The 139,753-nt window shown below is 39.5% G+C and overlaps 10 protein-coding genes and 1 long non-coding RNA gene across 18 annotated transcripts; 8 read left to right on the forward strand and 3 right to left on the reverse strand.

Moving 5' to 3' along the window:
* Window positions 1-4,778: 4,778 nt before the first annotated feature.
* Window positions 4,779-6,429, forward strand: LOC145431825 (trypsin-1-like). The gene is made up of 6 exons (XM_080308036.1): window positions 4,779-4,860; window positions 5,100-5,250; window positions 5,369-5,619; window positions 5,727-5,863; window positions 6,038-6,139; window positions 6,262-6,429. Exons 1-6 carry the CDS (start codon window positions 4,821-4,823, stop codon window positions 6,307-6,309), a joined length of 729 nt encoding a protein of 242 aa, XP_080164162.1. The 5' UTR covers window positions 4,779-4,820; the 3' UTR covers window positions 6,310-6,429.
* A 4,100-nt stretch (window positions 6,430-10,529) lies between these two features.
* On the forward strand, window positions 10,530-12,204 carry LOC145431824 (trypsin-2). Its single transcript, XM_080308035.1, has 6 exons — window positions 10,530-10,642; window positions 10,872-11,022; window positions 11,139-11,389; window positions 11,497-11,633; window positions 11,808-11,909; window positions 12,030-12,204. Exons 1-6 carry the CDS (start codon window positions 10,603-10,605, stop codon window positions 12,075-12,077), a joined length of 729 nt encoding a protein of 242 aa, XP_080164161.1. The 5' UTR covers window positions 10,530-10,602; the 3' UTR covers window positions 12,078-12,204.
* A 2,072-nt stretch (window positions 12,205-14,276) lies between these two features.
* On the forward strand, window positions 14,277-15,940 carry LOC113032124 (trypsin-1). The gene is made up of 6 exons (XM_026184800.2): window positions 14,277-14,410; window positions 14,608-14,758; window positions 14,875-15,125; window positions 15,233-15,369; window positions 15,544-15,645; window positions 15,766-15,940. The coding sequence occupies exons 1-6, from the start codon at window positions 14,371-14,373 to the stop codon at window positions 15,811-15,813; spliced, it is 729 nt and encodes a 242-aa protein (XP_026040585.2). The 5' UTR covers window positions 14,277-14,370; the 3' UTR covers window positions 15,814-15,940.
* An 8,457-nt stretch (window positions 15,941-24,397) lies between these two features.
* Window positions 24,398-26,328, forward strand: LOC113032498 (trypsin-1-like). The gene is made up of 6 exons (XM_026185440.2): window positions 24,398-24,486; window positions 24,684-24,834; window positions 24,951-25,201; window positions 25,309-25,445; window positions 25,620-25,721; window positions 26,158-26,328. Exons 1-6 carry the CDS (start codon window positions 24,447-24,449, stop codon window positions 26,203-26,205), a joined length of 729 nt encoding a protein of 242 aa, XP_026041225.2. The 5' UTR covers window positions 24,398-24,446; the 3' UTR covers window positions 26,206-26,328.
* A 2,064-nt stretch (window positions 26,329-28,392) lies between these two features.
* On the forward strand, window positions 28,393-35,355 carry LOC145431947 (uncharacterized). Of its 2 annotated transcripts, none has more exons than XR_013912280.1 (4): window positions 28,393-29,523; window positions 34,428-34,559; window positions 34,729-34,765; window positions 34,893-35,355. It is a non-coding gene; the product is annotated as an uncharacterized LOC145431947 (long non-coding RNA). The 2 variants fall into 2 exon arrangements; XR_013912279.1 differs by lacking the exon at window positions 28,393-29,523 and adding an exon at window positions 33,502-34,330.
* Window positions 31,422-33,099, reverse strand: LOC113031984 (trypsin-2-like). Its single transcript, XM_026184589.2, has 5 exons — window positions 32,951-33,099; window positions 32,710-32,863; window positions 32,365-32,624; window positions 31,872-32,005; window positions 31,422-31,750 (listed from the first exon to the last, which is right to left on the reverse strand). The coding sequence occupies exons 1-5, from the start codon at window positions 32,988-32,990 to the stop codon at window positions 31,598-31,600; spliced, it is 741 nt and encodes a 246-aa protein (XP_026040374.1). The 5' UTR covers window positions 32,991-33,099; the 3' UTR covers window positions 31,422-31,597.
* Window positions 35,024-51,829, reverse strand: cblc (Cbl proto-oncogene C). Of its 3 annotated transcripts, none has more exons than XM_026184587.2 (14): window positions 51,655-51,829; window positions 50,590-50,967; window positions 44,158-44,304; window positions 43,923-44,079; window positions 43,496-43,617; window positions 42,990-43,127; window positions 42,816-42,903; window positions 42,558-42,689; window positions 39,931-40,116; window positions 39,243-39,395; window positions 39,000-39,046; window positions 37,829-37,903; window positions 37,617-37,672; window positions 35,024-36,288 (listed from the first exon to the last, which is right to left on the reverse strand). In XM_026184587.2, exons 2-14 carry the CDS (start codon window positions 50,961-50,963, stop codon window positions 36,158-36,160), a joined length of 1,806 nt encoding a protein of 601 aa, XP_026040372.1. In that variant the 5' UTR covers window positions 50,964-50,967; window positions 51,655-51,829; the 3' UTR covers window positions 35,024-36,157. The 3 variants fall into 3 exon arrangements, with proteins under 3 accessions (XP_026040372.1, XP_026040373.1, XP_026040371.1); XM_026184588.2 differs by having other exon boundaries at window positions 39,931-40,113; window positions 50,590-50,970; window positions 51,655-51,815; XM_026184586.2 differs by having other exon boundaries at window positions 50,590-50,970; window positions 51,655-51,815.
* Window positions 51,830-57,507: 5,678 nt separating this feature from the next.
* bcl3 (BCL3 transcription coactivator) lies at window positions 57,508-74,480 on the forward strand. Its single transcript, XM_026185749.2, has 9 exons — window positions 57,508-58,511; window positions 59,286-59,406; window positions 66,537-66,645; window positions 70,531-70,732; window positions 71,413-71,501; window positions 71,619-71,696; window positions 72,032-72,199; window positions 72,668-72,767; window positions 72,856-74,480. The coding sequence occupies exons 1-9, from the start codon at window positions 58,040-58,042 to the stop codon at window positions 73,086-73,088; spliced, it is 1,572 nt and encodes a 523-aa protein (XP_026041534.1). The 5' UTR covers window positions 57,508-58,039; the 3' UTR covers window positions 73,089-74,480.
* Window positions 74,481-74,976: 496 nt separating this feature from the next.
* ddx61 (DEAD (Asp-Glu-Ala-Asp) box helicase 61) lies at window positions 74,977-85,230 on the forward strand. Its single transcript, XM_026184343.2, has 13 exons — window positions 74,977-75,133; window positions 75,890-76,690; window positions 77,840-77,903; window positions 78,042-78,146; window positions 78,596-78,725; window positions 79,215-79,361; window positions 79,966-80,060; window positions 80,175-80,297; window positions 80,395-80,523; window positions 83,461-83,641; window positions 83,727-83,828; window positions 83,922-84,133; window positions 84,802-85,230. The coding sequence occupies exons 2-12, from the start codon at window positions 76,515-76,517 to the stop codon at window positions 84,101-84,103; spliced, it is 1,434 nt and encodes a 477-aa protein (XP_026040128.1). The 5' UTR covers window positions 74,977-75,133; window positions 75,890-76,514; the 3' UTR covers window positions 84,104-84,133; window positions 84,802-85,230.
* A 1,862-nt stretch (window positions 85,231-87,092) lies between these two features.
* Window positions 87,093-97,457, forward strand: tomm40 (translocase of outer mitochondrial membrane 40 homolog (yeast)). Of its 5 annotated transcripts, none has more exons than XM_026184349.2 (9): window positions 87,093-87,236; window positions 87,929-88,164; window positions 88,293-88,453; window positions 92,950-93,051; window positions 93,171-93,276; window positions 94,115-94,237; window positions 94,393-94,469; window positions 95,391-95,493; window positions 96,956-97,457. In XM_026184349.2, exons 1-9 carry the CDS (start codon window positions 87,148-87,150, stop codon window positions 97,093-97,095), a joined length of 1,137 nt encoding a protein of 378 aa, XP_026040134.2. In that variant the 5' UTR covers window positions 87,093-87,147; the 3' UTR covers window positions 97,096-97,457. The 5 variants fall into 5 exon arrangements, with proteins under 5 accessions (XP_026040134.2, XP_026040135.1, XP_026040136.1 ...); XM_026184350.2 differs by having other exon boundaries at window positions 87,093-87,232; XM_026184351.2 differs by having other exon boundaries at window positions 87,103-87,240.
* A 12,341-nt stretch (window positions 97,458-109,798) lies between these two features.
* On the reverse strand, window positions 109,799-118,452 carry LOC113032863 (meprin A subunit beta-like). Its single transcript, XM_080308445.1, has 17 exons — window positions 118,370-118,452; window positions 118,159-118,263; window positions 117,799-117,817; window positions 117,657-117,695; window positions 117,517-117,542; window positions 117,329-117,413; window positions 116,290-116,407; window positions 114,346-114,524; window positions 113,827-114,045; window positions 112,970-113,131; window positions 112,569-112,799; window positions 111,988-112,440; window positions 111,727-111,900; window positions 111,504-111,609; window positions 111,253-111,297; window positions 111,094-111,138; window positions 109,799-110,391 (listed from the first exon to the last, which is right to left on the reverse strand). The coding sequence occupies exons 2-17, from the start codon at window positions 118,225-118,227 to the stop codon at window positions 110,313-110,315; spliced, it is 2,049 nt and encodes a 682-aa protein (XP_080164571.1). The 5' UTR covers window positions 118,228-118,263; window positions 118,370-118,452; the 3' UTR covers window positions 109,799-110,312.
* Between the last annotated feature and the right edge of the window lie 21,301 nt (window positions 118,453-139,753).

The following is a 139,753-nucleotide window of genomic DNA, read 5'->3' on the forward strand; positions in this document are numbered from 1 at the left end:
TTTGTCCCTCTGTGTGCTCGTAAGGGTCTAACCCTTTCACTGGTTTGATTTTTCCTCGTATCTTTTCTTTGTCTTTTCGTCGAGTCTGTCTTTGTACGGACCGGCATTGTTCTCCTTCGTTTTGTACATTCCTTTTTTGTGCGGCAAAGAAAAACAAGAAGGTATTGGAACCGGAGAATGAACGTTTTGCGGTGCTGCAAATGCTTGCGTTTGATGCGGTACTTGGATTGTTTTGCCACGAGTTCCCGGCATGCAATGCGCGAAAATCACGTGATTGCTAAACAAGGGGGCGGGTGCATTCGGCCTCCTCGGCTGTAATTGGTCCAGCCCAGAGTCGATCATGACCAATTGGCCAATCCAACACCTTTCATTATATATACCCTTCCTAAAAAAAAAAAAAAAAAAAAAAAAAAAATCCATCGGCCCATAAAAACAAAAAATCGCCAGCGGCCCATCGGGCAAATGCCCGGTACGCCCGATGGCCAGTCCAGCTATGCTCCCACGACTCAAAAGGTTATGACCCAGTCTCAAAATTTCGACTTATTCCTGTTTCAAAATTGCTGAACTTTTTTCAGATGCCACCCCAAAAAGGTTGTTTCAGCGGTAAAAAGTTTTTTTTAAATGACAAACTATCAGAGCATTATTAACCCAAGAGTTTGCAGGCTGATTTTAAAAGGGTTAGCTGGACTGAACTAGACCCATTCACCACTGAGTCAAGACAGAAGTACAGATACACCTGAAAGGGCTGTATCTGAGTGTTGTGTGGTATAGATGCATAATAGAAGGTTTTGACAATGACAACTACTTAATAATAGTAGTTTGCTTTAAAGAGGAACAAATATTGTTCTTTGTATAGAAGAATTATTTTGAAATGTACAGGTTTTTGTATCACATATTTTCCTGTTTGAAAGGCATAAGAACCAATAAATGATGTGACTGATTGACACGAGAAGGAGTTACTGACCAGTCTATGCTTTCAACAGATGCTAATATGAAAGCTTTGACATAGTAATGAATAAACCTCCCAAAACATGACTCGTGGATTTAATAGGACCGATGGGAATTTGGAGAATTTCTGTCACAAAAATACAGATTGAATCCATGCATCCATTTTCTTTTGCTTATCCTTTTAAGGGTCAGGGAGCAAAGTTTGCTGGTATGCATAACCAGCAGCATACATTAAATAGGTGATAATGGTTTATGTTAAAGAAATGGTCCTGGTCTCTGTGCATTACTTTGATATAAATGACAGGGGTTTTTTTGTCAGTACATCCATAACCCCCAAAGGCACAACACTCTGAGAGCAAGGTAAGCAACCGATATTTGAATGAGTTTCAAATCTATCTAGCTATGAAACTATATGTATGAAACTTTTACAGCCATACCTTCTATATAGGATGCAAGCACAGCAAAATGTACTTTGTAATCACTAACCTTGACTTGGCTGTAGCCTGTTGCACTCCAGATGGCCATGTTCACAACAGCAGTTGCAGAATGTTTCCTAACCCATATATATATATATATATATATATATATATATATATGGGTTATATATATGGGTTATATATATGGGTTATATATATGGGTTATATATATATATATATATATATATATATATATATATATATATATATATATATATAACCCATATATATAACCCATATATATATATATATATATATATATATATATATATATATATATATATATATATATATATATATATATATATAGATATATATATATATATATATATATAGATATATATATATATATGGGTTATATATATATATATATATATATATATATATATATATATATATATATATATATATATATATATATATATATATATGGGTTATATATATGGGTTATATATATATATATATATATATATATATATATATATATATATATATATATATATATATATATATATATATATATGTATTTTTTTTTTTTTTTTGATAAACCAACAAAAAATGTTGTTTCAAGCAAATGAGAAAAGACAAATAACACCAGCCAAGTAGACCAATCATTTGTTAAAATATGCATTGGATTTGTTCTTTTATGTAATTGCAAGGCAGAGCAATATTCAGTTAATTAACTTTCTTCTTGACTAAAGATGATTATCAAAATTATTGCTTAGAATTAAATATTATAAATGAGCTATTTATTTGACAGCATAAATGTAAATATTAAAATGAAAAAAGATATTAATAAGATGTGAAAATAAAGAACTGCATCCTGCTTTATGTGGAATTCCCAAAGTTACTCTGGTATAGGTTAAAATACATTAAAGTATCCCTACTTTTAAAAAAATGTAACAGCTGGAATTAGTCATGATAAATATTAATGACTTTTTTTTAGTAGCTTTTACATTGACACAGAAAAAAATGTAAGAATTCTAATAAACAGTCTGAGGATTAGACATACATTTAGCATTTAGTATGCGGGACTCTTTAAAATCTAACAATAATTGAAATGTAGATAATTGCAGGACTGCAGGATTGTTAATTGTCACACAGCAGTTGGAAATCAGCAGCAAACCTCTGTATTACTGATACATTGATTATTCAAATCTAAATTTCTGAATGGGTCTGATTAATTTGAGTCATCCATTATGCTGCAATCATTTTTGCTATAAGAATAGTTACATGTTGTCCTATTTGATTTCTCACTGCTGCATATTTCTTTTATGGTTGAGTTCTGAACTCGGCCTTGGTGTTATGTGAACAATCCATATGTTGCAGCCATACGGGGTTAGATTTAGAAGCCTTACAGGTCTGGAATGGACCACCTGCGTCTGGTTTACACCTCACTATCAATTTGTGTGTTTTAGTTGACTGGCTATCACAGGATAAAGACTGAAGTGAAGTAAAAGGATACAATTTCAGCCATGAAATCTCTGGTTTTCATTTTGCTAATTGAAGTTGCTTGCAAGTGCAGACAGTGTCTTGTGCACTGTGCATGTTTCTATAGTGCAACAAATGAATTATTATTTCTGTGTCAACAGATGATGTTGATGGGCATGAGTGTGAGCCCTACTCCCAGCCCCAATCAAGCGTCTTCTGTGGTTGCTCCCTGGTCAATGAGAACTGATGCAACTGATGGGAAAAATGAACAGAAAATCAAAATCTCTTTTTATCAGCTTCTTTGTCTGTCTTTTGCATGGAGTTGTGTATGGGAGATCATCATACTGGAGCCACTGAGGGTAATGAGGAGTTTGTTAGTGTTTTCCATATAATCCAACAAGCCTTCTGTGACAGTTTGGCACTTGTGAATGACATCAGGCTGCTCAAGCTCAGCTGCCATAGTCAACCAGTATGTGAAGCCTGTGGCTCTGCCCGCTGGCTGTGCCTCTTCTGGGACCACTTGCAAAGTCTCTATTATCCCCAATGTTCTTTTGTATTTGCTGCAGCTGCTGACAGGCTGCGGTGTGCAGAAATTCCCTTCCTGTCTGAAGATTACTGTCACATTACATACCCCAATGTAGTTGACTACACCGTATTCTGTAAAGGATACCTGGATGAAGGCAGGCTCCTGCCAGATATGTTTCTACTTTTCTGACAACATACGTTCAAACTGGACCAACCACTTTTTTTTATTTCTTTAAAGTGCTGAGGGCTGAGCATTGCATTGCAAAAGTTCAGAGTTCAAGTATCAATATTCACTGCATGTAAGTCCAAGTTTTTCTCTCAAGGTCACTCTGGAGGTGCTGATTTCTGCAAAGTTGTGCTGCAAGATGTATATTGGGGATATAGAAAAGCTGAGAAAAGCTATCCTACACCAAGGCATCATGTTAGTGCTTCCAAACACCCCATCCCCTGTGCCAAACATGACCCTGTTCACTGTAATGATCCTACAACATCCTGACTGATGCTGTTCAGTTTCTATGTCTGTGTTATGATTGAGTGGCTGCACAACACAAAGGCCATGCATTAACTGTGTATAAATTGGACTGGTTCTTATATAGCACTTTTCTACTCTATTTGAGCACAACTTGCCTCATTCACCTATTCACACAAGCATGCATCAGAGAGATATTTAGTGGGGATTGAACCCCAACCTTCCGGTTAGTAGGTGACCTGCTCTGCTGCCTATATTTTTCAGCAATTATATCTCACATATAATTCTCCCTTTTCAAATAAAATAAAATCACAGCACTTGCTCTATCACAACTTTATATGCATGTCCTATGTTTTATGAATAAAACAAAGCACATCATTTCTTTCTTGGGGCAGAGGCAAACCTTTCATATCTGAATTTAGTTTCCAGATTACAAGGCTGACGTGTAACTGGAGACGTGGTATGTACCTTTACAGTGTGACCAGAAAAACAAACCAAACTCCCATTTCCGTCAGCTAACAGTTAAATTAATCAAATTTATACCAAAATAAAATTTGCGTGATTTAATTTGGTCTTAAGAGTTGCTTTATAGAATATTGCACAGGATTAATGTCAGAACATTACACATAAATGAAATTATTTGTTTTGCTGTGACTGTTTTAACGATGCATTAGGGAAAGAGTTTCTAACAAGTTGTTTGGTTTATATTAACAATTTGTATACATATATTACAGATATGAAACATAAGTCAGTACAGATAATAGAGAAGCAAAAACTGTCTACATCACACATTGCATTATGACTTTCCTTGTTTGCTAAAAATTAAGCCATCTCTATGCAAATAGCGAGGCCAGTTTCAAAGACAGAGATTGGTTCCTCAATGACCAATAGGAACTCCCCAGCTCCCTCCCTGTGTATATAAATCAGAGCTCCAGGTGAAGTTCTCTCATCTGTAGGATCACTCAGCAACCATGAGGTCTCTGGTCTTTGTTCTGCTCATTGGAGCTGCTTGTGAGTGTTTGTGAGAAGTTTTAAGGCTTCTTCTCTGCTAACAGTTGGTTGGCTTTCTTCCCAGATCGCACCATTAATCATCATAGCTTTATTATCTCAAAGTGGAAAATTAATTATGTTTCTGTATGCACTCAAATAGGTTTGATTTATGCATTTGACTGGAAATCAAACAGCATAGATGTTTCACTCCTGATGTAAAAGTGTAGGAGTAAACAGTTTGTTTACACTTGTGTTTTCAGTTGCCCTGGATGACGACAAGATCGTCGGAGGGTTTGAGTGCACACCTTACTCTGAGCCCCATCAGGTGTCTCTGAACTCTGGCTACCACTTCTGTGGTGGCTCCCTGATCAATCAGAACTGGATTGTGTCTGCTGCTCACTGCTACAAATCGTAAGTATATTTCTATAAGATCTATAAGATTACAGGTCTGATTTTCAGACCAAAGTTGTGCAAAATAAATTTTTATTGGAAGTTTTATACTAATTTCCTGTTTTTCAAATGTTTTCAGTCGTATCCAGGTGCGTCTGGGAGAGCACGACATTTCGGTCAATGAGGGAACTGAGCAGTTCATCGACTCCTCCCGTGTCATCCGCCATCCACAGTATGATTCCTGGAATATTGACAATGACATCATGCTGATCCAGCTGAGCCAGCCTGCCTCCCTCAACAGTTATGTGCAGCCTGTGGCTCTGCCCAGGAGCTGTGCTCCTGCTGGCACCATGTGCAGGGTCTCTGGATGGGGCAACACCATGAGCTCTAGTGAGTAACTTCTGCACGTTAGCAGTTTAAAGTTAAAAATGTTTCATGACATTTGGTTCCATCAGCATGAATTGTTGTTCATCCATACGCTGTTTCAAACATTGCAGCTGCTGATCAGGACAGGCTGCAGTGCCTGAACATCCCCATCCTGTCCTACAGTGACTGTAATAACTCCTACCCTGGCATGATCACTGACTCCATGTTCTGCGCTGGATACCTGGAGGGAGGCAAGGACTCTTGCCAGGTATGTAATAAGTCAAACCTGCAACTGTCCCCTTCTCGAATAGTAAAGCTTTCTTAAAATGCCACAAGAGTGGATGTATCCCACAATGACAACGACACATTTAATTTATATTTAATTAGATTTAAATAATTATTTCTTGACATCCATCTTTGTTTTCTTTACTTTTATTTTCAGGGTGACTCTGGTGGTCCTGTTGTGTGCAACGGTGAGCTGCAGGGTATTGTGTCCTGGGGCTATGGATGTGCTGAGAGGGACCACCCCGGTGTCTATACCAAGGCAAAACTATATGCTTTCTTTAATTTAAACAGTTATGTCATATTCAATTCACATTGTGTGGCTTCAGTTAAACTTCATCATCCTGTCTACATTAACAAATCTCAATCTGTCTCCATTCACAGGTCTGCATCTTCAACGACTGGATTCAGCAAACCATGGCCAGCTATTAAGTCTGATCCTTCGATCACCACTCTGCTTGGCTGCATTTTTTTTAACCAGTTTAACTCTGCTCTTCTGTAGAGTTCTGAATAACATGCAGTCAACTAAATCAATAAAATCACACAAACTGAGTACTGTTTTTTCATTTGTTTTACAATATATACATTTGATCAATAAAGAACTAACATAGACATGATAGCCAACAGCTATTTAAGATGTAGCAGACAGTCATTCACAGTATTGTTCATATAAATGTAAGGCACACACAGAACGTTATACACCTTGACCTTCATTAGTTTTACCTGATTATCTGCAAATTGTTTGACAAAAAAAAAAAAGGAAGATAAATCAGTGCCAGAGATGCCAGCAGGATCAACAAACTAATCCGCAAGGCTGGAAGCATCATTGGTCAGAATTTGGAGGTCTTTGAGTCAGTGAGGGACAGGCGGACACTGAACAAACTGGCCTCCATCATGGAAAACCCATTCCACTCACTCCATTTCACACTTCTGAGGTGGCAGATCTCCTTCTCCATCAGACTGATTCAACCTCACTGCCATAAAGAACACTTTGGGAAATTATTCCTACCGTTCTCTGTAAAGCTGTATAACAACTCTTTACTCTGTGACAGGTGAACACACCTGCCAGGCATAAGATCCCAAACATATTTTGTATGTTTTGTTGTATTTTAATCTGATTACTTCTAAGTAATCAGAATAAAATTAATCTGATTACTTAGAAGCTTTTTAATTTATTAGTCTCGATGAATCGCATTTAATTGCTCAAGAAAATTTGCCCCAGAGTCTGAAGACAATGAAGAGAGGTGGAGGCTCTTTGCCTTTGCTGGCTCCTTTGTGCTGGCATCTTTACACTGTTCCTGCAGCAGGACCTCAAGGCTGGTCCAAACCTCTTCTCGCTCTCCCCTTGCAAGACACTTTAAATCCTTAAAGCCTGGGTCAAGCACAGTAGCTATCTTGAGCCACTGATGGTTGAGTGTAGTTACACGTTGGGATAGGTCCTTTGTGAAGGCAGTCTTAAATTTCACCAAGTAGTTTGAGTCATCATCAGAGGCCTCCATGGTGTGATGCAGATGGCAGAAAGCAGTTAAAACTACTAAACCTAAGACATATGTCTCACCTCCAAGAAGCTCAGTCACAAACCTGTAGTAGACAGTTCAAGAAAGTAATTATTCATCTACACAGTAACTGTCAACTATAGAGCTTTTTGAAGAAACACTAACAAAGTTAAAAAATAGCTTTATTTGGCTGCAAGGACAGTCACCAGCTTTTGGAGTTTTACCAGCTCTGATGGAGTTAAAATGACTAACTTGTGCTTTTTTTTGTCTAAAGCAGCGAGACAGCCTCTTGATTCTTTAGTAGACAAGAAACCATATCCAGCGTTGAATTCCATCATGTGGAAACATCCTGTATGAGTGGCTCTTTGTGTTGCCCCAGTCTTGTTTGCTGCTGGTGCAGTTCCTCCATATTAGCAGGGCTGTCTGTAATGCATCTAATTTTGCTTGCTTTTCAAGCTGTTGAATTTTACTTGAAATAGTCGTTCAGCACAGCAGTTGAAAAGTTGGATCACCTGACACTAACTGTAGCACATTGTCTAACCCCCTATCTTCTACCACCAATAGTGGTCTACAGTCCAGAGCAATCCATTTTGCAAGAGTAAGTTTGTCTGATGTTGACTTACTAATTTTGCCCTGAAGTCAGTCTTGATGCATTCTCAATCATCCAGGAAAGTAAATTGCCATCTTACAATGCTGTGATTGCAGCCATTCCCCAACTCTCTGTGAATGGTACTCATGGCCATTGATCAGTGGGTTTTGGTCAGTGGTTGTTGACCAATGGTCATGAGAATTTGCATAATTATGATGAAGGAACTGACCTCCCAGCTCATTGTTCCCTCAGTGGGATGGTTTCAGTCATTATGCAAATGTAGTGTTTATAAGATTGGGGAAACCTGCAGTCAGCTGAGACGGAAGAAGTCACTCGGATGAGTGACGAAACGTTTCTCCCACAAAACGCTACGTCCAGATGAAAAGAATCAACTTTTGGAGATCAGAAGTCAGTCATTTCATCAAGTTTGGGCTGCCGACACCTTTTTTGGTACTCGGACTGAGACTCATAGTGCTAACAGCTCCAACAGTTTCGGTCCTTGCTGTTTTGTATTTAGATGGTACCCTAAGGTTGAAGTGCTTCGGTGGTATGCAAACTCCTTTTTACACAGTTTGCACAAACCCACGCTTTTATCAAGGCTTCTGTCAGGTAGTCCTTTCAAAATGAACTTTGCCTTTGATCAGTCCTAGCAACAGGCTTTCTTCTGATTGTTGCTCTGATGTGAGCATCAGTTTAATCTATACCAGGAAATTGTGCATTAACAAAAGTTCCCCTTTGCTTGGAATGCAAAAGCTGTGTCCAAATTCAGAGGCTGCATCCTCCTGAGGCCGATTACGTCACACAGCGACATGACAAAGGCTGCCCAAATTCGAAGACTCCTCCAAATGCGGCTGACAAATGCGTCCTTTATTTCCCCAGATTTGAAGGATGGATTGGGTGTATCCTTCGTGGCTCAGCCTATCCCAGAATTCATAGCACGGCACAGCTAATTCCAATTTTCAACAATGGCAGCAGCAACTTAGATTTAATACTACTCTTATTACTCTTATAAACTTTTAAGATATTATCAGGCGAGGATGTAGCTGTGTAAACTTCAAATATCTGTGGGATTTATCAAGATATCACACATTTGCAAAAGTGCTCCAACGTTTTCAGAGACGTCTGTTACCCACCAACTTGAGGCAATCAGGGAAAGAGACACAGGTGGGGAAAACAAGCAGCAGGGTCAACAGAATCAATTTAGGCGCACGAGGGACGCAAAACTGAACACAACACACACAGGACAAGAGACTATCAAAATAAAACAGGAACCTAAGACTGAGACTGACACTGAGACACATCGACGTAACAGGCAAAAGACAAAACTGACAAAACACAAGAGATATCACATAAATGTAAACACAGGAGGGCCAGAAAAACTCTAGAACAACAAAAAAATATGATGAATACAAAATCAGAATGAAAACCGCCACAGGACAACCACTTCCTCCACTCCTAAATGGCCTGTATTTGTATAGCGCTTTACTTAGTCCCGATAGACCCCAAAGCGCTTTACACTACATTCAGTCATCCACACACACAGGTGATGGCAAGCTACATTGTAGCCACAGCTGCCCTGGGACGCACTGACAGAGGGGAGGCTGCTGGACACTGGCGCCACCGGGGCCTCTGACCACCACCAGGCAACGGGTGAAGTGTCTTGCCCAGCGACCGAGACTGTCGGAGCCGGGCTCGAACCAGCAACCTTCTGATAACAAGACGAACTGCCAACTCTTGAGCCACGATCGCCCCCTTCACAGATTTACTGTAAGAAATCCTACTTTAGGTAAGAAGGTTTTTAATTTGCTGCTCACAGCACTTCAATGTCCAGTGTGAATTTAGTTTTCAAGTGCTGTGAAACACACAGATGTGAGATAGTGCGTTCCAGATATCTAAATATAGAGATTATATTTACCTTTGTCGAAGTCTGACCAGAGACACACTAATTTCAAACAATAGGGGCTGACTTATTAGTCTATTGTTTTATGAAAATATACATTTAAATTTGTATTTTATGAGAGCTTATGCATGAAAATGGTTGCATATACAAAGGAATCCTTTGAAAGAGTTCTGTTGGAGATATTAAAACCACTAGGATTTGTAATTATATCATGCTCCACTGTCAGTGCATAAAAGTCTGGGCATAGGGAAAAAGTGACCCTTAAGTGCTTATTGAAGTGAAACAGTTCAGGTCTGCGAGGCTACAGAAACAACCACAAAAAACTATTTAAGAAATAAAATAATCCTATTTTCAAACATTCCTATGAAATTTTCCTCATTTGCTAAAAAGAAAGCCATCCCTTTTCACTATTCTGCTCATTACTGTCATCAAATATTGGCAGGATTGAAATTAACTTTTCCCAGTATTACAAAAAAAATTGTAATAAGTTACTAGCAATTAAAATATAGATTAATACAATGATACAAAAGAGTAATCTATTTATGTGCATGATTTATATCAAGATATTTCTAAAAAAATAAGCCATCTCTATTCAAACAAATCACCAACCCCAACGAGCCACACAAGAGATTGGCTCTTTGCTGACCAATAGGAGTGCTCAGAGAGCTGGGCAGCTCTCCTGTGGATATAAATGAGAGCTCCAGGTGAAGTCCTCTCATCTCCAGAATCACTCAGCAACCATGAGGTCTCTGATCTTTGTTCTGCTCATTGGAGCTGCTTGTGAGTGTGAAGTTTTATCTGAGCAGATTGTCTTCCTCTCTGACTGGCAGATGTTTTTCTTATTAGACTAAAACTTCATCCAACATAACTTTAGCTGCTCATGGCTGCAGCTTCACAATGATTCTAATCAAATACAATGTACTTTGGGCTGGAAATCAAACAGCATAGATGTTTCACTCCTGATGTAAAAGTGTAGGAGTAAACAGTTTGTTTACACTTGTGTTTTCAGTTGCCCTGGATGACGACAAGATCGTCGGAGGGTTTGAGTGCACACCTTACTCTGAACCCCATCAGGTGTCTCTGAACTCTGGCTATCACTTCTGTGGTGGCTCCCTGATCAATCAGAACTGGATTGTGTCTGCTGCTCACTGCTACGAGTCGTAAGTATATTTCAGTAAGATTTTAAATCTTATTTAAGGGAGTGATCCACAATTAATATTTGTTGGTAGTTTCTGAGTGTTTGAATCTATTCTTTCTGTTTTTCAAATGTTTTCAGTCGTATCCAGGTGCGTCTGGGAGAGCACGACATTTCGGTCAATGAGGGAACTGAGCAGTTCATCGACTCCTCCCGTGTCATCCGCCATCCACAGTATGATTCCTGGAATATTGACAATGACATCATGCTGATCCAGCTGAGCCAGCCTGCCTCCCTCAACAGTTATGTGCAGCCTGTGGCTCTGCCCACGAGCTGTGCTCCTGCTGGCACCATGTGCACAGTCTCTGGATGGGGCAACACCATGAGCTCTAGTGAGTAACTTCTGCACGTTAGCAGTTTAAAGTTAAAAATGTTTCATGACATTTGGTTCCATCAGCATGAATCGTTGTTCATCCATACTCTGTTTCAAACATTGCAGCTGCTGATCAGGACAGGCTGCAGTGCCTGAACATCCCCATCCTGTCCTACAGTGACTGTAATAACTCCTACCCTGGCATGATCACTGACTCCATGTTCTGCGCTGGATACCTGGAGGGAGGCAAGGACTCTTGCCAGGTATGTAATAAGTCAAACCTGCAACTGTCCCCTTCTCGAATAGTAAAGCTTTCTTAAAATGCCACAAGAGTGGACGTATCCCACAATGACAACAACACATTTAATTTATATTTAATTAGATTTAAATAATTATTTCTTGACATCCATCTTTGTTTTCTTTACTTTTATTTTCAGGGTGACTCTGGTGGTCCTGTTGTGTGCAACGGTGAGCTGCAGGGTATTGTGTCCTGGGGCTATGGATGTGCTGAGAGGGACCACCCTGGTGTCTATACCAAGGTAAAGCTAAATAATTTCTTGAATGTAAACAGCTATCTTAAACTAAGTTCTCATTGTAGAACGTTCATCATCCCATCATCCTCTTTTCAATAACAAACCTTGATCTGTTTCCATTCACAGGTCTGCATCTTCAATGACTGGATTCAGCAAACCATGGCCAGCTATTAAGTCTGATCCTTCAACTTCTTTCCGACTCTGCTGCAATTCTTCTATCATTTTAACTCCATTGTTGTTGTCGAGTTCTAAACAACTTGCAGTCAGAAGCCACCTAAATCAATAAAGTTATTCACCTTGACTTCCATTTTTTGCCTTCTGTTTTCCTACAAAACCGTTTTTTGATATTTAAAATAGTAAAACAAACATTTTACAATCATATCCTGGAATTTAGGAAGTAGGAGAAAGGCAGTTACTTTGTACATAAATCATCTGAACTGCTGAAATCTTCTCTCTACTTCAATTTGCCACTGCTGCTGCTGTTTAGAAAGGGATTGATACATGCCCAATAATCTGGGACTGGTAATAACAAATTACATATTTATATATTGTTTGCTATACAACAGTCTATGTATCCTTAAATAGAATTTTGAGCTAATTTTGATCAGTGACTGTCTCTGAGTTTTTTTATTTGGTAAGTTCATGTAATCTGCTTCAAACCTTTTCTGTGGACATAAGTACGACTGAATCTGAGGCCATCTGGATATAGGGTGGGCTCCTTTTAAGGGTCTTTTTACTCCTTTCTAACATGCAATGGCAATTGATTGGCAGAGCCTGTTACCACTGTCGCAAGACATCATCATCAGTCACTCTTATGGTGTAACTTTACACGTGGCCAGAGTTCAGAATTAAGACAGAAACCAGCTGTAGTGCATGTACATTCTAGCGAGCACTGCACAGTAATTTATAACAATAGCATCTTATTTAAAACAGTAAACCTACTATTAAACATATTCCTAATACCTAAACAGCACCTTTTCAAAGCTAGGTTAAGAAACTTTATGCAAAAGTATCCCTGCATTAATTCAATTGTTATTTTTATCATTGTGTATATTTCCAGTTTTTATCTGTTGTACAGTGTCCTTGGGTGCTTTGAAAGGCGCTATTTAAATAAAATGTATTATTATTATTATCATTATTATTATTATTATTATCTGCTGAAGTAATTATCCATGTGAGGGATAAATCAATATAATCCCTAACCCTATGGTGTCAGAATGTGTGATTTCTGGCTTTTAAAAAATGTTTCCACTGTACTTTTTTTTTGGACATCACACAGTACACGACATGATTATAAGTCAAAAAGAAATATATATAGTCATACTGCCTCTGTTTTCTAGATAACTTTGATGGATTTCTTTTCAGGATATATTTTCATCTTTAAAATGATAACGAATTATTTTAGTAAGAACCTTTTAAAAAAACGAAATTAAACTTGCAAACAGTCTGTCAGCTTCATAAAAGAACCTCAGTTCAGTTTTTTCATGGGGCAAAAAACACATTCCCAGAAAAGTCACAAAGACAAAATGTATAATGAAAGCTGTCATGGCGTTTTTATCTTTGAAAGAAAAAAAACAACAAAAGCCAACAAAAAATCAAAACAAAACAAAACAAAAGTAATTAAAGTAATCTAAAACCAAACAGGCCTAATATATAAAAAAATAAGTCCCTAAAGTCTGGATGTTAACATAAGATGTTCTATAAATCTAACAAGAAAAAACAGCACACAATTAAAAATAATATGATGTTCTTTCTTTAAAATTTAAAAATATATATAAATATAAACCTACTGTACAGCAAGTCACTACTTCTGTATCAATTTCTTTATCAGCTCACCTGGAGTTGCTGATTGTCTGGATATTTTTCACACTGTGGTATTTCATTATTTACTTTAAAGTGAGGTATTTCACACCCACAAAGAATAATTTATACATATAATATTAACTATCAACTTATTTTTTGCTCATGGCAGCCTCAATGTCCATTTGTGACTTTAGTTTCTAGGTCATAGGTGCTGAGAAGTACACAGCTGAGAGATACCGTGTTCCATTCATCCATTTCTCCTCCTTATCCAGCCACAAATATCTAAATATAGGAGTTATATTTACCTCTATAACCTGACCAAACACATGCACACAAATTTCTGAGAACACAAGCTAACTTTTTATTTCATGTTTTTTTTCTAAACCAAAATCTAAGTGTATAAGTGTGTTTTGGTACATTGGAAAGCCACACGAGTACAATATACACATTATTAGGATTTTTTCTATTTAGGTGCATGATTTATATCAAGATTTTAAAAAGAAAGCTATTCCTATGTTAATCTGGTCTCCAACCCAACGACCCACCAAAGAGATTGGCTCCTCGCTAACCAATAGCATTGCTCAGAGAGTTGGGCAGCTCTCTCTGTGGATATAAATCAGAGCTCCAGGTGAAGTCCTCTCATCTAAAGGATCACTCAGCAATCATGAGGTCTCTGGTCTTTGTTCTGCTCATTGGAGCTGCTTGTGAGTGTGAAGTTTTAAGGCTTTTCTCAGATCACACCTTTATTCACCATAGCTTTATTATCTCAAATTTCATATGTTTCTGTGTCCAATCAAATAGGTTTGATTTATGCATTTGACTGGAAATCAAACAGCATAGATGTTTCCCTCCTGATGTAAAAGTGTAGGAGTAAACAGTTTGTTTACACTTGTGTTTTCAGTTGCCCTGGAAGACGACAAGATCGTCGGAGGGTTTGAGTGCACACCTTACTCTGAGCCCCATCAGGTGTCTCTGAACTCTGGCTACCACTTCTGTGGTGGCTCCCTGATCAATCAGAACTGGATTGTGTCTGCTGCTCACTGCTACAAATCGTAAGTATATTTCAGTAAGATTTCAAATCTTATTTAAGTGAGTGATCCACAATTAATATTTGTTGGTAGTTTCTGAGTGTTTGAATCTATTCTTTCTGTTTTTCAAATGTTTTCAGTCGTATCCAGGTGCGTCTGGGAGAGCACGACATTTCGGTCAATGAGGGAACTGAGCAGTTCATCGACTCCTCCCGTGTCATCCGCCATCCACAGTATGATTCCTGGAATATTGACAATGACATCATGCTGATCCAGCTGAGCCAGCCTGCCTCCCTCAACAGTTATGTGCAGCCTGTGGCTCTGCCCAGGAGCTGTGCTCCCGCTGGCACCATGTGCACAGTCTCTGGATGGGGCAACACCATGAGCTCTAGTGAGTAACTTCTGCACGTTAGCAGTTTAAAGTTAAAAATGTTTCATGACATTTGGTTCCATCAGCATGAATCTTTTTTAATCCATACTCTGTTTCAAACATTGCAGCTGCTGATCAGGACAGACTGCAGTGCCTGAACATCCCCATCCTGTCCTACAGTGACTGTAATAACTCCTACCCTGGCATGATCACTGACTCCATGTTCTGCGCCGGATACCTGGAGGGAGGCAAGGACTCTTGCCAGGTATGTAATAAGTCAAACCTGCAACTGTCCCCTTCTCGAATAGTAAAGCTTTCTTAAAATGCCACAAGAGTGGACGTATCCCACAATGACAACAACACATTTAATTTATATTTAATTAGATTAAAATAATTATTTCTTGACATCCATCTTTGTTTTCTTTACTTTTATTTTCAGGGTGACTCTGGTGGTCCTGTTGTGTGCAACGGTGAGCTGCAGGGTATTGTGTCCTGGGGCTACGGATGTGCTGAGAGGGACCACCCCGGTGTCTATACCAAGGTAAAGCTAGATAAGTTCTTGAATGTAAATAGTTATCTTAAACTAAGTTCTCATTGTAGAACGTTCATCATCCCATCATCCTCTTTTCAATAACAAACCTTGATCTGTTTCCATTCACAGGTCTGCATCTTCAATGACTGGATTCAGCAAACCATGGCCAGCTATTAAGTCTGATCCTTCAACTTCTTTCCTACTCTGCTGCAATTCTTCTATCATTTTAACTCCATTGTTGTTGTCGAGTTCTAAACAACTTGCAGTCAGAAGCCACCTAAATCAATAAAGTTATTCACCTTGACTTCCATTTTTTTGCCTTCTGTTTTCCTACAAAACTGCTTTTTTGATATTTAAAATAGTAAAACAAACATTTTACAATCATATTCTGGAATTTAGGAAGTAGGAGAAAGGCAGTTACTTTGTACATAAATCATCTGAACTGCTGTTACCACTGTCGCAAGACATCATCATCAGTCACTCTTATGGTGTAACTTTACACATGGCCAGAGTTAGAATTAAGACAGAAACCAGCTGTAGTGCATGTACATTCTAGCGAGCACTGCACAGTAATTTATAACAATAGCATCTTATTTACAACAGTAAACCTACTATTAAACCTATTCCTAATACCTAAACAGTACCTTTTCAAAGCTAGGTTAAGAAACTTTATGCAAAAGTATCCCTGCATTAATTCAATTGTTATCTGCTGAAGTAATTATCCATGTGAGGGATAAATCAATATAATCCCTAACCCTATGGTGTCAGAATGTGTGATTTCTGGCTTTTAAAAAATGTTTCCACTGTACTTTATTTTGACATCACACAGTACACGACATGATTATATGTCAAAAAGAAATATATATAGTCATACTGCCTGTTTTCTAGGTAACTTTGATGTATTTTTTTTTCAGGATATATTTTCATCTTTAAAATTATAACAAATTATTTTAGTAAGAACCTTTTAAAAAAAAACTAAATTATGTTTGCAAACATAATTTTTGACCCCTATGAAAAGACCATCGAGGGAACAGTTCACCCTGCCCGGGATAGGGTTACCGGGGCCCCGCCATGGGGCCAGCCCCGGGGAGGGTGTCTGAGGGCGAGCGTCTGGTGGCCGGGCCCTCGTCCATGGGGCCCGGCCAGGCACAGCTCGAAAGAGGGACATGGGCCCATCTTCCTGCCGGCTTACCACCCGCAGGACGCACTGTAGGGGTTGGGTGCAATGTGAGTCGGGCGGCGGCCAGGAGCGGAGGCCCTGGCGGACCGATCCCCAGCTACCAAGACTGGCAATTGGGACATGGGATGTGACCTCTCTGGTGGGGAAGAAGCCTGACCTAGTGCGTGAGGTTGAGAGGTACCCGCTCGATATAGTCGGGCTCACCTCAACGCATGGCCTGGGCTCTGGAACCAGTCTCCTGGAGAGGGGCTGGACTCTGTCTCAGTCTGGAGTTGCCCCTGGTGAGAGGCATTGGGCTAGGGTGGATATGTTGTTATCCCCTTGGCTTGCTGCTAGTATATTGGGGTTTCTCCCAGTGGACGAGAGGGTTTGTTCCCTTCGCCTTCGGGTCAGGGAACGGGTCCAGACTGTGGTCTGTGCTTGTGTGCCGAGCGGCAGTTCAGAGTACCCAGCTTTCTTGTAGTCCCTGAGTGGGGCCTCCTGGGTACTCTTTTGTCCTACTGGGAGACTTCAGTGCTCATGTGGGTAACGACAGCGAGACCTGGAAGGGCGTGATTGGGAGGAACGGTCTCCCGGATCTGATCCCGAGCGGTGTTTTGTTATTGGACTTCTGTGCAAACCACAGTTTGGCCATAACGAACACCTTGTTCGAACATAAGAGTGTCCATAAGTGCACATGGCACCAGAACACTTTAGGCCATAGCAGAGGCGGAGCCAGACATTTGAAACACCCGGGGCTTAGCCCTAAAGGGTAGTATGCATGTGGGATTTTTTTTTTTTTTTTGGGGGGGGGGGGGGGGTTAGAAATGACTGAAAGATTAATAGGCTCTGTTTTGAGTTTTGTTCAAAAAAGAATGACTTCATATATCCATCCATCTTCATCCGCTTTATCCGGGGCCGGGTCGCGGGGGCAGCAGCCTAAGCAAAGAGGCCCAGGCCTCCCTCTCCCCAGCCACCTCCTCCAGCTTATCCGGGGGAATACCAAGGCGTTCCCAGGCCAGCCGAGAGATATAATCTCTCCAGCGTGTCCTGGGTCTGCCCCGGGGCCTCCTCCCGGTGGGACATGCCTGGAACATCTCACCCAGGAGGCGCCCAGGGGGCATCCTTGTCAGATGCCCGAACCACCTCAGCTGGCTCCTTTCGATGTGGAGCAGCAGCTGCTCTACTCTGAGCCCCTCCCGGATGGCCGAACTTCTCACCCTATCTCTAAGGGAGAGGCCAGCCACCCTTCGGAGGAAGCTCATTTCTGCCGCTTGTATCCGCGATCTCGTTCTTTCGGTCACTACCCACAGCTCGTGGCCATAGGTGAGGGTAGGGACGTAGATCGACCGGTAAATTGAGAGCTTTGCTTTTACACTCAGCTCCCTCTTCACCACGACGGACCGGTGCAGCATCCGCATTACTGCAGCTGCAGCCCCAATCCGTCTGTCGATCTCCGGCTCCCTTCTCCCATCACTCGAGAACAAGACCCCGAGATACTTGAACTCCTCCACTTGGGGCAGGAACTCATCCCCGACCCGGAGTGGGCACTCCACCCTTTTCCGGCTGAGAACCATGGCCTCAGATTTGGAGGTGCTGATCCTCATTCCCGCTGCTTCACACTCGGCTGCGAACCGTTCCAGTGCGAGCTGGAGGCCCTCACCCGATGAAGCCAACAGAACCACATCGTCTGCAAAAATCAGAGATGAGATTCTGAGGCCACCAAAGTGAAAGCCCTCCGCCACTTGGCTGCGCCTAGAAATCCTGTCCATAAAAATTATGAACAGAACCGGAGACAAAGGGCAGCCCTGGCGGAGCCCATCACCCACCGGGAACGAGTCCGACTTATTGCCGGCAATGCGAACCAAGCTCTTGCAACGGTTATATAGGGATCGAATGGCCCGTAGCAATGGGCCAGACACCCCATATTCCCGCAACACCTCCCACAGGACACCCCGAGGGACACGGTCGAATGCCTTCTCCAAGTCCACAAAACACATGTAGACTGGTTGGGCAAACTCCCATGCACCCTCAAGTATCCTGGAGAGGATAAAGAGCTGGTCCAGTGTTCCGCGACCAGGACGAAAACCGCATTGTTCCTCCTGTATCCGAGGTTCGACTAACGGACGAACTCTCCTTTCCAGCACCCTGGCATAGACTTTCCCAGGGAGGCTGAGGAGTGTGATCCCCCTGTAGTTGGAACACACCCTCCGGTCCCCCTTCTTAAAGATGGGGACCACCACCCCGGTCTGCCAGTCCACAGGTACTGCCCCTGATCTCCACGCAACATTGCAGAGGCGTGTCAACCAGGACAGCCCTACAACGTCCAGAGCCTTCAGGAACTCGGGGCGGACCTCATCAACACCAGGGGCTCTGCCACCAAGGAGTTGTTTAACTGCCTCAGTGACCTCGCCCCCGGAAATTGGCGGGTCATTCCCCTCATCCCCAGACTCTGCTTCCTCCTCGGAAGACGTGTCAGTGGGATTAAGGAGGTCCTCGAAGTATTCCTTCCACCGCCCGACAATTTTCTCAGTCGACGTCAGCAGCGCTCCGCCAGCACTATACACAGTGCAGGTAGAGCACCGCTTTCCCCTCCTGAGACGTCTGACGGTTTGCCAGAATCTCTTCGAGGCAGTCCGAAAGTCTTTTTCTATGGCCTCTCCGAACTCCTCCCACACCCGAGTTTTTGCTTCAGCCACTGCCCGAGCCGCATTCCGCTTGGCCTGTCGATACCTGTCGGCTGCCTCCGGAGTCCCACAGGCTAACCAAGCCTGATAGGACTCCTTCTTCAGCCTGGTGGCTCCCTTCACCTCTGGTGTCCACCATTTGGTTCGGGGATTACCACCACGGCAGGCACCAACCACCTTGTGGCCGCAGCTCAATGCAGCAGCTTCGGCAATGGAGACGCTGAACATGGTCCATTCAGACTCAATGTCCCCAGTCTCCCTCGGAATGCTGTTGAAGCTCTGCCGGAGGTGTGCGTTGAAGATCTCGCGGACTGGGGCCTCTGCTAGACGTTCCCAGCACACCCTCACTACGCGTTTAGGTGCACCAGGTCTGTCCAGCGTCCTCCCCCGCCACCTGATCCAACTCACCACCAGGTGGTGATCAGTTGACAGCTCAGCCCCTCTCTTTACCCGAGTGTCCAGAACATATGGTCGCAGGTCTGCTGATACGATTACAAAATCGATCATCGACCTACAGCCTAGAGCGTCCTGGTGCCACGTGCACTTATGGACACTCTTATGTTCGAACAGGGTGTTCGTTATGGCCAAACTGTGATTAGCACAGAAGTCCAATAACAAAGCACCGCTCGGGTTCAGATCAGGGAGGCCGTTCCTCCCAATCACGCCCCTCCAGGTCTCGCTGTCATTACCCACGTGAGCATTGAAGTCTCCCAGCAGGACAACAGAGTCTCCAGGTGGAGCACCCTCCAGCACCCCCCCCCCCCCCCCCAGGGACTCTAAGAAGGCGCAGATGACAGTCAGGACCCGTTCCCCGACCCTAAGGCGCAGGGAACAAACCCTCTCGTCCACCGGGAAAAACCCCAACATACCGGCAGCAAGCCGAGGGGATATTAGAATACCCACCCCAGCCCGCCGCCTCTCACCAGGGGCAACTCCAGACTGTGACAGAGTCCAGCCCCTCTCCAGGAGACTGGTTCCAGAGCCCAAGCCATGTGTAGAGGTGAGCCCGACTATATCTAGCCGGTACCCTTCAACCTCACGCACTAACTCAGGCTCCTTCCCCACCAGAGAGGTGATATTCCATGTCCCTATTGCCAGTCTTGGCAGCCGGGGGTCAGTCCGCCAGGGCCTCCGCTCCTGGCCGCCACCCGACACACAATGCACCCGACCCCTATGGCGCCTCCTGCGGGTGGTGGGCCTGCGGGAGGATGGGCCCATGTCTCCTCTTTGGGCTGTGCCCGGCCGGGCCCCATGGACTAAGGCCCAGCCACCAGACGCTCGCCCTCGGGCACCCTCCCCGGGCCTGGCTCCAGGGCGGGGCCCCGGTAACCCTATCCCGGGCAGGGTAAACTGTTCCCTCAGTGTCCTTTTCATAAGGGTCTTATGAATCGCTCTTTGTCTGGTCCCTCACCCAGGGCCAATTTGCCATGGGAGACCCTACCAGGGGGCAAAAGCCCCCAGACAACATAGCCCCTGGGATCCCTGGGACACACAAACCCCTCCACCACGATAAGGTAGCGATTCAAGGAGGGGTGACTTCATATAGGGAAAAATATATATCACATGTGCAGGACACCTTAAACTAGTGTTTTAATTAAGCCACAAGGCAGAACAAAGTCGGGGCTGTATCAAGACACGAGGACTAAACCCCAATTCAACCAGACCCAGAACTGATCCGGAATTAAAACAGGACTGCAACAGTTCAAAATCAGGACTACTTAGGATTTAACCAAGACAGAACCAGAATCAGAACTAGATGATAGTAGCGCTAAAAATCAACATAGACCTGCACTACACTTATTTTTTTAATTCTACCAAAGAACACTATTTAGATTGAGAAAAGTTTATATAATTATTTAGCCTTGTTGTGCAAACAAGCCTGCATAACTTAATAAATGTAGAATTTGAAAAATAGCAAACCTAAAAAGAAACACTAGGTACGAGATACATGAGTACCTATGATACGGTGATACTTTTGGTAAACAACCATTTGACTAACATGTGTGTCTCACCTGCTCTTGTTCCATCTCTGTTCTGTCCTCGTTCTCCATCTCCCTCTCTGTCCCTCTCTGTTCCTCTCTCTCCCTCTTTGTGCTGACAATCATCAAATATACAGTTGAAACCAGATATTTATGTACTCTTCAGATCAAAACACAAACACTTTTTTAATTGTAACATCAAATCAGACTAAATGTTTATTTTTTTAGATTGATAAATATAAAAAACATATTTGTTAACTTGAAGAGTAAAGAGAGAAACTATCTGTATTTCTTAATTGCAAATGGCACCAAATTGTATTCAAACTTGAGCCACACTTATGGAGCTCCACAGTTCTTTTCCTGGTGTTTTGATTGATATCTCTTAATTTTCCCATTTCAAAGAAACAGGCTCTGTGTTTTGCCTTATATGCATCCACAGCTGTGCCACCAATTTACTCACATGGACTCTACTAACTTATCAGAAGCTTCTTCAGCTCAGAATGGAATCGCCTGCAGTTTTCTTATTAATTAACAATAAACTTAGTGTATATGTGCTCCTAAATTTGATCAAAGTGATAAAAAATAGAAGCTCTGTCTCTCTTTATTCTGACATTTAACTAATTCAAAAGATATTTCAATATTTATCTAAAACAAAAGTTTACTCTAAATTGATGTTGTACAGTAAAAATGTTTTATGTTTTCTCCCTAAAGTGTATGTAAATATCTGGTTACAAATGTGAATATCCTGCTGTGTGCTGAAATCCCTCTTGTTTTGCATAGAAATATACTGAACAACATACAAAGCATAATATATAAAATAACATTTACCTGAGTTTTTTCTTTGAAAGAACCCTCTAATGTCCATTCTTATATTTCAGTACATAACTGAAACCGATTTAGTCGGGGAGGGTAAGAACTGAAAATATGAAATAAACACACGTAAGATAAGACTCTATTAAAAAAAATAGCATTTGTTCGGCTTTTCATTTCGCCATTTGTTGATTCACTTGAAGAGCAAGTAACGTAATATTGGTCAAGTGATCAGTTTGATATCAATCTTTCGTGATTCACCGTCATATTTACATTATTTGTACGGTATGAATGGTTTGCTTTGGTACCTGGTCAAACTTAAGCTCCCCTTAGTATGGCTGGCTCCGTTTCTCCAACAGCGCACTCACAGGCGGCAGCTGCCCCGCCCCCTCGCTCAGTCGCTTAGTGCCTGAGCTCGGATCATACCAATATCAGGGGGGATTCACGCACAGTCGTAAATTCCCACAGTGTGCACTATGTGCTTCGAATATTGTGTGTACTTTTTGTTTTATACAGTTGTCAGCCAGACATCTAACTATGAAAAAATTACACTCCAAAAGACCCCGGGCTTCTGACAAAACAACCCGGGCTTAAGCCCAGTAAGCCACCCCCACGCTCCGCCCCTGGGCCACAGGTCGATGATCGATTTTGTAATCGTATCACCAGACCTGAGGCCATATGTTTTGGACACTCGGGTAAAGAGAGGGGCTGAGCTGTCAACTGATCACCACCTGGTGGTGAGTTGGATCAGGTGGCGAGGGAGGATGCTGGACAGACCTGGTGCACCCAAACGTACAGTGAGGGTGTGCTGGGAACGTCTAGCAGAGGTCCCGATCCGCAAGATCTTCAAAGCACACCTCCTGCAGAGCTTCAACAGCATTCCAAGGGAGACTGGAGACATTGAGTCCGAATGGACCACGTGCATCACCTCCATTGCCGAAGCCGCTGCACGGAGCTGCAGCCGCAAGGTAGTTGGTGCCTGTCGTGGTGGTAACCCCCGGACCAAATGGTGGACACCTGAGGTGAGGGGAGCGACCAAGGTGAAGGAGTCCTACCGTTTAAAAGCAAAAAGCAAAACAAAAACCCCCCAAAAGAACAAAAAAAGAAAAGAAAAAATAGTTAAAGTAAAAAAACAAAGAGGCCTAAAATTAAAAAAGAAAGAATACTTTATACATATAATATTCACTGTCAACTTATTTTTTGCTCATGGCAGCCTCAATGTCCATTTGTGACTTTAGTTTCTAGGTCATAGGTGCTGAGAAGTACACAGCTGTGAGATACCGTCCTCTATTCATCCATTTCTCCTGCTTATCCAGTCACAAATATCTAAATATAGAGGTTATATTTACCTCTATAACCTGACCAAACACATGCACACAAATTTCTGAGAACACAAGCTAACTTTTTATTTCATGTCTATGTTTTTTTTAAACCAAAATCTAAGTGTATAAGTGTGTTTTGTTACATTGGAAAGCCACACGAGTACAATATACACATTATTAGGATTTTCTCAGATAAAACTGAAATGCTCTCCAGTTATTAGTTATTAAAATTACCAGTTATTATTGTCATAATATATTGACTGGATTGAAACAATTGATATCAAACAGTAATATATTACTCCAAGAAAATGAACAATTATATGTTAAACTATATCAAATTAAAGTTTTCCTGATATCATAAAACAAAACAATACAATAGTTTACCAGGGGCAGGGATAGCTCAGTAGGTAGAGTGGTGGCCTCATGATCGTGAGGTTAGGGTTCGAATCCACTGAATCGCTACCCTGACGTACACCTGAGCAAGGTACTGTCCCTACACACTGCTCCCTGGGTGCCCAATGGCTGCCCGCTGCCTCACTGATGAATGGGTTAAATGCGAAGAGTAATTTCCCCACGGGGATCAATAAAGTATACGTTATTGTTATTATTATTAATTAAAATATAGACTGATATAGTTATACTAAAGAATAATGTATTTATGTACATAATTTATAGCAAGATTTTAAAAAGAAAGCCATTCCAATGTAAATCTGGTCTCCAACCCAACGACCCACCAAAGAGATTGGCTCCTCACTGACCAATAGCATTGCTCAGAGAGCTGGGCAGCTCTCTCTGTGGATATAAATTAGAGCTCCAGGTGAAGTCCTCTCATCTAAAGGATCACTCAGCAATCATGAGGTCTCTGGTCTTCGTTCTGCTCATTGGATCTGCTTGTGAGTGTGAAGTTTTAAGGCTTTTCTCAGATCACACCTTTATTCACCATAGCTTTATTATCTCAAATTTCATATGTTTCTGTGTCCAATCAAATAGGTTTGATTTATGCATTTGACTGGAAATCAAACAGCATAGATGTTTCACTCCTGATGTAAAAGTGTAGGAGTAAACAGTTTGTTTACACTTGTGTTTTCAGTTGCCCTGGAAGACGACAAGATCGTCGGAGGGTTTGAGTGCAGACCTTACTCTGAGCCCCATCAGGTGTCTCTCAACATTGGCTACCACACCTGTGGTGGCTCCCTGGTCAATCAGAATTGGGTTGTGTCTGCTGCTCACTGCTACAAATCGTAAGTATATTTCAGTAAGATTTCAAATCTTATTTAAGTGAGTGATCCACAATTAATATTTGTTGGTAGTTTCTGAGTGTTTGAATCTATTCTTTCTGTTTTTCAAATGTTTTCAGTCGTATCCAGGTGCGTCTGGGAGAGCACGACATTTCGGTCAATGAGGGAACTGAGCAGTTCATCGACTCCTCCCGTGTCATCCGCCATCCAGATTATAATTCCAGGACCATTGACAATGACATCATGCTGATCCAGCTGAGCCAGCCTGCCTCCCTCAACAGTTATGTGCAGCCTGTGGCTCTGCCCAGGAGCTGTGCTCCTGCTGGCACCATGTGCACAGTCTCTGGATGGGGCAACACCATGAGCTCTAGTGAGTAACTTCTGCACGTTAGCAGTTTAAAGTTAAAAATGTTTCATGACATTTGGTTCCATCAGCATGAATCGTTGTTCATCCATACGCTGTTTCAAACATTGCAGCTGCTGATCGGGACAGGCTGCAGTGCCTGAACATCCCCATCCTGTCCTACAGTGACTGTAATAACTCCTACCCTGGCATGATCACTGACTCCATGTTCTGCGCTGGATACCTGGAGGGAGGCAAGGACTCTTGCCAGGTATGTAATAAGTCAAACCTGCAACTGTCCCCTTCTCGAATAGTAAAGCTTTCTTAAAATGCCACAAGAGTGGACGTATCCCACAATGACAACAACACATTTAATTTATGTTTAATTTGATTTAAATAATAATTTCTTGACATCCATCTTTGTTTTCTTTACTTTTATTTTCAGGGTGACTCTGGTGGTCCTGTTGTGTGCAAGGGTGAGCTGCAGGGTATTGTGTCCTGGGGCTATGGATGTGCTGAGAGGGACCACCCCGGTGTCTATACCAAGGTAAAGCTAAATAATTTCTTGATTGTCAACAGCTATGTGAAAAAAAGTTCTCATTGTGGAACTTTCATCATTCCACCATCCTCTTTTTATTGGAGATTATGTACTGGAATTTCAGGAGCAGGAGTCCTCCAAATATGCTCCTTCCAGCTGTCATTTATATAGCTTCCCCCAGTTCTGCAAGCTGATCATTCTCGTTTACGTGCCCCACCGTCCCTCCCTCCTTGTTTTCCATTCTTTAACTTCTTTACTTTTATTTAGTGCATGGGAATCTGCTAGGCCCGGGAGCCATCGCCAGTCCACTTCGAGGCCTTCCCCAAACCGCAGCTCAATTCATGTCAAAGCATTCACTTTTACCCACTAAAACACTCTCAAACCTAAAATGAGGACTTGGGCCCAGCTAGTGAAATAACAAACATTGATCTGTTTGCTTTCACAGGTCTGCATCTTCAATGATTGGATCGAGCAAACCATGGCGAGCTATTAAGTCTGATCCTTCAATCATCACCTTACTCCACTGAATTTAGTTTTTTACCAGTTTAACTCTACTCTGTTGTAGAGTTCTGGTGCAGTCAGTTTTCATGCAAATCAATAAAAACATACAGACTGAGTTTTGTTTGTTTTGCCATTTCTTTGCCATTTATATATTTGGCAACAAATATTTTAAAAAGGACTTTATGATCATCATCATATTTACAGTGTAGCAGGCAGTTCTTTACAGTACTGACCTTTAGAGAGTCAGTTTAGAGAGATACTAATGTTTACTATTGAGTTTCCTTTGATGCATTTTAGTTGTTTATTTAGTTAGTTTGATATTTAAAAGAAATTGGTCAAATTTGAATCCAAATTATTATTATTACATTATAATTACAACACCAAATCCACACTGGCATGTTGTGTAGTTTTGGACCCAAATTCATTTGAGGTAGACAGAAAAACAAAAAGCCGACCTTTTATTTGGTGATTTAAAAAGTCTAAAAGGACAGATACTGTTAGAGGCATAGAACAGAAATCCAATAGCTTGCAGAAAAATTTAGAGGAAGAATAAATGGAAGAAAGGACCATGTAGTATAGGGAATGAGGCACAGTAGAAAACAATGACAAGACAAGCAGACAAACAGGAAGTCATAACACCCCCCCCAAGGCAATACAAACAAAAAAACAATACACAAGACACTTACAGATACAAAAAACTGAGGAAGCAAGAATAATTCATTTCATTTCTTTCACACATGGTTCAACAGTGTTTCGAATCATTAACGTTACGACAAAAACCAAAATGAAAACGGTAACAGTAACTCAACTTGAAGCAGATAGGCTACAGCAGCAGGACAAAAAATACTAGGTGTCACACTGGGCAGCTATTATCAGGAACCCGAGGCTACAGTGCACTCTGGCTCCATGGTTCAGTGCACCATAACTGAACACAAGACTGTAAAAATGTTGCCTGTTCTGATGAGTCGATTTCTGCAGCAAAATTGAGATTTTGAAGTCAAAATTTGGCACAAACTACATGAAAGCATGGATCCATGCTGTCTTGTATTAGAGGTTTAACCTGGTGGTGGTGTAATGGTGTGGCACACTTTGAGCCCTTTAGTGCATTTGTTACCATTAAAATCAATCTAGTCTTAGCAAGATGTAACTAATGAAGTGGCTCGAATTTTAAACTTAGGAGTCCAGAGTCAAAAACATAACCAGTCAAATGGACCATGACAGTTGAAAGGTTTCTCCCTCTTCTTCGTAAACACACAGACGCATCTAAATGCTGATTTCACACTTTTTTCACACTTTTTTTTCACATTTTTAAAATTTGTTCTAAAACCCTCTCAGTATTTTAGTAAATATGCCAAGAACTTCATCTGCAATATAGAGTCAGATTCTCACACATCATTAAAGGATGGATGTTTGCTTTGGTTGTTGCACATTAATGATTCCATTTCATTTTCCTGCATTTGAATTGTGAATAAGTTAATTATAAATGAATATGCAAAATGATTTTTAAAAAGGACTTTGAATTTTACATTCTGCCATTAATTTACTAATCAGTCTTCGTCTCATATTCCATTTAATCTTCTCATGTCTGTCACACCACAATCCTGGAAAGAGCACTAATTTCTGTGAAGAGCGCATTAGAAATATTCCTGTACAACTGTCCACTGGTTTTGGAGTGATGGTTTGTCTGATCTGACACAATCATCAACTCAGGACAAGTGAATGATGGCTGTCTATTCTCTGCTTCTGCTGACCTTTCATAGACAAATTCTGCGTGTGTGTGTGGATGAATTGTGTCAAACAAGCCAGTTTAAAAAGTAGAGTTAACTACAGTGCTTGTTTTTTTAACCTTCAGGTCCTTTTCTTTTGATGCTTTTAGACCATCAATAAAAACCCTTTAATAGCAGCACACGTTGCCTCAGTTCTTTAAAAATTACAAATAATTTAAAAAAAAAGAAAACACTATATAGCTCTAAAATTTAGAGCTATATAGAACAAATGCTCTAAAAGGAGTCGGGAACAACTCTGAACGTTCTGCTTTTGACCGAAACGATCTGTCAGGGGTCTGTGACCCAGAATTTATTGAGTTTATTTTGTATTTTTGATTTCTTATGTTATATATATATATATATATATATTGGAAATATGTTAAGTTGTTGTGTTATTAGTTAGGATTTATCCATCCATTCCCGCTTATCCTTTTTCAGGGTCGTGGAGGGTGCTGGAGCCTATCCCAGCTGTCATAGGGGGAGAGGCAGGGTACACCCTGGACAGGTCGCCAGTCTGTCGCAGGGCCAACACTCGCACTCACATTCACACCTATGGGCAATTTGGATTATCCAATTAACCTATCCCCACAAGACACATGTCTTTGGACGGTGGGAGGAAGCCGGAGTACCCGGAGAGAACCCACGCAAACACGGGGAGAACATGCAAACTCCACACAGAAAGACCCTGGCCTGATGGTGGAATTGAACTCTTGAACCTTCGTGCTGTGCAGCTACAGTGCTAACCACCGTGCCACCGTGCTGTCCTTAGGATTAGTTAGGACGTAGTTGAGTTTTATTCTACTTTTTAATCTATGTTTCTTGATTTAAACGTTTTTTCCTGTCGTCTATGCAGTTTGTCTTGACGTCAGTGTTTTTCTTTCAGTTATGCCGGTGTGTTGGTGTCTCCCAGTGTTCCATGTTCTAATTGTCAAGCTTGTGTTGTCATGTCTACATCTCTCTTTGTTTCCTGTTTTTTGTTTTGTTTTTTGGTGGTGTTTCGATGTTCAAGGTGTTTCATTTTAATTTCACCTGTGGTGCCATGTTCATTTGTGTCAACTGTGCTTCCCCAGGTATTTCCACTTCCATAGCTGGACTGGCCATCGGGCATACCGGGCATTTTGTTTTTATGGACCGATCGTTTTATTTTTTTTTTTTTTTTTGGAAGGGTATAAATAATGAAAGGTGTTGGATTGGCCAATTGGTCATGATCGACTCTGGGCTGGACCAATTACAGCCGAGGAGGTCGGATGCACCCTCCCCCTTGTTTAGCAATCTTATAGACGAACTAAAGAAAATGGAGAACAAAAAAAGGAAAGGAGGTGCAGAAAAAATTAGGGCCAAAAAGAAACAAGCCCTTCAGGCAGACGCTGCCAAAGGTGTAAAAAATAACTGAATTGTTTGGCGGTAGCTATGGCATAGCTTCCACAGATTTAGCAACATCAGCAAGTGGTGGAGGCCAGCAGGTGGATAAGGGAAAGGGGAGGCAAGAGGAGGAGAGACCCGAGGCGGCCGCCGGTCATAGTGGCAGACGAACTGAACTTAAGGTAAGAAGTTATGACCTGCTGTCTATCTGTGTCAGATATAAACCAAGTTTAGTTGTAGTTTGTTTTCGTTGTGCTGACTTTTTACAGTCGCTTAGAATAACTGGTACTGCGTACTAGCTAGCATGACGGAGTTTATATACTGCTGGGCGGGTGCTATGAAGTTACTGATAGTAAATTTTATTTTATGCTTAAGGTTAGTTTCTCAAACTCCTCAAAATCTTAACAGATTGTGCCAATCCTTACATGTTGCACCAGGCTGATTTATCATCAAAAGTGGAGAAGTCTGTGACAGAGGAGACAGAAGAGCAGCAGAGAGAGATGGAGCGAGAGAGAGAAATAAAAGACCAGGAGAGAGAGATGGAGAGATGACTTTATGTCATCCATGAGGGATGCATTTGACATATGTTTCACATATTATAACCCAACAAGTTACTTATAGCAATTTAAATACGAGCAATCAGTTTTTGGTAAATACCAGAAATCAGTTTTTGGCAGACAATCACTTTTTGGCACAACACCGGCTATTGCAGTTAATAATACAACAGCTTCTTGCCATTTTTTGTGTTTCTTTTTATCGCTGTGTAACTGAGTTCAATTGAAGGCCTGCATGCGCTAGTACCTCTTGCCACAGTTCCCAGAATCCTTTGCGGTTTTACCCCTGAATGACGTCACATTTTTGGTGGGCTGGTCTCTAGTCAAAATGCCCGGGCCGATTTTTTGTCCCAGTCCAGCCCTGTCCACTTCCCTCATTTTCGCTCTGTGTTTTTAAGTCCTCTGTCTTCCTCTGTTCTTTGTCGGGTCGTTTGTTTGTCTTATTGTCAGGTCATGTCATGTCAGGTCACGTCACAGAGTTTTTGCTCGTACTCATGCTCATGTTTAAATTTTTTCACTTTTATGTTTTGCATGTTCCTGTTCAGGTTCATGTTCTTGTCTCTTGCTGTTGTTTTATAGCTGGTTTAGTTCTTTCCTAGTTTAAGTTTTAGTTTAGTTTCGCCCTTGTTTCGCTTTGCCTTGTTTCTTTTGTTTTTGGACATCAGTCTTCTGTGTCTGCATGCTTTTCGGTCCGTAAACACACCGGCGTACCCCGCCATGATAGGATCTAGTGATGTACTGATGTACTCATGGCTTTTCTGCACCTTATATCTATGATCATTAATTGCTTTTTTTCTTTCTTCTTTTTTTTAATATAGTATATAACAATTATGTAAATAAGTTTGTTTTTTATGCTGTTTAGGCAACAAATATTTGGGAGAAAAAAATGCATCCCCAAAATAAGCGGCCAGGAGGTAAAGCTTGTCCAAGCATCTGCACACTTTAACATTAACTATGACTTTTTTCAAAGGTCCATGTTTTGAAAAGACACTTTGGAAAAATGCCTTATATCTTCAACTACAGGTCTTCATGAAATCTCCTTGTGTGTTTCTGCCACCAGATCTTCTGTTGAAGTAAACACTTCTTATAAAACTTTCGATCTTACGTGCTGCACAATAATTTTCAATATTTAGTATTTACTGTTATATTCACATAGGGGGTGGGGGAGTACAACTTCTGACAAAACCGCATCAAAAGCATGCATAAATAAGTTGAATATAAAAACTGTTTCCATTGTTTTTTTTTTTTGTTTTTTTTTTTTTTTTAATTTCAATTAACTCAATAATAAAGACTTCAATAAAAGACTCGATGTGTTTTCTTTTTTTTTTTTTTTTCTAAATGACTGTTTCCATTGTTGAATGAAGCAACTTTATGTGTTGAGTTTTGCATCAGTCACTCATGATTGTAAAAGGGTAGCCACACTTTGACACAATAATTACATTTTTTTAATATGAGACATTACAGAAATGTCTTATAGTAAGAAATTTGCCAAAGTGGCAGAAACATTACAAATAAATACAAACATATTGATGCAGAATAGCTGATTTTATTTATTGTGCCCTCAGATTGGTTTTTCCTTGTGACTCTGTCTTAGCCTGCTGCTTTTCTTTCTGACACTACCCACAACCACCTCCGTTCTCTGTCTCCTTCAATTTCAATCTCTCTGTTTTCCCTTCTCTCGTGAAGTTCTAGAGATGACAGTCTAGCTGTATCGAGAAATAGTGTCATTGATCCAGGAAACCAGAGAGCAGACTTTGGTGTAGACACCTGGAAGGTTGGGCTCAGCACAGCCCACGCCCCAAGAGATGATTCCCTGCAGCTCCCCATTACACACCAGAGGGCCACCAGAGTCCCCCTGAGCAGGGGAGAGGAAGCGTAAGAAGAGAGCAGGGTTTGTTCATCATCTCATCTCATTAAGGTTTACTAATGAGTATACTATTCAATGGTATACTATTCAAGTAACTGGGTAAAAATACCTGACAAGCATCCTTGCCCCCTTCCAGGTATCCAGCACACATCATGCTCTCAGTAATCCTTCCAGGGTAGGAGTTCTCACAGTCGTTGTCAGACAGAATTGGGACTTCTACACAATGTAGCTCATATGAAAATTCTGCAGTTGAGAGAAAGGAGAGGGGATTGTTATCTTTACTAAAGTATTCAGAGCATCTGTGTGCATCACAACCACATCATGCTTGCATGCCAACAATAACTGGCTTCTGAAACTGGTGTAAAATAAGTGCTCTGCATTCATTTTTTATTGTTTAGAGTCATCACATTAAGCCAAAAACAAGATTTCTACAGAAAAGATTTCTTAATTATTGAAGGCTTTAGTTCAAATGTCTTCATATCTATGAAACGTTTTAACTATATTTTTTAAATTTACCAAGGTTTGTGAGAAAATTCTTAATATGTTGCCAAAAGCAAGTCAATTTTTCAAAACCTTTTTTGTCAAAATCAGGTGGGCCTTACCTTGACCAGGGAATGTCTGCCCCCATCCAGATGCTGTGCACATATCCCCAGGTGTGGGGCAGGCTTTGGGTAAAGCAATAGGCTTGACGTACTCGTCCACAGTAACAGGGTATTTCAGTTTCATTAGCATGATGTCATAGTCTAGGGTAAAGTAATCAAAACTCTCATGTGTGTAGATGTCGTCAATTGGCATATACTGCTCTGTGCCCTCAGTATACCAGATTGTATGTTCACCCACAATGGCAACATGGGTAGAGGGTCTGAAAAGCAAGCAACAATTAAATTATTACAGTTCTCTTAGACACACATAGCAAGAATTTTAAGATACAAGAAGTCGGTACAAACATTTTCCAGCAGTGGGCAGCAGAAATGACCCACTGGTTGTTAATGAGAGCACCGCCGCAAAAGTGGTAGCCCTCATTGAGGGATACTTGCCAGGGTTGAGAATGAGCTGGACACTCGTAACCCCCCACAATCTTGTCATCCAAAGGGACTGCAGCTGTAATATAAAGGAAATACAACAAAGTTCTAAGTTAAAAATCTGTGTTACTCTAAAATCTTTGAGCATGATGCAAATAGTCTTTACCTGCAGTGCCCAGGATCATGAAAACAATCAGACCAATCATCTTTTAGCTTGCTCAAGAGCAGACTGGATGCGACTGACCTGTTATTCACTGTATTTATACATCAGCTTCTCTGTGACCTTCCATCCACCCCTCGCCCTGGACACCTTCATTTTTCCATCCACCTACAAACCTGCCCACTAAAGTCAACAACATATCCCTTTTAAAAAAAACACAACTTTGTCTTATTTTTGACAGTCTTATTTGCATACCTTCTATTTATGTTGGTGACAGGTGCAGAAATGATTCCCCCCCCCCCCCCCTTTTTTTTAAGCAACTATCAACTACTGTGTTTGTACATACTGCCATAATTCAGGAAAAACAAACAAACAAAACAAACAATGTAGGACTGCTTTTATTTTCTTGCTCCTGAGAGCACAGATGGTTTCTTTCTCACTTCATTTGGCTTTTATACAAACATGACCAAAAGCAGACCCAAACATTGACACATTTGAGCATTTTCTATATTTTTTAAACAGAACTATCATTCATAAAATGTTTTGACATTATTTCTCCAGCACAACTTTATATGTATTGTATTTTCTGCACAAAATAATGTTTAGAATTTTTTTTTCTTGAAGAAAGGACAAATCTTTCATATCTGACTTTAGTATCCAGGTAACAGATGTCGACATGTACGTACAGACTAGTTTTAGCAATTAGGGGGTTAATTCATTGAAATTTATACGATAATTAACATGCCAGCATATAATTTTTGATTTGGGGTTCCGGAGTCTTACGATTTGCTTTATAAAATATTGCACATCATTACTGTCAGTAAGAATTTACAGGAAAGCTTCCATACGAGAGTTCAGGCTGTGAATGAAATACAGACTTTCAAGCTCAAGAAGTCTAAAGGACATTGCACACACACACGCACGCACACACACGCACGCATGCACACATCAAGGCCATTCACTCAATCACGCACACACACATACCCACCTGCAAATGACACACAAAGACCCCCACCCCCCTTCCCAAATGAAGCCAAGCAGATGCCCCACGGAATCAGCAGCAAAACTGGGATGCAGCCAGATGGGGATCCACCAGTGGACCCCCATCCCAGGCTGTAGCTTGCCAACAATGAGTGACCTATGTGAGAAGCTTAAACAGGTGTTAAATGTGGGGAGATAAGCGATTTGGATGAACACTTAGCACCAAGCGGTAAGAACAGAATGCAGAGATACAGACGGGGTCAACATAACCAGGCAAGAGAGGAGGAGCAGGAATAGTTGGAGCACACAGACTATTGCAATATGAGTCAGAGTGTGCCTAGGTGTCTTCTGGGCATTTGCCAGACACCATGAGACTGCTGACTCTGCTGAAGGTTGGATTTGCTGGTAAAAATACAGAGATACACACATACATACAATGTACATATCTCTGTTGTAATGACACAGATTTGAAATGAAATTCACTTCAACTGTTGTGCAACAGTGGCAGTTACTCGTAAAGATGGCAGGAGTGTGAACATCACCATACATGGCCTCACTGAACAGACTACCACATCAGTGATGGTGTGCTCATCAGCAAGCAGCGCGTGCTCTCTGTTGCCCACTGTTGGTACAAGTAAGTACTCAGTGTTGGAAACATGAGTTTGTGCATTACTTTCTTTATTAAAAAAATAGATAAACTAAATAACTACATTAAAAAGATCATGTTGGTGTATGACAAATTTTTGGATCTTAGATAATCTGTTTTAAGGATTTTGTTTTTCTTGTTTAATCTGCCTGTACAGAGAAGCTGAAGAATGACATCATCATCTGGCTCCCTCAGTGAGTGAAAGAAAGGATCGGCCCTGTCTGCGATTTACTTTTACACGACACAGTTTAATATTTCCATTCACTGATGAAATACTTCAGACAAACAGCTGAGGCTTATTTTATATTTCTGTGTGTGCAGGTACGACTATCAGACATCACACTGGCCAAAATCTACCAGCCCTCAGAGGTGATTGAGGCTGTTATACTGATCCCATCGCCCACGTGCTGGACAAAAAAAACTAATAAATGAAACTTCTTAGTATACACACATTTTTTGATTGGTCTGTTTGTATTTAATGGAAAAAAGAACATCAAATAAAACTTGAAGACCAAAAATGCATCAGTTACAGGTTACTGTATTTATAATCAGTTACAGATGTAAATAAAGCGCCTTCACATTATTCTGACCGCCTTTTAATGTATCACTTTATGTCTGGATCAATTCAGCATTTATCATTTCCTGTACAGTTTTGATGGTAATCCTTCTATGTCAGATATAGTAACACTTACATATCACTTTCAATATAGTTCACGTCTGAACTGCCTGAAGTCACACAAACTGTGCATGTTTCTCATGCATCTTTCCAAGTTACTCTGTTCACTAGAGAATGACCTAAACAGCAATAACCTGTACATAATAACGCTCTCTCTCATTCTTAGACTGAAATGTTCCTCTGTGATGCATCTTTGCTTTTGCCCTTCCAGAGAAAGGGTCTTTCTGTGACTCTGTCTTGGAGGTACTTGATACAGCTTGCTTAGCAATATCCTGCAGCACCTTAACACTCACACATACTCAAAGACCCTTATTTGGAGTGACGGGGAGAGAGAAATAAATGTTCAACAAGTCTGGTTAAAGTACACATGCAGCATGTCTTCTGCATGTAGGTCAAATATCATATCTGAAGAAATTGTGAAACACTTTTATGTAAAACTGAATGACTGTAATGTTATTTATCTGCTGTTTTCAAAGGGTTACAACTGCTTTATCAATATAGAGGCCCTTCTCTACTCTTATAACATTTACAAGAACAAACTTATGTTATAGATTAAAGAAAGAGGTAGGGTTTTTCTATTATTTAATAAAAATCACATTGTCAATTATTAAGCCTCTCCTTAATTTCTGTTTCAGAGTGTCAGTAAATACTTTAACTCCAAAGAAGATCTAATGTGACACTATATTTAGGAATTAGTACTGAACCTACCGTGTTGCTAATGGCAGTGCAATTATCAAACAGTAGGAGGCCACAGTGGGCAATTTTTCTGTTAGTCCCAAACACTCCACTCATTTTCAGCAGTGCAGCATGCACATGGTAGTTTGCAGCATTAAATATTATTTTTTACATTCAACAAAGGCTGATTTCTTGGATGAAATTAAGTCTATTGACTCTACATGTTGTTTGTCACTCAGGATGACATTGTTCTCTTCATCTCTCCCTGAGCGTACTTGTCTTTTCTGAGCCCTGGTCTGCTCATCTCCTTTTCCTTATGTCTTCTCTCCATTACAGGGATGTTGGGTCCGAGCCAGGGTACTCCACCTATACACAATCAAACAGAGATTTCACGTGAAATGCACAATATTCACAAGAAGTCTAGCGGGTTAAGGTGACTTACGTTATTCATGTAAGTGTATAGAATCTCATCTCCAACTTCTGATAAAATACTAAAACAATAATACCTAAACCTAATAAATAAGAGCACCTAAGGGGAATTCAAAACAAATCAATTTCACAGTTTTGACCTGAGAAAAATGATCTCGGTGCTACCATTATTATGCTAATGTACTGCAATGCGTCAAATATGAAACTATTTTTAACAGTATGAGTTCAATTTTCTAATTTCCTGTCATGACAAGGTGAACATGTCTGAGATGTAGAATAAAAATCATAAAGAAAAGCAAGTAAAGCTTATTAAGCAAACAAATATATCCCATTCAAGACCTGAAGAGGCCTATTTTTCTCTGCAGTGCAGCTGTGTGTCTTTAATGTGTTTTTCATTTTTTTTAGAGAAACACCCGTAAAAAACATGTGGTTCAAAGCGTTGAATGATTTCAGTATGTTTCTAATTGTTTTCCAGTCTTGTGCATCAGGTGAAATTTCTTTAGTTCGTTTTAAGATGGAAGGTCCTCTGCATGTTTGCTCACATTACTGTATGTAAATGGCCTGTATTTATATAGCGATTTTCTAGTCCCTAAGGACCCCAAAGCACTTTACACATCCAGTCACACACACATTCACACATGATGGCAAGCTACATTGTAGCCACAGCCACCCAGACGGTATCTGAAAGAAATTTAAGAAGCACGCATACAGCATAACAACATATGTAATTCACACTTCTGTATTAACTTGTTGCACATTATACTTTTTAAAACATGTTTAAGGAAGCATTATTCTTATTTTACCAATCATGCAGCAAGTATTCAGACAAGTCAAATTAGCAATACCACGCTGCACTGACAATGTTATTGAAATAGTCAGTTATAAGTATTATCAGCTCCTCACGTATGGCAAATGGCCTGTATTTATATAGCGCTTTTCTAGTCCCTAAGGACCCCAAAGCGCTTTACATATCCAGTCATCCACCCATTCACACACTGGTGATGGCAAGCTACATTGTAGCCACAGCCACCCTGGGGCGCACTGACAGAAGCGAGGCTGCCGGACACTGGCGCCACCGGGCCCTCTGACCACCACCAGTAGGCAACGGGTGAAGGGTCTTGCCCAAGGACACAACGACCGAGAATGTCCAAGCCGTGGATTGAACCGGCAACCTTCCGATTACAAGGCGAACTCCAAACTCTTGAGCCAAACTCTCATCGCCCAGCAAAAGAAGACGAAAGAAGGTTGTAACAACTATGACTTACTGTCGTCAGCTCTCTGAGAGGAGGAAGGAAAGTTTGCTTCTCTCAGGTGTTCCACGCTGTTTTACAAACACATAAACATACCAGTAAATTAACTGCTTCACATGAACCATCCTGTCATTATGACTACTAACTGCACTACATGCATAAAATTGAATAAAAAAAAAAAACTTGTTTATTGCTGTGAAATTTAAGTGGAGACAGGAGTCAATCACCTGTGAGAGAAAGGGCGTGGTCTCAGCTCACCAGCGTATTCCTCTTCACTGCCGCGTAAACCCTCCGTTCGACAACTAAATAAAGACAGAAAAATATATTTTATCACCTGAGTTGTTTTTTTAAAATTTGATAAATCATTGTGTAAATAATGTATTTTCCATTAACCTAAGCTAGTGATCCTAGATAGAACAACCATCAAGAATAACCTAACAAGCAAAAACAGAAACATTTGGATTTTTAAAAATTACCTCTCGGCTTTAATGCGTAGTTACAAAGCATAGAAACATTTTAATTATTTTAATAGTCTCAATATCTGTATAGATTCAGTAACTTGGCTTGCAGGTCGCCTAACCATTTTTAATCATTTTATGATTCCTCTAATTAAATATTGTTTGCCAAATAACAATTAAATCTTCCTTTCCAAAACAAAATGAGAAAATAACATTAAAACCGGTGTAGTTTGTAAAATTAGTTCATCAAAGCCATCAGTTGTCACAGAAGCAGCTTTTTACTTCTCTGAAAGAAGACTACCAGGTGACTATAAATAAAGCTAGAATGTCATGGATCTTAATTGAGTAGCAGGAAAATGCTCTTTCTAGCATACAAGCAGAGAACCTTGATGTAATACTACTGCGATCTCACCTGCAAGGTTATTAAAGTAAACTAAAATCAAACTAAGAACTAAAACAAGGTGTGAAAAAACATTGTAAAACATTGTAACATTGAAAAAAAGAAAAGAAAATTAAGGTAGAAATATAAAGGTAATATCTTTAGTTTTAGTATCTCTTAGGTTGGTAAAAATGTTATTAAAACTTGCTGGTGAGGCAATTTGCAATAAAGGATTGGACATGGTTTGTAAGACTACTACTTTCCACTACTTAAAAAAAGGTTTTTATTGTAATACGTATAATGATTTTCCTAAATCTTGATTTAGGATCATGATTTAGGATCATAATTTAATAATTATGAGACTAAAGACATAAAGAGACTAAAAAAAACCTAAATTAAAACTTTTAAATTAAAACATTTTTTTGTTTTCAAACAATAAAAACTCAACTAAAACTTGACGATCCACTCTGGACAGAGATAGAAACTAACCTGAACTAAAAAAGAAATGGAATGAAAATAAAAACTAATTACAAAATACAAAACTATAACAACTCTGCTCACCTGTTTGTCTGTTTTCTGTACCTTTCCGTTTCACTGCTACTTTGAGGCTGCAGGAGAGAACAAACACAGTGACTGTACGGGCGTCGGCTATTGCGCATATGCACACGGCAGTTGGTAAATCTTTTCATTACTTTTTAAAAGGTTTAGTCTCTTGGAGAACTGGACAAATGCAACATCTCACATTTTCAAGCTGCCATAACCAAGAAGAATATGCAACTAACCTGAATGCCAGCAAGAACTTACCGAATAAGAGTTGGAGTGTTTGGGCAGTGTCTTAATTTCAGACGTCTGAGACTGGACGGAGGGAGAGGGACAGCGTGGCATTGTATTATTTTTAGGGGGTAAAGGTGGAGCGCTAATGTGAGAGCTGGGATACTGGAAGTCCAAACTGGAAAACTGGAAAATAAATAAATAAAAATGATAATAAAAAAAATATCACTCAATAGAGAGAACTTCTTTTAAAATCGCAGAAATGCGAATGAGGATGCATGGTGCACACAAGGTGCCTGGATTTTACTGTATAACAACTATTTAAACACAGAACTACAAATGTCTATTTGTATAGTCAAAAAGATGTGCAGGTGGTTTTATGAATCTATACTTGGGCGATGTTGCTTTCAAGTGACTATATATAGCATCCTATAACTAGTATTGACATTAAGCAGAAGGTACATTGCAGTCTAATGAGTTTGCATGTGCTTATTTTATTAACCAAAGATTAATGACTAATTTAATTTTGTCCAAACGATGACGTCGAATGAAAACTACATGACAAAGTTGACCTGCTAGAGGCTATACATGCAAACAATTATTTTCTCTTAACCCGATGGCGGGCCATACTATGGCTGTTGATGGCAGACCAAAAACTCAATTTGCTAGCACAGCACAGCTAAAATTAAACAACATGGAACACGGAAATGTATTTACACACCTTCCTCAGGGCAGCTATTTCCTTTACCATTTCTTCAATATCCACATGATCCTCTTCGTCGTCGTCATCATCGCCCTCCTCCACCAGCACCTGATCGCTGACTGGCACGTACGGCTCCAGGAGGATGGACTCTGTTCCTCTGATGTCGCAGCGGCAGTATGGGCAGGTTTGGCCAGCTGACTTCTGCTAGATGAATATCAACAACCCATCATCGGAAGAGGAAAAGAGAACGTTCACGTGAATGTGAAGAAACACCCATTCTCTTCAGCAGATTAATATCTTTTAAATTGTACAGTATGTAGTGGAATATGTTGAACATGTCTTCAAAGACAAAGGCCTCTGGCTGTTTGAAAGATAAAGGTAGTGGAAAATACCACGTTCAACAGACCCTGTAGATTGTGGTTTTCCACCTCAACATAAAAGGGAATCGTTGTAACATTCTGCTTTTGCTTCCGCTACTATAGCACAGAGCCTTTGTGTTTTTCCAGGTTTTGATGTGACCTCGATTTGTTAATATGATTACACAGACTGCTCGCCATATTATGTTATCTATTTTTGTACGCTGGTACGTCTCTAGTTTTAACAGGGATTAATGTTTATAGGGAACCTCACTACAAAATAGTTCTTTTCATTACATTAGTTCAAACATACGTTAAATCTAACTGCCCGGAAGTCTTTTGTTGTGTCAGATGATCGTCATTAAAATCCCTACTTACAAATTTTTCACAAAAGAAACAAGACATAGATTTCACTATAGCTGTGTTTATGACTAACAGAAACACCTTTAACCTCTCATGAACAGTATGCCAAGATAATGGTTTATGCATCTTGCACACAGTTGTACAGAAGGAGCAATGCATACTCAGCAGGAGTTTTTTTTCTAGATGTTTATCAGCAGCTAAATTATTGGGCCGTACTCCAGATATGACAGAATGAATGAGTTAGCAACATGCAACAGGACAGAAATGAGAGGATATGTAGGACATTTCCTTGAAACAGTGATGCTGTTTGCCATCTTGGAGATGACATAATCGATATGATGAGACCAAGATAAAGAGACGTCTGACTTAAAAACTTCATGTTTACGTTTCCAAACAACAAATCAATCGAGATCCTATCAATAAAAAAATTCAGGGCCACTGTAAAAGCATCCCTACTACAGAAATATGATGCATGTAGTCTATAAATGTTCTATTTCAAACTCTTACTGAATTTAACATACACGTTCTGATATTTGGTATGCTGCTGCAATGCTGATTTTGTTTTTGGGTTATGTTCCTTACACCTTACATGTCTATGTAAAGTAAACTTACAGTTAAAAAGAAAGTTTGCTTAACCTTAATCTCATAAAACTTACAACTTTTCCGTTGTGGTGTGGCATCCATGAAGCTCTTTGAACTTTCTTTTCAAGTTAGTCTCTTTTTCTCTCTCTCCCTTTCTCCCTCTCTCTGCCTTTCTCCTTCTCACATTACATGCGCACACTTTTTCTCATAGTGAATGTCACCGATGCAGCTTAAGGAGGATGTGAGGCTAAGCTCACACAGGAAGTCCTGAGCCAAATGTCAGGACATGTTGCTCTGCACCTTCAAAAAAACAAACAAAACACCTACTGAATAGGTGGAGGGCTTCTAGCTGGGATTGTCTGAGTAAAAGAACTAGCCAGAACCATGAAGCTATACTTTGACAGCTCCAGCTTTAATTCTGATTGGACGTCTTCTTTGTCACTCTGTAACTCGAAAGAGGAAGCAGGAAGTTGGGGAAGCCCCCCTGGAAGAGAACAAACGAAGTGCATACAGGACATGCTGTACACATGATGACTGAATTTTCTTTGGCTGAGAAATTTCTGTCATCTAAAGAGGTCAAATGTAAAGTGTATTGAAACATCAATATCACATGATATTCTGTACATTGTCCTCAGATTTTCACGTTTATATTATAGTGAATAGGCTATGAGCTACTTTGTATTATCTCTATTATATACAAATAAATAATGGTGACATTATGAGAGGATGATTCTTGAGTGTCATGCCTTGGCTATCAAGCTATAAAATCTAATAGGTCATCTAAAAATAGCTCAACAGAGCACATATTACAGGTGCTTTATAAGCATTGGTGCACTCGATATTGCCTGAGCTCGACTATAATTTTTCATGTAAACAAAAAAAAAGGAAAAAAAGAAAAGTGGAAGAGGAAAATCACAGCCATGTAGAAGTGTGATAATTCCATATTATTTTTTGAAGATAATATATGAATACTGGGGGAAAAAATAAATCAAGGTAGTTTTTCAGAGTTAAAATAACTTCTTGCCAATCCTACATTTTAATAAAGTGTTTGCATGAGAAATCTTTTTTTGCACCAACCCCAAACCACATTCAAATAACCCGCATTGTTACAGTACAGCAGGACTGCAACCAACGACCAACCCGTGGCCTAAAAAACTATATCTAGTTCAGCCAGCCCAGACTGTTTCACCCCAATGAACACACAACAACGGTTACAGTAACTGTCTGTCTCCCTTCAACGTCTCTGTATGAGCGGGATATATTTGAACATGCGTCTGTGAATTTGAATGGATTTAAATAGGTTACAGATTTGAAAACTTTGAGTCCGTGGATGAAGATTCATACCTGCCAGCCTGTGAGGCAGGTTTGGCACAGGAGATGGCCACAGGGCTGAATCCGGGTGTCTTTATCCCTCTCTGTGCATATCTTACATAGCTGGTAGGTGCTGCCGATCTCACAGTAAAGCTCATACTGTTCCTGTTTGGTGGTTGTATTTAGTCAGAGAGACAAGACAACATCTCAGGATATTATCTGTTTTGTCTTGGCAAAGGTTCAAGATGCTGCAGTTAAATAGATAATGATGTATAAATTGCAGCCACTCACTTCTGTAACTTTAACTTTTCCTCTGCTGGCTGGTTCACACAAGCTTTTCAAGTCAGGGTTCACATCCCGGCCATCTGGGTACAAGTAGCTGCAGGCACAGAAAAGCACGGAGCTTAGAGAAAAAACACATAAACAAAAGAAGCAATTCAGAGGAATGTACATGTTTGTCCTAACCAGCCCTGATTGAAGCCTTGAATCAGAGCTTGGTAGAGAGGTATGTCCTCCGGGATAGTCTGGATGATGGCACCATCAAATGTCACGTGGCCAATAGCCCACTCTCCCATTTTTGTACAGCTCAGACGAAAGATATAGCTGCAAGGAAAAGGAAAACATGTAGCTCACACAGAAAATGGAAAAATAACCACATTAAGAGACATTGAGGTTTTCCAGAAATATCAGCAGAAGATTTTACACAATTTTCAAATGGGGCTAATCAAATTAAATTCCTCTCATTCTCAGCTATAATAACAATAAAAAATTTGCACTGCATGATACTTTTGGCCATGGCTAATGTTTGTTTGCAGAAACATTTCTTGAATAAACCCCCAGAAAACTAAAGGTATAATATTGGAGCAATAAATGAAAAGATTCTCTTATTTATATATATATTTAGAATCTTGAGACCTTTTTCATATTTTCATACTTTTTGAATATTTTCTGAGTGATGCATGAATCCTCACCTCCCAGGTCTGTGCAGGTAGTGTTCCAGACGAGCTATAACCTGGTCATAGGTGAGGAAGGCCATGTAGCCTGGATGAGTCACGGCCAGCTGGTTCCAGTTCATTAAAAGAGTCCTCCACGGCTAAAAGAGATGAGGGAAGAGGATTTGATCTTGGATACTGCATGCCTTAATCTTTTGCACGCCCTTGTTAGTGACACTGTCCGGTCATCTCCTCTAAAAGGGCAACTGATCTGTTTAGTGTTTGGATTTGTTCTCTTTGAACAAACATGAGCTTTAGCGGTGCTGTACAGTTTTCTTATTTCATCTATCGTGCAAAGCTACAGTAACTAGCTACTGGTAACAAACCATTCTCCGACAAGCAAAAATGCAAATAGACATATTTCCTACACCATCTGGTTCTTAATGTAACAAAACTTTCACCTTACCTGAAACAGTCGCGTGAAAACATCAAACTCAAACACAGAGATGTGATCGTTGCAAGTTAAGTCAATGGTTGACTTCAGAGCCATAGATTCCATCCCTTCCTCAAATGGATGTACATTTCTCAGCTGTTCTTTAAAGGTATTCCACTGCACTATACACCTGTCAGAACACATGCTTAATGTTTGGTAGATGTAAACATACACATAAGACGATGTCAAGAAATGTTTCAATACTAACTTGTCGCCAAATGACTCCCTCCAAAAGTCCTCAGCTGCAGATAACGCCACCCTGTATTTGTCACCCTGAAAACATCCTCCTGGATAAAAGGCCTTCAGCTCCCACAGCATGTGACTGAACAACAAAGTCAGCTTGGTCAAATTCCTCCTGAGAATGAAAGACGTCACAGACTTTAAGCTCTGGCTGCAGAAACTTTTATAGAAACATTTATAGTTTTGCTCCACAGTGTCTGAGTAATCATGCAATACAATCTTTTTCTAGGCAGAAACCCTTGTGTTTGTGAATCTCAAGTATACACAGTGTTCCTATTTAAAATGAGTTTTCCTAAAGCTTTATGTAATTGCATTAAGTACAAATAGATATCTGAACTTTTAGCACTGGTGCACAAATATAGGCACTGTTATATACTACCTTTCTGTTTCAGTTGCAAGAAATACAGACACTTTCCATAGATACAAACACACAAACAGAATCAAACACACTCAACAGGTAGTCCACCTTGCAAACAGGATGCTGCCTGCTGCATGCTTGTCTGTAAATACCACAAAATGTTCCATTGGCCAGTGTGTCACTTTAGGCCAGTCTCAATAGTCTTCTCAGGCACTTCAAAGGCTTTCTATAAATATAATTGATATTTTTGATAGTTTTATTTTGATGCTACACATATTTATAACTTTTAGTTTAGTTAACAAAAAACTTTCTCTTTTTGCTAGAAGCAACTTGGTGCAACTCTCAAATGGGAGTATATTAAAAAAAAATAACAACAACAACAACAACAACAGCAATAACACCTCCCCACCACATACACACACATACACATGTTACATTCAAGCATGCTATAATGTGTAGTGTTAACAAGTAAGGGTCTGTCCTCCTCCATGTGTTTTATGCAGCACAACATGTATAAAAATGTGTTAAAAAGCTAGTGCATGTACTACTACTGAACTTTGAAAACACAGAAGCTACGGACATTTAGATATGCTTTCACTTTTTACATGTGGGCATTACTTTACAATAAATACAATGAACAAGTAGAGGAGGGCTTTAATTTATGTTTCCATATTTATTGTCTATATTGACTAAAAAACACTACTGTCTGTTTCAGCTCTCTGTGCACTAATCCCAATCAATAATTCGAGTATTTAAACTTACTAAGGAAACTAAATTTCGTAACACAAAGTATTTCCTCTTTTCTAACACTTTTATGATGCAACTCTGGAGGCAATCATAACTGTTGAAATATTTAAAATTCTTTAGAAATCTGCTATTGTGGAAAGTGGTTATAGACTTTCCACCTCAATGAGAAAAAGAAAACCCTCTATGGTGTTAAATAGAGTACTCAAGAGTAATAGTAGAGGAGGAGGCGGGAGGAAATGTGTAAGCCACATCTCTCACTCTGGCTGGGCCTTTGTACTTAAAAATATCATTCAAAAGACAGAAACACTGCACTGAATAGAACCATAAACACATCAGCTAACATTAGGGGAAGTGCTTTAATTCCTTTTATTATGAGATATAATAATTTGCATTATAGTAATTTGGTGTCATTTGTAGCTGAACATTGTTGGCATGTTCCTCACCAGCTTGTGCGTGACCTCAAACAGTTTGATGTGAAGTTCCTTGTTACTGTTGCTTTCTTTCTTTTTTTTGCATCACGCAGCAAAACTGAATTACTTCAAGTAATCTCTGGGTCAGTAACCACCTTTGAACTCTGCCAGCACCAAACAAGATGTTCCATGGTGCAAGATTTCAGATTTAATTGACAGGTATGTAAGTGAAAGAGAGCCGCTTGCATCGAACACTATGGGAATATTTCTCCAATTTGAAACAATTCTGCATGTTAATATTTAGAATCATAATCATATAGCTATTATCAGTGTTTCTTGTTTTTTCAAAGAATACAGATTCGTGTTTAAAACCATTTGCAACACCCAAACTATGTGGTAACCACTACTTGTTTTATAATATAAATTCTGCCACAATTCAGAGCAAGACTATTATAAATCTACTCCACTTCAGAAATTTGATAGTTGTGTGTAGTTCTACAAAACACTATGTGAGGCCCCTTCCTCAGTCAAAATGACAGTGCACAAATATAAAAAAAAAATAGATAAATAACTGACAGACTTAAATGCATCATAAGTAAGTAGCTAGAGCTCTTTAGATATAACGTGGCTTGAGGGCGATCGTGGTTCAAGAGTTGGGAGTTCGCCTTGTAATCGGAAGGTTGCCGGTTTGAGTCTCGGTCCTTGGGCGAGACAGTCAGTGCGCCCCAGGGTGGCTGTGGCTACAATGTAGCTTGCCATCACCAGTGTGTGAATGGATGGATGACTGGTTGTGTAAAGCACTTTGGGGAACTAGTAAAGCGTTATATAAATACAGACCATTTACCATACGTGAGGAGCTGATAATACTTATAATTGACTATTTCAATAACATTGTCGGTATTGCTAATTTGACTTGTCTGAATACTTACTGCATGATTGGTGAAATAAGAATAATGCTTCCTTAAACATGTTTAAAAAAGTATAATGTGCAACAAGTTAATACAGAAGTGTGAACTACCTATGTTGTTATGCTAATGCTGCAGCTGTATGCGTGCTTCTTAAATTTCTTTCAGATACCCTCAAAGTTGTCAGTGTTTCGCTTATGATAATCTTCCAACCGCTAAAGCTTCCACTGTTGGTTTCTGTCGTCTCAAATAATAATTAGATCTCACTTCTGTTTTTAATTTTTAACAGACAGAACTTTCATGTAAAGAACTGCTATTTCAGCTTCCAACAGTCAAATACTTTAAAAGCAGACTGAAAATTTTCTTATTTGTATGAGCTGTAGCAGTACAATCCAAAAAAAACGATGAGAATATAAAAGAGATTTGTTCTGATGTCTAAACCACAATATGTATAACAATTTGTGAACTTGCCACATGACTGACCATGCAGGATTTGTGGTATGAGGGCCATCTGTTGTACATGCTTGAGATTCTTGAAGATGACGACATAAAACTGTAAATATGGGTTATGTGATTTTCATATTCTACGGGAAAATCATCTTTGAAAACAGCTGCTGGCTGTGAAATTTTAGCAGAACTGAGCGTACATTGTGCAGCATGCAGTGGACTCTATAGAGTTACAGCCAGCTCCCCAAATGAACCAGCAGAAGGGATAAGAATGATATTTAAACTGTAATTTTGATGTTGATATAATTATTTGTTTATTAACTTTTAACATGCTAAACAAAGATTTTTTCAATGTATAATATAACCGAGCTACTTCAGTTAGTAGATCACTGTCACCTCAAGCAGTTTTGTGGTTTGAACTGACTATGGTCAGGTGGAACCTTTCTGTGTCTATTTTTACTGTGCGCCCCAGTTACTTTTCACCGGTTAAAGGTTTACATGCAAGCTTAACTAATGGTGCTAAGTTGGTTGCAGGAGTGGGGGCTGCTCTCTATATTAACCCTGTGATGGAGTAGTGACCCGTCCGGGACAAAACTCCACTTATTTCGCAGTTGCTGCACAAATTTTGAGCGCTGCTTTTCAACAGCAAACCGGCCAGCGCCTTGGAATAAAGCTAAAACATTAAAATGTAATATCAAAGCACATGAAGGTTAATGCAACTACATCCAGTCAGAACAAAAAAAAAATCATCATCAATCATCATCACCAGCTAGTTGATAAAAGATTGGACTATATTTTAGTTGGTGCTCACCAAGAACACTGCAAATCAGCTTTTCTTTATTCAGCATTCACGCTAGCTAATAAATTTGGCAGGGCGCTAAACTTGTGACAACAGAATAGTTATTTGCTCACTCAGTTCTGAACTAACACCGGTTGCAGGTTGGTATATTCGTAGGCAAATGCGGGCAAAAAATCGTGCTCAAGGTTAGACAGTCTCTTTCTCACACTGCTCAAATTCAAAGGATGTTGTTGTTGTTTTTTCTAGTTTCCCCATATTAGCATCACAAAAGTGCAAGGTTGGCTCTTTTCCACCTTAATTATTAGTATTCCAAACAGGTGCAGGAAAATGCAGCCAACACTCCACATATAAGTAAGTCTATTAAGCTGTTCCAGAATATCCACTTGAATGAAACAGCAGACAGAAAGTTATAGTACAAACAGAAAATATAAGTACAGAGAGTAAAGTCTTATTTTATTTTGCCTCAGCTTCTATAGGTGGTTTAAAATAGTTTTTTCTTCAGTGCATTTAATTTGTTTAAGGATGAGCTTAAACCTCTATCACTGCTTTCAAGTAAGACTTTTAAATCAGGCAATTATAATGGGCTATATTTAATTTGAACTTTTTTTCCTTTAGTAATGCACAAGTGGTATAAAACCCTTGGTCACAGGATACTGGAAGAAGAAATGGGGGAAGGTTTTGCTTTTTTCTTTTATAGTCTATTTAATATTCCTGCAGAAGTTGAGTTTAGAGAGACAAAACTCTTATGGTTTCTGTTACTTAAATTCATTCCCACAAAATTGACTAGCCACAGCACCTACATTAGATACTCTACACAAGATTTGACACTAGATCAAATGACGTAAATTGAGAGTCTTCGTATTTTACAGTTCCTTTGGTATATCAGAAAAAAAAATTGGCTTGAGAACATGATCTGGTTGAGAGTGAAGGAATCGTAGTGTAATCTGGCAATAATAATATCAGATGGATGTTCACTCATTTTGCTTTTTATAATTTTCTGTCCAGCTTCTTTTATTAGCATCTGGTTAAAAACACATTGTATTTGCTTCGATTAGGAAAGCTCGGGTATTTGCGTTACTTGGATCGGCATGGCCGATTTCATTTGTGGCACCAAAAGAAATGGAAAGTCTGGAAAATTCGAATCTAAGATCTTACAGTGACTTGCAAGACAATTGGTATGAAGCGGAGATGTCAAACTCATGGTCAGTGGCCACATACAGACTGTTTTAATCTCATTTTGGTCAACTGTTGCACAATACCAGATTAAATAAGACCTCAGACCTCTTTTAGTCTTAAAGAAATAGAGGTACATTTTAACAGTATTTAAACTTCAAGCTTAAAAGTCGTTTATGACTCCATTATATTTCATACAGGAATATGCCACATAAAATGTCTTGTTTCCCTAATCTGACAGAAGTTCTAAAACCTTCTTAGATAATTAAATAATTTCATTTTTCAACAATTTTACGCAAAGAAAAGTTAACCCAATTCATCTCCGTCAGCTGAATGGCTTTCATCATCACTTTTGGCATTAAGTATCTGCCTACAGTAAAGCTTGATATTCCAGGTCTGACAGCCATGGATTACTGCAAAACACTACAAAGCAGTGATTAGAAGTGGTAAATTAAAATAACACAAGTCCATAATGATGACAAGCACGTATATTTACATAGCAATAAATTATCCAACAGAACTTTCTATTGTCCCTGCCACACGAACAGACTGGTTCCTGCAAGAAACTATGAAAAATTGCAAACAAAGTGGACAAATTCATGGGTGAGAAGCATTTTGATAATTAAAAACATCACATAGGTACATATAAAGGTATGACTGGCATCATAAATGACCACTACCTAAAGATTATTTAAATAATAAAACAAATATCCGAGCTGTATTGTGAAAAATAAGTGCTGTTGGTCAGTTTTTCCATATTCAGTCAGGCTGCCATCGTTACAGTTAGTAATGCATAGGCACGGCTCCTTAGCTTAACCATCCCTATAATCGAGGCGTCGTGGTAGGCCGTGCTTTTGAGAAGTCTGACAATGCTTCACACCTCGTTCGGACAAAGGCCAACATTTCAGACAATCACCTTTATGACATGTTCAGTTCTTAACAACTTGATACACAACGCTTCCAAAATTCGGTCAGAAACTGATTTCCTACTACCGTACATATGCTGCTGTTAAGGAAATTTGACCTGTGAGACTTCTGGAAAGCTTAGTGAGGATTTTCTTAATTACTCTCTGAAAATCTAAAAACATATTTTTGGGGCCAAAGAAACAGAAATTTGGCAGATTAACCTGTTAATCTGTCGCCCCCCCCCCCCCCCCCCCCCCAAAAAAAAAACAAAAAAAAAAACGAAAGAAAATGTATTATTATTTGCGATGACTTCACATGTCTTGTCACTTGTCTGAACAAGGCCAAAATACTGAAAAAAAGTGCACGCTTTCACATATAAGAGACTGGAGCTAGGATGAGTTTGCATTTTTGGTTAAACTGATGAAAAACATAAATGTAATCTAAACAAATGCTAATTTTACAAATGTCACAATGTTCTGTTATAGTAAAAATGTAATAATGAGTATGTTACACAGAGTTTTCTTTTTCTTAAAAAAAAAAGTTGTTCTTTGTTTTCTAAACAATTTCTTGGTCTTGAAACATTTTGGTGTTTCAAGACCAAACTTTCCCTCTTCCCCTGCATGTGTATGTAGATGCCAGCCAGGGGCCCTCTCACCTGTAAGTTGAAGTCTCTTCATATATCTTCCTCCGTCCTTCTTTAAACAGCAGTAGAGCCCGCTCTGTCTTATCAAAGAGGTTTTTGATATGGATCCTCAGGTACTCTGCCTCGTCTCCGTGTGGCACCTGTCCACCTGCCTGCCTGAAGCCTTGGAAAGGCTCCCAGACCTGGATGAGCAGCACTGAGGTCTCTGACAGCAGCTGTGGTAGGTATGGCGGACTATTTCTCAGTCCAAGCCGAGGGGTACTGCACAGCTGTTGGAGTTTATCCAGTCTTCTGAGGGTCTTGCCCACGAGCCGAAGATCACCACGAGTGGGGGGCCCGGAGCTCAAATTCGGGCTCCTGGACGCGCCCAAATCTGCTGCCGCCATTGTTCTGCTAATGTGAGGTTTCAGGTGAAGTCAACCAAAAACTCAGTCTGTGAGTCTGTGAGTGTGTGTGTGTGTGTGGGGGGGGGGGGTGTCAATAAATATCTACAGTTCTTCTGTGTCAAGAGATGTGTAATCGCAATTTTTGAATGTGTGAATATTCATAAGCAATGAAGCTAGTGGTTGGTTCAAGTTTTTGAGCGTTCACTCTGATATTTGTCTTTAGAACGATATTTGCATGCCATCATGTTAATCTCAGAAGCATGCATCTTGTCCTCCTTAAACTGCATCCATTGTTGAGCCATAACAGTCCAGTAGTATTACATTATCCAGCAACAGACAATAGGAGCAGTTACAATTACGTTTCATTTAAAAAGGAAAAGAAAAGTGTGCTCTTCCAGCCAATACAGCCACTTCTACTGATTTTTCGCTCACTCCTGTGTTCGTCTTTCAGAAATACGAAAATACAAGTGCTACAAAACAAATTCTACATTGTAAGTTTAACTTAATACGGGCCTTACAACACTCGAGGCCAAGAAAAGCACTAAAAATAAAACACAAAGAGGCACTGAGGCTAACACCAAGCCCTCAAAACATTTGAAACTTCTGCCATCACGCTCCCTTCTCCTCTCTCTCTCTCTCTCTCCACCCCTACACATTTATAGCAGATTTTAAGCACTGTACTCTTGCTTACCAACATCTCAGCAGCAATGCAGTCCTAGAGCTAGTGCATCTACTGTCAGCGCAGCGGAAACATGTTTTCTGTCATGGCCTGAAACATTACTGTTTCTCCTTTGTCTTGCTTGATGTCACTCTGCCCCTCGTCTTGATTGTCTTGCTGCAACCAGGAAACCAAATAGGTTTGTTTCTTTGGTCTATTGCTCAGGCAGACAAGCGGAGGGAGAGAGAGAGAGAGAAACAGAGGGAGGGAGAGAGGTGGGTGGCAGGGAGGGAGGAAGACAGAGAGGTGTGGACTCAAAACTAAACTTTTACTAAGAATGAAAGCAGAGTGCAGCTAAACTAGTCACTATCCAGACAGGTATAGTAACTAATGAGCTGGACGCCTGTGAAATGAATACAAAGGTCAAAGAACCGTAATCTTCACCTCACTGTTTTGTCTGTATAACGTTTAAATTAAATTTAAAAATTAAATTAATTTAAATTAATTTTAATTTTAATTTTAATTTTTAATTTTTAATTTTTTTTAAAAACTGTATGATATTTTCTTGAACAATGTATATGTAAACTTCATAATCTTAACACCTCATCTGCTGTGCTTTTCAAAACATTTTGAAGACTTCTGGGCACTGAGTTTAGAAATTTCTTGAGTTTTGGTCTCAGAATTTAGTCCAATTCTTTTTTCTTTAAAAAAAATTAGTCCTATTGTTGCCTGATATAGGTTTTCAGCTGCTGAAGAGTTTGTGGTCACACTTGATGTATTTTTTTATTTAACCATTGAGCAAACATTCTCAAGGTGAAAGATCTGGACTGCAGTCCAATTCAGCACTCGGACTCTTCTCCGATGAAGCCATGCTGTTGTAATAGCTGCAGTATGTGGTTTTGCATTGTCCTGCTCAAAAATACAAGGCCTTCCTTGAAACAGACATCATCTTTAGGGGAGCATATGTTCCTCTAAAACCTTTATATGACTTTTAGGATTCACAGTTCCTTAAAAATCATGCAAGCTGCCCATACTGTGTACACTTACACTGCATCCCTATACCATCAAAGAAGATGCTGGAAGGTCTCCCTCTTCTTTAGCCTGGAGGCCACGGCGTCTGTGATTAACAACAAGAATATAAAATTTGGACTCATATGACCATGGATCAAATTCCGACTTTTAAAATGAGTCTTGGCCCACAGGACACAACGGCGTTTCTGGAGTATGTTTAACTATAGCTTCCATTTCATTTGATAGAGCTTTAGTTGCTCTCTGAATCTTTTGATGATGTTATGCATGTTATGTTATGTTATGTAGATCATGAGAGTTGCAAAGTATTTGCAATTTGATGTTGGAAACACATCAAACTGGATGTTGGGAAACACTGTTTTTAAATATTCCATTATCTTTTTATGCATTACTTCACCGATTTGACAGCATCTCCCAATCTTTAATTCTGAAAGACTCTCCCTCTCTAAGACGTCTCTAGCTAATCATGTAACAGATCACTTTGCTTAATTACTTTCTAGATTAATTGCTGGATGTTCTCCCTTTTTGACATTTCCCACTTTTTCAGCTGTTTGTTGCCCTGTGGCAGAATTCTTTTGACCTGTAGAGACATCAAATTTGAAATGAACACATTTAGTGGATGAAGGTGTCCAGTTTCCCAGTTTGAACATTTGTTCTATTGTGCATAAAATATTGTCTTCTAGTTTTCATTACGTTCAAATTTAAAGAATGTCACAACTTTTCTGGAATTTGTGTTGTACTTGGGGACCAAGACAGAACCCATTTTTAAGGTAATTATATATAGCTATGGGAGCCAATGAAGTGTCTTCAATCCTGAGGCAATGTTATCACATTTTCATGTATCTGTGAGGATTCTGGCTACTGCATTTTTAAAGTTTGTCTTTTTTTTAATCATCTTATATCAGCACAACTCAAAACACCTCCCCGGTATTTAGTAAAACTCAACATATACATTGTTCAAGAAAATATCATACAGTTTTTAAAAAGCAAAATTTGCTGTTTTTGTCAGTTTCTGTGGTCAGGTATTTCTTTCATACTTTGCTATCCACCTAACCACTTCATAGCAAAGAGCACTGATCTGCTAATGGCTTTTCAGGAGGCTGATAGCACAAATAATAACCATGTCAAATATACGATGTTCGCAAAATGCTAAAGTTAAAAGAAAACAAACTAAACATTAGTCTGGAAAACCTCCAAATTTTTCATTTGGATTCATCACTTCTTAAAATCTGTTGCTACTAATTTTTAGTCCAGTTCATGTGCAGCCTTTTCTCCATTTTCCCCTTCATTAAGAATAAGATCTCGACAGGCACCTTTCCACCGAGAGCATTTCTGATGAGGCTTCAGTGAACAGTACTGAAAGGCCAGATGCATCTTTTAGGCTCTGTGTCAGATCCTTGTTGGATTTGTTCCTTTTTCTTAAGGACACGACTTTCATCTACTGTATATATTTTTTTCTAGGCCTGACACTTCAATCAATACATAAAAGGTGAAAATAGTCAGGTATGAAGACTGAACTGAAAATGAGTGAAAAGGCAGCCCAAGAAAAACTTTAAAAGACCAACTACAGATCAAGTCCTTCTAAAAATAATTACAACAAAGTCTGGTTCCTTGGAAGGGAAAAAAATGAAGCAAGGAGAGGTGGCTTGAGATTTTGGCACAGTATGTAAACTGTACTGGGACTCAATCCAGAATGGACAGGAGCAGATACAAATCCCCAGGTGTGAAATGTAAATGAAAAGATTTTCATTTTACATTTACTGACATATTTTCATTCTTGCTCTTTTTTGATACCGAGTCAGTATCTTGTTTAAATTACATTTCAAACAGGTATTACATATACAGTAGATACATCTAATCATGCATCGTCTAAATGAAGCCTGGCTTGAAGTATCCACAAGGGGGAGACACTAACTCAGCCTATCAGACTAAGCACATCCAGTTTTCAGCTGCCAGTGCAGTCTTTTCATTTTATTTTTATTTTTACTTTACTTACACTACTTTTCACTTAAATTCCAGTTGACTCTGCGTTAAGTGAAGAACATACATATCACATTTCAAAAATGCTTTGGTCTTTTGACTCACTAAAAGTCACATTTTCTGTAGCTGTAAATGCTGCAGTAGGTTAAGTGCTCCTCCATCTGCTAGTAATAACAGCTATCAAACCCACTAATCAGGGGAACACATCAGAAGTTTGTTTAGGCCCAAATTATTTATTTATGTTTTTGCAAGATTCAATTCATGTCTGCATTTTTTTTTAAAGATTCAAGATGCACCTGTGCTCTCAGAGCACAAGAGGGCCCCATTTCAGTGTTTTGCAGCTTGTGTCCATATTTTACTTTCTATCATCTATGATTATTACTTCACCTGAAGCCTGAATTAAGTCCCTAAAATGTTAAATGAGTGTGAGAAGATGTTCTGTTGACATATATTTGCATCTTCTTAAATGTCACCAAACTTCAGTAACTTCACCAAACTTTCATCCTGCTGTAATCGATATGAAGTGCGTGTTCAGGATCAGGCCGGGTGTAAAAGAAGTAAGCATGTAATTTTCATAAAGGCTGACACTTAAATCCAGACCATAATGCTTGAATAACCCAACAGCTGCAGATCTTGTTTGTATAGTGTCAGGGCTTTTTAGGGACTTTAGACACTATACTTAACTTTCCGTTGCCCACTCCACACTTCAGTGGAAAGAGGAAAGTCCCAAATTGACCAAGGTAATCTGAACATGGCAGAGGGTGGGGTGGGATAAGATTAAAGATAAGAAGATGAGATGTGATTTTTGCATGTGTTTGCATTTTCAGGATTGCATGCAGAATTTGATATCAGGAAAGGTGGGTACCTGTAAGCGTAGCAGTAACATGAATTAACTGATGAGTCAATCTTCCTTTATCCCTAATCCCTTTGGAGATTGCTTGAATTCAGCTCTGATCTGCAGCCTGGTGATATCACCAACTCAAGGCAAGGGATAAACTAATCAAATATTTGAGACAAATGCTGACAATGTCACATTAAGCCTTATTTGAACTAAGGCAGCATTGTGGTGAAGGTGTTAGCACTCAACTCCACCATCTGGCTGGGACCCCGTGCTTGCACAGTTTCTCCCAGACATGCAGTTAGTGGGGTTAGGTTAACTGGTAATTTTTAAATTGCCCCCTAGGTGTGAGTGTGAATGGTTGTCTATATCTCTGTGTTTGCTCTGCGACAGGCTGTTGAGCTGTCCAGGATGTATGCAACCTCTCATCATTAGAGGATCCTTGAAAATTTCAAAAGGGAAGTTTACCTTTCAAAATCTTTTGTCTTTTGTCACCTCTTCCTCATGAAATGTGTTTGCTTGCTATATGGCAGAAACAGCTTAAATTACTCTAAATACAAGGTAGAAGCCATGGTCCAAGCATGTGGCTATGCTTGCACAGTGAACATATTTACAGTAACAGAAAGGAAAACACTAAATGCATTGTTGGAGTAGCTTGCTTCAGTAACCTGCTGGTTTCAGTAACTTTCTGGTAGCTGCACTACTTCTTTGCATAATGAGTTGAGTAGTTCAACTATTCCTTTGCTAGTCTTTGCTTACTGAAAACACAGAGAACTCTGGGGCATGACCTTGATATAGATCATGACATTGAACTATAAAGGTATGGCCAGCGCGTTTGTCAGGCAGGGCATCACCACAGATAGCATACAAAACGATGTCACACATTAATTTGTGGTCTGCTTTATAACTGTCACAATGTTGTTTTATTAGATGTCACAAAATTTAGAAGAGTCAAAAAGCTTGCAAGCTTGATTTTCAAACTATATAGATGCCTGGCACAGACATAGAGACCTACTTATTAGTGCTAACAAGAGGATGGATGGATAGATGGATGGATGGATAGGACTACCCAAATTACTAGTCAGATAATTGCATTAAAAACGCTCCAAAAGCTATAGTAGGACCACAATTATGGACTTTAATTAAAATAAATTGTGCTGTTAAACTGGTTACTTTAATACTGGAGTCCATGTGGACGGACTTTCTTTAGGAGTCAGCCTGAAGTGGTCATTTGAGGAACTGCAGTTCCAATATTGCTTAATTTTCTTTAGCCCTGAAAGGTCTCATTTGGCCACCACCACATGGCTGTGCAGAGCATGCGCAGAAGAGCCCATAACTCACAGCATCAAGTAATCAATGATAGGCCTTCCAAATACACAGGTAAGTAACAAAATCTTAGGGAAGTTCATGCTTCTTTTAGAAGTTACTGCACGACTGGATGAACCTGCGTGAGCCTTCACCTGTTCTGTTCTCTGAGAGGTTGGTGTCTGACTGATTGCTATGGTTTAAGGCTCCTTGGGGCAGTATTTGTTGTGATTTGAGGATATATAGCTGAACCTGAATTGAATTATAAAAAAACAAACAAAAAAGACAGAAAGCAAAGCAATATTCATGTAGTTCCCAGTTAATAGTGTGGCTATTCGTTTATTTACTCATGACCAGTCTCTAGCAAAATAAAATATTTTGCTCTAAACTCGGCTGAGACAGCCTTAAAAAATTATTATGTTTGAATCTAGCATCAAGTCATCTTTTCCTTGACTTCGTCTTTGTAATAGAAAGGGTTGTTTTTTCATGTTTTGATAGTAGTTAGTAGTAATAGTTTCTGCAAGGTAATTTAATGAATACTTTGATTACCTTGCTAAACTGAAAGTTGCTCACAAATCAAAATTTGTATTGAATCCAAATTTAATGTTGAAACATTAAATGTGAAACAATGTTGAACTATTTTAAAAGAAAAAAGTTGTCACCTATTGATCATGTGCTGGACAGTCGATCGACAGTCGACTAGTGCCTCCGTGTTTGTTCTGTACATTGCTATTGCACAGAGTCTCTGAACAAGCAACGAGCCATGAACTTCTTGCGAAATTCGGTGTTAAATGTTTTTAACTTGCATGCAAAACAGACAGATGTCAGAAGTCGGAAATGCAAGAATGCTATGAATTCGTCGCTGTTTTCCTGCCTTTCTTAGTATAAAGTTAAGTGGTAGAATCGTTTTGTTTCGGTTTAAAGGGAAAGCACCGTGTCGCTCTGACACTTCATTAAAAGCAGATGAAAGTCGCGCAGCTGCACTCTACCTTGTCATAGGTGCACTAGGACACACATAAGTACCTTATCTCTTAGCGTTTCTTCACATGTAGACTATTTTATTTTAAATTTTTGTGTTTTTCCCCCCACAGGTCATTGAATTCGAACGCTTATCTAAACCCCACTAGTGACTCAAAAGGAAACAGGGTGATGGTCTGATCGCTGTCCAGTTGATTTCATGGATATGGGAATTGCGCACGGTCGGTTCACTTTGCTTTGACTGATTCCAATAAACTTCTTCAGATCTCGAAGAATCTCTCCCAGTTGATGCCAAGGATCATGACCATGAACGGTACCCACAAGTCGGTTGCCCCAGTGCCGCTGGATTTGCGCACCAATGTCCGAGTGCGTGGGAACGCCGGGGGGACTCCAGCCTGTGGCTCCAGGGACGCTCGGGTAACAGGCGGTTCACCTGCACCTCCGGCGTTCACAGGGGCGGACAGTTTAGATGAAAACTGCCCCACGGTCAGAGGCGTATCGGTCTCACCAACCAGTACTTCTCGCAAGCGTCCAGCGGATAGATCTGCCTCACAGCTTCCTTTTAGGAAACGCCCGATTCCTGTCGAACCGGAGACCAAGAGACTGTCACCGTCTAAAGCAGAAAGAGAAGACCGATTTTCTCCTCCGGAAGATAAGACTTTAGCCGATCCCGTGGAAAGAGTCGGCATAGCACCAGTGACTCCCAGGCAGCTGGAAGGACAGATTCCAAATGGATACCCCATATGCTTTTTCCCTTACGGTAAGCCCTGCTGGCCAACATTAAGTCTAATACTGCAGTATGTTGTGCAACAGCTTTATTATTTTGTTTTGTTTTTAAATATTGTAAGTGTTTAAACCCCAAAGTAAGAATTGGACCATGAGACTATGAGACCATGAGATGTCTGTAAAATTACCATCTGAAGTTTTGATTTCACTGTTCTCCAAAGAAAAACGCATTGAATATTTGTTTGGTTTAACCAATAATACGTGAAATAGCAGCCTGTGGGTAAAATGATCAGACTAGCTGACAAAATGTAGGTTTGGAGGACAGAGCAAGGCACTACATGTTGGGGCATATCATTTTTGTGGTATTACAGGGCATTACCTGCTAATGCTGTTTTGATTTTTAAAACTGTGGCAACAGACAGCTCCTCCTCCCCTTTCTTTAGTGGTTTTCTCTTCCAGTGTGACATTGTGGCAGAAAAGACAGTGAAGTCAGAGACCATAGAGAAGCTACTGCTGCTGAAAATGCCCACTAAGCTATTTTACACCTACTGTACCCCTCATTAGTGTGTTCACTGCATGAATCAAAGTAGCTCATAATTTATAATTGAATACAGCACACTCATATTTACAGTATATGACTTGTAACTTATCCACTTCCTTATTACAGAAATCACTTGCTTGCCAGGAGCTTTTCTAATTATTCATTTATATCTTCATCATTTCTCTTTTCTTTCTCTCTCCCTGCAAACTTCTTTTTATTTCTCTTTCTCATTGTTTCTATTTCTCATTCTGTGTCATCCCTGCTTAGGTCATTACCCAGTGTTCTGCCTGCCTCATCTCTCAGAGCCAAATAATGTTGTGGCCCACCAAACTGAAAACGTCCTGGCTGGTATCGCTCAAGCAACAAGACAAGATGAAGATGGAGATACGTATGTTGATTCTTTTCTTTTTCATTCTGATATTTGGGTGTCACTTTATGATATACAATCAATCCATCCATCCAGGTAACTGGTGTATATAGTAAACTTAAAAGATGATTCATCCACCTTGTGCATGATTGTGTCATTTGTCATTTTGAAAGTCATAACTTGGCACATTTTATGGATTTGAAAATTCAGCACAATCATTTCACTTCAAGAAATTTTCATTAGAGGGACTTCTAAGAGGATAATGGTTTGAAAATTGAGGTCTACTGTACAGTATGAGTCTGAGATTCAAGTCAATCCCAACTTCTCAGAAGTGGTGACTCATCAATTGCCAGATATGAAAGTTGCACTCAGCTTAAACTTTGTCAGAAAAAAGTTTATTGTTACAAAAAAATGTAAAGTTTAAATCTGACTCATATTGTCATTTTTAAACCGTATAACATGGCCAGTGACAGTAAATAGAAGGACATATGCAACAAGTTCAGACTCATCCTCAACACCATGAACATTAAAATCACAAACTGTATGTAAAAGATGGCCATGGTATAATGATTGCAACTTTAGCTTCATGATGGTGGTCATTTGGGAGCAAAAAGTTTCTATAGATATAAAAAGGACATGGAGAGTTAACTTTACAGTGCCACTTAGCTAGCTTGGTTAGGAAAGCGTGTGGGTATATCACATACATATGGGAGTCAATATGAGTTGATTTAACTTAAAATAGCTAAGTCAACTAACATGCATGTACATGTTGGCTTCATTTTTCAGCTCCTGACCACGCCTCTTTATTCAAACATGCAAATGATAGCAAGTGATTATATTTAAGCTATAGGTTTCACACATATCCCATTATCTCAATGTGTTTTCCAGTGTATAGGTGTATGAGTACGCATCCTAATCCAGTTTCACAACAGACGTTTTGAGTTTCACCGTAGGAAAACCATATGCAGTTAATGATGCTTTTGTTTGATTCAACTTTCCCAGTCACCCTTCGTAATGCGACGATACCCCTGAAACTAAAGCAGCTGCATGGAATTGTGCAGTCATATTATTCCTACTGTATTATATATCAAAGTGTTTTTATTAGAAAGCTTTCTAACATTAATCATGTATCACAACTTCTTACCAAAAATCGAAAGGCCCTTGTGATGAAAACGTGCAGTCTGATCATTACTATTGCTTTCACTTTTTTAAGTCTAAACTAAGTTCTCAAGGAAAACTGTTCACTTCAATAAGATGTCAGTGCAATTGATTTACGAGGAACAACCCAAACAACATTAATGTCAATGTCCTGCTGTCGAAGACAAAACTTCTGCTGTTGCACAATCTGGATGTGAGATATCAGTAGCGTTCTTTGTTTATTTGATCTCCATGACTCACCTGACTGTGCATACTGAGTAGGTACAGTCAGTCAGTGTGCCCTCCCATTATTGACTGCATTTTCACTGCTGATAAGGACTTATTGAGATTTAACATACCTAACATATTAACCTGGAAGCTACAGGTATACTATAGATCTAGGCTGAGAGTGATTTGTTGGTATTCACATGTTGAACAATCCAGAGTCAGCTGACTGGTCCCTCGAGGCGTGAGGTGGTGGTAGTGAGAATACACAGGGCACCAGAGGAGTTTTCGAGACCACATGAATGCAAATATTAAACTTTAACGCATGGTTACTTTACTTTGTCAAAATCTACCACCCACACACTAATAAACTACAGAAATTCATACAAAGACACAAAGAATCATGTGACCGAAAGCAAAGCATGTCCAAGAATTTATTGGCACTTTGATCATGCAGTTTCAAAAAGTATCATCATCATTTGCATTCACTCAAAAAAAACCAAACCTCATGATGACCAATATTTAGCCGAGCCACAAGTTAAGTCCCGTGGTATCTTACAGCTGCTTATTATCTCATATTTGCTTTGTAACTGCAATGACATATCCATCTTTAACAGATGGTTCCACGGAAGTAGATGAATGCATGTCTCAGATCAAAAAAAGCTTTAAAAACAACAGTTTTTATTTTATATTCTATTAAAGTAAGTTTTTTTTTTTAAACCACCTTTGACATCTTAGCTGTGCTCTGATTTTATTTTTTTTTTATCTCCACTTGTGCACCTCACAGTTGTACACTAAACTTGCTGTGTAGGCATAATGCAAATCAAAAGTCTGTCTCATTAGCAGAAACTCGGTGCAAGACAGATTAAGTGCAGAAACCTTACACAACACCTAGTCCCTTTGCTTTCGCAGGCATCGGTTACCTTCTTGCTGCTTTGTGGTTGTTTAAAATTTTGTGTGAATTCTTCAGAAAGAAACATTTACAGCACCCTCTCGTTTTTCACACTGTATGCATATGAGTGTGAGTGTGTGTTTGTGTGTGTGTGTATGTATGTGCGTGTATACATAATGTGTTTGATGGTGAGCATGCGCCTGCTTTTACGTCAATGGGATTTGTTCTCAGCGCCTCTGAGCCCCTTAGTTTCGGGAAAACCAGTGAGTGCTCAGTTTTAAAAAGCTGTTGTGGTTTTTCTCAGGTGTCTCTGTCTCTCTCTTTTCTTCTCTGTGTTTTTTAAATGAATGGGCTCAAAAAACCCAAACATCCGCTCTTGACTTCCTCATTTACCGCTTTCTTTCTATCAGGTTCATCTCTCTCTCTCTCTCTCTCTCTCTCTCTCTCTTTCTCACTCTCTCTCTCTCTCTCTCTCTCTCACTCCTCTTTTCTGTTCTGTTACACTGTCATTTCAATGGAAGATGTGCAAAACTGTTGATTTACTTACAGCTCCTACATGTATGCTTCCAGTCAGTCAGTTACATAGTTACATACCATGACATACATAGTTTAGCAATGCTCTTATTCAAACTGCATTTATTCAGCTTTATCAGCTTGCATCCATTCAGTGCATAGGTTTAAACTGACACATTTAAGTTTGATTAGATGAAAACTAAAAAATTATTAGGTTTGTCCTCTGGGAGCATGGATATTTGAGTTGTGTTTAGATGTAAGTTTATCAGTTGAAAAACTCTAAACTGGAATTTCTGTTTTCTTTCTCTTTTTGTGTAATGGTGAGATGGTCTTGAGAACACTAACTTGCACTTAATCTTGAAAGTCCACAAAAATGATAAGACTGAATCACTTATCACTTGCATGTGAAGGATCACTTTTGTTAATGTAACCAGTCCATCCATCCAAGGCCTTTTCTGGTTGAGGACATATAGAAACATATAAAAACTTTGAAAGACCTTCAGAAAATCTGGAGAACTATTATTGAAGACCACTGGCTCTGGTGGCTCAAGACTTTTGGATAGTCCTGTAAAGCCGTTTTACATTAGTTGGCACTGATGGTGCCTCCACAGATATGAAAGTTCAAGATCTTATAGAATTATGAGTGCTTTTGATTGAACTCTAACAGCTAGTATTTCTCCTCTTTAACTTGCATCCATCCACGATTAAAGGATTTAAAATGTGAGTCAGGCCAGAACTGCTTTTTCTTTGCATAGTAAAGTTTTTAACTTGCTCTAGTGGATGCAATGACAAACAGTATATTTATATAATAAACTACTTGCTCATCAAAGTTCCCACGTAAATATATTTGCACCATCATAGACTGAAAGTAGTATAATTGTTAATGACGAGCACAGTAGGATGTGAAGTAAGTCGTCATTTCTTGTTAACTGGACTGTGGTGTGACTCTGCTTCTCTTTTGTTTACTACACGTTCAAACTGACACATCATCTCATTGCTCAGCTGGTCCACAGACCACAGGAAATGTTAGGCTTCAGTCTGATCATTCAGTCTGGCTGCACTCTCACCCTCCATACCAAACAGGATACCACATGCCTTCTCTCTCTCTCTCTCTCTCTCTCTCTCTCTCTCTCTCTCTCTCTCTCTCTCTCTCTCTCTCTCTCTCTCTCTCTCTCTCTCTCTCTCTCTCTCTCTCTCTCTCACACATACACACAGTTACCATCTGTGTTAAGCTTGGGACTCCTGTGTGCGTCAGGGCTGCTGGGCCTGGGGTTATCTGGGGCTGTGGTCTGCCCCACTTCCAGGAACAAGAAACAGTGCAGTTTCATCTTAAGAGAAAAGAGACACATAGATGATGATATAAAAGGGCTGAGCAAGATAAACAGAATGATAATAGGCATACATGGAGGCAAAGGATCTGAATATTAAGTTTGTTAAGGGTTATTGATGAATGATCCAAAGATAAATCTATTTTTCACACTTTTCTCAGGGCTCAGAATCACAAAACTCTGCTAAAGTCATATATGAATTGCCTGTCACTATGTTTGAGACCAGGTATACTGTGCCATGAATGATTATCTCCTTTACTGTAGTGTTTATTGTGGAGACACTGCAGGTGCTTTTTAAAGCTAGTTATGGGTAGCCAATAACATGTACAGTAAATATAACCAAACCTTTGTTGATGCAGATTTCTTCACTCTGCTGAGCTTAGTTACAGGAACAGGGATCTGCTGAGGGAAGAACCGCCCTGCACACTTGACATACAAAATTGTTTATTGCAGTCACACTTGAAAACTACTCTTGCACAGAGAACATTTGTTTTGCCTTGCTTAAGCGTGGCTTTTAGAATTAAGCATGCATATACATATGCACAGATGGTTTATCTACTTTTTGCATTTATTTTGCATTCTTTTAGTACACACACACACACACACACACACACACACACACACACACACACACACACACACACACACATTTCCTGCAACTGCCAAGTGAATGTTGGTTACAGAACACACTTTGAAGGAATATTTATGATCATTAAATGCCAGGACACAGATAAAAAAAATAATACTGGGGAAATCTTAATATGTAGTATGTAATGTTGAAAATTGTAATCAGTTTAAGCTATTTCTTTTCAAGCGCGACTCTTCTTTAACTTAACTTTGTGTCACTAGGACACATCTCACTTAACTGAGAGTGTTGCAAAGTGTTGCAAGTGCTTTTGTCATTATATGAACTTATGTTTTTGACCTCATATTGCCTTCAAAGGTACTTTTAACTTATTCTAAAGAACTGTCTCTGTTTCCTGTTGCATAATTGCACTGTATGTCTGATTATGACTTATCTGTTGAAGCTGACTGAGCAAAACTAAAGAAAGCCCCTGTCAGAAACCATACGGCTTAATAACTAGATTTCAGTGCACATAGACCAAGATAGAGGAAAAAGAATGCTGTCTTTGTTAGTGACAACAGGAAGTGACATAAAACTTGTCTGGGTCTTACTGGAAGCTGCTTCTTCTGATAGAGCAAAAAAAGAAAAATGTGAAAACTGATAAACTGTTTTCTACAACATGCCTCTGCACCACCAATCAGTTTCCTGCCCTTCCCTGCCCCAAACCCCGCCCTGTGTTTGTTCATTTGCTTCATGTATAGATCACAGACAGTGGTTTCTTGATAAGGTTGTGTGATAAAGGAACTGTGAGTCAGTGCTGTACATCTACTGAACTTGTCAGTGCAACTTTCAGTATTATAACTTATATCAAGTGATCAAGCAGAATTGGCTGATTTTGATCAAAAAACAAACTTTAGTCCTCCACATGTTAAGTTTAAAGGCCACAAAATAATCGCCCCCTTCTTTGGTTATCGCAGGTTAGCTTAGTTTAGCATACATGCTAACGACAGGGAGAAAACAATTAAAAAGTACAATTATGAAGATGCTATGTCTCAGTCATTTAATCTATATATAAATGTGATGTACATGTTAAAATAAAACAAACAAAAAGTTTGTTGCCACAGTAAAGTTGCCGGGCAACCATCTAAGACGTTTTTCCAGGCACTGACTTAGTCTGGCTCATCGCTTTAGCAAAACCACAGCTGTTGTTTTTCGTTTTTACATGCTACGTGTTAATTAAGGTGTTTTTACACTTGCACGGAAGTTATGAACTTTTACCTGAGGACGATGCATAGAGAATTCAGTTGTCATTCATAAGTGGATTGGACTTTAAAACTGCCAGCTTCCTGTCTAAAGTTCATGTGATATATACTTGTGACAGTCTGACAATAGCACAAGTAATAGTCTGGTGACCTGGTTCTCCTACTTCTTCAATAGGTCATGTGTGAACAAAGCTTCATTGTGCTTTAGTGTGTAAGTGCTACTAGGTGGCTTCTAATAAAGACTCAGCCAGGCTCGCTATTGTTCCATTTCCACTTGTTGTTTTAAGTTGTTTATGATGGGGATGCATTAATTTTAAAGGTTAATTCTGTATATGATGTAAAGAACTGCCATTACTCATGCAAGCACATAATCACACAGTAGTTTTGCAGTTTAATCTTGTTAACCTATCCAAAAGGTATTGTTTTATATACTAGAGGACATACAATGTTATAAACAAAGCAAGCATTCATGAACGTGGCTGAGCATTTTTGCTTTGGAGTCAATACTGAGAGCCCAGGTTTCACAGTAAGAAAATGAAATAAAAGAAAACAGTTCTGTCAGCTTGCAGAGCGAGACTAACTTGTCAGGCTTGATAATTTGGAACAAGTCTTTGCTCATGTGTGTGTCTGTGTATGTCTATGCTCCATCTCTGGAAATGCTTCTGGAGTTGACTATAACTCATTACTTTACACATGTTGCATTATGCCCAACAGTATGTTTCCTAACAAGTAAATAGCTTTGGTTTGACGAGAACTTTATTGTCTGCAACAACTTGTTATACGCTATCCAATACACTTCCTGCAATTTAAAAAAAATTAAATGATTTTCTTCTCCTGACTAATATTGTGGGTTGTGCGCATGTGCTGCCTTCTTTTATTTAGCACAATAATTAGTGAGTGAGTGAGTGAGTGAGTGAGACTCACAGATGCAGAGAGAGAGTGGTTGCAGGTTTCTGACAAGAGGTCAGGAATGAGGCACACACTAATTTCCATATATGTACATATATTGATTCATATTGGGGAAATAGTGAAGAGTTACATGTACCACTTTTTCAGCCATGAAGGGGTTTTGGGATTGGGATTGGGATTTGGTTGAAAAGAGATTAGCTTTTAAAGGTTTGATCAATGATAATCAGGTTGAAAATGAGAAATAGGTTATGTTAAATCCAATTTGAAAATGCAACACTTGTTGACTGTGTCATTTTTTTGTGTGCATGTGTCCTTCACAGAGCTCTCCACATAGCCGTGGTCCAGGGAGCATTGGCCATAGTCTACAACCTCATCCAGCTCTTGGTGTTGGGTCATAAAGACGTTGATATCTACAACAATCTCCGCCAGGTAAAACAGATGCATTGATAAAGCTACTGACAAATATACACATGCACACAGTTCTGACCATTAAATGCCAGGAGACAGAGCTTTTATAGTCATAGGGATTTGCAAAGAAATTTAAATAGTTTAAAGCGAAGAATCTTTGCTGATTATGGAGCTGTTGGCATGTGTGGACATGTGCACGCTTGCAGAAAAAGCTTAGCATGTAAAACAGCCTCAGCATGCACAATATATTTCCCCGTCTCACCCTTCTGATAACACTTACATGGAAAAGAAAGAAAGAGGAAGTGAATTGGTTTCCTCCTTGCCTTGCAGTGCATTATCACACACTTACGGTCATGGCAGCTGAGGGTTGTGCAGTGGAATTCACCCTTCCCGGTTTCTCCACCTGTACTTGCCACAAGCCAAAGCCATGCACATTCTGGGAAGGACTATGTGTGATTTCCAGTGTTCTGTATTTTGCACATGGTTTTCTAGTGGTCACTTTCTGTATATGTAGCAAGGGATTTTTCAGTGTTTACATGTAGGATTTACCATGTTGTGAAATTCAGAAAGAAGAAAGCCAATATGATTAATTGGCACAAAAATGACTCACACTAACTCCCAGAAACCTTACACTGAGTGTGTTTACCTTAAGTAAAAAAATGTTCATATGCAAAATTACACAGTAAAATTTTCAAAAGCGCCTTTTAAACTTGTATTTTGCACATGTTTTAATTTGTGCAGGGCAATTTTGGATTTTTAATGTGAAAAACTGACAAATAGATCCAATGCAGTTTCACTAGGGTGACTTTTCCCAAAAAAAATGATGGAGCAGTGCAACTCCCTACTTACTCTATCAACATGTTTTATTGGGATTGTGTATATGGAGTTGCTTTTAAGTGTTTCCCAATCCAGGGCTGTCCCAGGCACTGGTGCCAAGCCAACAGTTCAACATTCTTTTCTCCTTTGTTGTCTCCTGATTTCTGCTGGCTTTCTCTTTTCCATTCCTCAATAGAAAAGCAACCAAGCTTTTTCAGAGCTTCAGTTCTCAAGTCTGGAGTTTGTTCTCAAGTGTGGGGTTTCACACCACATTGAACGCCACAGGCAAGCTTACCAGAAATAATGCTTGTGCTATCATCAGTTGTTGTCTCTCCTCATCGCTGAGGCTTGACAGCATAGGTTTTATGATATCCTGTGTTTGCCCTATGTATGAAAATGCATGCACGCAATACACACACTCACACACACATACATGCACATACACACTCACATTTGAAGTCATACACAGTTATAACCAAAAAGGGAGATTTACAGGCATAGGTCCCGCCACAGTCATTTGCCTACCAGATTGTGTGGTTTTGACTGAAAACCAGGCACAATGAATAAACTTATCAACATGAAGGTAGGGAACTTTTTAAATTTTAAAAACACTGAGTTCACTTCGTAGTCCAGAAGACACAGGCCATTTTCTAATACAAAAAAAAAACCAGGCACAATTAAAATACAACTTATCCAATGATGACAAATCCTGAGTTTCTGTGGTTTTGCATATGGAACATTTTGACAGAGTGTTACTATCAGTATTGTAACTGAAGAGCAGTGCAAGTGTCACGGCATGATTTGCCTTCCACTCCCAGAACTACAACAATAGTATAGAGACAGCTGTTTGATACTCCCACATGCTATCAGCTACACAAACACATACTACAATGGTAAACTTTTGCTTCTCTTACGACAGCGGATAATGTAGCGTGATGCTGACACTGTGGGGTTTGGGGACTAAATCCTTTGGGGCCACCCACACTAAAACGTGCACTGACTGCCATGTGGATTAGAACAGAGACTACCATGTGGACGTGTTACCGTTACAGTGCAGTATGCGGTTGGCAGTTTAACAATTGAATAATTGTTTTCTTTTTGTTTATGGTACGTTGGTGGTATGCCATTTTATTTTTCAGTGTGAGCGTGTGTGCATGTGTGTGCACAAACAAGGCATCCGTGTGCGTTTGTGTGTACTTTAGTGTCCTCGTTCCGAGAAGTCACATGACCCCTCCCTCCCCCCCGCCTTGCTTTGGGCTGTTTCTCAACATACCTTGCAGTGAGGTTCAGAGGGTAGTTTACAGGGACTTTCCCTTCATGCGCGTGCCTCTCTCTCTCTGTCTCACTTGTGTTGTTTCTCTATCTCCCTCAGTCTCTCGCTCTCTTTTTTTATATCTCTCACTGCATATATCTTTGGTTATAGAATTTGGTTTCTAACCATAGTTGATGAACTGACTGATCCTATCAGTGTAACTGTCAACAACACTGACGTAAGCATGTGATGTTTATTTGTGCAATAGGCCTGGCTTTACCCTCTTGTGCTCACAGCAGAAGACAAGTCTTTGGCGCTTTGTGCTGCCTTCCCCTTGTTTGGAACTGCCTGGGGTTGTTTTTCATGCCTCCAAACCTCTACTGCTGTCATCTTTTTACCTCATCCATGATGATCCACTCATCTTTCGGGAATGTAAGCCTATGAGGACAGACCCAAGGGAAAGAGAAGGGATTTTCCCTTGTTCTCCTGTCTTTCCCTTGGACTCCCCTCTGCCACTTCCGTTTTTTTCCCCTTGTTCTCCACCCCTTCATTCCCTTCCTACCTTTCCTCTTATCTTGGCTGAAATTTAGTTTAGTCACTGTGAAATCTATTACAGGAAACCAAAGCCAGAGCCTGCCAGCTCTAAGGGGGTCTATATTAAAGGCCATAAAAGGCCTTAGTGGTAAAGTAATATCGAAAGGGATTTAAGACATGTCCTTAATGGCGTTTGGGAAAAGTTAATAGTATGGTAGCATTTCATAATATTGTTCTATAGTAAATGTTTATAGCAGAAAGTTCAAATACTGGAAATCTTTCAGGGAACATGATTGTGTATATGACTGTGTACTTATGCATGTTTGTGAGTCATAGGATTCAGGGAAGTTGCATTGACACATTGGAGGAATTCCACAAAGATGTTCTCCCACTGCTACCCTACCTACTTTAATAGTCTTTACTGGAACGAACTCTCTGTGCACAGACACACACACACGTTAGTAGTAACACAGCAAAAGTGAAACTTGGAGAAGCAGTCCGTTCCTACTTGCTGCATTTATTGTGTAACTAGAATAGCAGCTAAAAAAGTCCAGGTTTAAATACTTCCCTTTTATGACTGAACTATGAACTAAGGATTGCTTAATGAACCCCAGGTTGCCTGCGCCCTCCCGAGCCTTAATTGACATAATATAAACAGGATGATACATGGTGACCTCACCCACAGGAACATCCTAGATTGCTAAAGGGATTTTTGTCAGTGCTTACAATATTCATCCAGGCAAACACCTGGTGAACAGTGACTTTTGCTTTTCCCGGCATTGTCGACTGCGGTTCAGAACAGGTTCTTCCTCATTTTCAGTTAATCACAAAGTCTGATGCTTCTACTGTTGTTGACAGTGTTTGTTCTGTAAGATATATTAATTTAAGTGCTGAAAACTTTGCACTTAGTGAGTGTATTTGTGTAAATCTAGGAATACACATGCATAGGTGAAGCCAGCTCATGGTCATTGTGTGTTTCTTCTAGGTGTTGATGTGTTCTTGCTTCTTTTTTTTGTTGTTGTTGTTTTTTTGTCTCATTGACCTTTAACCTGTTGAACAGGTTATAGGTAAACAGAGGCCTTTACAAGAAAACACCGCGTTCTTAACTTCACTGACAAGAATAGTTATCGTAAATTAGCCAAAGTAAACACTGTGCTTTTTTATGTCAAGTATGTATTTCCCTTGTTTGTGGGCTTTGTGAAAAAACCAAAAGCTTGAGAAACACTGCACTGCATCTTTATGGTTATCAGCTGTGATATATCTGGCTTGTTTAAACTATAATTTTTGTTGTTATTCCCCCTCAGACTCCCCTTCATCTGGCAGTGATAACTAAGCAGGCAAACATGGTGGAAGCTTTGTTGAAAGCAGGGGCTGACCCTGCAGCCTTGGACCGTAATGGGCAAACAGCGCTCCACCTCTGCTGTGAATATGACCAGCGGGATTGCCTGTCTGTAGTGCTTTCTATGCCATCATCTGCCACCTGCCTTGAGATCCGAAATTTTGATGGTGAGTTACTAAAGATACTTCTTGGCATGTATTACACTAAAAGGGTTGCTTACACCTCTTTAGCTCTCACTAAGTGTGATAAAGCCTGTAATTATTTGCAAGCATCTTTTTATCTCAGATTATTATAATTTTTGATTTAGTTTAACTGATTCATAAAATATCAAATTAAACATGGTTGGCTAGCAATCAAATTATACTTCCTGATATATTTTCTGTTTATTTTTGTTGTTTTTGTCACATGCCCCCTGTATTTGTGACCCAGTTTACGTTTACATCTATCAGTTGAAACATGTGCACAACCAGGTGAAGTGAATTAAAAACCGCTGACACAGTTTCCAGACTGAAAGCGCTATGAAAAGAAAAATGCATTACTACATTACTACAGTGAATACACCTATTCTTATAATCTCCTTAACTGCCTTAACAGTCTGTTGGTGGGTATGAAAAATGTAAAGCCACCCTCAGGTATGGGTTGGGTTGGTTGTTTTGGGTGTGTGGGTGGGAAGAGGACATTTCCTTCCTTTGTGGTCTGGTGTCAGTGTAGTGTCGCATTGCCAAATCTCCAAGCAGCTTTGAAGACATTTATTTGTACCTCTGTAACTGATATCTGTTTTTTCAATGCGTATAAAATCTGAACATGAATATAAAATGCAGGCTTTCCCTTTTTTTATTATTCTTAGGTTTGAGCCCTCTCCATCTGGCTGTTCTGCAGGGCCGTAAGGATTTGGCAAGAATGTTACTGGATGCTGGAGCTGACATCAATGCCATGGTCAGTCCCTGTTGTACCGACTCAGCACTGTGGGTTTCACAGCATCACGGCTTTTTTGCATTTCCGCTCTGCATTCTCTGACTTTTCCCATGGTGCTTTTTTTTTCTCTCTAATCAGGACATCAAAAGTGGCCAGAGTCCTCTCATGCATGCTGTGGAGAGCAATAACGCAGACATGGTCTACTTCCTCATTGAGGTAATGAATTTGTGTGGGTAGAAGAGGGGAGAGAAGGGTTGTGACTCAGCAGAGTTAAATAATTCTGCTTTTCTCTTTCCACCTCATTATCAGTGCATAATTTTGTATTCTTTTTTCTTCTTAGGGTCCTTTTTAAAGTATTGCAATATAATTGTAGTTTTTCTTTATTTTTAGAGTTTAGCAGCTATGCTGTATATGTGAATCTTTTCTCCTTTCTTCATCACAGACTACACTCAACCTCTTTGGGACATTATCTCTTGTTTCATTTTCTAAGTTACCGACATCTACTCTGGCTTCCTTTATGAATCATTTTCTGGTGATTTTCTATTTTGCAGAATAGATGTGATGTCAACAGCCAGTCATATAGTGGGAACACGGCCCTACACAGCGCATGTGGCCGAGGTCAGGTGGAGACAGTGCGGCTGCTGCTCAAGAGTGGAGCTGACAGTAGCCTCAAGAACTACCACAATGACACCCCAGTGATGGTGGCCAAGAACAAAAAAGTGAGTGAGGCGATGACAAAGAGGAAAAACAATAAATATAATGGACATTGCTGTAATTCCATTGATACAGTGTTGTTCCTTTTATTCTGTTTTATGGTTGTATGTTCCTGCTTCTTGTGCTGGAAAACAATAAACCTCCTAAAGGTTACTGATCTAACAGTAAATCAGTTCCTTATATTTGTACAAATTTTCAGTCTCTCTCTATGATTTTACTATGGGAATTCACAGCTATGTGTTACATAATTTATGTCAGAACAGATACAAACAGTTGCAAAACCTACTTGGCCTAGCTCTTATTAGTGGGAAGAAAGAGTTGAAGCCAAAATGGGAAGTAAATGTGTGTATCGTTCCCTCTAGAGGCCAAACCTGAATAGTGCACCATTTCCCTCTAGTTATTTTAGTATATCACTATGAGACTTATTTTAAGTCACGTACAAAGTTTTTAATGAACAATAAATTGTTTTACAGATAGCAGATGTGTTACGAGGAAGAGGCTCCAGGCAAATAAGAGTCCAAGATCAGCACTGTATGTCAGTCTCACCAGTTGAGAGCAACCTAACAGAAAACGGTGAGGAGCATTCAAGCGTCTTTTTGTCTCACACACAGAAACAACAAAAGTTGCAGTATTTAATTTATACTCTGTGCTTCTCCTTTAGGGTCTCCATCTCCCAGCCATAGTCGTGGGTGCTCACCTTCAACTACGCCACACATTGTTCATCAGAATGCTTCCCACTCTCCAGAGACTTCCATTTTACGATCTCAGACTTATTTTCCAGTAAGACTTGCATCTATGTCCACACAGTCGAGCATCAAGGAAGCAATCAGACAACATCATGCTGGAGAGGGCTTCACCCAATGGGATGGCGGGGCAGGAATGGACTGCACCTGAAATCAGGCCAAACCTCCCATTTTTCTTCCCTGGACAATCATAGTTTGTGTCCTTTCTCAGGCTTTCATGCCTTGACAGACTTGACTGCAACCTCCCTGCTTAGCTTGCTGCTTCTAAGGAGACTCCGGTCCTGTACTGACTCTTTGAAAACTGGGGAGTGAAACACTGCTGGAAAACTATGCATCAGTAGAAATATTCCACTGCATGCATTCAAGACTGAACATAAAAAAACATTTTTTAAAACTATGTACAGACATGAGTAAATGACTGCTACGGACCAAAGCTCAGTGAACTCAGAGTCCCATCGTAAAAGTATTTCTAGGCACTTTGTCTTAATTTCTGATTAGCAGATTAGAGGGGATGATGGTATGCAACAAATGTACCTGGCCTTACTTGAACTGTGGATATTGCATTAAGAGTGTCTTCATCATTATGCCACCAAGACTTCTTAAGTTTGCAGTATCCTTGTAAGACTTATATATTGCACAGTCAAATACCTGGTTTCCTTTCTTTTGATAATCTGTGCACAGGCATTGTACCTCTTATGTCTGTTAGTGTGCATGTTGATGTGTTTTTTTAATGTTAAAAAAATGTAGATATTTTTATAAATAAAAACAATAAAACATAAAAATATAATAAATCAATATAATAAAAAAATGTGATGTCTTGCTTTAGCTTTATTATTCACCTTAAACCTTTTTGTGATCAAGTATTTATGTAACAAGAAGAAAAGATTAAAAAGGGGTATGATGACAGGCACACAGGTGACAGAACAGGATGTGAGACAAAACAGTTTCCATCCCCTCTTCACTTTCCTTTTTTAACCAAGCCGCTCTACGCCCACCCACAAACCCCTAACACAATAAGCAAGGGTAGCATGAGGGAAATGAAAGACCTCACTGCTGCCAAAGCATCATCTGAACATTACAGATAAATCACCAATGTTTAAACACAAAGCAAAATAGATGATTATACAAATCTCTTCAAAATAACTCAAGATAGCCAAGAACACAAAAAACAAATTGCCAACAGCATCTATAATAACACAGATTTTCTCTGTCAGCTTTGACAAAAACATAACACCTTTTTTGTTTGGACATAATATAACTGTGGTGCGGAAAGCTCCACCTGTGCAATATCCCAGTAATAATAGAGCCATTCCCATACTAACAGCATTTGTGAAACTCATGAGACCAGCTAACAACGGGTGCCTGTTATCTATAGTTGGCTCCAAAGAGGATGCGATATTGATTAATAGTAAAAATTATATTCTCTGTTTTAACAACCACAATAAGAATTCACACTGGTATTTGTTATATGAGATGTACGACTTGTGCATAAATTTAAGGCTATCAGATACTGGTTTGGATTTCTGGATGACATGAATATATTTGACCATATTAACGGGAAAAACTCATATTCTTCTTTACTTGGCTGCTCCCTTTAAAGGTTTCCACAGTGGCCACCTCCAGCTCTCATGTCTTTTTGTCAGAGCCCGTGTTTGCAAGGTGTTACTGTCATCAGGCACACCTTCCCTGTCACTCTTGCTGCTATCCTTTTTTTACACAAATCACCCCTGACACTCATTTCCACCCACTCTAACCTGCCAGACCTCTCTTCTTCACTTCTCTGGTGCACTGTCATTACTTCACAGGGCTGACTGCATGTATTTAAGCTCACCCACCTTCACTACCTCAATAAGCAACATTCATATGAGATCATAATAATAAAAGTATTAAGGTTAATGTCAGCGTCATTATAATTACATATTGCCAGTATTTTGGGCTTCAGAGTCGGTGCCTCAGTGATGGCCTGAGCTGAGTAGCTAAAACTTTTGAGGCGTTTGAAAACAGGCCCGTGATTGGCCAATTGGCAGTTCCCTTGGTTCAAACAGCCAACCCCAAAACGAGCGCAGCCATGTTGAATTGTCAGTTCTCTCAAAGAAGAGACAAAAGGTTAAAAAAAAACTTCTGTGCCTTTGTCAAAAGTAGTGCCTACCAAGCTTAAACGAAAAGCCGATATACAGTTGAATCACGACACAGGCGGTAAGTTTGTAAGGGAAAGGTAGCATCTTTCTCTGACTGGTAGAGTTAAGCGTCACCGTTAGCGTATACTGCCTAGGCTAGAATCAGCGTGCTCGGATGGTTGAATGAAAGTGCTGAAGGGTGAGATGTAAACGGATGCAGATGCGGTTTCTTTGTAAACGACAGATATTTTGAAACAGTTTCTCACAAACCGGAAAAAAAAGACGCAGTCTTAGCTTGTTAGCTCGATGGCAAAGCCCACGTAGCTGTACGTGAAGTTTTAACGGCGCGTACACTCGTGTAAGTTAAAGTATTCTAGCTAACTTTGTTATCGATAGCGGTAACTTTATGGATAAACTAAACACATGTCGGTCACTGTTGGCTTTACTTTGTTGTTTAACATGGCTAACAATTGCACTGGCTAGCTAAGTGACCATAACACTGGCTGCTAAAATTCAAAACTGCTTGCAGCTGTTATTAAGTTTACACTGGTTGTTAGCCTCGGCATCAAAACAAAGGCAAAGTTGTCCGAATTAAAATGTTAACTCCACGTTTTTCAACCTCCTCATTTTACTTATATTTCCATAAATACTTGATAGACTTTCTTGCCATCTACCACCAGTCTTGTGGTGGCAGCATTATTTGTCACAATATAACAAAGGTGAGCTTTGCCTTTGGTACACATCTGAAATGTATTTCGTTGATCTGGTCAGGTCTCTTTTGACTAGCCTGTTAATGCTTAAAAAAACAACAACCGCCATTGTTTATTTCTTGCAGGAAACCTGGACTACTTTTCTTGTGTATTGTTCATCATTTCCTTTAACATTTTGTAGGCTTCCATCTTGGCGTTTTGCTACAGGAGAATTGAAAACCGAAAAAATGACCCCCAAAATTTAATGTAGCCTGCCAGTGCTTTAAAAAAATTGCAGGGATTGTAATTTTTTTTCAGACCACTATTAAGAACAATCCAGTATTAAACCCCAGCAGTACGAGTTATATACTTGAACATGAGAGCAGTTAGATATGTGATCAAGTTGTCCATATTTTAATACTACCCATTTTCAGTCAATGTAACAGTCAAACTCATACTCACAAGTGCACACTAAAAACACACACAAGTTTATTCTTTGGTCATATTAGTCACGCTATTTATATTGATTTCTCCTTTTTGGAGAGTTGTATTGTAAATAGGCAGAATTTACACACAAACTTCTTTTTATGAAGAGGTCTGAATGTTAGATTGTGAACACATGGTTTAAAAAGGATAGATAAGAGAAAAGGGTTTTATTTTTCTCACGTTTTAGTTTTGCAATACATGTGCACATTAAAGTAGAGCAGTGAAAAGGAACTGAGCTGAAATATTACAATACTGCGAGGAAAATCCAGTTAAGGTGTTGGACACATGGCGACAGCAAGAACCGCAAACCCAGCACCAATGGCTGGATTGAACAAACCAGCAAATGGGCAGCTCAGGGGACAGACCAAGACAGGTGGACAACAGTCTGAACTCCTGTCAAATGTCCAACATCCCAGTGCCCATAAAAGGACCAGCATACCTCAGAGCAGTGGAGGCATCAAGTAAGATACTTGCTTTAGTAATGTTTCTCTTCTACTTTGAAAACAGAAAAGTGTCGTTTTTTTCCTCACGTAATCATTTTTTGCAGCTTGACAGCTTGTGCTTTAGAGAAAACCTGCATGAGAACCCCATGGGAAAGTTCAGGACTTCTCACCAAATCTTCTAAACAGTCAAAGCCTTTTTTAAATCCCTGCTATCAGCTCTAATTACCATTACACCTGTCCTGACATGACTTAATAATTTAAGGTTTAACAGTAAGATGTTTTTGCTGTTGTCAGCACTTAGTACTTTGTTTGGAAGTTCATGAATTACAGAATTGTTAATTTTGTGAAGATCATGTACTTCACATTTAGTTTGTGTGCATATGTGACAATTTTAGAACATCATCAGCATTCACACCAGGGCTAGCTTGGGTGTTAAAAGCAAGATCCAAAATAAATTAACCAAAAGAAGTAGATTTGCATTTAACACTTATTTAGATGTTTGCCCACTTACCAAACAGGGACATGCATACAGGTCGAGGGCAAGTATCTGCCTACCCAAAGGAATATAATTTGAAATTGTTTTTAGTTCTTCTTAACCAGTGGGCATCAAAAATAACCCTGGTTTCCAGAGTGCAGTTTTAAAGGCGTCAGCATGCTCTCTGTGCTCTTCAATATTATGGCCAGCAGCAGAACTGCTTTAGAATACAATAGGTTATTGTCATTGTACATGTAAATTTTAAAAAACAAACTAGACTAGTAATACACATATGGACAAGTGAAAGTTATTCTTTATATCTGGCTAATTTCTGCCATCTAGTTGAAACAATGAGTACTTCTAATAATTGGTTAGTCCATTGTGTGGGTCTTAGAAGTTATAATATTAGCCTTGCATACATTAGTTTTAGTATTGCTGTGCTGCTTTGAAGTTGCTTTCACCAATGCTCGCCATAGAAATTACTACATTAAGCTGTTGTGTATTTTTAGTATATTAGGTCTTCATCTTTCCAAGTTGAGCCAAATCACACTGCTTAAAGCCCTTTTCCCTCTCTGAAGATTATGAAATAAAGAACTAAATGTTGCAGTGCTTATTTTAACATTTTGTTTTCTTTTTTCACTTGATATGGTCTGGGTCTTCCCTACAAAAATTGTACTCCTGATTACGACTAGGTTTGGTGATGACTGGAAGAAATGCCTGGAGCTTCCTCCAAAAGATACCAGGGTGAAAACTTCGGTAGGTGACTGCCATTAGACGCAAGTATAGTTATACATGCTTACTTAGACTCAGTCCATGCTGCCATCTAGTGCTGTAATCCTCAACCTCTGGATCGTTTTAAACAGTAAACTAAAATGATTGAGTTGTGTTCTCCAGGATGTGACATCCACCAAGGGAAATGAATTTGAAGACTACTGCTTAAAGCGAGAATTGCTTATGGGAATCTTTGAAATGGGATGGGAGAAACCTTCCCCTGTCCAGGTAAATAAAGTAGCCAGAACTCTGGTTCCTGTTTCTGGTGTTAATTTAGATGTATAAATAGTTGCACCCTTTAACAGAATCCCATTACCCCCACTTTGCCTTGATACAGCCCCATGCCTCAGCCATATGCTTTGCAGGGAAGTTGTCCACAAATGGAAAAAACAGCAGGAGAAACACTAATATGCATCTACCAAACAGAAGAGAAGCATTTTTGATTAATTTACTCTGGAACAAGTTTTAATTTCAGTGAGTAGGAGGCTAAATGAGTCCAATCTCTAGTCCTCCTGATTACATATAAGTATGAAGTGTTAAACATTGGTGCCACTTTGCGCGTTTTTGACTGTTAGAAGAAACAGTAGGGGTGATCCTTTAGTCCTGTCTATTTACATTGCTTCATGCCTAATGAACCATGCCCATTTTTCTGAATCGACTTGTTTGTCTGCCAACAGGAGGAGAGCATCCCTATTGCCTTATCAGGACGAGATATTTTGGCAAGGGCTAAAAATGGAACGGGAAAAAGTGGTGCCTACCTCATTCCTCTCCTGGAGAGGATAGACCTTAAGAAGGATCATATCCAGGGTGAGTTTCTTCTAGGTCTGGGCTGATGGCTTACAGTCAGTGTTGAGACAACCAACTACAGTTTAAGATGATGCCTGGTGGCTAGACAACAGTGGAAGAAAGTAGCGACAGACTGTACATGATTAGTGGCTTCACAGCGTATGAGTAGTGCATGAAAGTACCGTGCAGAATCAGTGGTCTGCAGCACTGCAGACTACTGGAAACTAAGTGAAGTGCAATAAAATAAACTGAGACATGAGCATGAATATATGACAGCCATGACTGAAAAGTAGAGATAATTTCATGAACTGTAGGGATGTTGTGCTCAAGCTGCACACATGCACACTTTGATCAGTGGTTCTTTTGTTGCTCTAAAACTAATGGAAAATATTGATAATATACTGATTATGATCGCTGCACTGCACTACTCCATCAATAGTTTTTCTGCTGCTGGAAACCTTAATTTTTTCTGCATTAATATCAGCCCTTATTGTATCCGTTTCCTTCCAGCCATGGTAATGGTGCCAACAAGAGAGCTGGCCCTGCAGATGAGCCAGATCAGCATTCAACTCAGCAAGCACCTGGGAGGAGTCAAGATCATGGCTACAACGGGTGGGACAAACTTGAGGGATGACATCATGCGTCTTGATGAGACTGGTATTTAACATTTTAAGACAATTTTAAAAAAGTTATTTTTATGGCTGCAACTGAATCTTTTTTTTTTTTTTTAAATATTGTTAAAGATATTTACTATTTTTCCCCCAACATATAGTTAAATTTAAATTGCTTATCTGACTAATTAACTAAGTAGCAAATATGTTCATATTTGAGGTTCAAATTGTTCCTTTATCTTGACTCTTGTTTGTTGGCTCTTAAGTCTCCAATGAATGGGGCCAGGAAGAGAGAAAGTTTGTAAGCTGGACTTAAAGGGCAGAGAACACAATGGCCATATAGCGCTTTACACTGAACCCATTGACACACACATTCAAACACTGGTGATGGCAAGCTACATTGTAGCCACAGCCACCCTGGGGCGCATTGACAGAGGCGAGGCTGCTGAACACTGGCGGGTGAAGTGTAGTGTGAAGTGTCTTGCCCAAGGACACAATGACCGAAACTGTCCAAGCCGGGACTCAAACTGGCAACCTTCCGATTACAAGGCGAACTCCCAACTCTTGAGCCATGATGGCTCCCAGTAACCATGGCAGTAATACTTTTCTTGGTTAAAAAATTTTTTTTTTCATGCTTGCTTCTCCTGCAGTGCATGTAGTGATTGCCACACCAGGGAGGATACTGGACCTAATTAAGAAGGGTGTGGCAAAAGTGGACAAGACTCAAATGATGGTGATGGATGAAGTACGATTTGCTCTCTTTTTTTCTATATTGTTTATTGTTGACTTTTTTTTTTTTTTTTAAGTTTGTGGACATACTATTCCTTTTGATGTTTTACCTCCCCCTCCCTTTATTCAGGCAGATAAGTTGCTCTCCCAGGACTTTGTGGTTCTGATGGAAAATATCATCAGTTTCATGCCAAAGGATCGTCAGATTTTGCTTTACTCTGCCACTTTTCCCATCAGTGTGCAAAAATTCATGGTAAGATGTCAAACATTAAATCTTCTGCATGAGTAAGAATTCACTTTGTTTGTACTCTCGTTTAACAGTTTAAGTTGTTGTAAACTGTTTTGTGTAGAGTAAGCACATGCAGAAGCCTTATGAAATCAACCTGATGGAGGAACTCACACTGAAGGGCATCACTCAGTACTATGCCTATGTGACTGAAAGACAGAAGGTACACTGTCTTAACACACTCTTCTCCAGGGTAAGTAATCAAAATTTCGATTAGTTTTGACTACGGGTGCAACAATATACAAAAATCACGGTTCAGTTCGGTACTTTGGTGTCACGGTTTGATATTTTTTTTTCAATACAAAAAAAATGTTCATGTCTTTTTTTTAATCTGTAATGTATTAAAATTATGAATATTTCTTTTAACTCAAAAGTACAGTTTTCAAATTAGATGTTGCTGAAACAACAAAATAATAAAAGAAATCTATCTTATCAAGAAATCACTCATCTGTGGGAAAAAAAAGTTTATTACAGAGAAATGTCTCTTTCCAAAATCAAAACTATAATATACCCTTCTTGTGGGGTATATTCTTACCCCCAGCCCAGCATTAACTATGTTCTTAGCATTGTCAGTAGTTACAGGTATTATAGCATTTGGTCGCACTAACTTACAATCTTTCACAGCTTCTGACAGATCTTTGGCTAAGTCGTCAGTGGTGTGACTTTCGATGATGTGTGTCTGCAAAACACTGCTTTTCATCTGCCATTCCAGATCAATGTAATGTGCAATGACGGTTAAGTAGCTCTGTGTAGCTCTTGAAGTCCAGCCGTCTGAGGTCAGAGCAACACTGGGTGCTGCTGACACTGCCGTCTCTAATTTGGCTTTTGTCTCCTTGCACAAAGCAGGAACTGCAGTATCGGTGAAATAGGTTCGTGAAGGAATATTGTATCGGGGCTCAAGTACTATCAGCATTTGCTGAAACCCGGTGTTTTTCTACAACAGAAAAGGGTCGCATGTCGACAGCATAAAAAATAGCAATTGTCCTGTCTATTTCTTTTGCCCTCTTAGAATCATGTACTAACGGCTGTCTAAATGACTCGGGTAAAGTTTGTAGCATGTGTGCTTGTTGTTGTTTTTATCTGCTTCCACTTATCTTTGCACTAGGGTTCTGTCTCGCTAGCTTGAGTGAATGCATGTAGGCGGCGTTCTGTGGATCTGCACTCGACAATGCATCCTAGGCGGAGTAGTCGAACGCAGATCCACTGAGCTCTCAACACAGACAGCATCATCAGAAGAAAAGTTGATAAAATAAATTTAAAAAATTTGTATTGTTCAATACATATGTGTACCGAACCAAAAGCACTGTATCGAATGGTTCAATACAGATACATGTATTGTTGCACCCCTAGTTTTGACCAACCAGTTGTGCTATCCAGTCTTTAAGTCTGACGTCATTAACCATTTCTGGGTCCAAAGTCAAACAAACACTGGGGCGTCACTAAGAGTTACAAACTGTCTAAATTTCCTCTTTCATCTTTAATAAAATGATCAGTGTGGCTGCTCTAATAGGTGTAACAATTAAGTTTAACATCCAGGCATCCATAAAAACAGAATTTATGAAATGTAAGAGTTAGAAGTTGGCAGGGAGTTAGCTCACTAGTTTCCATCTAAACATGACATACCGTGTTCTGCATTAGGGATTTCTGAAAAAAACAAAACGTTTTTTCACTTCTGAGATAAATGAAGACAGGAAACTAAACAGCAGCAGTGACGTTTGCGGGGTTATTGAAGTTGGGCTAGCTGATATATAATGGTGTGCTACATGGTGGCTAGCTACGCAGCTATGGTTGGCATAATATAAACACAGTAAGCTGATGAACGCTAACTTTTTCCCTACTCGATAAAAGTTAATGCAAGGGTTCCCCATGGTTGGGGACAAATTCAGTTCCATAGCAGGATCCTTTAAATGGACCAAACTTCAGTCAGGAGAACAACTGAGACAATCCAGCCACAATACGAGGTTGGTCATTAATTTACCGCATGGGCTCGGCTGTAGTTACATCGTAAGGTTTTAAAAATTGAGCTTTAAAATGAATAGTTGTAATAAAAACCGAGAGGGGCCGACAGTGATCACTGCTTTTTTTTTTTTTCTTTTCTTTTTTTTTTAGTGCTTGTTCAGATTAAATAGAACAAGATACAAAGTATTAAAACATGTAAAAAAAAAAAAAATCACAACAGCCTCAATAAATGAAGAGCAGTTTGGACCCAGAAGCACAATTAATGCATCATCACTTAAAGACTGGATTGCTGCACCATTAAGAAGAGAAACTCTGCCCCCTTGGGGTGATAGTGGTTTTTTTTGTGTTGTATGACATGTGTTGTAGTCGAAGATATTAGTAGGAAAATATGCAAAAATAAATTGAAAATCTAAGAAGACAGGTTTGGGCATCCCTTGTCAGAATACTGTGACCGTCCAGGTGAGATGAAATTACAAATGAGGCATTTCATAAAAAATGAAAAGACACATTTTCATGTCTTTTATGAAAGTATTCATGAAATCAGTCTTTCACTGCCATCCAAAATATTGCTAGCTTGCCCAGTAACCAACATATTCATCATTCATATTCATGTTTTACACCTGGAGGCTGACTGAAAAGTCGGCAGTGGCATACAATGATTTAGCCTGTGGACCATTATGAGGTATAGAGTAAATATAATTGGCTCCTACATTGTGTTCACGCAGTACTGACCCTAGTAAAAAGACAATGGTTTGTTTGTTTGTTTTTTTTAGTTGAAATTACACCAATGTTGCTTCACATATGATCATGTAATGCATTTACCTTTTGATTTTCTGTTGCTCTTTGTTTTCTCTGACCTGAGGACCACTGAACAAATCCTTCCTTTTTTTGGGGGTGGGGGGGTCTGTCCTCCTTTCTTCCTTCCTTAACTATTCACAGTGATGGAAATTTTGACCCAGCCTTTGCGTGCCACTGTGCCTGTAACGTGTATTTGAATTCACTTTTTTTTTGTTAGATTAAGTAAAAAGGAAAATGTATTTATGATAAACATAAAATTTGCACTTAAAGCTAATAAAACAAAAATACAACGCAATGTAAACACAGCTTCCAACAAAACAGTTTTGTTCACATTTTGTGAAATAACCCTTCATTTTGTATTTTTCTCTTCCAGCTCCAGATCAATCAGTCTATCATCTTCTGTAACTCCACTCAGAGAGTTGAACTTCTTGCAAAGAAAATCACTCAACTTGGTTATTCATGCTTCTACATTCATGCAAAGATGATGCAGGAGTACAGAAACCGTGTGTTCCATGACTTCAGAAATGGATTGTGCAGAAACCTAGTCTGCACAGGTAGGTGAAGAGTTTTTGCATTGGAAAAATGTGAAGTGGAAGAACAAATGTTCACTGGGTTGAGTAAGCACATGTTTTCTTGTAGACCTCTTCACTCGGGGAATTGACATCCAGGCTGTAAACGTGGTTATTAATTTTGACTTCCCCAAAAATGCAGAGACCTACCTCCACCGCATTGGCAGATCAGGTAACCTGTCGTTTTGTCAATAAGTTAGGTTTACAGCTACTGTTTGTAATACCACTACTAATACAAGCTTGACACCATGTTGATTTTCCACAGGGCGTTTTGGTCACTTGGGTCTGGCTATCAACCTCATAACTTCAGATGATCGCTACAATTTGAAGAATATTGAGGACCAGCTGGTTACTGACATTAAGCCCATACCCAGCAGCATTGACAAGAGCCTGTATGTTGCAGAGTTTCACTCTGTTGACGCAGAAGATGGTGAAGAGAAGGCATAAACTAAGGACTGGGAGCTGCACAAATCAATGGTCAGTTCCTTGAATGGCTCAAACTGAAGCATTACTGAAAAATAAATCTCTAAGAGTCAAAAGTTTGGTTTATAAATAAAACAAGATGGGATGTTTGCTGCCCTTTGGTTGCTCAGGACTAGGTTGTTGCAACCGTGTAAACACAGATTTTAATTGCATTTGTCAGTTAATCTACATCAAAATGTTATTCAGGGTTCATGCTTGGCCTTGAACGCGCCTGCTGAAAAGCTGTTTGATCTGTGGCCAGTGAGTATTCACTGCCCTATTCTGTGTTTCCAGTATTATGATTGTGAGGTGAATTCATCAGCAAGGAATAGCTTAAAAAGTATATCATGTACAGGTGAAACCAGAGAGAATATTCTTGCTCGCTGTGTTCTGAACCATAAGAAGAGTACATATATAGGGGTATTTTAGGATGTAGTGCATCTGAACACTCTTCCTGAAGCAACCTTTTTAATTGATTAGTTAATCTTCATGAAAGAGGATATAAAGCTTTACAAGATTTAAAGGTGAAGGGGTTACAGAACAGTCAGCATAGATTTGGACAGAGCTGATCTGCACACAGGGCCAGCTATCTGCTCTGTGGGTTTACTACAGTAGTGACACATTGACATGGTTGGAACTGGAGATTATAATTTTATTCCTGGCTTTTTTCTTTTGTTTTGCAGAACAAACATGGTGCCTGGCATTTGTCACACAATACTGGCTACACATCAGACAAGATTCAAAGTGAAGATTTTCTTTCTGCTCCTTCCTCCCTCAAAATAATATTTTTGTACATTTTTCATTTCCTGTTTGAGTTTACTAGTAAACTGGTGTCCCACAGAAAATTCCCACTTGAGCATGGACAGTGATTTCTATCAGTGTGGCAGACTACACTGCTAGAAATCATGCCTATGTGATTTGAGCTAAGGTTGAAGGACCTCACCAAATTCAGCCACTATTGAAATGATCCGCTTTTGGTGCTTTGTTGTAAGAATAAAACCGTAACCAAAGGTGAACTCGGTGGATAGTGCCAACTGTGAACTACAATGTTTGTGTCCACATCCTGCTGAAATGCATTTGAGCCAGTGACATAAAGAAAAACTGCAACTTTGGTCACGTACGTTTGGTCATTTCTTATACTGTCTGTGATAATTATGACATGCTCAGTATTATGATGTATTTTATCGGTTTAAAAAAAGTTTTGAAGATCACCAACCCCAAATTAATTTGATGCATGGTCTGCAGTATTGAATTAAGTAATCTGGTATTTTATTACATTACTGCATTACTTTCACAGGCCTTGTGTGAAATCTGACCCTTCTTCTGTGGAGGTTTTTAAAATCTTAGCAGAAACTAAGGATTGAAAGACCATTCAATATAAAATTTGCATATACTGCATTAGGGTAAAGCCACAGTTTTTGTCTGGACACATTTGCTACAACATGACACACATGGAAAAAAAATTTCCCTCTCCCCAACTTCCTTATTTCTGTCAGCTAGAACAGATGTGGCCATTCTTACTTGACCCTTCTCATTAGCATTTTTACCCTCACAAGCAGTCTCCCGGGGTTTATTTTTGTAACACTGAGACAAACTGTGTGGAAAATACAATGGAATCAGCACCAGTAATCCTTTCATTCTTGTCATCACCATTTCATTAACATTCAGATGATTGGGCAGAAAATCTGAATGGTGTGACCACTTCTTTCCTTTACAGGTGAAGTTTCTGCCCCTTGATTTACTAAAGATATTTGCATTAATTGTGAGACGCACCTAATATTTTGGAATATAGTACACAAAGAGACCAAAGAAGAGCACGAGTTGGAACAAACATTCATAAACCAAAATGGCAAAAAATTCTTTCCTCTGACGAACCTTTAAAAAGGGCTGCTGTGCTGCTGCAGTGCACAAAGCTTGACACCCGTTTCTTATGATAAACATTACACTTTTTCTTTTCTTCACCAATAGTACAAACAGTTGTGAGTTCTAATAGCAAAGTTTCAATAATGTTGCACTTACTAATAAATGCATTTCATGTAGCACATGTCACATATCAGTAGTCGTAACTACACTAATGACTTTGAACTATTTGACATCAGGGATTGGTTTGTATATAGAACTTTTTTATTCTAGTGGCGCATTCTAAGTGTTTTAAACAGCATGCCTCATTCACCCATTCACACCGCAACTTTGTTTCTATGGCAAACTGCTTTGTAGCATTCACACACATTTACACTCCAATGAATGTGTCATTGGGTCATCATCTATTTAAAATATGCATTTATGTTTGTTTCTCTGGCTGACTTTCACATTAGTGCTAAGCACCCAGGGAGGGGACTCGTTTTTGTCATGCGCATCTGTATTTTTCTTCCAGTGTGTCTGAACTAGTAATTGGACTCGTGGATTTGGTTACTGGATTAGAACAGCAATCCTTTGTTTTATTCTTAGAAGAAAATTATCTCTATGGCTTGATGAACCATGTTTTTCTTGACTATATTTATTTTTTAAAATCAGGTGTTGCAATGCTAATTCCAAGCAGATAAAAAGTTCAAGTGACTGCACTCCACAGCTCCACTTTCTGGGTTTTTTTTAATTTCATGAATGATTGCATTTTGGTGTAAGCCTGATCCATGTAACCTAATATTTCTTGCTAAGACAGAATCCAAGTCAAACCATAAATCTGTCTTTTATTTGCCTAAAATGCAGTATAACATTTCATTATTTACATTTTAGTTAGAACCTGTTTGAATAACCCTGTCCACTGGGAGATGATCCCATTCTTTTTGAAAAATACACAAAACCCGTATTCTCATATTAGTATAATTAATATATTTTTGTTCCTCGCATATAATTGTGTAAACACTCCTGTTCGCTCCATACCCTTGGAATGTCTTTCAGTGAAAGGCCGAATTATGCGAATGTTCAGTAAATGAATCTAATGATACGTCACTACAAAAGGGTTGTCCTAGCTTCAGCCAATTGTTGCCGGCATGAGATGCACATGAGCCAATGCACAGACGAGTCTGGTAATGGGCGGATCCTTGTCAACTACGGTCACTGACGTTGTCGTGAACTTTACCGGTGTTGAACTACCCCTGGACCCAAACCGTCACCGTAAGTAGGTAAACCGCAGAAAGGAAGGGGGTGTTTTGTCATTTGGGGGCAGGGGGGGTATTTCATGGCGTTACTCTGTCTTGCGTCGTAAATCTAGTTACCGCTCTATTCACATATGGGCGAATAGATCTCGTGGTCAATTCCACATGGCTACCTAGCCAGCCAGTTAGCTAACCAACCTCTGCTAGCTCGCTTTAGCATTCATAGGTTAAATGCTGCTAGTGAATAGTTTTGTCAGCTGGTGGCTTAAATCCATATGTGGCTTAACTAACAAATAACCAACTGCAGTACAACATGTCTTACTATCAGGTTATACTGTTTTTATTGTATTTAAAATCTCGAGAGTCTAACTAAATTGGGCCTTAGCTGAAACCAACATGCTGCACCAATGCTTCAATGAGGGTAGCGGTGTTGATGGTCGCTGAAGTCTTGTGAGCAAATGCTTTAAGAGCTCCGTGTTACTAAAGGGCTTACAGATATACTGTATGAAGCATGAGTAACAGATCTCTGAGCAGAATATGCGCGTGTATGTATTTGTGTATTTACCTCACAGGATATGCAGTTCATGTTCAAATTTACTTTTTGACCATTTCTACAAGATCAGTTTAACAGTTTGTAATCTGAATGCAAATATGCAGCTTTTATTGCTGTTTTGAAACAATAATGTATTTATACACTGCCTGTCTCTCTCAATAGGCTGTTACCATCTAAAACTATGGGCAGTGTGTTGGCTGCCACCTCCCCCAGTCCAGCCCCAGCTGTAGCTGGAAGTGGACAAGGGGTGCCAGGCTTGGTGTCGGTCCCTCCTGGGTTCACTATGCCCTCAGTGTCTTCCGTCCCTCCAGCAGCTGGATCTGACCAGCCGACGGCAGATGCACAAGCCTCTCTCCCAAATCCAGGATCATATGACGAATGCCACCGCAAATGTAAAGGTCTGGAAATGAGGCGCTCTCTCTGCATTTCTTCATTTGTTTTTCAACTTTTGCATCATAATTATGCTGTTGTATCATTGCATCAAGTGTCATTGTTAAGCCGTGTTGTTCTCCCTGCTTTGTTTCAGAGGTGTTTCCACTTCAGATGGAAGGGGTGCGGTTAGTGGTCAACAAAGGCTTGAGTAACCACTTCCAGGTCAGCCATACTGTTACCCTCAGCACCCTGGGTGATTCTGGTTATCGATTTGGTGCTACCTATGTAGGCAGTAAACAGACTGGGCCAGCAGAGGTAATGCTCTCTTTTTTTCTTTTTTCTTTGCCTTTTCCTTAACATACTACTGATGTGATTCTGACCGTTGTGTGTAAATCTTTGTAATGTTTACAGAATTGAATGTTAATTCCATAAATACATCAACATTTCATTTAAAATGCATGAATATTATTGAGGTCGCGGTTATTTGTCACGAATAATCATTAGAACAAAATTGTCCTTTTTTTTCTTTTTTTTGCACTGTCATGTAAATGTAGCATAGCTTTTATATTCATGTTGCCTTACATTCCTTATGTACAATGCTTTGCAAAAAATAAGTCACCTAGATTCAGTGCATCTTTTAGAAGAAAAATAGAAAACTTACCAAAGTGTAAGATAAAATCAAAACAAACAGGACACTCTTTGTATTTGTATATTGTGCTAAATTCCTGTTAATTAAATCTTTTTAAAGTGTTTATTCACCTCTTTGAGGTGAAATATATTGTCTTGTGTCATTCAAACATTTGAATTTGAACTAAATAAAGTTGTGTCCAAACTACAGGATAAAAAACAAACACAAAAAAACAAACTAAAGTGGCCATCCCTGAGTGTAGCCAAATGAAAATAAAAGGTAGGATTATGCAGGAAACGACCTACTGTTTTAGTATTATTTTAGTATTGCTTAATGCTTAAGGGTTAACACATCTTTGTCCAGTATTTTGACTATTTTCCTAAAGCCTTCATTAATCACTGTGTTTACTGGATGAATATATCTTTGGTAAAACGTGTTGGCAATTTCACTATGTCTTCATGAGCTGGGTGGATAAACTGTACATGCTTGATTTTCTGGACACCTGACCTGCTATTGGAGGATTTCAATAAGAAACAATTGCATTGTTTACGTTGCCTTTATGCAATCATCTTACTACAGTTAGCTGTGTGACTTTGCCACACAGACGTGAGTCTGCTATACTTTTTGCACATTGTTTGTTCTTGGTTTATGTCACTTGTTTTAAATTCCCAGTATTTTATAAACCAACGGATGATAATCTGCTTTGAGAAACAAGTTCCACACCTTCTGTTGTACCAGATGTTTGACTTTTTAATCTAGTGATACTTGTTCAGATGACATCCAATACATTTTATGGTGCAGGTAACAGCTGTTATTTGGCATATGCAGGGGACTTCATCAGGGGGTAATTTTAGAGAGCGATTTATTTGATTTTGTTTTGTGTTTGATTGGCAGAACACATTTTTAATATCACTTGATCATGTTCATTTATTTGGTTGAAGTCAAACTCGTGATCACCATTAATAGTGTATCTCTACTTCAGTGTGAATCTTCACATAAATGTCTAATAAGCCATAATGGATGATTAGTGATATTTTATATCCATCTTCTTCTTTCTATCCGGGGGCTGGTTTACGGGGACAGCAGCTCCCACAGGGAAGCCCAGAAATCAGTCTCTCCAGCTACCTCGTCCTGCTTGTCCAGGGGAACACCAAGGCGTTCCCAGGCCAGCTGACAGATATAATCACTCCAGTGTGTCCTGGGTCTGCCCAGGGGCCTCCTCCCGGTGGGACATGCCCAGAACACCTTGCCCAGGAGGCATCCTTGTCAGATGCTCGAACCACCTCTACGGGCTCCTATCAATGCGGAGGAGCAGCGGCTCTACTCTGAGCCCCTCCTGGATGGCTGAGCTTCTCACCCTATCTGTAAGGGAGAAGCTAGCCACGCTTAAGAGGAAGCTCATTTCTGCCGCTTGTATCCGCGATCTTGTTCTTTCGGTCACTTCTTTCGGTCACTACCCAGAGCTTATGACCATAGGTAAAGGTAGGGACGTAGATCGACTTTGCTTTTATCCTCGCCTCGCTCTTTACCACGTCTTACCGGTACAGTGTCCGCATCACTGCAGCCGTAGCACCAATCTGTCTGTCGATCTCCTGCTTTCTTCTCCTGTCACTCGTGAACAAGACCCTGAGATACTTAAAGTCCTCCACTTGAGGCAGGAACTCGTCCCTGACTCAGAGTGGTCACTCCATCCTTTTCCGGCTGAGGACCATTGCGTCAGATTTGGCAGTGCTGATTCTTATTCCCACCGCTTCACACTAGGCTGCAAACCGTTCCAGTGTGAGCTGGAGGCCATCACCCAATGAAGCAAACAGAACCACATCGTCCATGAAAAGCAGAGATAAGATTCTGAGACCACCCAAGTGAAGGCCTTCTGCTACTTGGCTATGCCTAAAAATTCTATCCATAAAATATTCTATTCTACTCATAGGGGTCTTGTGAATTGCTCTTTGTCCGGTGTCTCACCCAGGACCAATTTTCCATGGGAGACCCTACCAGGGGGCAAAAGCCCCTGGACAACACAGCTCCTGGGATCCCTGGGATTGCATTTTATATGCAAACAGTAAAAGATCTTGTCTGTCACTGTGACTTGAGTGATCTGTGCATAATCATGTTTTTTTTTTTTATCAATTTCTTTTGAAAAAATTACAATATATGTTGAATGCATGTGGAAACTAACTGTAGACGTTCACATACAGTAGAGCAATAGCAATATTATATGCATCAGAAATTCATCTAGAGCACCAAAATGTGGCCACCTAACCTAAAAACTAACTTGTTGATTTGGATTATTGAGCCAAAGTAGTAGAGGTGGGAATCACCATACATCCCACGATACGATATTATCACAATACTTAACGCACGATACGATATTATTGCAATTTTTAAAATATTTTGCGATATTCAGATTCTGTACATAAAGGTAAACTTTATCAATATTCATTTTATCTAATATCAAAGTCTCACACTCAGTCTTTCTGTCATTTCAGTCAGTTTTATTGTTGACAAACTGAATGGTTTGTATTACAGTCTAGTCCAACTTAACTGAATGCAACCATCTGGTACAATTATAGCTATTCTGAACTATGCAATTTATGAAAACTATGCAGCCCATTCAGCAACTGAAGAATTTGAAAGTAAATTAAAATAAAATAATATTTTATTTTAACATTAAATAAAAAAGTTTTAAACTTAATTAAAATAAAACATGTCTTAAATTAAAATAAGTAAACTGTCATGTTTATTGCTGCCAAAAAACAAGTTAAACACATTTGGACAGTGAAGGAATGTCAGGATCTTTGCTCAGAAAAAGGATCAACATGCTCTGAAGTCAGAGTTCCAGTCCACAAAAACTTTTTTTGTAACAAAATATCGATTTCTGCTGTCCCTGTATCGATACATTATTAGCAAACAAAATATCACGATACTACACAGTATCGATTTCCCCCCCCACCCCTACAAAGTAGTGTCACCTTAAATGCCTGTCTCAAAAATTTAGGGGACCTCATGATAGTTCACTAATTTAGTGGGATGCTGAGATACGCTACAATGAGGCTTACAGTGACATTCATAAATATCTTGAGTATAGTTGTGGATATTGACATCAAAAACAACCGGCTATAATACACTGAATGTTTCAAGACCATTAGGAAATGTTGGTCTGTGAACGTGATAGGTCTTTTTATGGAATTTAGGGTCCTGTGTAATTGTAAAGCATCAGCCACTTATGTGAAATCTGTATTTTTGTCGTGCAAAACAATTGGACAAAACAAAACTGAAAAACATAATTTTGGAGCATTATGGAAGCTGTTTAAACGCCAGATGTATTCCAGACCATTAAAGTCTGACCTGTGGTTGACAAAAACAATTGAATATAGTGATGACAAAAATCATTATTGTGTGTGCTATATTATATTATTAATAACCAATGCCACTCCTGAAACATACAAAGTGTGCCTAAATTAAAGATAACTCAACTTTATTATGGTGTTAATTGTGTGCATTTCCCCCCATTTAGAGTTTGTCTCTAAAGCCTCTTTTCCATTAGTACCTACCTGGCTCGACTAACTTCAACTTGGATCGACTGTTTTTTCATTACAATTCAGTACTACCTAACATGCGTGGTTGTCGTCATAGCAACACGTCCAAGCGTCCCGCAGAGTAATTAACATGACACGAACGCTACGAAAAAGGTGGACGTTGTGGCAAGAATATACCTTTTGCTCAGTCTGTGCCTTTTCTTCGGTCTCAGGGATCACCGTATTGTTTTTTGTAGCCATTTTTCTTATTGGTGGGTTTCAAAAATGGTGTTAATGATATGCCTTCATGACTCATCGAGTGACGCTACTGACCAGCCAATCAGTGGCATGCAGGCTGACGACGTCACATTTTAGTACTTGATCGAAAAGTACCTGATACCAAGTACTTTTACTAAATGGAAAAACCAATTGAAGTTGATCCCAGTAGGTACTAATGGAAAAGGGGCTTAAATGACATATTATTAGTGTGTTTGACATTTAGTGTATTATTAGAGTTCAAAACTTCAAAAACACCTGGTTGGATTGTTTTTCTTCACATTTTCACAGCCCTAGATTCTGTATTACCGGTATTGATGCTGACTGCCATTTTATACAGCTGTTGACATAGTTTTGAAAAGCTGACAGTGAAGTGGTATTCTCTCTAGTCATTCCCAGTGATGGTTGGAGATATGGACAACACCGGCAGTCTGAATGCGCAGGTCATCCACCATCTTACAACAGCTGTACGCTCCAAAATAGCCATACAGGTATGTAGACATGCAATAGCATGTAGATGTGATCCTTTAGAATTTTTATTAAGCGTTTCAGTGAATGTTTTGTTGTCCTTTCAGTATTTTATATTTTCTTTTTATTTATTTATTTTCAGACTCAGCAGCATAAGTTTGTGAACTGGCAGTGTGACATGGAGTATCGAGGAGAGGACTTCACATCTGCTGTGACGCTCGGAAATCCAGATGTACTTGTTGGATCTGGTATGATAAAGATTAGTTTGATCAGTTATCCTTTATTTATTGAAGAAAAAGTCACATTGAAATTAAAATCTCTTTTCCAAGAGAGACCTAGACAAAACTGTAGCAGAAGTTGCAACAAAAAAAGTAAAAAATGTGCTGCAAAATGAAATATAAAAATATTATTCTTAATAATGAATATGAAACCTGATGCATTTAGTTCAATAAACAAAGGTCCAAAAGGAAGATTTTTTTTTTTTAATAGCAAAATAATAAATTGAGCGTCATTGGGCCTTTCATGCTTTCGTGTGTCAATAAAACACTTTCCAGATGTTCTTTCAGAACCACAGCTGATGTGACTGAATTTCAGCTTGCTGCTGAGTTGAATTGTGTGATGTCTGAGAAGCAAAGCATCAACCTAATAATCTAATAAACATTAATGGAAACCAGGGGGCGCCTGATGTCCATGAATGAGTGCTGCCTCACCTACAGAAAGTAATACATTGCTAGTTCAGTCTATGTGTCCAAACTGTGACTCCTGGAAGAAGTTCTCATTTCTTAGAATACTACTACTATACTCTGTCACGTATTCACAACCATTGATAATAAAACCCAACTCGACAGCAACAACAACAAAAAAAAAACTAGCGAACTACACAGGAGGGATTATAACAGCTGTTAATGAAAAGCTAGGAGTGCTTATAGACTACAAACATCCTCTGTGGGCGCCAGTTTAGCTCAGTGCGTTGAGCAGGCAATCGCATGACATACGGCTTAGAAAATATAAAAAAGTGTACAACGGGAATGTGTCTCAAAAGAAAATATAATCTGTATTTGTAATAGATGCTTTTTACTGCTGCAGGCATTTTGGTGGCCCACTATCTTCAGTCTATTACTCCAGCACTGACTCTCGGTGGAGAGCTTGTGTATCACAGGAGACCAGGGGAGGAAGGAGCGGTCACCTCTCTCTTGGGCAGGTACACAGGTAAAATCGCTCTTTAAGATTCACATTCTGCACTGTAAGACTACGTTGTGCTAAAATTGATATATTTTATCATGAAGCTTTAAGGGTATGGTAAAATGTGAGCTATCTAAGAGATGGATTAGTAATTCTCCCCGCCTTTTTTAAAAACTCCACAGGTGAAAACTATGTTGCTACGTTGACTTTGGGAGGAGCAGGAGCTCATGCTACATACTATCACAAAGCCAATGATCAGGTATCTAACTTCAGTTAAATTGTGTTGCTATACTACTCAGGTCACACTACACTTGCATAAATCCTCACAGTAGATCTGAGGATTTCATCTTGGGCATGTGGAAGTTTGGCCTCCTGAGGCCATCACTGACACAATGCCAAACCTGTCATAATTTTGCGGGCAACATAACCACCTGTAACTGTCTTTAACAGTAATGGTTAAAATGTTTTGTAGCTCAAACGAAAAAAACACAACAAAAAGATTCTCTTCTTTCATCCAGTGCATAGCCAAAGTCTAGAGAATCATGAGGGACGTTTACAAGAAAATCCCTGTAACTTGCAAATGTACTTTAGATAAGCAATGGCTTCTTTCTCCTGAGCACATAATACATTTTTACAATAAAAACAATAAGTCAAAAACGCATGCAGCCAGAGAGATTGAGCAATTCACAACCATATATTAACATCAGAGACAATTTTGCTTCTGATGGTCAAAGATTATGAATGTTGGTAAAATTTTGCAAAGAGTGTTGATGAGACTCGATTGTGGGTTTGACTGCTGCACATTGGAGTCTGGATAAAGGAACAAATATACTGAGGGGGGTTTTTTTTGGGTTTTTTTTGCAAAAATCACAGGTGAAGTAAATCCTGTGTTGTTCTGTGTTGTCCTTAAAGTGACACATTTGGCGTGAACAGTTTGCAGTGTTGGGAATCCTAGCAAAACAGTGTTTTGGGGTTGTTTTGATTTTCTACTCCACATTCAGTGAAAACTGGCCTTAACTCTGATGTGAGTAACAAAATCTAAATTCTGGAATATATTTTTTGCAAGTCTGCTGATTTTGGCTTTGAAAATATTTTGCACACGTGCAATGTGCATATGGGTACTTTAATATTGAATTAACAGACTTAATGTTACATGTACTTTAAATTTCTTCTTTCACAGTTGCAGGTAGGAGTTGAATTTGAAGCCAACACGAGGATGCAAGACACAACAACATCCTTTGGTTACCAGTTGGACCTCCCCAAAGCAAATTTGCTCTTTAAAGGTAAATACCGTACACAAGTTGTAACAATCAGTAAGAACTAGAGATGGACCGATCCGATATTACGTATCGGTATCGGTCCGATACTGACGTAAATTACTGGATTGGATATCGGACAGAAATAAAAAATGTAATTCGATCCATTAAATATCAAAAAAGCACCTCACAAAACTTGCGACATGGCGTAACTCGGCTCATAACCGTTGCACTTCGCAGCAGTATACCTCACGTGATAGAGCAGCTGTGTGTATTTGGAGCCTCGCTACCAAACCGGCATTTCATCTCGAGGAAGTTATCCCTAAGAGAAGTAAAGCAAGTGTGTAAGTTCATCTCTTAATGTTTGTAAAGCATTCCTGCGTTAAGCTTAACAACCGATATATGGAGCGACTGCCTCTTCTCTCTCCTTCCCTCTCCTGCAGTTACTTCAATCGTGAAACTGCTTAATCATCAGCTGATCGGCTTTTCTGTCGCGAGTCCGTCTCTCTTCTTTGTTTTTGGCCCACTTTTCACGAGAAAGAGGAAACCAGCGGCTGAACAACAGCAGCACGTTTAAGCTTGATAAGCTGTTGTTAGAATTTATTTAATATTACTTTCTAGACCAGGATCTTTTTCTACAGCTGACGGCTGGTAACTGTGTAGGGGCGGATCTAGCAAAGTTTAGCCAGGGGGGCCGATAGGGCATGAAAAGGGGGCACAAAGACATACTTTTCTTTCTTATTCTCACTTAAAATGTCTAGCTTTTAATAAATAATTATCTGAATCTTACACCCAAAGTTTTAATCTGATGTAAAATGTATAGAAGTCCATTACTGTATATAGTAACTGTTAAGTCTAATATACCCTAGTAAGCTATAGTACTTTTTCCTTTGGGAAAGTATCATCTGTGAATTCTGGAATTGTGTTGAAGAAAGATGTTGAATCTATTTAATTATTCTTGAAAAATAATTTATTTCTGTGCATTTTTTTTTCACCCTACATCGAAATTAAAGTTGATTACGTCGATTAAGCATCATGAGGTGGAGGGGGGGGTGGTTCCCTATTTTTATTTTTTGCTGGGAGTTGGCAACCCTGTTAGTTAGGTTGCTTAATATTTCTGCTAAGTACTCTTTAAAATACCAGAATAGGGAGGATGGAGTAGGTTTAAGTTTATTAGATTGATCAGTATTGCTGAACTATGAAATATTTTGGGTGCAGTGTATTTTTTACATACAGGTATAACAGAATAGCTTTAGTGTTGTTGTTTATTTAAACTTGAGTATGAACTTATACAAAATGCAGCAAGATATTAAAAAAACAGTTTTATTGATTAAAAAACACTATTGGATTCATATCGGTATCGGCAGATATCCAAATGTATCGGACATAAAAAAGTGGTATCGTGCCATCTCTAGTAAGAACATTACCAAAAAAGGGGAAGCAAACATTTCCATTTCAAAATTCATCACTTCTATGTTCTCTTCTGCAGGATCAGTTGACAGTAACTGGGTGGTTGGAGCAACTCTTGAGAAAAAGCTCTTGCCGCTGCCTCTCACACTGGCCCTCGGGGCTTTCCTCAACCACCGTAAGAACAAATTCCAGTGTGGCTTTGGTGTCACGATTGGCTAGAGGTTCGGGGGCTGCTTGGAACCAGCCCACAGGCCACCGTTTGGACCGGCACAGAGACACACAGGAAACCTGGACTAAGTTTTAAAAATTGGATTGAGAGACTCTCTTATAACTGATTTTCTGAGGCAGACAGAGAGACAAAAATGACTCAAGGAGCCAGGACTGGCCAAGCCATGCCTACATACTGTAGCACAAATGTCTTTCCTTTATGGTGTGTTGGATGTACCCAGAGTCTAGAGAGATGTATATCAGAGGGGATCATGTGACGCATGACAACATGTGATGTGAAAATCAAAGTAAGTGGTGAGACATAATATATGGTGGTTATGTATAAATTGAAATAAATGTGATTACTTTTTGTACATTTGCCTGTGTCATTGTTTATAAAATACAACATGTATACCTGGATTATGTGTATCACATGAGCTGCAATACATTCATGAAAGGGATTCTTTGAGTCTGTGAGTGATATGCTGGGTTTACTTTAGTGAGTTGTTTCCATCCAGCTTAAAATAAATTTAGCAAAGCTATGGTTACATTTTTAGGCTGAAATCATATTTTTGTTGTTAACTTTAGACTTTAATGTTGGAATAATTGTTATGGAAAGAAGAATATTCAGTGATGAAACTACAGAGGATCCTACAGTTTTGTGAAAAAACAAAATGTTACTATTTGTGTATATTGCTGTATGATAAACTAGGCAAGAATTTCGAGTAGATTCACCATAAGCATATAACTGATTTTACATCATTGCTTTATGAAGTAATGCATGTTTTTTTTTTAATACTTGAAAAAAAAAACAGTCTTCGAATCTACAACTAATATTATAAGTTGTTTTCTAGAGTTCTTCACTTACACTAAAAAAAATTGCTATTTCCTGTATTCTTTAGTCATAGTTGGATTAGTACTGTTTAGAAAGGTACAAGGTTTACTTATGTTCACAAGTTTCTGAAATATACAGTATCTGCCCAGTTACATCTGTCAGAAATGTTCAAATTGATTAAGAAGTTGCGCAATTACCAAACTAAAACTTGACCTGGAACTTCTTTAATGCCGTATAGTGGAATATGGTGAAGCATGCAGTGAGATGTTATTGTAGCTGGAGAGAAAACTATTAGATGTATGTGTTCATTAATAACAGACACATTAAAACAGAAAATGTACTTTAAGTAACAGAAGTAAAATGTCAAATATTAACAGTTCATGTATGTAAGTATTAAACACGTTGCCAATTTTATAAGTAAATGTATTTCTATAGGTGGTATTGATATGCAGACTCATCTATCTTGCTGATGAGACCCACCATAGTCACATGGGACAGAAAGAGAATTAGGGTCTTGTTTTCTGCTTAGCCGTCACCTAAGGATTTACATCCTTTATAAGCAGAAGGAGTCTCACTATCTGTTTTAACGTCTCCCATTACAATGGCCTCACTGTGTTTGTAGAGCAAAAGGCCCCTCTGTAGTGAACATGCATACTATAGGTAAATGAATACCACAAACATAAACTAAATTCAATGTTAGCGTTTCTCAAAGTCTGGGGTAAAACCCAGAAGTAGCCATGAATTTCCACATAGCCAACATATATCAAACATTTCTGAGCTAAATTTACAACAGAGTGATAGATCTTTCCTCTCTATCTATGCAGTGTACTGTACTCTTTACTATTGTAGGGCCATCAGCCCATTTAAACAGTATAAACCCTCTCAAAGCCATTTACAGTTATCTTTACTGACCCCACATCAGCATGTTTGAGGCCAATCAAAATCCCTCAGTGAAATGTGATAAACTGAAAATCTTACCTTTAGCGTGTCAAATAATACGTTAAAGTTCCGTACACATGTCAAAGGAACTCACAACTGTTATTACAATAAGGGTCTAATGCACTTACGCATCAGGAACTGACATGCTAGAAAATCAGTCTAGCTACCCTACAAAATGTGCACAAGTTGCTGTAAAACTTGCATGCTATAATTACTCCAATCACTTTTACTCATGTTCAGGACTCTAACAGAGTTTGTGATGTTCAGAGAGTCATATAAATGCATATCATTTATAAAATGATTATTAACTTCACACCAACGACCACCTTAACTCAAAAACACACTAAGCTTTCCAGGGAAACTGCCTGTCTGTTTAATCAGGTGCCATCTGCATTCATTCGCTGATCCCTCTTGGGTGGCAAAATCATAAAAAACTGATGGGAAACATAGAAAGCATTGTTTCATGTTAACCGTAGAATCCCCCATTTTGACACATGGTCTCTCCCATGAGTCAACTCATCAGAACTAGGAGAATAACAAAAAGGAAAAGGTTAGTTAGACAATTTCTCAGACAACATCAGCTGCTTCTCCTCCAGAGTAACTTCGCTGCAGCCCAGGGTTACACCCTGTGTTAGAGAATAAAATCAGCATTATTGTCATGTTAAGTGGGTCTAACTCTTGGCTCTGCCTGGAGCCTGCATCCACACCACAGTTACCTAGAAACCAAAATCAGTGAGTAAATGCAAACTTCACGCTTGCAAACAACTGTAGGTTATAAGAGCATTAAGGCATCCCACACCACAGACACAAGTGTGCCATGTGCAGTTTATTTCCCCAAATCATTAAAAACACTACTGTTGACATAATTTGCCCAAACCATGGATCATCCCATGTGTTTAATTAAAACTACTGTAACCAATAACTTTTCTTAAGTAATGTCACCCACTTGTTTTAAACACTATGGGCTCAACACCTTAAAATGAATAATGATATGATAATGAGCCCCGCACTAAGATGTTCTGTAATCACTGCACAACCTGCTTCATTTCACTCATGTCTGCCTGTGTGATGCCAAAACCCTTAGAGAGGAAACAAAAAAACAGAGAGAGAATTATGACCTTGTTTTCTGCTCAGCCGTCACCTAAGGATTTACATCCCTGATAAGCAGGAGTCTCACATCTGTTTAACGTCTCCCATTACAATGGCCTCACTATGTGTGTAGAGCAGAAGGCCCCTCTGTAGTGAACATGCAAACAACTAAGTGAGAAAGTGAAATTACTATTACTAATGTGATATGATTAAATATGCGATTAATAAGTGAGAAAAGAAATCTGCCACCACACCCCCTATGAGCAAGCACTTTGGCGACAGTGGGAAGGAAAAACTGCCTTTTAACAGGAAGAAACCTCCTGCTGACCCAGGCTCAGGGAGGGGCGGCCATCTGATGCGACCGGTTGGGGTAAGAGAAGGAAAACAGGATGAAGAGAGACGGAGATTAATAACAGGTATGATTCAATGCAGAGAGGTCTATTAACACATAGACCTGGACACGTGTACCTGTACTTTTAGCCACTTTTGGCTGGAATTTCTCTGCCTTCACTCTTAGCTGGTTTGTGACCTGGCTTGAGATTCAAACTGGTTGGTTATATTTCTTCTTTGCCTGCTTTTTCTCTAGCCTCTTTTCTTCCATGGGCAGAGACTAACAGGATAGTACAGGTACCTGTGTAGAACTCAGATCTGACCTGGGCCTCTCTCTGACTGTTACGACAAGAAGTCCTCATCTTCCTGGCTCCACCTTTGTAACAGAAACTTTAAAGAACAGAGTGTTCTATGCCTACACATTTTTGACTAAGAAACTTTTCCAGTTCAACTTGGCTCTCTCTGTTTTCAAGCATGAAGAGTAGTGTTCAGTTAACTCTTTCAGCTTTGACTGTTTCCAGCTGCATAACGAGGCTCTGTCAGACTTGGATGCTGCAATATTGTTCTATCATGGCAAACTCCTTTCCCTGATTATTATAGTTGAATACAAAGTCTACAAAGATCTTTTCATGACACTGTGGATTTTATGTGATTGTGTTCTACATTTGCAAATAGCAAATACCAGTATGACCCCATGTGGAATTTACTAGGGCTGTGGGAGTTCCAAGTGGGCAGACCCACTGAGGACCCACATGAGCCAGCCCAGATGGGCTATGTTCTATGGGTACCATATGGATAAGATATAGGAAGTAGGTTGAACAGGCAACTGAGTTTAACTACCTCAGCTGAGTATAAGTATTACTGTGTTATCTTGTTGTTTTATAAGATTAGCATTAATAAATGTCTGTACAAGACCAATTTTACTGGGTTCTAGATTTTTTTAGAGGAATATAGCTGCATGTAACCTTCTTACATTTTTCTTTTAATGCCATCTCACAGTGCAATGAGGGTAGGGGTATATAAAAACGGCCTTGAGCAAGAAGTAGTTCCCCTGTGTTGGGAGCACGCACAACAGTCAGAAAGGCAGATCAATGAGCACACTTTCTCTGCAGAACACAGAAGATCATCATCATTTTTATTGTCACTGTTTTTATTCTCCTAGAAAAGCAAATAAAATATAAAAAATTTTTTACACACAGTGTTTTTTTGCAGAGAGAATTTTGATCAGAAATAGTGTACTGACTGTAGAATCCATCTCTGGCTGCTGTGCCTGCTCCCAAAACAAAGGAAACTGATTATTTAAGGGGAACTGAACGGTCTTGTAGGGCCACAGTCCCAACTGCTTTTACTGTGATTGCTGTGGCCCTCTGTTTTTAACCTGTGTTAATGTTACTTTGTTAGAATTCCTTTTTCCTGCATTTACAGCTTGTGTGATTATTGGCCAGGAGGGTTTGCAGTTTCCTCAAAACACGAGTTATTTGCTGTTTTGATTATGACTTTAACTAATGGCTGCTTATAAATTGCATTGTCACACTATTACATAAATATATTATTAATATGTGTGTATTGGTTTAATTTTGCTGGTGTCACTCCCTGGAGTAATCAAAGTGCAGTTTGACTTGGCCTACAAAGAGCACTAGGCTGGGGTGTCACATCTGAATAAGCTGGTTGTAGGGTTAGTCTCAGGTTTTGTGCTAGACTATATGCACCTTGTGTGCCTGGGGGTAATCGCTCTGAGTCCCAATTCGTGTATTGATAACTGTGATCATGCAGGGGATGTTTTGAAGCAGCTTGTAAAAACACATATGGTTTTATTTATGGTCTTGAATTTGGTAGCTATAATGTATATTCTTTAATACACCTTGCACAAGATACAGAACATTTTGGCCTTTTGGATAGCATTTCTTGATTCCCATTTGAAACCTTCCTGGGAAAACTGAAGAACACTGTGCAGAGGCCACAGAAACCTGTGGAACAAATTCTCAAGTACGTCTATGAGACGCAAAGTATTCGGAAAAAAAGAAAAGAGATTATCCCTGTTTCCTCTCCATTTAAAAAAGCCTCTTAACTCTGGACCAATAAGAAGTGAACTTGTAAGCAGTTCAGAAAATACGCTGATGGACAGACACATGTTTCTTGCTCCATGGGAGATAACTGTTTCAGGGTAGTGGGAAAGATTCCTATTGTGACAAACATTTTACATGGTTGCCATGTTGTCAAAGCACTGTGTGTTAGGTCTTTGAAAACCGTAATGCCTTTTTCAGCTACCCATTGGACTCAAAATGCCTTGGAAATTGCTTTGCTGCAAATCTGTCCAAACAAATGCATGTTGATGAATTAAAAAAGAAAAGGGTGCTTTTGCCACTGAAGTCTGGATATTTGGCATTGGCACTGCTGTACTAGTTGGCTTCTTTTTGATTTCCCCTCCGCATGCTATGATTTGCAGTTGTTGGTTTCCTGGATGGTGAAGGTGTATCCATAATTCTTTACAAGTGGTTTACAGGACTAGTGGAAAATTCTTGTTTCTGCCTACCACGGGTAGTCAGTATCAATCACTCATGGTGCCGTGACTTTAGCTGAATCACATTTTGTAAAAACAAATTATATTCTCCTTTGATGGCTGCTGAGAGAAGTAGTTTTTTCAGATAGAGATGACTGATTCATGATAACAAGAAATTATTCCTCTTTCAATTATGTTTTACATATCACACAGTGCCCTCATACATTAAACCGTAGGACTGAAAGAAAGTTTACTTTCTTTTTCACAAAACTATGGTGCAACATGCTGGCAGTTACGTGCAAGAATGTACAGTATGTTGTGCATACAGGAAGATAAGAGAATATGATAAAGGGGATGAGGCACAGACATAGCTAAAGGTCATGCATAGAGGACAAGACAGACTTGGCAGGAAACAGAAAAGGACACCTAAACAAGGAAACATGGGTGATAACTACCTGAGACATACTAATAATAAACACTAGAACGTAACATTTCTCCAATACATCATAAGAAATCAAAAATACAAAAAACAAGCGCAAAATCCTGGGTCACAGATGAAGCGTCCTGACACAGTTCTCCTTATAGATACACATCACTGGTGACCGTATTACATGGCTTGTGCATTTAACGTGCTTTGTTAAAAAAAAGAAAGAAAGAAAGAAAACAAGGGCAAAATTAGGACCTCTACCATAGTTTCCTAACCTTATATCTTGATATAATAATCTAAATAGTAATCATTCAGGAGGAACTTTACTATCTTTTCCATTTGTACAACGTATTTTACATTCTTCCGCATAACTATACTGCCAGTATGTTCCACCAATGAAAGTAAAACTTCTTTCAGTTCTAAGTTTTGAGACCATATTAAAAAGCATAATTATGTGGGGTCTTTACCAGGTTCTAATATGATTTAAATGCAGCCTCAGATGAAAAAAACTAAAACATGACATAATATGCAGAGTCATTAAAGTGAACTGCAGACGATTAAACACAATACTGACATCACTACACAAATCCAGTAATCTACTTTCTTCCTTTTTTGAGGTAATCAACTCTGTCAGTTCAATTAAGTTCAGAGCAGGTCAGCCACTAATCAGAGGGTCAGTGGTTTGATCCCAGGCTGTCTCCTGGCTGCATGCCAAATATCCTTGGGCAAGATACTAACCCCATGTTTGTCTACTGGCGGTGGTCAGAGGGCCCGGTGGCGCCTGTGTCCGGCAGCCTCGCCTCTGTCAGTGCGCTCCAGGGTGGGTAGCTTGCCATCGCCAGTGTGTGAATGTGTGTGTGAATGGGTGAATGACTGAATGTAGTGTGAAGCGCTTTGGGGTCCTTAGGGACTAGAAAAGCGCTATACAAATGCAGGCCATTTACCATTTGTTTATACAATATCAAGTCACAACAACAGTCAACTCAATGTGCTTTTTATTGTAAATGGACTGATTCTTATATAGCCCTTTTCTATTCTCCTGGATTACTCTATACAGCACGCTGCATTTACCCATACACACCCATTCACACGAGCACTCTATGCTTTTTGTCAGTGCTTTAACTCAGCGGTCCCCAACCCCGGGCCTCGGACCGGTACCGGTCCGTGAGTCGTTTGGTACCGGGCCGTGAGAGTTGAGGCTCAGGTGCGAAATGTATGGTTTTCAGGGTTTTTATCGGTTTTGAGCGTTATTTTGTTATCATTTTTATTGTTAACTCGGTTTTCCTGGGTCTTTTCACATGTGTTATGAATAAATCTTCTTTTTTTTGGTACCGGTACTAGTTTTATTTTGTTGTATTTATCCGCGACACCTTAAAGGCCGGTCCGTGAAAATATTGTCGGGCATAAACCGATCCGTGGCGCAAAAAAGGTTGGGGACCGCTGCTTTAACTAACTTACACTCATACATATTTATACTCTAATGGATGCATCGAAGAGCAAATCGGGGTTAGTATCTGGCCCAATGATATTTGGCCTGATTATTCATGACTTTGTATTTGATTAGGACTTTAAATTCAATTCTGGATTTACAGGGACCCAGTGAAGTGAAGCCAATATAGGAGACATATGCTCTTTCTCTAGTAATAACGACCTATTATTTAGTAGGTCATTTATTTATATTATAAGTCGTGATTTTATATTATTTTTATTTTTACATTTATTTATGTATTTTTTAATTAATTTTATTCTACTTTTTAGGTCATTACTTATTTTAACGATTATTAGCACTGAGATTCGAGTAACAACATCTTGCTCTGTCAAGCTTCTTTGTGAAGAATGATAATTAAGAATCATTGAACCTTTAACATAAGAAAACCAGTGTGTTGTTGTCATCCACACACCGTTTTCAAATAGGTTAGGCATGTGACTGCATGTGTAGCTACCAGTGTTTAAAAGATGATATGTTGCACATGTGGTCTTGCTTACTTTGGCAAAACTATTGGAAAATTGAACTACTGTACAATTATTAAAACTGAAGGGCAATTGCGCACTGATGGCACGGTCTCTGAGCAGCAAAAATCTGCGTTCAATTCATGAACGTCAACAAACATCATTGTGATGTTTATTATATTGCTCTTTTTTTTTCTTCTGCTTGTTTTCTCTTTTTTCTTTCTCAACAGGTGATCCAGGTGATTGATACATGTATTTTTTGTCTGCTTATTTTGTTGGTTTTTGTTGTTTGCCCCTTATCATCTTTCCTCTTCCCTGCTGTTTTTCTTTCCCTCTTTCCCCAGTCAAGTCTGTCCTGTATTTAGCAAAGTGAAAATAAAATAAAATAAACAATAAAAGGTGAATCAAATAGACCATTACCGCAAGGCTGGGAGGGTCCATTTGGTAAAGTAAATCCGTTGGGCAACTTTCTTCACCTTTAGACAATAATTCTGATGGCAAAAGAGCCAAACGGGACAGGCGAAAAAAGAAGAAGAAAAAAAACAGAAAGAAGAAGAAGAAGAAGAATTAACTATATAATTAATTGCCCAACATTGGTCTTTATATACTGTATTTTGCAGACAGAGAGTTACAGGACTCTCTCCCAGACCACATACTCATACTCATACTACAAGTCAGAGCTTTATAAAAAACAAAAAAGAAAAAAAAAGAAGTTGTGTTTTTAAAATTGTTATTTTATTTCCAATAGTGTTAACATACTACACAGGGAGTTTGTGCGTTCGCTCAGACACAGAGGGAACATTAGTTGTAAATTATATATGATTTTTATGTTTTACAAGCATGTTTGTTAATTCACATTTTTGGAGAGAACAGAAACTTTCCAGATCTTTCCTGGCCAGACAGGTATCCAAGTACTGCTGAAAAACATAGAGGACCAATGATGTACTCTAAAATGTTTATTTTTTAAATTAAATGTTATTATTAAAGGTTTAAAAAGTTGTTACTAACATTATTTTTGATATAGCAAATCACCAAGACCCATGAACGTACAGTGTTTCTAAACATAATAGTGCTTTCTTTATATTTGAATAGGTTCAAACTCCTAACTATTTAGATTTGTCACAGTTCAGAATTGCAGTTAACCAAAGTAACGTTTACGTATTGTTTAACAGGTGTCAAAGATTTAAATAATAAAATATACATATGTGTTAACACAAGATTTCATAATTTAGTTTACCACTTGGATGAAGTAAGACTTCTCTAAAAATGTTTGGGTGGAGGTAAATCTGCTCTTTGTTTATCTGTTGTGAACTGAGTGTTGAAATGTGCATTTCAAGTGGGATGCCAGTAGGGATGGCTACCGGTTCTGACATAAACGGTAGTAACCAGACCGAAAAGCAACGCACATTTCGGTGCTTTATTTCGGTGCTTTATTTCGGTGCTTTTTTTTCCTGAGATGTCATACACTTTGGATTATAGCCAATCATTTTACCTTTCCGAGGATAGTAGGTGGGCCCAGTACGTACGTTCTTTTAGAGGAGAGCTACAGATTAAAAATGCCCAAAGCGAAGCGGTCAAATTCTGGCTGTACTTCACAGCAAAAGATGCAAACTCAGCAGCCTGCAACAAGTGCTTTAAAGTGATACTGTGCAAACTCGAATCTGATGAATCAACGGGCAATGTAAAGCATTTTGTTAAAAGCCGAGAAATGCGCCGTATTTGGTAGCTTGCTGCGAGACCTCACACCGTGCACATCTACTGTGGGTGGGTTGCCTGTTATCGGACCCAGAGTTAGCAACATCCCCCAAAACCCGAAGAGTAGAGTCCTGGCCCCTAGCCCTGCCAGTGTAGCAGAAATGATGACGGATGATGATGGCAGCAGCAGCCGTTCTTCTCTGCATGAGTAGCTTAATGTTGTTCGTGTGTAAGCTAACCACGTTATTAAATTAATGCATGTAAGGTGATCTATCAAACACTGTCATAGTTACATGCGGCTGTCTTCTTGTTTGATGGCAGATACTCCCTTCACCCTGGCCAAAAAGGCTAAAATGACCAAAGAAAAAGTGGAAAACAGCTAAACATGAGAGGTTTTTGGACAAAGTTTGTGTTTTTTCCATTGTTTAAGCACTGCTTCCAACAAAGAGTGATGCCATAAATTCCCTATAGCTGCAGAAAAGGCTAACATTGTTATCATTTTACAAAAAAACAGCTGAGCATGAGAGGTTTTTGGACCAAATTTGTGTTCTGCATTCTTTAAGCACCGGTTCGAGCACCGTTTGAGCACCGGCACCGTTTCAAAAGTACCGGTTTGGTACTGGTTCGGATAAAACCTAAACGATACCCATCCCTAGCAGCCAGAGGTTCAGCTGATGTTACTAAGGTTGGTCACACAGTGGCAGCATTGTGTAAGACAGTCTTTAGATTTCATTAATAATCCAAACAGGTAGTCACTGTTGCAGTTAAGGAAGTTTCATATCTCTTCCCAAATGTACAACATAGTGTACATTCTTCCATGTACAGTAACTGACTGCCAGTATGTTCCACCCCTACAGTTATGTGAAAAAGAAAGTAAACCAATGTCAAGTTGTGCCACAGCACCATGGGCCATCTCTATGTTTTACATTTGTAGGTGCAGGTGTAGGTGACAACCATCTTGTCCATGGTAGAATGAGAATGTGATCAGTTGTGTTCTTCCCCTTACATCGTGCTCAGGAGTTCAACAGCCATTCTTTTCTTTCTGACATAGCTAACCATGATAAGACTGCCACTGAAAACCAATGTTCTGTAAACCTCCCTGAATTTGGAAGACTTCATCAGAGGAGGGATGCCGACCTTGTCCTATTGTAGAGTCCCCACAATAGTCGTGCTTTTCGACTCTCCTTTTTCTCCCACCTCACGCTCAAAGACACATAACGAGTCCATTCTCCCTGCAGCACGGACTACACTGCCCATGAAGCTACATTCTGCATTCTGCCTATTAGCTTAGCACAACAACAAAGGCGCTCTCTCACCCAGGAAGCACGCAGAGCGAGAGCGTCACCCTGTAACCATGGCAACCGTAACGCTGCCGCCTGGAACTACAGAACGTAGCTGTCAAACAAAACCCAAACAGTCCTGACCCGCCACAATATGAAACAGGAAAGTACCGCCGTGTAATCCATTTATTTCAACAAAGTAACTGTATTCTAAATACCACCTTTTACCTGTAACGGAATACAGTTACTCATATTTTGTATTTTAAATACGTAACGGCGGTACATGTATTCCGTTACTCCCCAACACTGGTTATTGCTGTGTAAAATATTATTCTTAAGTAGTGACACTCTTTATGGTCCATTAGGTATATATTCCTGACAGTTGATAAGAATCAAAGGTTCACATGAAATTCCATAGGAAATGAATGGGGGTCATTTTTGACTCACTTATGGAAGTTTGTAGTAGTAAAACAAAAACAAAAATGTTGTAAAATGTACAAAAGGTAATTTAAATATTTAAATATTTAGCTAGAATATGAAATAATTACAACTTTTCATTACAAAAGTATTGCAAGCAAAAACAACCCGACAGGGTCATTTTTGACTCACTTATACATCCAAGGGTTAAGTTAAAATCGCTGCATTATGAGTGATCCTGAGTGGAGTTGCATGATGTCATGGTTTAGTCACACATATCTCCTGCATCACTTGAAAGCCAAAAGGTATCTTATGTATTAAAAATAATGTCACAGCTTAAGCTTTTTTAGGAAGTGACTAGTAATCAACAAAGGCATACTAACTTTGCAGATATTTGTTATACAAGAAAGATGTGATTATTAATGTTTTATTATGAAACATCATTGCAATGAAGTATTACCATATGGGAATACTTCAGTGCAATCTGCATTTTGGCGTAGTTGTGTGCCTGTGTGTGTTTGATAGACATAATACCTTATATTGCCAAGTGACATCAGCCCCACCTTTTGGTGGTTTGGTCTGGATCATTCAATCATTTTACTGAGGTAGAGAAGCATCCTGTTAATACTTATGTAAAAAGCTCATTACAAACGTCAGTCTCAGTACAGACATTACTCTAATCCAATCATCTTCTTGTCCCTTTTTTAGCTAATCAACCTGCACTCAGTGTGGTTTCAGTGCCCTCCATTTTGCCTTTCAGATTCTCGTTTATGCAACCCACTTCCTCAGCATATCCACCATATCCAAGTCATTCAGAGCTCCAGTCCTCATCTTCGTCTTCACCACTACCAGTGTCTAGACTCTAGACCCTTGGGGATCCTGCCCTAATCCTATCACCACTGGGATTCCATGCTGCCATGATGAGTCAAAATAATTAATTTCTCTATCTTAGTAAATTATGTTCACCACTGCCAAATGATTAAAATCCAAGTAACGCTGAAAAAAACCATGAACCAAGAATGTTTGTGTGTGGTGGAGCTGTGGTCCCTGGGTCAGCTGCAGGGGAAGGGTGGTGCAAGGGAGGCTGTAGGTGGAGGTGATTGGACTAATGAGATTTTCCTTTTTTATAGTGAGATGGGAGAACAGAAGGGGGGAGTGTGTGAAAAGCTGTCGTTCATGGGTGCCAAACCAAAGAAATTATATGTGTGTAAAATCAATGAAACTAAATTGATCACAAGAAGAGTTCATTTACATTTTGTTTTAAAGGTTATTTATTTATTTATTTTTGTTGAGCATCGGTACGCCAACATCCAAGAAGGCACACTGTTGCTAATCATAGTAGTATAGTCCCCCCCCCCCCCCCCCCCCACACACACTATATTATAGTAACTTCAAACTATGTGGACTGCACATGATTGAAAACTGCAGTAGACAAAACTGTCATATGATTATAAATTGATATTGGTCAAAAGCAGTTTAAAAGCTACACATATTTTACATATTTTTTGCTTGCTTTATTTTAGTCGCTATATTGTATACACAAAATGAAAACATTGTTGCAAATGATTATTATTAAACCAACAACCACAATGAAAGGTTTCACCACCAAAAAAGCAAATCATTATATTAGAAACATCTATAATAAATCAAAAAGGAACAGATAGTTATCAGGTCATACAGAAGCAAAATCCAAAAATAACAAAAAGTAATCTGGCAGCGTCAATTGTGCTGCTCATGTAAAGATTCCAGATGTGGATGAAATACACATCAGGGTATCAAAAGCAGCAGCGCTAGCAGGAGTGTGAGGAAAGGAGAGGCCATCATACCAGGAGAGAATCCAAAAAGGCTAAAACACAAAGAAACGAATTAAGGAATTAAATGAGTTATACATTTCAGAAGAAGGTGTACATCGCCATCAGCACTGTTGTGTTTTACTGGGCATAATCTATGTGTGCTGTAAGCTGCAACAAATAATACACTCAGTTGTCTTGTAATTTTACAGATTGGTGCTGAAAACAATTCATTATTATGGCAAATGTGAATTACAGACATTCTGATTGGCTGGTGACTATATTCTTGTGGGTCACTGCATAAATCATTATTACCCATGCAAGAAATACATGGGCAGAGACAAAAGACTTTAATATTAGCATTACTAGTGTCATCATCATCATCACTGGGCAAGGTCATGTGTAAATCAAAGCATTATACGGTATGTATGTGAAAATAACATGTTGATTTCAAATCCTGCATCAAATATTGAAATGATTACAGCTTCCAAAATGAGCTTTTTCTTTTGTCTACTCCATTAAGTGTTCACCACTGCAGATCAGCTTTCACCATCTCACCCTATTCCTCCATTGGTACACCAAGCCTCTGCATGTGCTGCTTCACTATAAGTTTTGCTGATGACTATCCTTAAATAAAGCTTTTTGTGTTGAGCACAAAATTATACTGTGTTCAGCAGTAGAATGTCTAAAATTTCAGGTCCAGCAGAGTTTACAGCTTGTGACAACAACACGATCTTACAAACAGATGATTGTTGTACCTGTCATCTGTTGTCTCTGGAATTGGAATTGTGGTAGGTGAGATCCTGTAAACAACAAAGTATTTTTAACAGGTAGGTCAAAATTCTTATGTGTGTAAGAGTTTTAGTGTTTCTGGCTGCAAGAAACACATTCTATTTATTAAAAAAAATGTGGAGTACCTGCCATCTGTTGTGTCTGGAATTGGAATTGTGGTGGTTGAGATCCTGTAAAAGCATTTTCGAGAGGTCTATTAAAACTTTCATGGGTGCAGAAGTCAGTGCTAGAGTTTCTAGCACTAGTGTGCACTAGCTTTCAGATCTAGTAACAACAGACATACAAACTGCTTACTGCTATTTTCTTATGAATTTGTATGTTGTTTCATATGATATGTTTTCTCTTCATATGAATCCTAATTTAATAAATTTTGTACCGTGATGAGCAAGGTCCTTTATCCTGGTCTCCAGGAGGATGTGTAATATTAACTGTTCTCACTTGAAGACATGGCAGTGAACTTCCATTAACTAGAGGAGTGAGATCTATTGAAAGAAGAAATTTAAAATATGTATACAGAAACTTGCATCACTTCATGCATTTCTGTTGTAAAAGTTTCAAGTACAATATTTAAATTTAACAATGAAAATATTTAAATTTGCCTTGTGCACTGAAGATGAAAATGGCACTCCCTCCCTTGAGATAATCTCTGGATTTGATGTCTTCCAAAGATGCAAAATAATATCTACCATACAGGTTATTAGCATAGATGAGCTCATTGTTCTCATCAACAATTTGAGTTCCAACATCACGAGGTTTGCCCCAAAAGGGAACACCTATTTATAGAAAGCATATGTAACATAGTGGTCAATAATTTAGTTAGTAGATTTTTTAAGCATTACTTCATTTTTCTGCAAACGTACCAGTGGTGGTGAGCAGATTTGGGTCAGTGGTGAGACTCATTTGCCTTGACATCTGTAGCTGGATGTTGGGGTTCTGATCCACCATTTGGACAGTAAATTGCCTTTGTGGGCAAGGCCATTTCAGTTGGTCATCATAGACACCAGAGACAAGATGCACATATACTCCAAAATCTGTCTGCCTTAGATATAACGCTACCCGGTAAGCATAGCCCTCACTGGAATACTGCCTTGGGCTATATATCAGGGCCGGAGTATGAGTACTGTTCCAAAATCTCTCAAAATCATTAATCTGCCAGGTTCCATCTGGACACTCGAGCTCTGACAGATTGATGTCATCAATAGAGAAGCCACCTGTAGAGTTTCCTGCTCCTTTACGAACCTCAAACTCCACCTGGAACTGCTTGGTGGCATTCAGAGGAACATGGTGGAGAGTCCAGTGAGATGTCGGTGGACCTGAAGTTAGAATTTTTAGATTAATAGGTGAATGTGACGTATGTCTTCATGACAAAATGTGAAATGTGAAACATTTATACTTTCTCTGGAGAAAATCATCATAAATAATCACGCAAATGATTCATTACCACTGATCTGTCCCATGAGGTAGCGAGTTCCTGTGGAGTCCCATTCATCTTGAAACTCTCTGATCCAGATGTTAAGTTCGTCTGTCTGGCTCCCATTGTGGTAATAGTAGAACTGCAGACACTGAACATGACACTCCCTCTGGGGACTCATCCTCTTTGTCTCCAGCCAGGCTGAGTCTCCCTCCTGACCTGGTCCTGTGCTAGCATACATGAAGTAACCCGCATCCTGACCTACAATACAGTTCAAAATTATCTTTAAATTTTAAGTATCAAAAGTATTTATTATTATCTCTGGCAGCTTACTTTTGATGTTAGTAATGCTGAGGTGGAAAACTACATTTTCCATTTAAAACTGTATATTAAACACTGCAATAAAAAAAATGCAATATTTGAAACCTTACCTTGATTACCATTTCCACTGGGCAGATTGGTGTGGTCAGAGCTGGGACCACCATAAACACCAGTTACCATTTCCCAGCCATTGCCACTCTTTGAACAGCGGTTCATTTGACACATGGTCCCATTAGTAAAGCCACAGTACATCTTAAAGGCAATGGATGAGCCTGTAGAGATCAATTAAAAGCGCAAGTTTTCTTTTTCAAGGAAGGTTGGAGGGAAAAGGCAAAATTGTCAACTCACAAAACTGTAGTCATCTCAAGGGAGTGAACTGTTTTCACGTGAGCAATTTTCTACACACATTCAGCACTTTTAGGCTTAGTTAATTACTGACAATGAGCAACAGAAAGTTGATTATTGGAGTACTCATGATATTGCTGAAATCGCAGCCTGACAATCCCGGTATGTTGTTTTTTGTATGAATTAAACAAATAGAGTGGGATTATTTGCTGATTATAAATTGGCCATAGGTGCAAATATGAGCATGGTTGTCTGTTTGTTTAAACCATTTTCAAATCATAATTGTGACTTGTTGAACTTTTCTTAAAACAAATAGACTTGATCATTGTGCCAGTTCAAAAAGTGATCATAATAGATATTTTGGAATTCAATAATATATAAATTTATGGCCTCGTGAATATAAGTAAAAACCCCTAGTAAAGAGCCCTACTAAGTTTAAATGCGCGTAGTAACTCTAAAAACAATGTAAAAACTATTTACAAATGTGAGTGTGAGAAAGAAAATGGTTACTTTCTATTGGTTAAGAGCACAATATTCTCACGGTGTCCTTAGTAATTTTAACCAGTAATCCCAGAGTATTCCTAAAACTGGATGCTGGTCCCCATAATCTTTGAGCACTTACTGCATTTGTAGAGTAGATTCAGCTCCTGAACATCACTAGCACTCATTTCCAGTCGTTGACCAATAAGATTCTGGAATTTGGGGTCTTTGGTGATAATTGTAGATCCATTGCCATTGGTGAAATCATCTTTGCCATAGTGCATCACGGACAAATAGTCATATGGGACTCCATGGGTGGTGCTTTCATCACTGCCGACTATTCTAAAATTGTGCTTGTAAGCTATAAAAATCATATATAAAAGTCAAACATCAGATACAGTACACTTAACTGAAAATATTTTGATAATATGAGAGAAGGTCAAATCATAAAAGGAAATATTTTGTATACTCACTATAGTGATTTCATTGATTTTATGACTCAATCTCAGATTATTAAATAGTTATGATTTTATGTTAACAATTTCAGAGTGGTTATTACATTTATGCAGACTGCTTTATACAGCTTTAAGATAAGTATTTGAATAGAAATATTGAACAAAGACATTAACATTGTTATAATTAGTATAAGTGTTAACCAAACCCTCTAGGATGTTTTCAAAGTTAATCGTCACATAATCATCTCTGTCATATCTGGACTGTTCATGGTAGAAGCCAAGAGCATGAAGGAACTCATGTTCAACAATTGCAATGTAACCACAGCCTATTCCAATGGAGAGTTCCTGTCCATTGGAAAATATTCGTCCAATGTATGACCAACATCTGAAATTAAAGGCAGAACACTGATGAATATTTGTCCTATAACTAGTTATGTATTCTGTAATTTATTTAGTTTAATCTATAAAATCACAATTAAATAAATCAGAAAAGAAATAACAAAAACATAACCATTCTTAAAAATTTCACTGTATTCATCTTGTTCTTTTGCTAGAACTATATATTTTGATTTGATATACCTTTATTAGTCCCATAAGGGGGAATTTCATAAGGCTGCCGACCTATTGCGCGCAATGACGGCGCCATCTTACCCTCCAGCCATACATACATTACACAAAACATCACATGGGGAAGACAGGTCAGAGAGGTATAACAATGGAAAATGCACCACATGAGGAAAGATAAGGAGAAAAAATAACTCCCCCCCCCCAGACTGAGCTCCAACAGGGAGATCAGTTTGAGAACAGAAAAAAACACCTCTGCACAAAGCACATGAAAAAACTCTTAATACACCAAAGAAACACATGACAAGCAACAGGGGTGGGTAAAGGGTGAGAGACAGCTGATTTAGACAGTATCCGGTCCTGCAGCCTGTGCGCTGGTCTCCTTGATCCACCGTCAGCATCGGAAGGGAATAAGCGTCGAAGGCATTTGGAAAGGAAGGGGGGGATGAGTGTGTGCATATCAGTGTATATGTATGTGTGTGTGTGTCCAGAGTTCAGCTGAGACAGTGTCCTTCGCCCTGCTAGGCTAAGTAAACAGTCTTCCAGCCAACCCAGGTGGCCTTGCATGGAATGGGAAGGAACAGTCTAAACAGTCGTTATCAGGGTGTTTTTGTTCGGCTGCAACCTTACGACCGCAGCTGGCGCCGAGAGGGTATCAACATGAAGTGATGGTGTTTCTTACTTTAGTGCGAACAGCTCATATGAATTTCAAAGCAGTTCTACAGTCTAACACTGGTCTCTCAATCACCCATTGGAGAGCCGCGAGCTTCGCCATACTTGCGTTCTGTGATGTTGTCATTTCTTGTGCTCAAGGAGCCGATTCTGAGAACTCACGACAGTGTGCCTCCCTGAGATGTCATCCAATTTGCGTTCAGAGATGTTTTTCCGAGCTAGCCCTCTGAGATGTAATCCAGTCTGCAGTCAGAGATCTTATTCTGAGTATTCACAGCAGCCGTAGCCTTTCCAAGATCTTATCCGTGCTGCACTCAATGAGCCCATTGAGTGCAGCAATCGTTTCAATCACATCGTTTCAATCCCAGTGGGCAGCCTTGTGGGGGTTTGAACAGCCGGTTCCGCTTTCTTAATTCTTCGATAAGTCAGGGCCAAGCCAGCTCCGATCAGCCAGAACCCTGTTACCATGGTTCCAAATAGGTAGATATCTTCAGCACTCAGGCTCACCCAAGCCCAAACTTCTCGTTGAGAAAGGGGTGTCAATTGCATTTAGGGACCAGTTGATCCAATCCATAATTCCTCTATTAGGTTTTAGAGAACAGACTGTGAGTGAGTGTTCCTGGGAAAAGTAATACAAAAAAACACGAGACTAGACAAGGACACAAGAGGCTAAGCAGGGAAGCTAAGGGAGAGGAGGAGGAGGAGAGGAGAAAAGTGCAACCGCCTTCGTCAAGAGCAAGAGCAGAAGTATATCACACACACATATATATATATCACAAATTAAACTAAGCTAAACGAACAAAAAGTCTAATTGAAAAATCAGCATAGTCATTTTTAGAATATTTATGCTAATTACAGCTAAGTAGAAAATTTTATTTTTAAAAACAACAACAACAAAGAGCAGAAAAACATACCCATTTAACTGTTTGACAGAAATGTAATAGTCCTCAGTGTCCCTTGGTTTGAAGTCAATGCATGATTTCAATCTGAACTGGTCAAAGGCTCTCAGAATGACTCCTTTAGAATTAATGTCTACCGTTGTTGTGTTATAGAGATTAAAAGAAAAGAAGAAGATATTTTAGACAACCTGTTATGCCCCCAGAAATGTGTTCTTTGTGTTCTCTTTATCTCGCTATCGTAGCTTAGAGCGGTGTGTGTATTTTCGTAACCATGACAACACGAGAGCAGTTTACGCTGAGAGTCAGGAAGAGAATCTACTGTGTGACTCGGGATATTAGCGTGTGGGCTCATTCAACCGCCAGCTCCGCCGTTACAGGATTAATCCTTTTCTCTTCACTAAGGCATAGTCTGTGAGTATAATTCATTTTGTACAATTAAGCGGTGAAGCGTTTTGAACCGTTGTCTGTTATTCGGTTAACTTTATTGTGTCTCATATAAGCTATGCGGCTAGGCTGTCAAGCTGTGATAATTAGCCAGATGCTTTGAGCTTATTGCATCTATAATACATTTCATATATTTCATTGTATTGTGTTTACAGTATATTTCATTGTATTGTGTTTACAGTATATTTCATTGTATTGTGTTTACAGTTTCACAAAAAGTGCCCAGTAAAAACTTCTGGAATCCAATCGTCTGAGTCCTGGAGATTTTCTTGGGAGTGTTTAAGCTGAATGGAAACTTAGCCCATTACACAACCAATAAAGGTCCTTAGCCTTGCCCATGCATTTTACTGTAAGGCTATAAAGCATGGAGCTATAAAAATTTTAGCAAAGGCGTGGGTGGTTGCTTTGCAAAACTATTCCATTAAAGTAGCTCTGTTCACTCGCACATGCTGCTGTATTTTTTTTCAATATGTGGCTTCTATGTGTCAAAAGCGTCCAGCTGACATGGAAAAAATGCATTTTCAGGTATGACATCACAAAGATGTGTTCCCATAGAAATAAAGAAATAAAGACTTCTTTCAGGTGTATTTATAAGAAAATACATATTTACCAAGGTCATTATTTAAGAGGTAGGGGACTGGAGATGTCCACAGGATGTTTTCATTAATAATGGTACTCCTCTGCTTGCCTATAGGCTAAAGTGTAAGAAACATGTATATTGTGACATAATGCAAAGTTACTATGCACACAGATGTTTTTAGAACAAATACATTTTTATCTTCATACAAAAAAACTCACCTCCAAAATATCATCATGTAAAAATTCTAAGATAAAATTTAAAAAATTAGAAACAAGTCACTAATATTCAAGTACAGTTGCATGAAGAACAAAAATATCCTTATAAAAAGGTTTAGTTATAAGTAGATGTTGAACTTTACCCTTGTTTATTTCAGGAATGTCCTTCACTTCACCAACATCTACAAAAACAGATGAGGTATTTTTGTATACAGTTTTTTTTTAATATTAAAAAAAAATTGAATTTCATCAAATGATGTGGAAAATTAAAAAAATAGAACTTACCCACTATTTCTAGCCCATTCTGTAAAAATATCAATATAATATTAAAATAAATGTTCCATCATTTAACATACTGTATGTAGTACTGTGAATAAATGTTTTTTTGTTTTTTTTTTTCATTTTAAGCTTTGATAGAAAACACACTTCATACTTGTTGGTCAACATGCAAAATTACAATTTTTGTTTTTCTTTTTGAAAAACCAAAATCATTGTTTGTAGCTGATATTTAATATTCAGTATTATTGTTCAACAAACTTGATTACAAAACAAACCAGACAAATAATAAAAAAAAATCTCTTTAAGTTCTCTTTGCATATTGATATTTACGATTTCTGAAATATCACTATGCAACTAATCACTTACTGGGTTTAAGGAGAATGCTTCAGAAATTGCCATGATCACAAAAATAAAAACACATTCTTTCATCCTCATGGTGCGTCTTTGATGAAACCTAAATCAATAGAGATTCTACCAAGAATGAGGAAAAACAATCACAAAATTAAAAAATATGTAAATATTAAAGATATATCAAACTTTATGTTTGTTCTTATAGAAATATGAAACTTGTCTTTACCTTGTCCCACGCTTGTCTCTTCCTCATCTGCATGAGAAGTTGTACCTGTGACAGGAGTGTTAGAACCAGTTTTATACAACTAAGATAAGATAAGATAAGATAACCTTTATTAGTCCCACACGTGGGAAAGCTACGTGCTTGACACATCAGGGAGTCATGCATCTAGATTTGTTCCTGCTTTAGCCCACGTCATCATTTCCTGGTATCTGATGTCTGTGACATTAACAAATCCCGAGTATTTGCATTACTTAAAGACATTCCACTTCACACCTAATTTTTACCAGGAAAACATGAACAACAGTTGATAACAATGATAAACTCAACATTTGACTATGAACTTTTGTCTTTTACTCTTAGTGGAGAACTTTTTTTTTTCTGTGTGTAATCGATGACCTAAGGTACTATATTATCTTTCCTCTGTCTCTGATGTGAAACAAATATTTTGTTGTGGGAGTTGGCTGTGGATATGGATCTCAGTCATCTACTTCATCAAATCTTCTGTTTTCTTTTATTTGTAAAAATGTTTGAAAAGAGGACTGATCAATGAAATCTCTCACCTTTGACTGTTTTCAGTTGTATAACAAGGCTTTGTCTGTCAGGCTTGGATGCTGCGATATTGTTCCATAATGGCCAACTCATTTCCCTGATGATGATACTTGAGTACAAAGTCTAAAAAGATCTTTTCAGCTCCAGTTGTTGCTGACTTGTTGGGTGAAATGATCCATAGCAACTACAATGTACTTATATAGACCCTGGAGCGGTTGGTCCTGGCTCAGCTTCGGCGCCTAACAAGCTCATCACTGGACCCACTTCACTTTGCCTACCAGCCTGGCATTGGAGCGGATGATGCCGTCATTCACCTCCTACATCGTTCCCTCGCTCACCTGGAGACCGCTGGAAGCACTGTGAGAATCATGTTCTTTGATTTCTCCAGTGCCTTCAACACTATTCTTCCCTCGGTTCTGAAGGACAAGCTGGAGAACTCTGGAGTGGACCATCACCTCACTACCTGGATTTTGGACTACCTCACCGACCGACCACAGTATGTGAGGACTCAGGGCTGTGTGTCGGACAGGGTCGTCTGCAGTACGGGGGCCCCACAGGGAACGGTTCTGGCTCCGTTCCTCTTCACCATCTACACTGCAGACTTCTCCCACAATTCCACCCAGTGCTTCCTGCAGAAGTTCTCTGATGACTCTGCAATAGTCGGCCTCATCACTGATGGGGACGACAAGGAGTACAGAGGACTGACTCAAGACTTTGTGGACTGGTGCCAGCTGAACTACCTCCAGATCAATGCCAGTAAAACCAAGGAGCTGGTGGTAGACTTCCGCAGGCACAAGCATTCTCCACTGCAACCACTGAACATCCAGGGTATGGACATTGAGGCTGTGGACAGCTACAGGTACCTTGGTGTTCATCTGAACAACAGACTGGACTGGACTCATAACTCAGACGCCCTCTACAGGAAAGGGCAGAGCAGGCTGTACCTGCTGTGGAGACTCAGGTCGTTTGGGGTGGAGGGCCCACTCCTGAAGACCTTCTATGACTCTGTGGTGGCTTCTGCTATCTTTTATGGTGTGGTCTGCTGGGGCGGCAGCATCTCTGCTGGGGACAGGAAGAGACTGAACAGGGTGATCCGAAGGGCCAGCTCTGTTCTAGGATGCCCTCTGGACCCAGTGGAGGTGGTGAGTGACAGGAGAATGGCGGCTAAGCTGTCATCCCTGTTGGACAACATCTCCCACCCCATGCAGCAGACTGTGACAGCACTGAGCAGCTCCTTCAGTGGGAGACTGCGGCACCCACGGTGTGGGACGGAGAGATTTCGCAGGTCTTTCCTCCCCACTGCTGTCAGACTCCACAACAAAGACTTTAACTGAACAAACACACACATCCACACATGTGCAATAACACTAAGTGCAATAATCCTTTCTGGCATCGTTGTATTTTTACTCAGTTGTATATAGGATTCGTATTCTATTTTTATCTTATTGTATATTTTTATTCTATTTTATTCTACTGTATATAGTATATTATTTTATTCTATTCTGTACAGTTGTGTACTGTATTTATTCTTATTGTATTCTAATTTTTGCGTCATAACTTTTGCACTGTCCACTTCCTGCTGTGACAAAACAAATTTCCCACGTGTGGGACTAATAAAGGTTATCTTATCTTATCTTATCTTATCTTATATCCTCCATTACAAACTTCCAGATACAGATACAGTGATTCTCTGTTCGACTTGTTTGGAGGTTTCTGTTCCAGGCAGCTAATGATCACCTAATAATCCATATCTCTTTGCATATGTGTTATTGATCACGCTGAGTGTCTGTTCTACTCTAAGATGACACTGTGGATTTTATGCGCTTGTGTTCTACATCCAGGGCTTCCAGAATATTACATCTCCTGGAAGTCACAATATACCAGTCACAATATTCAAAAATGGTAGTAAATGAAATTAATTATCAATATAATCCATAGTTACTTGTTGTATTTAAAAGTTAAACTTTAAAGTGTTGATTTTAATTGTGATCATGACTTACTGCAAAGACTATTTAACTTAGACAGTAGGACGTTATTTCAAGGATTTTCCAGGATTGCTTACTATCATAATGTCACCCTCCATTAAATCCAGGCTTGAAGGAAGATGGAGTATTACACTTGTTATGGAAGCTACAACAACAACAACAACAACAACAACAACACACTCTTGCTCCCAACTCTCAGTCTGATGCTTGGTCAGGAATCCCTTATCAATTTTCACCAACTAATTTTTCTGATTTGTACTTCTTCAAGCATGGAAAATTAACAGGGTGTAAACAAGTAAACAGTAAAAGTTAGAGCAATCAGCACACAAAGTAACTTGTTAATTACAGTCTGACAGATAATACAAGATAATACAAGACGTTTCCTTCAAAAAACAACATAGCAATACAAACTAGGTATAAAGAGCATCAGGAGAATATGTATTGTGATAAAAGGATAAAACCGTTTGCCACACACTGAGTAAGGACATGTTCAGCCTGGACAGTTGTTCTGTGAGGAAGCATTCAGAAATCGGCTGCTTTATCACAGTTCTGCTTTATAAAATTGAAATGTGTCTAAAAGACAATCAAACAATATTTTTTTACTGCCAGATTCTGACTAATCTAAACTGTTGGCAAAAACAGGAAAAAAAGAAAAATTCAAGCAGTATTCTAACACTTTTCAGATTTAACCAAGGCACATTAATAACAGGGTTTTTTTTTTTCAAGAAGTTGTAAAACAGATACAGGTCTGTGCCTACAAATGCCCTGCTGACTAATGTACTGTGACATGATCTCCGTGCAGAAATGCAATGATAAACCAGAAATACTGGAAACCTCAACCTAAGGGGTACTTTTCTATTCTGTATGCATCAAGGCTTTTGCTTTGCTACATTATTGAGGACCGAAATGTGGTTCTAAACATTTGGAATCAGGACTCAAACATGTGCTTAGAAGTAAAGTATACATAGCTCATAAAAAAATGAACTTATATGTGACTGTGAATTTTCCCAAATCCAAATAAAAATCCTTTGATTGTTTTTAATCAGATCTTTTGTTCAGTCTTCACAAGTGTTTCCTGCTGGATTAAGAAGACCAACATAATGTCAATGTCTAAAGTGTGAAACTTCCAGCTTTAATAACTGTGTGTAAAACTATACATCAAGTGAAAGTACACACTTGTGCAGACTACCAAAAAAATAAAAATAAATGAAAACCCATGTTTCCCCTTGGCAGCACACACTACTTTCTTAATGCCACGAAGCAAACACAGGGCTGTAAGGACTGAACTGCACATAAAAATAAAATCCAAAATCTTAAATACAATAATAATTGTGTATATATATATATATATATATATATATATATATATATATATATATATATATATATATATATATATATATATATATATATATATATATATATATAATGTATAGAACCTGCATACAAAGGCAAAACCTTGTTTATATTAACATTTATTTTCAGTCATATTTTACTTGTGAAACACTTCATTTGATGTTTTTACATTTCTAAACTTTATCACACCACCCTTTCGACAGTTAACACTAATGCACTCAGAATTCACAGTATCAGCTGCCATGACACCGTATAATAACAAAAACCAATGACGTGCGACAGTGGCCTGTTCACCTTTCTGACACCTAAATGAAAGAATTTTATCTTGTTTTGAAACCAAGCTGTTCCACATTCTTTGAAGCAATATCGTCATTTGCACTTGTTTTGTTTTTTGTTTTTTGTTTTTCTTCCCCTTTAGCTAAGGCATTGTATGTCTGTCTGCTTTAGAGCCACGTGATTTAGACTAGCTCACACGTGAGGAAGGTACCACTCAGATTTAGTAAAAAACACAGTAAAAGTAAAACAAAGATGTATGAATATTCATCATGTTAATAGAGTTTAACATAGGTGCAAGTGCCCCCCCCCCGAAAACAAACAGAATACAAGGACAGACCACTGGCTGTAAAAATGTGAAAGGAATGAGAGATGTGCATCAGAGATAAATAAAGGCTCATGTCCATATGTGGGTTCCTGGAAAGGGGGATAATGGTAAGTGTTAATGCTGGTAATTTGCACAAACATCTCTGATGTGGTGGATGATTGTCATTACCCAGAAAAACACTGTTGAAACACCCAGATAAAATTATTTCCCTTTGTTAGAGCAAAGATAGGCATTGTTCTAGAACAGAAAGAACCCATCTGCAAACATACAAAGAGGCGACCGACTTTATTGGTTAACACAGAATAGATCTAACAGGCAAGGCCTTATTCTGGCTTTTGGTATAATTTTGAATAATAGAAATTAGAGGTAATGTTGATATGGTGAACTACCATCATTGCAAGCATTGAAATAAGTTTTCTTTTTATTTGCTGCCATTTTATTTTGTCCGCACACATTCAGTTCCAATAAACTCTGCCTATTTCTGTGCATTCAAAATGATGTTCAAAAGAAATTATTATTATCCACTGACAAAATGTTTTACTTTTTACTTTTTAATTAACATTACAGCTTTATTCTTTGTAAATTTGACAAGTTTAACTTGTTGTACTTGTTATCATCTTAGTACAGCAACATGTGTGTGCATCTTAACCTGACCTAACTGCAGTCCAGAAATTTGAACCACTAAAAACATTATTTTATTTACATTTTACAATAACAACAAATTTGTATAACATTTAGTAAATAATGGTTTATTTGCTCAATAAAATTATTAAAAGGATAAAATAAGCTTTTATTAATAATTATTAATGATCCAATAAAATAATGCTTCATATCAACATCATGTGCACTTATGGTGATGCGGCTTAACCTAGTTTTGTACTGAGAATTCTCAGTAGGAGCTGTCATGACATGCAACAATGACAAAAGGCATGGCAAGACAATGACGTGCTTGACTCGGGCCTATTTTCCACTCTGAAGAATAAGGAAAAGATTTTTTTGCAGTCAAACTACCAGCATTTACGCATTCTTTTGTTCAGCACAGTCCCCAAGAGTATTACCAGCAAAGCACCCCCACAAATCATCACACCTCCTGCTCGATGCTTCACTGTGGGAACCATGCATGTAGACCATCCATTCACCTTTTCTGCATCCCACAAAGACATGGCGGGTGGAACTAAGATCTCAAATTTGGACTGATCAGACCAAAGTGCACATTTCCACTGGTCTAATGTCCATTTCTTGAGTTTTTTGGCTCAAACAAATATCTTCTGCTTGTTGCTTTTCCTTAGTAGTGGTTTCCTAGCAGCTGACCATAAAGGCCTGATTCACACAGTCTCCTCTGATCAGTTGATATAGAGATGTGTCTGCTACTAGAACTCTGTGTGGCATTTATCTGGGCACTGCTAACTTGTGATATCTGACGCTGGTGACTCTGATGAATTTATCCTCAGCAGCAGAGGTGATTCCTGGTGTTCCTTTCCTCGGGTGGTCCTCATTGTGAGCCAGTTTCGTCGTAGTGCTGAATGAATCTTAGGACTGCACTTGGGGACACATTCAAAGTTTTAGCAATTTTCTGGACTGACTGACCTTCAGTTCTTAAAGTAATGATGGACTGTTGTTTCTTGTTACTTAGCTGATTGGTTCTTACCATAATATGAATTCTAACAGTTGTCAAATAGGGCTGTCAGCTGTGTACCAACCTGACTTCTGCAAAAACAATTGATGGTCCCAAACCCATTAAGAAGACAAGAAATTCCACAAATGAACCCTGACAAGGCTGAGCTGTAAAGTTGAAACCATTTCAGGTGACTACATCATAAAGCTCATTGAGAGAAAGCCAAGGGTTTGCAGCAATGCCAAAAAAGCAAAGGGTATCTACTTTGAGGAATCTAAAATATAAAACATATTTATATTTATTTATAAATTTTTTCTTTGGTACAATTCATATAATTGATGTCATCAGTATGTATCTACAGTGTAGAAAGCAGTGAAAATAAAGAAAAAACATTATATGAGAACGTGTGTCCAAACCTTACCACTCGATGGCAGTGTAACCTTGTTTTAGGACAGAAAACCTTCATGTTTACAGTGTCACGTGGGGCATTGTAGTTGCTTGGAAAAGCTGTTGTTGTTGTTTTTTCTTTTAGAATTCACAAATTAACATGACCTAAAAAAGTAATATGTAACAATGTAACAAAAGTATTAGACTTCAAAGTTTTTTAAGGAAAATGACCAAGTATGAGGTACATCTGTATGTATTTGAGTATTATATCTGTTCTTCTTAGCCACCATGATGAGCTTCATGTGGTGCTGAGGAAGGTTATTGGCCAATAGTTGGATGGGACAGCCCCTTTCTGGGGTTTCTTGGGGATCAGGACTGTCCGCCCTTCAGTTAGCCATTCCGGGTGTCTCTCGTCAACTAGCAGCTGGTTCATTTGTGCTGCCAGACGCTCATGGAGTGCAGTCAGCTTCTTCAGACAGTAGGCGTGAACCATATCAGGGCCTGGTGCTGTCCATCTCTTCATACTGGAGACCCTTTCTTGGATGTCTGCCACTGTGATGGTTACTGGATCCTGTTCAGGGAGGTAGCTGTGATCTGCTCTTAGATCCACTAGCCACTGAGCATTGCTGTTATGGGTTGCGTCCTTCTCTCTTCCAGTATTTCTCAGTTTCCAGCCTTAGTGGTACTGTTCCCCTGCCACTGACAGTAGACCTTGGCTGGTACTGTGGAGGACAGCTGGTTTATTTTTTTTGCCTTCTATCTCTCTGGTGTACCTCTTCAAGCGGCTGGCCAAGGCTGTGAGTATTTGCTTGGCAGTTTCCAATGCCTCAGTACAGATTGCTGTACTTCTTAGGTACCTTCTTTGTCACCCCTTTCTGCAATTCCAGATAGCTGGCTTACCTCCATCCATGCTACTTTGTTCTTGCCCTCTAGTCTCCTTCTCCATGGAGGGTATTGCTTCTTGTGACTGTTCAACTTGTAGCCAAGCATCTCACTGATCATTGCTGCCGTGGTGTAGATCGGCTTGTTAGTTTCATTTATGTATTGGTCACCTTGTAATGCTTTTGGGTCACTGTTTTAGCATGTCTGACTCATACCCTATTCAAGCAATTAGACAGATGGTGGGGGTCTGGTAAGGAAATGAGGACATTCACAAAGGCAGCATGGCACCACAGGTAGTGGAGCCTTTTGTCTTTTTTCCACTGTAAGATGTAGCAAGGGAGTGTGAACTTTTCTTTGGGGGAAGACCAAAGGTGTGAAACAGCTGTGTACTGACTTTTGTTTGTTTCTGTAAGAGGTATTTAAAGCCAGGAATGTGCTGGGTTCAGCAGGCCAGTAGACACTCTTTCAATGAGGAGGGTGTACACATGCTGGACAGGGAGCAACATTGGTTTGAGCGGGGAGTCAAGGAGGCCATTCATGACAGTCTGATATGAAAAATACATACATTTATTTATATGAAAACATGGTAAACATTTGATAATAGGAACTGATAATGTGTGCCAAAGCAAAAGTATAATTCAAAGCACACGCAGATGCAAGTGGTTTTCAATCACTGGCTTATTTGAATACTTCTCTCCAAAGGCACTGTGAAAACTACACAGAATTAATAAAATAAAACTCGACATAAGACACAGCACCTAAAATAACCCTGTACAACAAAACAAAGATAAATCAACAAATGCCTCAGTGGCTGCATGATTCAAAAAGGGAATTAGTTCTTCTGAGGTTTCCTTATAAATGTGCAGTTAAAGTCCATTCCACTTAACATGACTTTCAGTAAAGAACATTATGGGCTCATTCTTGCTGCGTGCTTACAGTTGTTTGTCTCCTTTTCTCCCCAAAAGGAAACTTTTGGGGAGAAAAAGCACGACTTGTAAGTGAGCTTGACTTTCAAAAGAAAAGCACCATAACCTTAACTACATAAAATAACATAACATAAATAATGTACAGCTTAAACAATTTATAATGATGACATGGTCCTTGACAAAAATAAAGAAATCATCCAAATTATATGAACAATGTCATGGCAACAGCTACAAAAAGCAAAACACAAACTCAATGCAAATCAAATCAAATCAAATCACTTTTTATTGTCACATCACATGTGCAGGCACACTGGCACAGCACATGCGAGTGAAATTCTTGTGTGCGAGCCCCACAAGCAACAGAGATGTGCAAACACAACAACACAAACGAGCAAAATACAAGAATGGCATGACAGTCTGATATGCAAAGTACATACCTTTATTTGTATAAAAACGTTGGTAAGCATATGAGGGACTGGCAATGTGTGTCAAAGCAAAAGTAAAGAGACTTCCTTTAGTTGTATGAAAACAGTTGCATCAGTTATGCAGATGAACTGTTTATAAAATTGGGGAAACCTGCAGTCAGATGAAGCGGAAGAAGCCACTTGGATGAGTGATGAAACATTTCTCCCACTGAAAACGCTACGTCCAGATGAACAGAATCAACTTTTGGAGACAGTTGCATCAATCCTGTCACAGCCAAAGCTTCTCAAATGCACTTGAACATAAGATAAGAAAAAGGAGACGTGTGAGAAGATAAACACAACGTAAACAAAAAACTTTCATATTTCTGTAAGAACAAATTAAAATTAAAGATTAGCTGAAAAAGTCTTTCAGCTGAGATGAGTAGATTTAGCTTATATATATATATATATATATATATATATATATATATATATATATATATATATATATATATATATATATTTTGTGATTGTGTTTCATGATTCTTGCCAAGCTCTGTATTGATTTATGTTTCATCAAAGACCCACCATGAGGATGAAAGAAAATGTTTTTCTTATTGTGAGCACAGCAATTGCAGAAGCATTTTACTTAAACACAGTAAGTGATAAATTGTTTCCCTGCCTATCTACCCAAAGAAAGAATTATTAAATTGTATGCAAAACAGAATTTCAATAGTTTAAAAAAAAATGTTATTAAGACAAAAAATAATGCAGAATATTAAAAAATATGCTGCAAATGGTTTAAATTTTTAAAAAGAGAAAACATCAAATCTGAATTTTACATGCTGACCAATAAGGGTTTCCTAACAGAATAAGAAAGAAAAGAAAAGAAAAACACAGTTATTTACATTATCACATACAGTATATGAAGTGATAGAACATTTATTTCAATATTACTTTGATATTTTTGCAGACTGGACCAGGAATAGTGGGTAAGGTCTAATATTTATTTATTTTTTAAATTTTATTTAATGATAATAATAATAATAATAATAATAATAATAATAATAATAATAATAATAATGGATTGCATTTAAATAGCGCTTTCCGGGACCCCTCAAAGCGCTGTACAATTCCACTATTCATCACTCTCACATTCATACACTGGTGAGCAATGGAGCAGAAGCCAGAGGGGGCTGCAGTGGCGTGCCCGCCAGCTCTGCCGGCAGTCAGCTGTGCCAGAGTGAACTGAGCCGCAGGCCCAGAGGCTGGAGGCCCGAGGGCCCTCTTTGCCCCGGAAGAGGCCTGACTGGGCAACAGGCACCAGGCCCCGCCAAGTAGTCACTGGGAGTGAGCTGGTACATACCTGAGCGCCCAACCAAGAACCACCAATGCACCGACCCCTGAGGGCATCAGTTACCGGCAGGGAGTGTGGTGAGGGGAGATAGGCCTTTGGAGGGCCTGAGAGTTCATAGAGAGGTGGAGTGTAAGACCTGACCTGACATATAAACACAGACAAACAGGCACACACAGACACAAACATGCATTCCCACCCTCATGCACACATATACAGCAGGTGTTAGCATGGCCCCTCCCGAGAACCCTCAATGTCTACATGGATTTAAAATCGAGAGGTGGGCACCGGCGCCACAGGTGGGGTTGAATACACAGACCGTCCACTGGACGCCGTTAACGTGCCCACTCTCAAGGCCCTATATGTATGTGTTATGAGAGTGTGAGTAATGTGGATGTCTAAGTTGTGGAATAAAATTGAGGCACAGGTGGCCAGAAGGGGACGGGGGACGGGGGGGATGCCTCCTTTGCACCCTGGTGACACACCGTCACCCCAAGGCCCTACTTGTGTGGGTGGGTGTGTTGGAGCGGGAAGAGGGAGGCAGCCGGGGATGAGAGGAGAAGAAGGGAGGAGCAAGATGCTCCTCCCTGGGACCAGCTCCCCCACTGACCCCAGTAGGCACCCCCGTCCTTCGGCACCCACCAAGGCAAGGGAGCACAGGCTTATCCAGATCGGGGCCTACGGCAGCATGACTGCCCAGCCCCCCAAGCTGTACCCACCCTAACATTGAATCATCTCCCAGACTGCACAAGACAGTAGACACCCAGGTTAAGTTTATTCTCCACCTCTCCTATGACTCTCCCCCACCTGCAGAGTGGACTCCTGCAAGGATGGAACAAACTCCCTGTCAGTTGAAGAGCCCCCTAGTTAGGCCGATGCGCCAGAGGCCCCCTGCACCAGGGCTGAGCCCCCGTGCACCCACCTGCCCACAACCTCGGCAACACACCAACAAGGACCTAAGCCTCCGAGGCCCAGCCAGAGCCCTAGCACGGAGGCGGAGTACCCCCGAACCCCAAGCCCCCACGCCTGCCCCGGATCCACTCAGGGGCAGCCAGGCTACCAGGCCAGTAACCTACGTCCGCCAGCACAGACCCTCCCCCAGCCCTGCTGCACGCAGCCACAAGGAGAACACCCTCTAAGAGCAACCAGAGCCACTAGCTAGGATATGACCATACCCCTGGGTTGTACTGTAAAATTAACATTTTTATGTATTAAAATTGCTACTCCCCTTTGTCTAGAATCATAACAGGCTGCAAACACGTTAGGAAACTCAGGTGTTTTAAGTTCGTTTAAACCTGTGACAGGCCTGTGAGTTTCTTGTAATAAAACAACATCTGCCTGTAGTTTTTTAAGCTGGTTAAATATCTTTAACCTTTTTTCTCTGGTGCCAGCTCCATTTACATTCCATGTGACAAACCTTAGTGTGCCCATAATTGTGTGTGTATGTCTAATGATGTACGCTGGGTGTTTCGTTTAGATGGGTGAAGAAAATGTGGAAACATCACTTGATTGGACGTGGTCTCCCAGTCGGCGACCTCAAGGCCCCCAAGCGATGCACTCTTTTGAAGGCGATGTTCTTTACGGTGTCCTCTGGCAGCTTCAGGTGGGTTTTAATGAAGCTTTTCACCGTTGCCTCCACGTCCTCTCTGGCAGATTCTGGAATACCAGAAAACACAAGGTTGTAGATCGATAACGGATTCTTTTATTTTTTTATTTTCTATGTTTAACTGGGTCACGTTATCGGTGAGAGATTTGACCGACTCCCGTAGCGTGGCATTTTCAGCGGCAAGCGTTTCCACCTGCTGCTGGGTGAATTCCAGGGATTTTATCAGAGATCTAAATTCCTGGTGTAAAATCTCCACCAGGGACAGCCTCGCATTGAAACTGGACAATCGCTTGTCGATTGACTCCAGGATGTCTGCAATGTCTTTGCCGGCAGGCGATGTTGTGCCAGGGGAGTCTGCCGGGCGACATCTCTTCGATAGTAAGGTGATCTTTGCCCCATCACTCTCATAGGTCCTGCGCTGTGCACACTTATCTAACTCAGCCAAAAAAGGGTCTGGGGTGGGAAGAGGCCGTCCCACGGACTCCAAAGGGGCTGGTAGTGGTGAAATGAAGAGCTAAGGTGCTGGGGGCACCAAGACTTATGCCCACGCCAGTACTCCAGCGCGGGCTATGCTTACCGGGTAGCGTTATATCTCCGCCAGACAGATTTTGGAGTATATGTGCAACTTGTCTCTGGTGTCTATGATGACCAACTGAAATGGCCTTGCCCACAAAGGCAATTTACTGTTCAAATGGTGGATCAGAACCCCAACATCCAGCTACAGATGTCAAGGCAAATGAGTCTCACCACTGACCCAAATCTGCTAAACTCCACTCGTACGTTTGCAGAAAAATGAAGTAATCCTTAAAAAATCTGCTTATATAAATTTACTAATTAGGCATACCCTTTTCGGGCAGACCTCGGGATGTTGGAAATCAAATTGTTGATGAGAACAATGAAACCATCTATGCTAATGACCTGTATGGTAGATATTATTTTGCATCTTTGGAAGACATCCAATCCAGAGATTAACTCAAGGGAGGGAGCACCATTTTCATCTTCAGTGTACAAGGCAAATGAAAATATTTTCATTGCTAAACTTAAATAATGTACTTGAAACTTTTACAACAGAAATGCACGAAGTCCATTCAAGTTTCTGTATACATATTTTAAATTTCTTCTTTCAATAGATCTCACTCCGCTAGTCCATAGAAGTTCACTGCCATGTCCTCAAATGAGAACAGTGAAGATCATACATCCTCCTGGAGACCAGGATAAAGGACCTTGCTCACCACAGTAGGAAATGTTAATTCAATTATATTATATTCAGTTCAGTTTTATTTATATAGTGCCAAATCACAAAAACAGTTGCCTCAAGGTGATTCATATTATGAGTGAACATAAAGAAAATAATATGAGAATTACTTCAATGTTGTGTTATTGCTAGAATGAAAATCTTGTGTGTGTGTGTGTGTGTAATGTACTCCAGTATTCTCAAACATTTTCTGTATGTAAAAACAAACAAACAGTAGGCTAAATGTTTATTAGTAACAGAAACATCAAAACTCTTACTCCCGTAAGAGTTTTAACATACCTGCCAAAAATGATCAACATATTATGTCCTGTTTCTGGATACTAGAAACACAATTGTAGTGAAGGAGCACATGCAGAGGGTTGGTGTGACAGTGGAGGGTGGCATGAATTGGGTGAGATTGAGAAAGTTGGTATGCAGTAATGAATACTTAAGAATGCCGCCAAAGAAGAAGAAGAAAAGAAGAAGAAACAACGAGTCACAAGTACTCATATCTTTTCAAACATTTTCCTTCTTTATGAATTTATGGTTGTCACCAGAGATGGGCAGTAACGCGTTACTGTAATCTGATTACTTTTTTCAAGTAACGAGTAAAGTAAGGGATTACTATTGCAAAAACGGTAATTAGATTACCGTTAATTTCCCGTAGGAACGCTGCGTTACTGCGTTACTAAAACCGTGATTTTTTGCGAGAATGTCTCACGACAGTGACGTAAGCGAGTGCGCCGTTAGTGACAACAGCTGTGTGCAGATCAACAATGGATCACATATCGATTGTGGGAGAGAGTATGAGCGTGCAGTGTTTAAAGCGTGGAAGTACTGACCTTACTTTGAGTTTGATTCCATAAAAAGTGACAAAAACATTAGCGTCCATCGTGCGTGGGAAGAAAACTTCTTTTTACAGTGAAAAAAACCCCCTAAACTTCCAAGCAAGCACCGAGTGCGCCATGACGTAATGGGAAACTCACAGAGAAAGTCGCGGATTCTTCAACTGACCGCGGCACACCTGCACCAGGGTAAACCTCCGCCTACCGCAGTCCTGCTTTACAGGTGAAAATAGAGCAACAGCACCGCTGAGTCTTTGACTTTATTTATTTTCTGCTGCGTTTTACTTGCATCTATTTGTTTTTTTGTTTTTTTTTGCATCTATTTGAAAGACTGAGTGTAAACACAAAAAATATATTTTTTTATGTGCTGGAATGTGCAGAAAATAGCTTTAAATGTTAAACTAATTTATTCAAGTCAGAGACTGTTGCATATAATTAAATTTGTGTTTGATGCATAAAGTTAAAAGATTAAAACTGATAAAACAAGTTTAAAAAAAGAGACTTTTCCATTTGATTACATTTTGTATGATGGATTATGTAGAAAAAGAATTGGGCTGAAAGATCTATCGCTTTATCACCTCTTCAGGTTGTAAATCGTGTTTTTTAAAAGTAACTAAGTAACTAAGTAATTAATTACTTTTGAAAATAAGTAATCAGTAAAGTAACGGGATTACTTTTTTGGGGAAGTAATCAGTAATTAGTTACTGATTACTTTTTTCAAGTAACTTGACCAACACTGGTTGTCACAACCTGTAAAATCTAGTTGACCTGAACATTTAGACTTTGCACTGCTGATTTTGATCAACATAACAAAAAGAAAAAAGAAGAAGAAGAACAAATGATGTATGCATTGTATGCCAAACATCTCACGCATTTTCTGTTCTTCAAAAATTAGAACAGAAACAGAAACATTCAAATTCTTAGTTTAAGATTTTAATATACCTGTTAAAATTCTTTTGACTATTTCAGGACCTCACCCACTACAATTCCCACTCCAAAAACAACAGATGACAGGTAATCTAAAACATTTTCTTTCTGTAAAATTGTGTTATTGTCAATGCCTGTAAAATCTAGTGGACCTAATCATTTAGATTTTGCACTACTGATCAACATAACATAACAAAACAAAAGAAGAACAAAAGAAGAATAAAAGATGCATGCATTTCAATATTTGGTGCAGAATTTTAAACGTATGTCATTTTCACAAACGTGCCATATAATGCTTTGATCCTCACATATTTTTGTTTTGTGTTTGTTTTGTCCACAATAAAGAGAATAAAATAAAGCAAGTAAAAAGTTAAATGATACTACTTAAAATATATTATAGTCTTAAACTCCTTTAATATTTATGCAATGTACACTCCTATCATAATTCTGTTTACTGCAATTTCTAACCACGAGAAATCCATAGTTGTGAGAAAAAAATTCCTACTATGACTACTAGCCACAGTGTGCTTCTTGGATCTTAGTGTACTGATGTTTAACAAAAAACAAAATTAATAACCTTTAAAACGAAATAATTCTTGGTCCTCTGTTTTTTCAGTGTTACTTGGGTTTTAATAAGCAGATATCATTTGGAAGAATTGAACGTAATTTATTGAGACAGAGCAATTAGATAATATATATTTGGTGATTTAGAATTCAATGACGCATCATGGCAGAATGGAATCCCAGTGGATCCCCTAGGGTCTAGAGACTGGTAGTGGTGACGGTGAAGATAGAGGCTTGGGTGGAGCTCTGTATGGCTTAAATGAGTTGGAGAGGATGTGGTGTTGGAGTCAAATTGTTAAATGTTGTCATTGTGTTACTTAAATTTGTAAGTCTTAGTTCAAACTATGTGATCAAAGGAATTCCTTTGTTTCTGTTCCCCTCCCCAGCCTATTGAATGGTATCATGAGGATGTTTTACTTCCTGCCCTTTATGTGTTCACCTGTGTTTGTGTATGGTGAGACCGTTAGAGGGGTTAAGCCATATACAGGGTGGGGGAGATGACCCTTTTAGGAGCAAGAAGTCACACAAAAGCACCCCCAAACACAAACAAACACACACACACACTCACGTGCATCTACACACACAGATTCTCTTGCTCGCTCTCTCTCTCTCTCTCACACACACACACACACACACACACACACACACACACACACACACACACACACACACACACACACACACACACACACACACACACACCCAGTGCCTTATCTTTTATAACCATAGGGGGGGTTTACAATGAGTGTTTGTGTAAACTGTGTGTCACAGAATAAAAGGGCTGCAGGGGAAGCTGGTTCTTCGAAGTGGTCTGACACCGAGGGCAGAAGGGCTGCTCTGAGATCCTTCCCTTGCTAGCATGTGAAAAACGGTTGAGCTGTTCGTCTTGCTTTGTTAACGGGAATACGTTTCTGAACCAGCGGGGCTGCTGAAGTGCAGACCCAACACGTGGGTCTGAAAGGGAGAATGAAAGAGCACTGAGATTTAAACCACAGAATGGAGGTTAATTAGCTCAAAAAGAGGAAAGGGGGGGTTGGCCAAGAAGATGATTGTGATGATTAGTGCAATGTCAGTTTTGAGTTTTATGTTTGTATTGAGCTGTTTACAAAGATATCATGCATGTATTCATTGTACTCATCATATGAAGTTTTTCTTCCTCATTAAAATGTTTCAGATAGAGCTGTTTCACACAAGGTTATGATAAAAAAATAAATTATTCCTTCTTCAATTCTACGGTTTTACATATCACACACTGCACTTTAAACCTTAGAACGGAAAGATGATTTACTTTCCTTTTTACATAACTGTAACACTGATGTAGCGCTAATGAGTTAATACAGGCTAGGGATTGAGTGTGATTATTATTAATCAGAAGATTTAGGAATGCTACTGGAGCTGATGGGCAGTAATTAAATACACACAACACAAAATGCTTTTGCAGGTACCATGTATTTAACCGAAAGCAAAGAAAATTAAGAAAAGAAAATGAAAGCTTAAATAATCATTCCTGCTGTAGCTATTTAATTAATAGAAAAACCCAGTGGGGGTGCACAAAAACAACTAAGCAAATTCTTCTGGCTTATACCAAGCAATATAGATTCTCAAAAAAAGTTCCCCATAAATAACACATGTTAACATCGAAAACACTGATCCACACTGAAGTCCATGAGTTTTATCTGAATATCCATGAGAGATGTCCAAGCGCTATTGTCCATAAACGGGGGAACTGGTGTGTATGATTGTGGAAATCAGTGTATTCGGATATTACGGGACAGAGCGTCGTCTTTGATAGCTTCCTACCAGTCCAGTGGAAGCTTCAATGCAGAATGAGTCCTGCTCCTAGCCGTTCATTGGCTCGCCATCCTTTTTCATACCCAAAAAAGGTTCACCTGGCCTGCATTAAATAAACAAGGCCAATAAGAAATCACAAGAATAATACAAAACTGTCAGCCAATTAAGCTAAATACATTAAGTTATTCTTGTTCCTGTGTACACAATTTATAAAAATAAACAAACAATATATTGGTTAAATATAATATTTCTAACCAATAAGGATTTAACTGAAAACATTTCAACTGCTACATACATACATACTATGTAGCTCCACAACATTTGTTATTCAACAACTATCAGTCAAATCAAAATCAAATTGTTTGGACCGGCAGCAGCCGATTAGGGTCAGCTGGTAGCAATACAAACAGTCAAAAGTTCAAACTCACCAATTCCGTTCTGTTCAGTGCACAACAACATTATGGCTCTGGCTCACAGTAATCAGCATCTGCAACAGCTCTGTCACCTGGCTTGCCTCCACGCATCTGACGGGAGGAAGCCGGGACAGGCTTACTATGACCTACATGCCATTCGATTGGCTGAGCAAAGTCATGTGGTTGGAGTCATGCATTTGTGATGCGTTCAATGGCAGGAAATAAGTGCAGGAAACTACTCTGGGTTACACCCTCCCCCCTTGAATACATGCACGTCCCGTTGCATGACAACACTACACAATATGTACGACTGAAGGGTTAGAATTGGTGGTTGCGGTGGTCAAAGCATCTGACAGACTATGTAACAGAGACTGAACAACTGATATCAATGGATTGCCTAAGCGGGCATACTGAAGTCGCCTAGGTGGTGATCTGTGACGCGTTGACCGCCTCAGAGGGGGGTCAATAACCGAATCTGAGCAATTAAGAGTTGGTAATGTCACAGGACTAGGCTCGGCCGCTAAGTTGTCAGAGACTCCAGGATCAGACAAGTCTGTAGACACGGTTTCAAGAATGGGTTCGGGTAAGATTTCAAGCAAATCTTCCCCCGATGTCTCATCAGCGTCAAACTCCAATGGGTCTTCCCTCTGGGATCCTGACAGAGCTTCTCCAGCTGATTCCATTTCAGGTGTAGATGTTGGAGGAAGTCTTTCCTCCTCACCACTGGGAAAAGACTGTAGGGGGTTGAGAGACTTCTCCACTCTAAACTCCATTGGGAGCGGGGCAAGGTGGACAAAGGTCGGTTCAAATACATTCTCTTCAACAAAGTACTCAGGAGATTCCTGTTGTTTCTTGGCCTGTTGACGAGTTAAAGAGGGTGTGATTGGAATAGTCTCATCTGATGGTCCTGACTCTGTTGCAGGAAGAAACCCACACGGAAGAAGGAGATCTCTGTGCAATGTGCGAATTGGGCCGTCTTTGCATTCTGGTTTTACAGTGTAGACGGGGAGATCTTTGGCACATTTCAGCACTACAAAGACATCTGGTTCCCATTTGTCAGCAAGTTTATGTTTGCCCCTCAGCCTCATGTTCCGTACCAAAACTCTGCTTCCAACTTCTAGCTTGGACGGTATAATACGTTGGTCAAATCGAGTCTTGTTCCTCTCAGCGTTCTTTGCAGCATTCTTTGAAGATAGCAGATAACTTTCTTTCAACCTAGCTTTTAAGTCTTGTACATACTGTGAATGTGTCTGTTGTTCTTTCTCACGTACAGGAAGATTAAAAGCGAGGTCAATGGGGAGACGAGGACAACGTCCAAACATTAGTTCGTATGGGGTGTAGCCAGTGACTTCATTTTTGGTACAGTTGTAGGCATGGACAAGTGGTTTCACAAACTGTTTCCATTTGGATTTCTGTTTGAATTCAAGAGTTCCCAACATGGCCAGTAGAGTGCGATTAAACCTCTCTACTGGGTTTCCTCTTGGATGGTACGGTGTTGTGTGACACTTTTGGACTCCCAACAGGGCGCATAACTCCTTTATCAATTTCGACTCAAAGTCTGGCCCTTGATCTGTATGGAGTCTTTCTGGAATTCCATAATAAACAATGAAGTTTTCCCAAAGACAGTTAGCCACAGTTTTTGCCTTTTGGTTTGGTGTTGGAATGGCAAGGGCATATTTGGTAAAATGATCTGTCAGTACCAGGATGTCTTTGGTGTTGCTGGTATCGGGCTCGAGACTGAGGAAATCCATACAAATGAGTTCAAGCGGACGTGATGTCCGAATGTTAACCAGAGGAGCAGCTCTCTCCGGCAAGCTTTTCCGGCGAATACACCGGCCACAGGTTTTTATTTTATTTTCCACATCCACTGCCATTCTTGGCCAATAGAACCGAGTCCTGGCAAGGTCAAGGGTCCGTTCCACTCCCAGGTGGCCCATATCATTGTGGAGGCTGTGGAGAACAGTTTGCCGCAGTTCTGTCGGAAGGACCAGTTGGTATGATGGTTGTTCATTTTCATATCTTATCCTATAAAGGATACCATCAATCAGCTCCAATTTGTTCAGTTCGCGAAGGAGAAGAGGAATTTCAGGAAGCTCTTTCCTGGCTGTCAGAGGAACTTTTTCTCCTGACTCCAACTGGTGAATAACCTCCTGAAGAGTTGGATCAGTTCTCTGTTTTTCATAAAGCTCAGAATGGGATATGATGGAAATAACAGGAAGTCCATGTGAATCTTCTGAGTAATTCTCAGGAAGCACTGCGGTGTTGATGGACAGGGATTCAACCAAACTATTCTCAGCTTGGGTCCTGACAACACCACTTTGGCAAATCGCATCGACAACTTCAGCTGATATTTCACCATCACTGCTGCTTGAGAGATGTTGTTGAGTAAACTGATTAATTAGCTCCTCATCTTTTTGAGCAGGTTCCCCAGAGGAAGTACCATCATGGGGCAGACGGGAAAGTGCATCTGCATCCAGGTTTTGCTTGCCTGCTCGATACTGTATCTTGAACGAGAATGTAGAAAGAGCAGCCAGCCAACGATGGCCGGTAGCATCCAACTTTGCTGATGTCAAGATATAGGTAAGTGGGTTGTTATCCGTGACCACTGTAAAGCTTGCTCCGTACAAGTAATCATGAAATTTTTCTGTCACGCTCCACTTCAGTGCCAAGAATTCAAGCTTGTGAGCTGGGTAACGACTTTCACTGGATGACAACCCCCTACTAGCATAGGCTATCACCCTAAGTCTCCCCTCTTGCTCTTGGTAAAGGGCAGCGCCCAATCCGTTGGTGCTGGCATCTGTGTGGAGAATGTAAGGCAGTGCCGGATCAGCAAAACCTAGAACTGGTGCAGTGGTAAGTTTGTCAATGAGGGTATCAAAAGCCAACTGACATTCAGGACTCCACCTGGAACCAAAGGAGTGCTTGGGATCAAACTGTGAGCTCTTAGAAGTCTCATTTTTGGAGCTTTTGTGTGTGGATGGATATCCACGTGTGAGGTTGTTGAGTGGCTTGGCAATCATGGCATATCCCTTAATAAAACGCCTATAGTAGCCAGCGAATCCCAGAAAAGATTTCAAGGTCTTCAGGTTGGTTGGAATTGGCCAGGATTTCAAGGTGGCAACCTTTTCTGGGTCTGTCTCAACACCATTTTCTGAAACAATGTGGCCCAAGTATCGGACGGATGTCTGAAAGAATTTGCATTTTTCTGGAGAAAGTTTTAACCCAAATTCTCTCAAGCGATTCAACACCCTCAGCAAACGGTCTTCGTGCTCCTCAAGAGTGTTGGAGAATATGATCAAATCATCCAAAAACACGAGGACCTCTTTCAAGTGCAAGTCTCCCATGCACCTCTCCATGAGTCTTTGGAACGTTGAAGGTGCATTAGTAACTCCTTGAGGCATTCGGTTGAACTCCCAAAACCCAATTGGCGTTACAAAAGCGGTTTTGGCTTTATCAGCTTCATCCATCTCTATCTGATAATAACCAGATTTGAGATCAAGCACAGAGAACCATTTCGATCCAGTGAGTGCTGTAAACGATTCCTCCAAGTTGGGCAATGCGTACACATCCTTAATCGTTTGCAGGTTGAGTTTGCGGTAGTCAATACATAGTCGAATGTCTCCATTTTTCTTCTTGACAACCACTATTGGTGATGAAAATGATGACTCCGACTCCCTGATAACACCAGCATCTAGAAGCTCTCGAAGATGTTTACGAACAGCTTCTATGTCCTGGGGATGAATAGGTCTTGCTTTGTGTTTAAAAGGGGTATTGTCATGGAGCTTGATGTGATGCTTCACTTCCTTAGTGCAACCAAAATCCAAGTCATGATGTGAAAAAACTTCAGACATGGCATTTAGTTTTGTTGTGATCTGTTCTCTCCATTCTGCTGGTATTGGTGACTCGCCAAATTTGAAAGTGAGTGGTGTTGACACCATCTCCCGATCT

The sequence above is a fragment of the Astatotilapia calliptera genome, chromosome 11, assembly GCF_964374335.1.
Source record: "Astatotilapia calliptera chromosome 11, fAstCal68.1, whole genome shotgun sequence".
Taxonomy (NCBI): Eukaryota; Metazoa; Chordata; class Actinopteri; order Cichliformes; family Cichlidae; genus Astatotilapia; species Astatotilapia calliptera.

What these genes read in the sequence shown, in the direction of transcription:
- LOC145431825 (XM_080308036.1), top strand. Translation starts at nt 4,821, where the DNA reads ATGAGGTCTCTGGTCTTTGTTCTGCTCATTGGAGCTGCTT. An exon ending in TCTGCTCATTGGAGCTGCTT is followed by an intron (nt 4,861 to 5,099) that starts GTGAGTGTTTGT and finishes TTGTGTTTTCAG; the next exon opens with TTGCCCTGGATGACGACAAG. An exon ending in ACCCCGGTGTCTATACCAAG is followed by an intron (nt 6,140 to 6,261) that starts GCAAAACTATAT and finishes CTCCATTCACAG; the next exon opens with GTCTGCATCTTCAACGACTG.
- LOC145431824 (XM_080308035.1), top strand. Translation starts at nt 10,603, where the DNA reads ATGAGGTCTCTGATCTTTGTTCTGCTCATTGGAGCTGCTT. An exon ending in GAGGCAAGGACTCTTGCCAG is followed by an intron (nt 11,634 to 11,807) that starts GTATGTAATAAG and finishes TTTTATTTTCAG; the next exon opens with GGTGACTCTGGTGGTCCTGT. An exon ending in ACCCTGGTGTCTATACCAAG is followed by an intron (nt 11,910 to 12,029) that starts GTAAAGCTAAAT and finishes TTCCATTCACAG; the next exon opens with GTCTGCATCTTCAATGACTG.
- LOC113032124 (XM_026184800.2), top strand. Translation starts at nt 14,371, where the DNA reads ATGAGGTCTCTGGTCTTTGTTCTGCTCATTGGAGCTGCTT. An exon ending in GGGCAACACCATGAGCTCTA is followed by an intron (nt 15,126 to 15,232) that starts GTGAGTAACTTC and finishes CAAACATTGCAG; the next exon opens with CTGCTGATCAGGACAGACTG. An exon ending in GAGGCAAGGACTCTTGCCAG is followed by an intron (nt 15,370 to 15,543) that starts GTATGTAATAAG and finishes TTTTATTTTCAG; the next exon opens with GGTGACTCTGGTGGTCCTGT.
- LOC113032498 (XM_026185440.2), top strand. Translation starts at nt 24,447, where the DNA reads ATGAGGTCTCTGGTCTTCGTTCTGCTCATTGGATCTGCTT. An exon ending in GGGCAACACCATGAGCTCTA is followed by an intron (nt 25,202 to 25,308) that starts GTGAGTAACTTC and finishes CAAACATTGCAG; the next exon opens with CTGCTGATCGGGACAGGCTG. An exon ending in GAGGCAAGGACTCTTGCCAG is followed by an intron (nt 25,446 to 25,619) that starts GTATGTAATAAG and finishes TTTTATTTTCAG; the next exon opens with GGTGACTCTGGTGGTCCTGT.
- LOC113031984 (XM_026184589.2), bottom strand. Translation starts at nt 32,990, where the DNA reads ATGATTGGTCTGATTGTTTTCATGATCCTGGGCACTGCAG. An exon ending in CATGATCCTGGGCACTGCAG is followed by an intron (nt 32,864 to 32,950) that starts GTAAAGACTATT and finishes TTTATATTACAG; the next exon opens with CTGCAGTCCCTTTGGATGAC. An exon ending in GGGGCAAGGATGCTTGTCAG is followed by an intron (nt 31,751 to 31,871) that starts GTATTTTTACCC and finishes TCCCCTGCTCAG; the next exon opens with GGGGACTCTGGTGGCCCTCT.
- cblc (XM_026184587.2), bottom strand. Translation starts at nt 50,963, where the DNA reads ATGGCGGCAGCAGATTTGGGCGCGTCCAGGAGCCCGAATTTGAGCTCC. An exon ending in TTTTCACGCGACTGTTTCAG is followed by an intron (nt 43,618 to 43,922) that starts GTAAGGTGAAAG and finishes CATCTCTTTTAG; the next exon opens with CCGTGGAGGACTCTTTTAAT. An exon ending in CCTGCCTCACAGGCTGGCAG is followed by an intron (nt 40,117 to 42,557) that starts GTATGAATCTTC and finishes ATATTCATCTAG; the next exon opens with CAGAAGTCAGCTGGCCAAAC.
- bcl3 (XM_026185749.2), top strand. Translation starts at nt 58,040, where the DNA reads ATGCCAAGGATCATGACCATGAACGGTACCCACAAGTCGGTTGCCCCA. An exon ending in CAAGATGAAGATGGAGATAC is followed by an intron (nt 59,407 to 66,536) that starts GTATGTTGATTC and finishes TGTCCTTCACAG; the next exon opens with AGCTCTCCACATAGCCGTGG. An exon ending in TGGTCTACTTCCTCATTGAG is followed by an intron (nt 71,697 to 72,031) that starts GTAATGAATTTG and finishes TCTATTTTGCAG; the next exon opens with AATAGATGTGATGTCAACAG.
- ddx61 (XM_026184343.2), top strand. Translation starts at nt 76,515, where the DNA reads ATGGCGACAGCAAGAACCGCAAACCCAGCACCAATGGCTGGATTGAAC. An exon ending in ATACCAGGGTGAAAACTTCG is followed by an intron (nt 77,904 to 78,041) that starts GTAGGTGACTGC and finishes TGTGTTCTCCAG; the next exon opens with GATGTGACATCCACCAAGGG. An exon ending in CAGAAACCTAGTCTGCACAG is followed by an intron (nt 83,642 to 83,726) that starts GTAGGTGAAGAG and finishes GTTTTCTTGTAG; the next exon opens with ACCTCTTCACTCGGGGAATT.
- tomm40 (XM_026184349.2), top strand. Translation starts at nt 87,148, where the DNA reads ATGGGCGGATCCTTGTCAACTACGGTCACTGACGTTGTCGTGAACTTT. An exon ending in ATGCCACCGCAAATGTAAAG is followed by an intron (nt 88,165 to 88,292) that starts GTCTGGAAATGA and finishes GCTTTGTTTCAG; the next exon opens with AGGTGTTTCCACTTCAGATG. An exon ending in GCTCCAAAATAGCCATACAG is followed by an intron (nt 93,052 to 93,170) that starts GTATGTAGACAT and finishes ATTTATTTTCAG; the next exon opens with ACTCAGCAGCATAAGTTTGT.
- LOC113032863 (XM_080308445.1), bottom strand. Translation starts at nt 118,227, where the DNA reads ATGAGGATGAAAGAATGTGTTTTTATTTTTGTGATCATGGCAATTTCT. An exon ending in CATTCCTGAAATAAACAAGG is followed by an intron (nt 117,543 to 117,656) that starts GTAAAGTTCAAC and finishes ATTTTATCTTAG; the next exon opens with AATTTTTACATGATGATATT. An exon ending in CCAGACACAACAGATGGCAG is followed by an intron (nt 111,139 to 111,252) that starts GTACTCCACATT and finishes TGTTGTTTACAG; the next exon opens with GATCTCACCTACCACAATTC.